At 41.6% G+C, this 144,179-nt stretch overlaps 1 protein-coding gene across 1 annotated transcript; it reads right to left on the reverse strand.

Annotated features, from left to right (window-relative positions):
- Positions 1–7,981: 7,981 nt before the first annotated feature.
- LOC126162910 (UDP-glucosyltransferase 2-like) lies at positions 7,982–106,297 on the reverse strand. The gene is made up of 6 exons (XM_049919725.1): positions 106,159–106,297; positions 60,395–60,626; positions 59,701–60,293; positions 44,540–44,762; positions 41,894–42,113; positions 7,982–9,051 (listed from the first exon to the last, which is right to left on the reverse strand). The coding sequence occupies exons 1-6, from the start codon at positions 106,198–106,200 to the stop codon at positions 8,763–8,765; spliced, it is 1,599 nt and encodes a 532-aa protein (XP_049775682.1). The 5' UTR covers positions 106,201–106,297; the 3' UTR covers positions 7,982–8,762.
- Between the last annotated feature and the right edge of the window lie 37,882 nt (positions 106,298–144,179).

Consider the following 144,179-nt stretch of genomic DNA (forward strand, 5'->3'; position numbering starts at 1 on the left):
GGAAGTATAAGAGGGTTCATCCACTGTCACTTCGGCAACCATTGGTAGGTCAGGTGGTAATCGACATGGTCTGTGACACACTGTGGGCTGGATGTAGTGATGATTTTATGGACTGTTCCATTCTTAACGGAGCATTGTCTGAAATATACTTTGAGGGGTCCTTCAAAAACTCAGTGGGGTCTGAGCATACGAGCAGTTCTGTACTAACCTTTAAAGTGACCAATGGGAGTGAGGTTGTTACCATCTCTATGGGTGGTGAAAGAAATGCCAAGTCGCCATATTGTGAGTGTGTCAGCGAGGAGGAGGCGACGAGTGGAGGCTGTTGGCGTAATCTATCGATGTACTACTGTGTCATGAGGAGTTTGCATTCGACACCTTGAGTCTTGTCTCTGATGGTGTTCCTTAGGTGGCATAGATGAAAGTTCACTTAATGCATGACAGAAGAAAGTCGTTGAACGTGGTGCAATTGATTCGTCATGCAGAGGTCCTCATGAAGGAACTGATGATGACCGTCGGGCGTGTCTGCAGGAAATGGGGGTTGGGATGCTGAGAGGGCTATGCTGTTATGCTGAGCCATAAATGGGACACAGCCATGGATGCTGGTGGTGGAACGGTCGATGGTCGTGTGTATGAGGCTGCCGGTGGATAGGTCCAGGACCAAGCTGAAGTGTGAGACAAAATGGATTCTGTCACATCTACACTGATAAATGTTCAGATGAACTGTTTGGCGAAGCCGAGATCGAGTGGGAGGGTCTGTGAACCGTAGACTTGAATTGTCAAATCGTTCGACTCGCAGAGATTGGTGGGTACGTAGACGGGAATGGCACCTGACGAAGAGGATGGCAAGGTGCCGACCTCGGAACCTACATCGACGAGGCATAGTCAGCCACTGGTGTAGTTGGACAGAACAATTGTGTTATCATGAAGTGAGGAGGGCTGGAGCAATCTGTTGTCTCTGTGAGTGTCAAGGCGACTTAAACATTCAGCACGGTCCGATGAACCTCAGCGAATCCTGCGTTTAGTTTGGAAAATTGTATGGTGGGTTGTAGTTAAGTGTGGCAACAGCATATGTTGCATAATACCAGTTGAAAGAGTTCTGCACAAGTGCACCATGGTCAGCGACGTGTTGCGGAGGTGCGGACGTGGCATAGTTGACAGTGTTCCGCACAGGTGCAGTGTGCTCGGTGACATGCTGCGTAGCGCCAGGCACGAAGCAGATGGCGATGTGTGCTGGTGCAGGCGTGACGCAATTAGCGGTATTCTGTGCAGGTGCAGGTGCGGCATGGATGGCAGGGAAGTAGATATTTGTAGAGGCCATGCGAAGGTCAATGCTCCGACCGGGCATCTACATCTACACCTACACCCATACTCCGCAAGCCACCTGACGGTGTGTGACGTCAGAGTCAACTGAGGACGGGAAGAGTCGCCTCGACTTGTGGCTGGTGGACCAACGCTTGTATTGCCGTTGAAGTTGTGAGTCGTGCCCATCGTGATTGCTGTCAACATTATTATTGCTTTCTCTTGTTGTATGACCGAATACATCTGATCGGCGAGCTTAAGGCGTGTGTCCAAAGTATCATCTTTATGAGCGACCATCGCCAGTTGCACTTGCAGGTGTAGTTTTACAATCCGCAGGGTTCATAACGTGCGATCAGGCACAAGATGGATGATTTCACGCGATGTGAATATGCTTTCTGAAATGGAAAATCACAAATTAGGTTGATATGGCCAGAAAGGCGGTAGTTTGAGGTGCGTCCAATGGCCAGAAGACTCCCACGTCGATGTTCGTTGTAATAGAACTGCCACGCCAGTATAGTCCATTGCTGGCGTGACATGATGCTTGGGAAGGGACGTGGTACGGTAGGGGATGCAGCCAGCTGCATGAGTTCCGAAGCGATCGTATTTGCGCGCAGCGCGATTGTCTCGTCGAAAGTGATTAAACACATATTCAACGGGTTGAATTGCCGTGGCTCGGGTGTACCCTGGTTTGTAAAAAACGGATTTCAATTGGAATCAAAAGGTACATTGTCACCTTACATTGTTTGGCATTGTTGTACACCAACATAGCAGTGTCCATTGTCACTCAGCTGAAGTCGTGGTCTACCAGTGAAAACTGCGCAGCACAATGTGGGCATTTCGGCAACATTGTCGTTGAGGAATGGACAGATATGTGCTCAATTTATATGCGATCGCGATCGTCGGGAATCACCGTTGTAGACCCACAGGGATAGGAGATGACTACAACGAAAAACCACGCAATCGCAAAACTCCGAGGAATAACACTTACGAACAGGACGAGCATACACGAACGACATATGAAAACTGTAAAATGAAATGGAATGATGTGTGGCATTGATGGTCGGGAGGCCCAATCCGGGGAAAAGTCTTATTTCAGATGACGCCACATTGGACGACTTGCGCGTCGGTGATGATGGAATGATGATGAGGACAGCACAACACAGTCCACGAGCGGCCGGTAATCAAGCAGTGTTCCCATATTGCTATCGTAGAGGCAATGAAATATGAAACAGTCAAAATAATGTATTTTTCGTTAATAATTTTATCTGTAGTGAATAGTATGTCTTCTGTCAATTATTGCTGATTAAATCTGTTTGATTACTACAGTGAATGAAGGTGTAAATGAAAAGCAATATGTGAATTTTGGCATGTCTGTTAACTGAGTATACGGTGCCGGAAAATTGTATCTGTAGAGTCTAGAAAGGATTTGGAGCTCAGCTATCATCACGATTGGACAGGTTTACTTGGAGCTCTGAAAAGACGTTTTAATTCTCGGAATTAAGACCTTAAAAAGATAGTGGGAAGTTGTAAAGTATTTGCGGACCAACAACAAAGACGAAAGTGTAAATTCCGGATTTTCTGTGTGAACTGTGACTTTTTTGTACCACTTAAATCCGCATGGAATACTGGGAAAAACGTGACCCAGACCTGAACGTTCGAAATGACCGAGTTCTGAAATACTAAGCGAGAATTCTGTTTCACAGGAAACCTATCTGCTAATTAGCCGATGACAGGTTAAGGCACATTCTACAAGTTGGCTACTGAAAGTGACCGTAATTACGCGTGAATGTTGTAATTGTAACATTAAATTAGATCGGATTTGGCAGTTAATTTGTATCCGAGAAGCAACAATATAAACGAATTTTATTCTACAACTTGCTCTCACTTAATAGCTAGTAAAAACCTGGAGTTCGAAAAGCATTATATGTACCCTTTCTCTAGCCGAGGAACATCATTCGTTTTCTAACAGCAGAGAAAGATCAACGAAAGGTGAGTGGAATATTTTTCTGTTGGCGAACAAACCGGCAACGCGCCGCCACAAGAAGAATGCCTTACAAAGAATGAAAAACAAAACTGAACACCTCATTCATCGATACGCACAAGTACAGCCCTGCAGGGCGTATGCAATTAACAGCGTATGCTGGAGCAAAAGGGATGTTCCAACTCATCCCATAGGGATTTCATCGGGTTCAGGGCGGGACTCTCGTCAAGTCAGGAATGTTATTGCCTACACGCTATTGCTTCATAGATGCTGATTTATTACAAAATAATATGTTCTCAATAGTTTGCTCATTTGCTTACTGCATTCTGTAGGTCGTTCATAACAGGAGCTTGCAGATCAAGAGCTGTGTTTCACAGTAAAAAAGATGAACAAGTGCTCGTAATTCTTAAGGTAAACATTTTAGGGTCCATGTTTACTGCACATTTTTCCTTGTTTTGGTATATACTTACGTCTCTTAAAGTTTGGAATAACTTTTTTAACACCGTGTATATTTTAGACATATACTGGTAGGAAACCTCTTACAAGCTCTGAACGACATGCTGTGAGTTTTTTCGAAGTTTAGTGACTACGAATCGTCAAGGAACGATTTATTACTGTTCATGAAGGACGTCTTTTGACGTGTAATGTATATGCCCATGGAAATAATGTAATGAGATACCTTTTCATAAAATATTTTGTGTATGGAGCTGGGGCTATACACAGCCAGATATACACTGATGGAAAAAAATTGCAACGCCAAGAAGTTGTGCGATATAAACGAAAGTTGATAGGCGTATTATTACTACATCTGAAAGAGCCACTATGAAAATGCAAATACGGTTTGCTTTAAATATAGGCTGCAACGGTCGTTAGCGTTAGTTACGTTTGAGACTGGACGTGGGGAGTTGATGTTAGTCAAGAATGCCTTTAAGGCGACAAAGATGCCTTATCAACACCTCACTGGTGAGGACTACGAGAAGCTGGATGTTCCTTTTGCGATATTGCAGAAAGACTTGGCAGGAATTTAGCCACTGTACCTGACTGCCGGCAGCGGTGATCATGAGAATGTACGGTCGCAAGTAGACTGGGCTCCGGAAGGCCACGTTGCACAACCGAGAGGGAAGACCATCGTGTTCGGTGTGTGGGTCTGGCGTATCGTACTGCATCTGCAGCAGCAATTTGAGCAGCAATTGGCACCATAGTGACACAATGAATTGTCACAAATCGGTTCTTCAAGGACAGGTCCGAGCCAGACACTCTGTAGTGTGCATTCCACTGACCCCAAAGCAGTGATTTTGGTGACTTCGGTGGTGTCAACCGAGAGCTCGTTGGAAGTCAGGCTGTTGAGTCTGACAAAAGCTTGTTCTGCCGCGTTGCCAGCGATCGCCGTGTGTTGGTTAGTAGGAGACCAGTTGAGAGCATGAACCAATCTCTCTGCGTGCTAGATACACTTGAGCAACAACTGGAATTATGGTCTGGAGTGTGATTTCTTATGACAACAGGAGCACTTTCGTGGTTATTCCACACACGCTGACTACAAACTTGTACGTCAGTTTGGTGATGGGACCTGTTATGCTGCCATTCATGAACAGCATTCGAGGGGGTGTTTTCCAATTGCGTAACGCCCGCCCACGTATCACTGTTGTAATCCAACATGCTCTACAGAGTGTCAAAACATTACCTTGGCCTGCTCGATCACCATTTGGGCACAGATGGGACACCATCGGACGAAAACTCCAGCATCATCCACAAGGAGCATTAACCGTCTCTGTATTGAACGACCAGTGCAACTGGCATGGAGCTTCATCCCACAAATTGACGTCCGACACCTGTGCAACACAACACATGCACGTCTGCATGCTTGCTTTCAACATTCTGGCGGTTATCCGATTATGAGTGTACCAGCATTTCACATTCGTAATGACTAATCTAGCGCTTACATTAACTAGTGATCTCGAATTGTTAATCACTTACATATGCTACCTAGACAAACGTATTCCCGCAATTTCAATACTTTATATTCTTTGGTGTCGTAATTTTTTTCCCATCAGTATCTTAAAAGAGGGGCGTTTGAAAAGTCCGTGCAAAAATAAAAACTACTTACGTGTTTAGGGCAAACCTTTTTTATTTTTCGACATAGTCTCCTTTTAGACTTATACACGTCGTACAACGCTGTTCTAATTTGTTGATCACTTCCGAATAATAGGAACTGTTCAAGTCTGCAAAAGATCTATTAGTTGCTGCAATCTTTGTCCCGCCAGCCATTTCTTCAAATTGGGGAACAAATAGTTGTCCGAGGAAGCCAAGTCTGGAGTATAGGGAGGATGTGAAACGAGTTGGAATCCTATTTCCATTAATTTTGCGACCACAGCTGCTGAGGTGTGTGCTCGTGCATTGTCCTGATGGAAAAGGACTTTTTTGCGGTCCAATCACCAGCGTTTTCCTTGCAGTTCGGTTTTCAAAGGTCCAATAACGATGAATAGTAGGCACCTGTAATAGTTTTACCCTTTTCCAGATAGTCGATGAGGATTATCCCTTGCGAATCCAAAAAGACAGTCGCCATAACCTTTCTGGCCGAAGGATTGGTCTTCGCCTTTTTTGGTGCAGATTCTCCCTTGGTAACCCATTGTTTAGATTGTTGCTTGGTCTCAGGAGTACAGTAATGCAGCCATGTTTCATCCACAGTGACGAAACGACGATTAAAGTCCTGCGGATTCTTTGTGAACAGCTACTAACCATCGCTGCAACACTTGACACGATTCCGTTTTTGGTCAAGCGTAAGCAATCGCGGAACCCATCTTACGGTTAGCTTTCTCATGTTCAAATGTTTGTGCAAAAGATTACTACCAGTGCATTCGAGATACTCACAGCACTAACAATCTCACGCACCTTAACTCTTCTGTCATCCATCACCATATCATGGACTTTATCAATGATTTCTGGAGTCGTAACCTCCACAGGGCGTCCACATCGTTCAGCATCACTTGTGCCCATATGACAACTCCGAAAATTTTGAAACCACTTATAAACTGTTCTAATCGAAGGTGCAGAGTCACTGTAATGTTAATCAAGCTTCTCTTTAGTCTCCTGAGACGTTTTGCCTTTCATAAAGTAATGTGTAATCACCACACTAAATTCTTTTTCGTCCGTTTTTTTTTACAGTCACTCGACTACCTTGATTCACATGGATGCCAAACACAAAGAAATAGACCAATATGGCTGAAACTTGGTGTTCGTTCTTTCCAAACGTCTATCTAAACATGACCTCGATACGCGCCGGTGGTGCCATCTCTCGGACTTCTAACTGACCTTTCAAACGCCCCTCGTATATGACGGTAGACCTATACACAGGCAGATATATGTAATGTGGGACTCCTGGTCACTAAATTTCTGAAGATTTCCCGTGTCTGTCAAGTGAAACGCATCAGTTGCCAGCAGCCATAAAAAGCTTAACAACCAATGAAATTCAGTGTAAGAGAAGCCTAAAGGATTTATTGTTGGCCAACTCCTTCTACTCCACTGATGAATTTCTCAGTAGAATCAAGCTATTTTTGTATATACAAAAGTACAATCTAACTTCCGCGCGATTTCAGTGCAGTAATGTGTTCATTGTAAATAAGTATTGTAGTAAATGTTGATGGTGTTGGGACAGCAACCAGCCACAAATTTACTTTGAGTTCCTTTATTCAGAGGGTACCGTTACCGGTTTCGAATCGTCGCGATTCATCTTCAGACGGTTTACACGCTTTCCTTATAACATGTTGTGTGTTTTTTTTACAGATTAATTGTCCTAAAATATAACACCATCAACATTTGTCTTCAAATAACAGCCACGGTCTGCAACTATGTCATCATATGACAAAATTGCAGCAAATATTGTAGTAGTTCTATAATATGTTTATTACCTTATAAATAAATAAAACATTTTTTTTAAATTTTAAATGCAGTGCATTAATGCGATCTTAGTAAATGAGTGTTCTAAAATGATTCTTTTATACAGTGTTCATTAAAAAAAGAGGATCATTCCACTTGGAACCTGTGGAAGGTACATTGGCTTATTTGTTTCAATTGTAAATATTTGTCATGTATTATTGCTTTTCTGACACGTTCTACATTCTGGAGGACCTCCTCACTACGGATCAGTTGGAATGAAAGTAAATCTAATCTAAAGCAAAGAAAATTTGTATGCAACTTGTAGCTGCTTCACAATTTTCATTAAAATATTTGTTATGTTTTATACTCAGCATATCAGTCCATCCACTATTTAGAATGGTGTGCTGCACAAATTGCTAATTTTTTGTTCTGATGAATGCAGAGAATTTCAACTTTTGTAGTCCTGTGTTCCTCAGTTGCGTGTAATATTACGGTATATTGATAATTTTTACTTATGGACCGTCTGACAACTGAATGAAACACAATTTTAGTGCCATACGCGTTTCGCCTTTATTTTCTGCAAGGCATCATCAGTGGCCTGGGATATGTACATATGTTAGCTATTTAATTTACATTTTCGTCACTGTGCCTATAGGTTATAAACAGTTCTGGTGGTTGGTATTTCCTATAAGTAGTAATGATTTGAACTGTACTTACAGGTTGCGTGGACAATTGCTTACATATTACGCTCCTGTTGCATTTTTGGTGTTGTTATTCTTTTTATGAATGCCAATTTGCGGTTTTTTTCCCACATTCCACAGGACTATGAACTGGACGCTTGTTTCAATGCAATGTTTTGGTTTCTGTTGCCGACTGTCAAATGTTTTTGCCAAAGATCGAATGTTATTGCCAAACTTTCGAGCGCAATTATTGAAGTATCTGTGATCTGTTCGTGTATTCATTTGTGTGTGCGTTTCTGTGTGTGTGTATGTGTGTGTGTGTGTGTTTTGGTGTGATATAATTTTTTTGTGCTGTGTGTGTGTGGGTGTGTTATGGTGTATTTTTTTACATTCGATCTTTGGCAAAAACATTTGATAGTCGGCAACAGAAACCAAAACATTGCATTGAAGCAAGCGTCCAGTTCAGAGTCCTGTGGAACGTGGGAAAAAAACGCAAATTGGCATTCATAAGAAGAAGAACAACACCAAAAATGCAACAGGAGCGTAATATGTAAGAAATTGTCCACGCAACCTGTAAGTACAGTTCAACTCATTACTACTTAATAGGAAATACCAACCACCAGAACTGTTTATAACCTATAGGCACAGTGACGAAAATGTAAATTAAATAGCTAACATATGTACATATCCCAGGCCACTGATGATGCCTTGCAGAACATAAAGGCGAAACGCGTATGGCACTAAAATTGTGTTTTATTCAGTTGCTGTCAGACGGTTCATAAGTAAAAATTAGGAATATACCATAACAGAGAATTTGTTTTGATTGTATTGACATAACTGCAGTGGGGAGAAGTCAGATTATGTGGCGTGCGAGTGATCGACCCCACTGAACTCAAGAAGGTATCTTGGGCCTCGAAGAGCTGGCGTCATCACTGGTTTTTCTTCGACTCAGCGCACACTGCACGTGTGGAGCGCCCGCGGCGACACCTGCGGACCACAAAGAGGCAGAGGAAGACTGGCGCCAGTGCGCAGACGGCGACGAAGGCCGCGACGTCGAGCAGCAGCAGCTGCCACCAGCTGAGGTCCAGCGCCGCGCTGCGCATGTGCGGTGCGCCACCGTGCCTCAGCACGTACTCCGTCCAGTAGACAGCGCGCTCCAGTGGCGGCTGTGGCTGGTCGCGGAACAACAGCGACAGTTCCGCTGCCCGCTGGCGGTACCTGCAACGTCACGCCAGCCGCACGGCACAACTAGACACTCTGGCCTTTGCGCCCACAACGGTAACACACACTAAAATGAGAGGACGTACCACGAAGGAATTATCAGAATGGGACAGAATTGGTAGGTGTCATTTACGACTACAGACAAACAAGTGATTACAGTTTCAGAAAAAAAATTGCATGATTTAATCCAGGGCAAGTGCTTGGGAAAGTGTTTCACAAATTGAGCACTCCGAGAACGCGTTAATCCACCTCTGGCCATTATGCAAGCAGTTATTCGGCTTGTCATTGATTGACTCAGTTGTTGGATGTCCTCCTAAGGCATATCGTGCCAAATTGTATCCAACTGAGGCGTTAGAACGTCAAATCTTCCAGCTGATTTTTTTTTCCTTTACTGTAATTCAATTCCCCATCGGGGCAGGCTGGCAGCAGCATATGCGCTGCTCTTCAGCCAAAAGACATAGAACAAATAATAGAAGACATTTAAAAATATACAAAGGAGAAAATATGGTGAACATAGATATTAAAAAAAAGGGGGAACATCATGGAAGGCAATAGAGAAAAAGAGGGGCGACTGTAAAATAGAGATAAAAACTGTAAAAAAGTAGTGCACACAAAAAAACCACACACTGGGACAATTAAAAGAACACAAGGCACAGTATGACCGGAGCATAAAAGTATCGACGGACAGCGTAGCACATAACAAACACTGACAGTGAACCTCAAGGCAGCACACAATTAAAATCACACCTCTTGACGCACAGGAGAAACAGCACTAAACACAACACTGATGTGGCACACGGACGATGGTCAAAACGGAGGATCTGCCAGACGCAAGGAGATGAGGGAGACCGGAAGAAGGGAGGGAGGGAAGGGAAGAGAGGGGGGGGAGATGGGTGGGGGGGGGCGCACTGAAGAGGGCCAGGTAGGGAGGGATGTGGGAAGGAAAGAGGCAAGGATGAGGTGCAGGGTCTCAGGGGGGGGGGAAGGAGGAAGATCCGCCTAGGGAGAAGGAGGGGAGAGGAAAAAGGAGGCCCTGGGGAGGGGGGGGACAAGGCCAGGTTATAGTTGGAAGGAAGGGTAGATGTCACAGCAAAGTTCATCATCCGGGAGGGAGAGGCGCTGGAAATTGTCCTGATGAAGGAGATGGAGGGTGTGGAGGTGGAGAGAGGGAGGGATACAGCAATAGAGGTGCAGCAACAGGCAGGGGGTGGAGAGGAAGGAGGAAACCAGAGGGTGGGTGGGTTCAAGCCTGCAGACAACGTAAAGGATGCGGAGATGTTGTAGGAACAGGAGGAGGTGGGGGAAGGGGATGGGTGCATACAGGAGCCGTGTGGGGGAAGGAAGGCGGATGCGGAAGGCAAGGTGGAGCGCATGCTGTTCGAGGATTTGGAGGGCCTTGTAAAAGCGGATGGGCCTTCGAACTGATTAGAGGGCCCTACTCATAACATTCCAAATGTTCTCATTTGAGGGGAGAGATCTGATGACCTTGCTGGTCAGAGTAGGGTTTGACACGAATGAACACAAGCAGCAGAAAGTCGCTGTGTGCGTGCTGGAATTATCCCTTTGAGACGATGTGATTCCGTTTGAAGCTACCTTGGATTGTCTCATTTCGTAGCAGATGCACAGTAGCTACATCTGCAGCTACCTTTCACGTCTCCAGTAGGTGCTGCCCTCTAGGAGTTGCAGCTTGAACTACTTCCTATGTTTCAAATCTTAGCAGTTAGATGAACAAACATAGGAGCCATTTTTGTCTGTAGTGCACGACTGTCTGTGTTTTCAAATTGTGATTGAATTTGTCTCTGCGTATTGCGATAGAAATTAAATTTATGTACTTATTTTCAAGATTGTTGTGGTGGATCCTTTTGAAAGCACTGCGGCTCTAAAAGCAACATGACTAGCTGCGGCCAGTTGTATTTCCAGTTTCACACGTTGTACTCTCGCAGAATAAATGCAGCCGAAATTCAGGCGTGCCTTTTGCAAGGGTTTACTTCTGATGCCGACTCAGAGATTGAAAACAGCAGTGAAAGTGGTGATGATTAACACAAAATAAACAGTTGCTCAATGACCAAATAAATATTGGAAAGCAGACTCTAATAAAATAATTTATGAAACTACAAGAAAAAGAAAAGAGTCTTTTCCATCCTTCACCCTCTCCCACTCTGCCACCCAATCCCTCTCCCTTCCAGTTTCATTTCACTTCGAGCTCCTCACCTTCTCCTCCAACTCACACTTCATCACACTACGCAACACTTATGTCCACTCATCATGGCTTCTCCCACACCCACCAAAAAGAAATCACCACTAAACTTCACCACTCTTACACAGTACATAAATACACAGCAACATAATTAAACAGAATTACACTCATACAATAAACTAAAAAAATGAGTAAAGGTCACAGACAAACTACTGGCAATTTTATGTTGGCAACACTACAAAACGCGAACCACAATACATACTTAGAAGAATAAAAACAAACAGAAAACAGTCGTGTGCGGAAAAGTGTGTTGTGTAAAACATAAAAAATACTCAGTTCTACAGAGCATCTAAAAATTGGACTACGACTATCAGTGTATAAAGAGGAAAAACATCAACGATGTGCTAGCAGACGGCATTTCACAATGTCGGCGAGAAATCAAGCGGAAATCACGTAAGTAAAAATCAACATATTGCTAAAGAACTGTTTTTGAATCTTAAGGCAAATCAGAGAGTAAATAACTCAATTACAGACCACTGGTGATGCTTTAAGTGAGACGCGTCTCGAGAAAACAAAAAACATGCACTTCTTTGTGGCTGCAACGACAGAACGAAAATACCCTCAACAATTGTAAAGCATCAACGGACAACATGGCCACACAAATTAAGAATTGGAGATGATATGTTAGCTGAAGACAGTGATCTCGATTTGGCGATAGTACGCAGTGACTAATAGTTTTCCAAGCTAATCAGAAATTCCTGGACGTCAAAGCGTATCATTAGCAAAAAAAAAAAAAAAAAAAAAGTAGATCATGAATACGACACTTCGTAATGATGTGTAACGTGGCAGGTTAATAAAAGGTGTCTATACAGGATATTACATTACACTACATTACATTACATGACACTTAATATTTTTAATTTTTCTTGTGGGTTTGGGGAAATTACCCACTTACTACATCCAAAAATTCATCTAATGAGTAGAAAGAGTTGCCATTAAGAAATTCTTTTAATTTCCTTTTAAATGCTATATGACTATCTGTCAGACTTTTGATGCTATTAGGTAAGTGACCAAAGACTTTTGTGGCAGCATGATTTACCCCCTTCTGAGCCAAAGTTAGATTTAACCTTGAGTAGTGAAGATCATCCTTTCTCCTGGTGTTGTAGCCATGTACACTGCTATCACTTTTGAATTCGTTCGGATTGTTAATAACAAAATTGCATAAGTGAATATATATATTGTGAAGCTACAGTGAAGATCTCTAGCTCTTTAAATAAGTGTCTGCATGATGATCTTGGATGAGCTCCAGCAATTATTCTGATTACACGCTTTTGTGCAATGAACACTCTTTTACTCAATGATGAGTTACCCCAGAATTTGATGCCATACGAAAGCAGAGACTGAAAATAGGCGTGGTAAGCTAATTTACTCAGATGTGTATCGCCAACATTTTCAATGACCCTAACAGAATAAGTAGCTGAACTCAAACGTTTAAGCAGATCCTCAGTGTGTTTTTTCCAGTTCAATCCTTCATCAATGCATACATCTAGAAATTTTGAATATTCTACCTTAGCTACCGCTTTCTGATCGAAGTAAATTTTTATTAATAGTGTCATTCCATTTACTGTGTGGAACTGTATATACTGTGTTTTGTCAAAGTTTAATGAGAGCCCATTTGCAGAGAACCACTTAATAATTTTTTGAAAAACATCGTTTACAATTTCACCAGTTAATTCTTGTCTGTTGGGTGTGATACATGTATCATCGGCAAAAAGTACCAACTTTGCATTTTCGTGAATATAGAATGGCAACTCATTAATAAATATTAAGAACAACAGAGGACCCAAGACCGAACCTTGCGGCCCCCCCTTCTTGATTGTTCTCCAGTTTGAGAAATCACCAGTTTTTTGCATATTATGTGAACTGCTTACTTCAACTTTCTGCGCCCTTCCAGTTAGGTATGATTTAAACCATTTGAGCACTGTCCCATTCATATCACAGTACTTGAGCTTATCTAGAAGTATTCCATGATTTACACAATCAAAAGCCTTTGATAGATCATAAAAAATCCCAACAGGTGACTTCCAGTTACTCAGAGCATTTAATATTTCATTAGTTAAATGTATATATAGCATTTTCCGTTGAAAAACCCTTCTGAAAACCAAACTGACATTTTGTTAAAACTTTATTTTTACAAAGGTGTTTAGCTACTCTACAATACATTACATTTTCAAGAATTTTGGATAAGGCAGTCAGAAGAGAGATTGGACGGTAGTTGTTGACATCAGACGTATCCCCTTTTTTATGCAGTGGTTTAACAATGGCATACTTCAGTCTATCTGGGAAAATACCCTGCTTCAGAGAGCTATTACATATGTGGCTAAGAATCCCACTTATATCTTGGGAACAAGCTCTTACTATCCTGCTGGAAATGCCATGAATTCCATGTGAGCTTTTATTCTTGAGAGAGTTTATTATCTTCCTAATTTCAGAAGGAGAGGTGGGTGGAATTTCAGTTGTATCAAATGGTGCGGGTAAGGCCTCTTCCATTAACTGCCTTGCTTCTTCTAATGAACATTTAGATCCTATTTTCTCTACAACATTTAAAAAATGATTATTCAAGTGTGTTCTCTGTGAAGTAGCCCTATGCCTATCCGCAGAAAGAAACTACATTTTATTTTACCACCAAAAGTTACGGATTTCATACACAGCAGCTGCATTTTAAACCTCCTCATATGTGTTCAGTTAATGTATGTGACACTTGTTTTTCACATTGTTCTGTCTCGATGTATTTCTAATAATCTAATTAAAAAAAGAAAATTCAAAAATCTAATGTTTAGTATGTCTGGTCTGAAAGGGTTGTCTTGGTGAAATGCAAGTCGAGGAGGCTTGCCATAAAGGCCAAGAAAACGGAGTGTAGAATATCGTTGATGTACTGCTGTGCTGTAAGGATGTTGCGGGTGACTTGTAAAGGGGTCCTGCTATGAAGAATTGTCACCCCGTATCACCACTGCGGGTTGTCAGGGCTTAAGGGAGCCGACAGTCACGTTGGTATCCCACCTCTATCTGGGGTGTCTGCAGACACCTCTTCGCTGGTCACCAGGGCGCAGTTCCAAGTCCGGCCTGACTGACAGAGCGGTTCTAGGCGCTACAGTCTGGAGCCGTGCGACCGCTACAGTAGCAGGTTCGAATCCTGCCTCGGGCATGGATGTGTTTGCTGTCCTTAGGTTAGTTAGGTTTAAGTAGTTCTAAGTTCTAGGAGACTGATGACCACAGCAGTTAAGTCCCATAGTGCTCAGAGCTATTTGAATCATTTTCAGTTCGAAGCGGAACTCGTAACTGAAGACAGTTCCACTCCAGTCAGTTAGATTCCAGAGGGCCAGAGGTCGGCCAACGGGTAATTGACTTGAAGCTGTTCCTCTTGAATATATTATCCATTTTTCCGGAAATTGCAATCATTTGTTTCTCTGTACATTTACGAAGCATCTACTTATTTCCGCACCATTCGGATAATTCCTCCGCGATGTGTCGTTTCTTTTGTCATAGAGTGTACACTGTATGATCAAAGGTATTCGGACACCAATTAGCGGACATTAATATGGAGGTCATCCTTCCTCTGCATTTATGATCATTTGACATCTGCTGGGGACACTTTCAGTGAGGTAGCTGAATCTCTGTGGAGGAATGGCAACCATTCTTCCTCAACAGCCGAAACTAGAGAAGGCAGTGATTTTGAACAACGGAGTCTGGAACGAAGTCGATGTTCCAACTCATCCCAAATGCGTTCTGTTACGGTGCTCGCTTATTTCCAAGTCCGTATCGATCTTAGTGCTGAGTTTTCACGCAGACGGCGCTTTGGCGTTAGGCGGTTGTTTACGTGTGTGATCGCTGGCCAGAGCTTAGCTGGAGGCGTGTGAGGAGAAAAGAGGTGGCTCCCTTGGCGTGGAGACAGTTCGGCTCGGCTGGGGTTGTTTGCGTCTGGACGCCGAGTGGGGCCCGATGGGAAGACCGGACAGTGATTTTAAGGTTAATAATGAGGACAGCGGCGTGGTGTGGCGTTTAACTTGATTCGTAAGGGGAGCAAAATCTCACCTGTTGTAGTTTGTCGAGCCTGAGTTTGAAATAACTTCTGTGTGCGGCGGGATGCCATTTCGTCCTCCTGTCTCTCCGTCGCTGGGACTGCTATCCTCGTTTACCGTCCCATGGATGTATATCCATGGGGTACGCTGCTCTCCGTACTCTACTAGACGCTGGTGATAGAAGTGCGTCGTTCAGCGGCACGTTAGTCTGGGTGCTTTATGTTTGATCTTCAAGTGCATAGTCTTCGAGTGGCACTCCTTAGAGTTTGCCTTGCGCAGTTAGATTGGAGTTTATTTTGTCTTGTGGTGCTTCCGCTTTCCATTAGCGAAGGTTAAGCTTGATTCGGCACTCTGTACGACGCTTGGCCCCTCAGCAGGCGGGTCGGAGCCACCTTCGGGACTAAACGGAAGCTTTTGGACTGAGAGGTCTTGTGTTTTGCATATTGTTCATAATTTTTTTATATATATTAAGTTGGCTGAGGTTTCTTATGGATTTCCCGGCATTTGGTCTGTTGTCCGGCCCGGGCTAGGTCTCGTTATTTTAAAAGTCGGTCCTTGTTTTGGCTTAGTACGATTTTGGTTTACTGCCCGGTGGTTCTGGTAGTACGCCGGGTCGCTGTGGTTGTGTTGCATTTTGTATGGGGCTGTGTGCTCGGAGCCGTGAACTGCTTCACTGGGGAGTACTGATCGGGCCATTCTTGGTCGTCTGCTGTATGAAATGATTTTATTATTATTTTAAAGTAACATTAGCTGTTAAATGATTTAATTCTTGTTGCGTTAATTGCAAATTGGGTACTGAGAAATTTAGTAGTGTAATTACGGAAGATTTAATAGTGGCACATGCCCCTTTACTTGTTTCGTAATCTGTTAATTACCGAAAGACCTTAGGCTCATAGTCATATGATGTGATTTTCTTAAATTATTGTATTTTTATGTCAGGTTATTGCTTTTTTTTAATTTGCTCATCACTGGTGTACTGTTCCAAGTATTAAAATGTTTCAGGTAGCTATTACTTGGGTGGAACGCGCGGAACCGCAACGGAGAGAGTAGTTGCGTGCCTTACGTGTCCGTTGTTGGCGCGGGCTGGTGTCTGTTGTTTGTTTTGGTGCACCTGAGTTAAGTATTGTGTAGCCTCCTCCCTTGCGGCCCGTCGTGTTCTTCTCATAAACATTTCCTTCAAGGCATTTTAGTTAATTTTATGCTAGTATTATTTTAATTTCTTACATTGGTAAAATTGTGCGGCCTTCATTATGCACACTGTTTGTCATAGCGGAGTTGATGTGCCATTGTAATTTCTTAAACTCCATTGTGTGTGCCCTTCGTGATACATATTGTTTGTCATAATAGATTTGAGTATGGCAATTATAACGTCTCATATATCATGATGTGCGTGTGTAATGGTGCAATAAATGGATGATTGTTATTTCTGTTTTTGGCGCCCTTCGTGCCTCCTTTCTTGTCCCTATTGGTACGCTATGCTTGTACTTGTGTTGGTAAGCCACAACACGCTCCATTGTGTTCAGGTTGGGACTCTGGGCAGGCCATGAACGTTACTGTCCACAAGCCAACCCTCACAGATGCTGCTTTATGACAGGGTACATTGTCATGATGATACAAACACTCCAGATTGCTCCTCTATTGTACGCAGTACATAATGCTGTAAAAAGTGTTCATATCCTTCCACATTTATTGTTATCTTAACCTCAATGAGAGGACCTCACCCGAACTACGAAAAACGCTCTCATATCGTAACGACACCTTCTCTTTACTTCACTATTGGCACTACACATGATGGCAGATAGCACTCTCCAGGCATTCGCCAAACCCAAACCCTTAGACAACTTAAATTGGAAAGAACACATAGTACATGTTATGGGGAAGGCGAAGCAAAGACTACTAAAGAGACTGCTTAAACTATCCTTCACCGTCCTCCCGTCCGCCCCCGGTAGCTGAGTGGTCAGTGCGGCAGAATGTCAATCCTAAGGGCCCGGGTTCGATTCCCAGCTGGGTCGGAGATTTTCTCCGCTCAGGAACTGGGTGTTGTGTTGCCCTAATCATCATCACTTCATCCCCATCGACGCGTAAGTCGCCGAAGAGGCGTCAGATCGAAAGACTTGCACCCGGCGAACGGTCTACCCGACGTGAGGCCCTAGTCACATGACATTTACATTTACCGTCCTCCTTTGCAGTACTGCTGCGCGATGTGGGACCCTTACCGAGTATGGTTAACGGAGTACATCGAGAAAGTTCAAAGAAGGCAGCACGTTTTGTGTTATCAAGAAATAGGAGAGTGATTGTCTTCGACATGATACAGGATTTGGGGTGGACATCATTAAAACAAAGGCGTTTCTCGTTGCGGCGGGACCTTCTCACGAAGTTTCAATCCCCACTTCCTCCTCTGAATGCAAAACTATTTTATTGACGCCGATCTACATAGGGAGAACGATCATCATAATAAAATAAGGGAAATCAGATCTCGCACGGAAAGATATAGGTGGTCTTTTTTCTGTGAGCTGTTCGAAAGTAGAGTAATAGAAAATTATTCTAAAGATAGCTCGATGAACCCTCTGGCAGACATTTAAGTGTGATTTGCACAGTATCATGTAGATGTACGTTGACATTGCCACAAGTATAGTGTGATTTATCATTGCAAATCACTCGTTTTCAATCATTCATTGTCCCATTGTCCAAGGGTACAGTACTCTTATGTGTTGGTATACAATATCGCTGACGCCAACAATGAGCGGTGATATTCGCAGTGATGAAAGGATTGCAAATTAGCTGTGGTGGAAGTAAGAGGAGGAAATGTAAGATAGCTGTGACGTAGCAAGGTGGTTCACGTTTATGGCACATGGTATTGTGAAACAAATTGTAATGTTAAGTCGATTTCAAGAGACTTTATATAAATAAATCGTGTTCAATGTTTGTGTTATTTTAGGGCAGGCGTAGATCCTGATTCATCATAATTAAGATTATTGTTCAATAAAGCTAAGCAATATTATATAAATATTGAACTTAATTGATGAAAGGAGAAAATATAAAAATGCAGTAAATGAAGCAGGCAAAAAGGAATACAAACGTCTCAAAAATGAGATCGACAGGAAGTGCAAAATGGCTAAGCAGGGATGGCTAGAGGACAAATGTAAGGATGTAGAGGCTTATCTCACTAGGGGTAAGATAGATACTGCATACAGGAAAATTAAAGAGACCTTTGGGGATAAGAGAACCACTTGTATGAACATCAAGAGCTCAGATGGAAACCCAATTCTAAGCAAAGAAGGGAAAGCAGAAAGGTGGAAGGAGTATATAGAGAGTCTATACAAGGGCGATGTACTTGAGGACAATATTATGGAAATGGAAAAGGATGTAGATGAAGATGAAATGGGAGATACGATACTGCGTGAAGAGTTTGACAGAGCACTGAAAGACCTGAGTCGAAACAAGGCCCCCGGAGTAGACAACATTCCATTGGAACTACTGACGACCTTGGGAGAGCCAGTCCTGACAAAACTCTACCATCTGGTGAGCAAGATGTATGAAACAGGCGAAATACCCTCAGACTTCAAGAAGAATATAATAATTCCAATCCCAAAGAAAGCAGGTGTTGACAGATGTGAAAATTACCGAACAATCAGTTTAATAAGCCACAGCTGTAAAATACTAACACGAATTCTTTACAGACGAATGTAAAAACTAGTAGAAGCCGACCTCGGGGAAGATCAGTTTGGATTCCGTAGAAATACTGGAACACGTGAGGCAATACTGACCTTACGACTTATCTTAGAAGAAAGATTAAGGAAAGGCAAACCTACGTTTCTAGCATTCGTAGACTTAGAGAAAGCTTTTGACAATGTTGACTGAAATACTCTCTTTCAAATTCTAAAGGTGGCAGGGGTAAAATATAGGGAGCGTAAGGCTATTTACAATTTGTACAGAAAGCAGATGGCAGTTATAAGAGTCGAGGGACATGAAAGGGAAGCAGTGGTCGGGAAGGGAGTGAGACAGGGTTGTAGCCTCTCCTCGATGTTATTCAATCTGTATATTGAGCAAGCAGTAAAGGAAACAAAAGAAAAATTCGGAGTAGGTATTAAAATCCATGGAGAAGAAATAAAAACTTTGAGGTTCGCCGATGACATTGTAATTCTGTCAGAGACAGCAAAGGACTTGGAAGAGCAGTTGAACGGAATGGATGGTGTATTGAAGGGAGGATATAAGATGAACATCAACAAAAGCAAAACGAGGATAATGGAATGTAGTCGAATTAAGTCGGGTGATGTTGAGGGTATTAGATTAGGAAATGAGACACTTAAAGTAGTAAAGGAGTTTTGCTATTTGGGGAGCAAAATAACTGATGATGGTCGAAGTAGAGAGGATATAAAATGTAGACTGACAATGGCAAGGAAAGCGTTTCTGAAGAACAGAAATTTGTTAACATCGAGTATTGATTTAAGTGTCAGGAAGTCGTTTCTGAAAGTATTTGTATGGAGTGTAGCCATGTATGGAAGTGAAACATGGACGGTAAATAGTTTGGACAAGAAGAGAATAGAAGCTTTCGAAATGTGGTGCTACAGAAGAATGCTGAAGATTAGATGGGGGGATCACATAACTAATGAGGAAGTATTGAATAGGATTGGGGAGAAGAGAAGTTTGTGGCACAACTTGACCAGAAGAAGGGATCGGTTGGTAGGACATGTTCTGAGGCAGTATTGGAGGGCAGCGTGGAGGGTAAAAATCGTAGGGGGAGACCAAGAGATGAATATACTAAGCAGATTCAGAAGGATGTAGGTTGCAGTAGGTACTGGGAGATGAAGAAGCTTGCACAGGATAGAGTAGCATGGAGAGCTGCATCAAACCAGTCTCAGGACTGAAGACCACAACAACAACAACAAAGCTAAGCATCACTGTTGGCATAAATAGTATCAAATCATCTTAGATAGAACATTATTGATGCGGTTGGGCAGTAGAAGGCTATTCATGGCGACGCATGTGTCGTACTATGATTTTATCGCAATCATCGGATACGTTGGAGAAGACAACATAGCAACATTGTGTGTGCATCGGTTATTTGCGACAGCAGCAGTTCATATCGAACTGGATTCAACATTGTTCAGGAGTGATCAGGAAAGAAACTGTGAGCATTATTAACAAATTTAAATTATGCATAGGCATCAATTATAATGAACAGTGATTATTGTGAACATTATTACGATGGCCGACACAGAGCAAAACGAGTAGAAAAGAGTTTTGAACTTTATCATTTCGCGAGCTGTGATTCAGACGCGAAAATGCATAGTTCTGCACCAGCAGGGTTACAAAATGGGAATGGGAATTGATTTACTGTTGCAGATGTTGCAAAAACGTGAAAAACTCGACCAGCAAATGAAAAAACTTAATCAGGAAAATGAAAAAACTAGTAAAAGAATCGAAGAAATGACTCAAGAGATGAGGGACAATTGTGTGACGAAACTGATAATGTGTGAGTAGAGCTTACTAATACACTTAGTCGGAAGAATGATGAATTCCGAAGAGAAGGTAACAAGAAGCGTAATGGACTCAAAACTGAAATTCAAGACACTTAAATGCAGATTTCCGAATGATACAAATGAAGTACCGTGACAAATGCCGAAAAAGTTAAAACACCGGACATTATTAGTGACAATGTAAGTATCTCATGCACTGATTGTGCTGAAATGAAAATATTACACGAAGCAGGTGGTGTTGAAGTTATTTACGAGGACGACCGCGGTGGTCGAGCGGTTCTAGGCGCTTCAGTGCGGAACCGCGCGACTGCTACGGTCGCAGGTTCGAATCCTGCCTAAGGCATGGATGTGTGTGATGTCCTTAGGTTAGTTAGGTTTAAGTAGTTCTAAGTTCTAGGGGACTGATGACCTCAGATGTTAAGTCCCATAGTGTTCCGAACCATTTTTTTTATTTCCGAGTCGTCAAAAGTGGACCAACTTCCAAAGAAATGTACTGAAAATCCGTGAAAACTGTGGCATTCGGGAGGCTTATTTGGCAAATTGTGTAAAGATACGATAGTGTGTGACAGACTGTTGACAGTTGCGACTGAAATGGTGGAAGAGGTTCGTGTACGAATACCGCAAAAAGTTTAAACACTTACTACATACGTCTGATGTCTGTTCCGTCGAAGATGTCCGCAATTGGGAATTGAAATAATACAATAGCGAAAGTTGTAAAATTGTGTCAGATCAGGATTCGAAACCAGATTTCCCACGTTACGCGAGCGGTCACTTTAATTGTTTCGGCAATCCAAGCATGCTTTCCATCCGATCCAAATCCTCAACTTACCGCACACTCAGTTGCTCGCAGCATTTCCTGGTTTCCCGCAAGAAATTTGGATCCTACTGTGCATCCACACTGAGGGTATCTTAGCAGTCAAGCCTACGGGTCTACTATATCTGTTCTGTCGAACATGTCTAACAGAACAGACACCACAGTATTTTGATACATGAGCTGTAAATATCGATGTCTTGAGGGAGGTATCAACTTCAGTCGCAACTGCGCTTCGAAATAAATCAATGGCGTAAGTTGAAAATTGGTGCCGGAATGGGACTCGAACCTGGATTTCTAGCTTTATGCGTGTGATTGCCTCAACTGCTTTGGCTATCCGAGAACGCTTTCCGTGCGACCCAAATTCTCAGTTTAAAAGTAGCACATTACCTCATTTGCTCACAGTAATCCCTGTACTCTCGCAACAGGTTATCATCCTATTGCGTATCCGCACAGACGATATCATTCAAGCTTACAGATAAGTCATAAATGTGTGGTGTCTGTTCTGTCGGCGATTTGTTTTCATGTCGGTTCGGATACTACGCATCGACAATTCAGCCATTGTGCAATTTTTGTGCACCGCAATTTGCAAGACAATACAATGACTTCAGTGTTAGACAGTATAGTGCTTCGCAATCGACTCTTCAGCAACCCACATTCGTCAAACATCAAAGTGACACTTATCAGTGCAGTGCTTCAACAGCAGAGAATATTGTCGAGCAATGGTATACTACAAACGATGTATTTGGTGACTTCATTGCCACTCCCACTCCGCACGAAAATCTGGCACATACTGAGCCACAACTGTCCGACTGGTCAGATTCGTAATTGTTCGTTTAGACTGACGTTTCTTCCATGCCGCGTGCAAAATCGTTCGATCCGGTGCTAGTGCAGCCGGCTGAACAGTCTTCAGAAAGTCGTATTGGGCTCCCAACTGTGCTTCGAACAGATATGCAACATTCGTCTGTCGTACCCCTAAGGATGTCGTGCTGGTAGCTGGCACGACTACCCATTGATGTCGCCTCCACAAGCTTTAGCACACATCCTAGATAGACACTTTTTGACCTGGACCAACCCACTGTCTGGTTCGCTATAGTCAAAAGCATCCTCGCCACATATGACGTCACTAGTGACGATGCTAAACTTGTTACGCTGCTCAATCTCTCAGGAGAGCACGCTTTGCAGTAGGTGACATTATCCTTGCACGTCCGGCAGATAACAAGTACACTTCAGCAAAATCGTCTCTTCTGCAATCCCTCTTGCGGATGCCGGAAGAACAACTATAGCAAGTGATTTGTAACGAACATCTGGGGAACGGACACCCTTGCAGATAGAACTCAATACGTTCCTGTTAAGGGAAATCGAAAGATGAAAGGTAATTTCCGGAATACCCCAAGGAGTGTGATAGGACTTTTAATGTTTACAATGTATATAAATGATTAGTAGGAAGCAACAGAAGTTCTTTAAGAATGTTTGCAGACGATGTGATTATAAGAAAGTAGCAATGCAACGGTATAGATTTGCAGAAATACCAGCAGGGGACTGATGAATGGTGCAGGCTCTGGCAATTGACCAGCAATGTAAATAAATGTAACATACTGCGCATGGATAGGAAAAGAAATCCACTACTGTACAATTACACCATTGATGACGAATTGCTGGACATAGAATATACAGTAACAGTTAACTGGGTGGTAACGTGCTTGCCTCCCATGAAACGGGCCCGGTTTCGATTCCCGGTCGGTTGGAGATTTTTCCGTCTCGGAGACTGGCTGTTGTATTGTCCTCATCATCATTTCATTCTCATCGCAAGTCGCCAAATGTAGCGTCGACTGAAATATAACTTCCACTAGGCGGCCGAAATTCCCCTCATGGGATCTCCCGGTCAACGATGCCATACGCTCATTTCCATTTTTTATCTAGGAGTAACTGTCCAGAGTAACCTTATGTGAAATGACTATGTAAAACAAATAGTAGGAGAAACAGATGCCAGACTGAGATTCACAGGAAGAATGGTAAGGAAGTGTAACGCTCCATGAATGAAGTGGCTTACAAGACGCTTGTTCTCCGATTCTTGATTATTGTTCATCAATCTGGGTTCATCAATCTGGGACACAATGAAGAGCGCTGTGTTTCATCATGAGATCGTTTAGTCGACATGAGAACGTTAGGGAGATGCTCAACGAACTCCCGTACTAGACATTACAAGAGAGGCATTGTGCATCACAGAGAGACTTACTATCAAAATTTCGAGAGAGCACTTTCCGGGAAGAATTGGACGACAGATTACTTCCTCCCACATAAATTTTGCGAAATTACCACGAGGAGCAAATTCGAGAAATTAAAGCTAATACAGAGGCATACCAACAATCATTCTTCCCACATACACCAGTGGAACAGGGAACGAGGGATCAGTTTCACACCGTTAGCTGGCTTGCGAAGAACGATGTAGATGTACATGAACAGGACTCCGTCTCAGCTCTGACGTAGGTTACGCAGACTAGTTATCAACTGATGCCATACCATATGTTATGGACTTTATGGATCTTCAAACTCCCATAAACGCAAATCGTTGGATAACTGGTCCAGATCAGCAGACAGGATCTTCGTCATACTCTAACACTGAAATTGCATCAGTACCATCGATAATAACATCACAGCACCAGCTTCAGCGTCCCTGCCACTACACTGCTGCCAAGCCCAGACACAACAATCACCTACACTCTCCCAAGAGAACTTTGTGACACTATCTCAACCTGGTCTTGGCAGAACAATGGCAGTCTCTGCGGAAGCACCTCTGTCAACACAACACATTAACCTCGCTGACTGTTGACTGCAGTCTTTCGAACTGTGAATGCACTTTAGTTGGTTCTATGGCTGTCTCTTGTATCGCGGTTATTTGTGTAATAAAAAGAGTGCTATTCATATCGGAACGTGTTATCTGTCACCCTGGTCCTATCCTGGCACAGGACTGTAGAGTCCTGTGTGATCCATGACGACCACATACTGATTTATTTTCATGCAGAGTCAGATACTACACGTCGACAATATGCCATTGTGCAACCAGTGTGTGGTGCAGTTCACGAGACAAGACAATGATTTCAATGTTAGAGTGTATGGTGCTTTGTAATCTACTCTTCTGCAACCGACATTCATCAAATGCAGTGATCCAACAGTGGACAATAAACCTAACAATGATGTACTACTAACGATTTACTTTGAGGCTTTGTTGCCTCTCCCACTTCCCATGAAAATCTGGGACATACTGAGCCACAGTAATCCGAACAGTTAGGTTCGCGATCGTATACTCTGCCCGACAATAATACCACTGCACACAGTTCGCAGCAACAGCCTCAGCATGCCCACCATCTCGCTGCAGCCGAATTCGGACACAACGGTCACCTACATTCGCCAATGACAACTTCGTCACACCGTCTCAAACCGGCCTCAACACGGCGATGGAAGTCTCTGAGGAAGTGCCTCTGGCAACACAACCCTTCACTCATCACCCCCCACCCAAGGTCAGTAATGCGACTCTCACTTGTGTGCTTCCCACTGAAACTCCATGCATGCCTATACACCCAATCTCTCCACAAGAGTCGTTTATACAGTGTACTATCAGGAATGGAGTGGTACATGAATTACCACCATGCCACGCCATCCAGTCCATCACAGACCACACAGGTTACCGCCAGACAAGCTCTGTGTCACTAAGGCTGCAGTCGATGAACTCCTAAAAGTTGGAGTTCTGAGACCTTTGAACAGCTCATGGGCTTCACCCACACCGAACATTCAGGATTTCTCCTATTGTCTTTTATGCACTTCTGTTTTCAGGGTCATTCACTGCAAGCAAGCGTTCCTGCAGATAGTGATGAGTGCAAAAGATATTTACAAGACAGCGGTTATCATGCCTTTCAGCTTCTTCGAGTTCCCGTTTACGCTATATGGCCTGAAAAACGCGATTTAAACCTGGCATCTTTTTATTGGTGGTATTTTGTTCAAGCTCCTAACCTGCTTTGCCCACCTAGACAACGTCCTCAGACAAGGGCACGCGTGAATTGCATCTTAAATGAGTTTTCGACACGCTTGCTGATAACGGTTTGTGATTAATGAAGAAAAATGGCAGTTTCGACGCACTGAGGTCATCTTTCTCTGTTATATCGTTAATGATGACGGCATTTGTCCTACACCACAACAAGTGGAATTCATCTTTCAGCTGCCGCTGCTGTAGTATCTCCAAAAATTATGTCTATTCCTAGGGATGATTAATTTCTATCGCCATTACCTTCTGCAGGTAGTCGCCATTTAGGCTCAACTCACAGAAGTTTTTGCGAACAAGAATAGCACTGGTAAAACGTAAGCTGGCTGGGCCCCCTTGCATGCAGCTCGCCTTTGACCAGCTTAAAGACTACCTTGCACAAGTCATAATTTTGACACACCCACTTCCTCACACTCATATCACTATTACATCTGATGCAAATGATTCCTCTATTGAGGCGGTTCTCCAACAGGCAGTGACAGGTTAAGCAATCACTTCAGTTTTCCTCATGTAAACTGAAAGCTTCACAGCGTAGGTGGTTTACCTATGACTGTGAGCTTCTAACGGTTAATGAAGTAGTTCGTCAGTTCAAAGTTGATATCGAAGGCAGACCATTAGTCATTTACATGGGCCATCAACCGCAGACGCAATCCGAAAGGCATATGCCTCAGGTGATTCAGCCACCTGAACTATACTGCACAGTTTACAATCGATGTGCACCACCTGAAGAGCGCAGACAATGTTGTGGTGGACGACCTCACAGATCAACGCCCTCTTGCGCGAATCGACCACAACGAATTTCAACAACTACAACACCTTCGCCACGATCCCACTACTTATCTCAGACTTACACATCGCCTGATACTGGGGGTGGGTAGACAGATTTTGGTATGATGTGTTACAAAACCGAACTCGCCCCTTTATATCTCACTGCTTTTGAAGATCATTTACGACGAGTTGCACAAATTGTCGCATTCCAGCATCAGCCCAATGACACACCTTCATCTACATCTACATTATGCTCCGCAAGCCACCTAATGGTGTGTGGCGGGGGGGGGGGGGGGGGGGGGAACTTCCGGTACCACTATCTGATCCTTCCAACACTGTTCCTGTGACTGCGAAGAATGATTGACAGTAAATCTCTGTATTGGCTCTAATTTCTCGAATTTTCTCCTCGTGGTCAATACGTGAAATGTATATGGGGAGAAGTAATATGTTGTCTGCGGGTGTACAGGATGGAATGTTCAGACTGTGATGCCTGCTATGTGGGACAGACTGGTAAAGGACTTGAGATGAGGTTTGGTGAGCATGTAGCTTTGTATAGCTGAGAGATCCAACCTCGCTGCCGATCAGGCTGAGAATGGACACACACTCCCCTCACAGAGGATGGGTGCCAGGTTATTGCATAAAGCTGAGAAGGGCAGATTCATGAACTTCCTGGAGGAGATGGAGATATTCTGTCATCTGAGGTCATCTGACATTCACCTGTTCAATGAGCAGGTATTTCAGGTCAGGGGATGTCACAACTCAGGAGGGAAGTAATATGGAAATTATTTTTTGTTCATTGTTATTTCATTCCCCCTGCCCCATGTCATATGTTGTCCGACTCCTCCTGAAAAGGGCTGTCCCGAAATTTCAATAGTAAATCTCTCCTGATGCACAACACCTCTCTTGTAACGTCTGTTGTAACGTTTGTTTAGCATCTCCGTAACGCTCTCTCGCCAGCTGAACGATCCCGTGACGAAACGCGCCGCTCTTCGCTGAATCTTCTCTATCTCCTCTATCAGTCCAATCTGATAGGGATCCAAGATAGTTGAACAATACGCAGGAATCGCATGAACAACCGCATTATAAGCCACTTCTTTCGTGGATGAGTTACATTTCCTGAAGATTCTTCCGATGAATCTGAATCTGGTGTCTGCTTTTCCCTTATCTGTTTTATATGGTTATTCCACTTAAGGTCGCTCTGGATAGTTACGCCTAGATATTTTACGGCAGACGCTGTCTCCAGCTGTTTGTCATCAATAGTGTAGCTGTACAGTAGTGGATTTCTTTTCCTATGTATGCACAATATGTGACCTTTACTTGTGTTCAGGGTCAACTACCACAGTCTGCACCATTCATCAATTCTCTGCAGGTCGTTCTGCAAATTATTACTAACTTCTGGCGTTGCTACTTTGGTATAAACAATTGCATCATCTGTGAATAGCCTTAAAAAGTATCCGACGCTTTCTACTCTGCGCTTTTTTCTAGTCGTTAGGTACCTTTCGTTGTTCAAGTGATCTACGATAAATTACTGCCAGAAGGGGAGCAAGTTCTTTCGCATAATCTTTATAGAATCTTATAGGTATCTCATCTGGCCCTGAAGCCTTTCCACTACTAATCGATTGTAGCTACTTTTCAATTCCGCTCGGTTATCTCAATATCTGCCATTTCGACGTTCGCATGACGATTGAAATGAGGGACAGTGTTACAATCTTCCTAGGTGAAACAACTTCGGAAGACCGAATTAAGTATTTCGGCCTTCTCTCTGTTATCTTCCGCTTCGGTGCCGATGTGGTTGCTGACAGAATGAATAGATGATTTTGACCCACTTACTGATTTTACATACGACTAAAATCTCTTAGGGTTTTTACTCAGGTCGGTTGATAACGTCTTACTTTCAAAATCGTTGAATGCTTCTCTTATTGCTCTCCTTACGCTCATTCTCGCTTCGTTCAGCTTTTGTTTGTCAGATAGGCTTTTACTTCTCTTCAATATGAGATGAAGTGCTCTTTGTTTACGTAGTGCTTTTCTAACACGGCTATTAACCATGGTGGATCTTTCACATCCTCAAACCTTGTTACAGATCGCTTCATGTGGCTGAACGTTAAGGAAAATTGCAATGAGTGAATACACATGTGCATTCTATGTCAACAGAGTACAGTGGGGCATCAAGTGCAACCACTTCCTGGCTGGTTTGAGGTCCCAACAGGATGTAACCAAGATGTACATCTCGATTTGGCGGGAACTCTCTCTGGTAGATGCTATCGATTTATTCTTTCAGTCATCGACTGCATAATGCCGTGGGTAGAGGCTGCACCTATCAGAGACATCACAGCAGTTTCATGAGCCAGAGCTCTCACTGATACGTGGATCTCTCAGTTTGGATGCCTGGCGTCTATCACCACTGATCAAGGTCGGCAATTCGAATCGGCCCTGTTCAGTGAACTGTGCAACTTTTTGCGCTACTCATCGATGTCAGACATCTGCCTACCATCCACAGAACAATGGTCTTGTCGAATGGTGGCACTCGCTCCATGGAGGCCAATAAACCGAAGTCCTGCCTTGGATGCTATTATCAGTGTACTTGGCACACAAACCTGACAAATCTCTAACAGAGGTTCTGTATTGCGAAACACTCTCCTTACCAGCTGATTTCGTGCTTCAACAACCACCAGTTGCAGCTAAGACCCACCCATCCTCGTCACACACACACCAAATGCCTTATAGCACGCCTCTGTGTCACTCCTGTCTTCATTCACAAAGTGATTTCGTTATGCTCCACAGCGACATGGTCCAGTCAGATTTGCAAATGCCATACGCATACGCAAAATGTTCAAATGCGTGTGAATTCCTAAGGGACCTCTAGCGTTAAAAGGTTTTTCGTCTTTTCATATTTAACCAAATATAACATTGATGATGATAATTCATGGCAATGTTTGCCGACAAGATAAAGAATGCAACCTTTTAACACTAGATTGCGTACTCACGGCAGTTCTCCTTGGCCGTTTCTTGGTACGACTTGGAAAGAGAGACAAATTAATGAATGATCGACGATGCGTCGGTTCTCGATTGTGTTTAGGAGACGTACGGATTGATTGCGTGAAAATAGTTTCTCAAATGACCTCTTAACCCGGATTGCTTTCACGCAATCAGACTCTTCAATGAAATTACCTAAGGGACCTATTTGAATAATAAAAAAAAATTGGAAATGAATGCAAAACAGTGAAATTTTGTAAAAAAGGTTGTCAGATCGGAAATTGAACACGTTAACGGTCTCCCATATACAATCGAGACACCGCGATAAAGAGCGAACCTGTAACAAAGTTCATTTAAACATAAACATTATTTGTGGTTAATTTAAAGAAAAGAATAAGCATAGATTTTCTGTACAGTGAAGCATCAATATATTCTCAAAGAAGAAAAGCGTTAAACTATAAACATTAACAAATTTACAATGAATACAAAACTTACATTTTTATGTTTTTCTCAGTCCAACAATCGCTGCTTTTGTATGTGCGATATTTTGTAAAAATTAAATGTCCTGGCGTGCGCGTAAGTATTTTTTATCGTCACTAGGTTTACAAAAGCGTTTTCTTTCTTGATGATAACGTGGTTTTTCACACTAAACTTGTAGCGGTGCTACACAACACGTCTTAACAATTCGGCAACCAAACATCAAAGGTAATGAAGTACACGTTAACATATCGGCGACCAGAAGTACAACTAACAATAAAGATTCTAGAATATTCCTAACAAATGATAAATTGTTCTTTCTTCTGTTTCGCAGCTTCTTGCTATCAAGCGCTGCGGCAATGATTTTAAATATCTGCGCCCAGCGAGTCATAGTGTTTAAAAGTACCTTTTAAACGCTGGCCGCGCGTCTTGGTATAAGCGCACTTTATAAACAGATTTCGTGTCTTTACTCTCGCGTTGTCATCCTTAGTATCATTACAAACTACAGCTCGATGGCTGTCCTTTTCTCATATGCAAAATGTCTGAAATCCAATAATATCACAGACCAAACTGCTGAGGTCATCTGTCCCTAGACTTACACACTACTAAATCTAACTTAAACTACATTGCGCGGCCACTTTGGGTGGCACACGGACACAAAGAAAGTGCTTAAACGAAGGATACAGCCTTTCGAAACATTACTGAATGACACGCTTTCAACAGTAACAAAAAACCGTCTCAAGCCCATGTGGACCCTGCACATCAACTCGTCCACTGAGTCTGCACCGCTTCTTTCATGCCAGCCAGCCCCGTCCCTTGGCACTCAGCTGGGACGTCTGACAACACACACTGAAGCCCCCAATGATTTCGAGGTACATATCGAGATCCAAAACTTCCTACCTGACGACCTGAGTGTCAAATTAGTTTACAATTTTGTGATCATCGAGGGACAACACCCAGAACACCACACCAAGTATGACTTCTTAGCGTGTCACTTTACACATGCCTAAAAACTGATGAATGCTTTGACTCGCACGCTACCACGTCACGGCTGACCCCATGGGATCCGTTCTGGCAGCCAACACTTCCGGCCAATCCTACTACGGGCAGACTTACCGACCACTAGTACATCTTCAGGGCTTTCGCCTCTGCGTCATGAGATGGGAATTTCTCCCACATATGGACATTCCAACCAGTATGCAAACACCGCTTGGACCAACATCTGTGCTGGCCGCGGTGGCCGAGCGGTTCTAGGCGCTTCAGTCCGAAACCGCGAGACGGCTACGGTTGTGGGTTCGAACCCTGACTCGGGCGTGGATGTGTGTGATGTCCTTAGGTTTAAGTAGTTCTAAGTTCTAGGGGACTGATGACCTCACCTGTTAAGTCCCATAGTGCTTAGATCCATATGAACCAACATCTGTAAGAACTCGGACCTCTCCATGCCTCTCCTGCTAATCACGTCTCATATGGTTTCTCCATCGTCATATCATGGTGGTCACCTCGCCCACCCAATGCTCTGCACTATTGGGGAGGGAGGTTCTTTGTCAGGACGCCGTGATGTATTAACCTCGCTGACTATCGACTGTGGTCTCTTGCAGGCAATCTTCGGAACTGTGAGTGTGCTTTGTTGGTTCTATGGCTGGCTCTTGCACAAATGTGTTCTTGTATTGACAGTATTCTTGTAATAAAGAGAATGCTATCACAAATCAGGACATATTATCTGTCACCCTGATCCACTCCCAGGGCAGGACTATACCAACAGTTATAAGAATGCAAATTTTACTGTATTTAACATTACTTTGAAAGATGATTTAATATTTTCTCATATTCCGAAAATGATTCACCTATGATCATAATTAATGGTTTAATAGTGCATTACTAAATAATTATTCAATGATATTAACTATAAGAATCATGAGACCTGAGTTCCTCCTGGCGTATACAATTTGCAAACAACTTCCGGGAACTCAGCCAGGTAATGTTTACGGCTACCGCCGATATTTCGGCGGGAGTACACCCCACCATTTTCAAGGCACAAACTGCAACGGACAAACGATGTACAGGCAAATTTAAAACCTCGATTCTTGTAGTAATTCAGGAAAGATAACACACACACATTGAACGCTAGTGCCGCCAAAGATGACCAAAGTCAGAGGTATCGATAGTGAAAGACTATAAACTAGCTAGTGAGGTAACATTGACTCTTTCCCTCTGTTTTTTTTTTACAAGGGAGTGATCAGGATTCCAAGCAGAGTTTAAGCAAAAACCTCCATCCCTGTTTACAAGGTTGCTCGCTAATTCAATCTCAACAGCCTCCTTAATAACACTGCCCCAATAACTGGACGTGCATGCCTGTGTCTCGGTATTGTTATATGACATAGGGTGACTAGTATCCAAACAATGTCCACATACAGCAGATCTACTTGGCTGCTGTAATTGTGTATGCCGTTTATGCTCAATACATCGGTTCTACACGGTCCTGATAGTCTGACCAATATATGCCATGCCACAACTACAAGGTATGCGATATACACCCGCCTCACGCAAACCAAGATCATCCTTAACAGAACCCAAAAGCACTCTAATTTTAAATGGAGGTCGGAAAACACATTTCGCATCGTATTCCCGTAAAATACGACCGATCTTGTTGGAAGTGCTTCGTATGTAGGGCAAAAAGGCAGTGGACTAAGGTGTCGACTCAGTATTATCATCAATCACCTTTTGTACAGTGGTCGATAGCGCAACACATGTTCAATCTGTCTTTCACCGTACCCATTTTGACGAAATGTAGCTTCAAGATGGGGCAACTCAGCTGGCAAAGTTCCAGTGTCGGAAATGACATGTGCCCTGTGTACCAAGGTACGAAGTACCCCTTCACGCTGAACCAGATGGTGACAGCTATCAGCCTCTTAGTAAAAGTCTGTGTGAGTGCGTTTCCGGTAAACTCCATGTCCCAATGATCCATCAGCTTTCCTCCTAACCAAAACGTCAAGAAAGGGAAAGCAACCATCCTTTTCCACCTCCATTGTAAAACGAATGTTCTGGTGGATCGAGTTCAGATGTTCTAAACAGGCATTCAAATTCTCCCTACCATGAAGCCCAACAACAAAAGTTTCATCAAAATATCTGAAGAAACAGGCGGGTTTCAAAGGCACCGACTCTAGTGGACGTTCCTCAAAGTCTTCCATAAACAGATTTGCAACACAGGAGACAACGGACTACCCATCGCAATCCATCTATCTGTTCGTAATACCGATCACTGAACAGAAAGTAACTGGATATCAACACATGTCAAAAGAGATTAGTTACTTCAAAACTAAACGTAACCGCAACGTATCAGAGGAACACGAGTGAAGAGAGAGACCACATCAAATCTTACTAAAATATCAGTCATTCAACCGCATTCCCTCCAAACGACGTAAGAAATCAGCTGAGTTCCCAATTGATGTCCACACTGACCAACTTGTGAACTTAACAGAGAAGCAAGATGTTTGGCTACACGATATGTCGGAGAGCCAATATTGCTCACTGTAGGATGGAAAGGAACTCCTTCCTTGTGTACCTTCAGAAGGCCATATAACGTAGGGAGAATAGCACTATAGGTGTTAAGGCCTTTGATAGTGTCCTGCGACAAACCACTTTTCTTCAGGAGGCTGTTGATCTTTCTCTCAACACTTTTCGTGAGGCCAGCACAACAATTCAGCCTCATTGCTTCCATTAATCTTTTGTCATTTATTATAAAATTATAATTTTTAACAAAATAAATAACGAAAAAAACAATTTATAACAAACTGACCAACAAACAACAGATATCAACCATGAAAACCACGACGTAATGAGATATGGAGATGTGCACATGGCCGTGTATTGGGTGGAAATGAGCTGCAGGGTCACGTGATAAACAACGAACAGATGACGTCAGCCGTCAGAATTTTCTTCCATAGACACCTGGATGGTGCCGTGACGTGATGTGATGGCTAGCATAGATGCCGCCATTTGAAATGCATTTCGGAATGTTTTGACAGGACGTGACATGAGAAGACGTGACAGAGTTGAATTGGCCTTAACCGAGAAGCAAAATACAATTTTTTTGGCTTCAGCTTTGAAAATCCTTTCGTAATGAAATAATTTCAAAAAACTTTTCATCTCCTATTTTATTTCCTTAGGGGACTTAATTTCCAAAAACAGTGAAACACAATTTTCTTTTTAAATTTCTCTGAGAAGACAAATACGAGTTTCATAGATGTAGCTTTTAGAAGTGCTTTAGGAGTTCTTTAATAATGATTTATTTAAAAAACTTTCACCCAGTGCTTTACGTCCTTAATACTGAATTTCCAAAAATGCTAAAACACATATTTTTCTATTTCTCACTGAGAAACCGGATACCAATTTTCGTACTTCTACTTTCAAAATTTCCTTAATAATGACATATTTTCAAAAAGCTTTTCATCCCCTATTTCCCTCTTTAGGAGGGGAATTTCGAACAGTTCCTTGTTAAACGATGTCTAAAAGTACAAGGTCCACACCCTCTCCAAATTCCAAGTATCTATCTTAGCAGTTTGGGCTAGGCGATGACAACTCAGTGAATCAGTCATGCCCTATTTCTAATCCTTATTCATTGAACTTCCCAAAGCAGTGAAAGACATATTTTTTCACTCCAACCAATATTCAAAACTTTAGCTTTAAAAACGCTTTTACAATGTAATTACTTTCATTCATAACAATTTTCAAAACTTTAGCTTTAAAACTGGTTTTACCATGAAAAACTTTCATAAAAGTTTTAAACCACTAGGGTTGAATTTCCAAAAACAGTGAAACACATATCTTTTATTTCTGACACAAACGCTAAATACAAATTTTCATAGATTTAGCTTCAAAACTGCTAGCAAAATAAAATATTTCCATAAAAGCTTTCCTCTATTTCATCCCAATAGGGGTTCAATTTCCAAAAACAATGAAACACGTATTTCTTCATTCCTTACAGACAAGTCAAATATTAATTTTCATAGATCTAGCTTTGAAAATGCTTTCATAATGAAATAATTACATAAAACTTTTTGTAGCCTATTTTACTTCCTTAGAGGCTTAAATCTTCAAAAGCACTGAAAGAGGCATTTCTTATTTCTAACCTAAAAGTGAAATACCAATTTTGATAGATGTAGCTTTAAAAATGCTTTAAAAGTTCTTTAATAGTGATTTATTTTTAAAACATTTCGCTCATTATTCTACCCCCTTAGTCACTGAATTTCCAAAAACACTGATATCTTTTTTTTTAAATTTCTGATGGAGAGACCAAATACCAATTTTCGTAGTTCTGTCTTCAAGATTGCCTTAATAGAGGTATATTTAAAAAAAAAATAATTTCATCCCCCATTTCACCATCTTGAGGACGAAATATCGAAAAATACCTTCTTAAACGAGGCCCACAGTATAATATCAACATCCTCTGCAAAGTTCAGGCTTCTATCCTTAGTGGTTTGGGCTGGGCGATGATGAGTCAGTGAGTGAGTCAGTAAGTTGGGTTATTGCCTTTTATATGAAGGGATCACATAGCGGGTCTCTCATTCAGAAGTTGTATTTGAATGTTGTTTGAGTGAATATTATATTATCCCTCATGTAAGAAGGAGAACTGTCTACCATCACATGTTAGCATTCAACAGTGCAACGATCATGGTCTGTCGAGATAGTTATTGATCATTCTGCCGTGTTGCTACTCATATCGATCAGGATCCGACACTATCATGAGAATATCAAATAGATGGGTTCATGAGAACCACATTCAACGCCATGCAGGATCTCAATGGCCCCAACCATGTAGTGTCCTAAAAGACATACGTACTGTTTACTCTGCCATACGGGATCTTACAAACATGTCGTATATCATCACCTAAGAAAATGACTTGGTTGAGGCAAGGACAGTGCACTGATATCAGGAGCACCATGATCCATCAGTATTCGTGCAGTTTCCCTCGACATTGCAGCAGAGAGGGGCAAGCTGATGGTGGTGCGCCAAACAACACTGGACATAGGAATGGCACCGCATTGTCTTTTCAGATGAGTTCTGGATTTGTACTTAACATTATGATGTATCCATTCGTGGAGGCTCCGAGGAGAACAAACGTTGTCAGATTGCATTAATCAACAGCATACGGTCCCAGAACATGGCTGAATTGTATGAGGTACATTGGCTACACAATATGATCACCTCTGGCTCACATAGCCAGTAATTCATGTACATTTCTTATATTTTAAGGCTAGTGGGTCTGTATGATGGATTCAGAAAACAATGCTGATCATTTGTGACAACATAAAATTGTTTTGTAACTTTTTCAAATTGACGAACAAAATGTTTGACAAGACTGAAATCATTTCTCAGTATCATTTGTCCTGTTTTCTTTGCCAGCCTTTTTAACATGTAAGCACCAACTTCTTTTTCAAGACAGAATTCCTTGCAGTGTTCATCTAGGATATAGTTACAGTATTTTTGACTGCCCATAAAAATCAATAATACTGAGGATTCTCACACAGACATGTTCAGAGTCTCAAGTAACTACTGCTGGAAATTTTCAGATGCACTGCTGTATAGCCAAATACACTCTAAGGCAAAGAAAATAACACACCACGACGGAATTATCCGAATAGGTGGGAAATTGGTAGACGTATTGTACATGTGCAGACAAAAAAAATTACTACAATTTCAGAAAAATTGGATGATTTATTAAAGAGAAAGGGTTCCACAAATTGAGCAAGTCAGTAAAAATATTGGTCCACATCTGGCCCTAATGCAAGCTGTTATTCGGCTTGGCACTGATTGACACAGTTGTTGGATGTCCTCCTGAGAGATATCGTGCCACATTCTGTCCCGTTTCTGGATTAGATCGCCAAAATCTCGAGATGGTTGGAGGGTCCTGCCTATAACACTCCAAAAGTTCTCAGTCGTGGAGAGATCCTGCGATCTTGCTGCTCGCAAGCTCGAAGACAAGCAGTAGAAACTCTCGCCGTGTGCAGGCGGGCTTTATCTTGCTGAAATGTAAGCCTGGAATGGTTTGCCATAAAGGGCAACAAAACAGTCCATAAAATATCGTCGACACACTTCATGTGCTGTAAGGGTGCCGTGGATGTCAATCAAAGTGGTCCTACCATGAAAAGAAATGGCATCCCCGACCATCATTCCTGGTTGTCAGGCTGTATGGTAGGTGACAGTCAGGTTGGTATCCCACCACTGTTGGGGGCAACTCCAGACACATCTCCGCCGGTCATCAGGGCTCAGTTCAAAATGGGACTAATCACTGAAGAGAATTCCACGCCAGTTAGTGAAATTCCAAGCCAGCAGATGTACCCAGATCAGCTTTTTGGGCCACCTAATACGACTAGTGTGGCGAACGAAGTTACAAAGCAGCATGTAAGGACAGCTTTTAAAGACCAGTGAAACCACCCCACCATGCAACTGACGGTAGGGTGGTAGCTTGTCATAAAGTGGATGAGTGTGGCAGACGTTTCCATGAGAATCTTTAATAAATAAGACATGAACTGCCAATGGATGGCAGTCCGTGGTGACACGGCAGGGCACCCAAAACATGAGACCCACATGTCTATAAAAGCCTTGGTCACTGTGTCCACAGTTATGTCAAGTAGGGGCATAGCTTCAGGCCACCAGGAGTATCTGTCAGTGACACTAATCACCTCCTGGTGACTGTTGGATGATGGGAGGGGGCCTACGAGATCCATGTGTATGTGCAAGAGGCAAATAGTCAGCCAGGGGGAGAAGAGGCAATGGCAGCATGCACGTGCCTGCCTACTTTTGAGCACTGGAAGAGACTCAGGTGGAGGCCCAGTTGGTGCAGACATGCTGGATACCAGGCCAAAGGAAATGCTCCAGAATGAGCACAGTAAACACATGGATGCCACAATGGGTCAGACCACGCAGGTGTTTGAAGGTAAGGACGCGCGATTGACTAAGGTTTTCGATGCCAGCCATGCTGTCAAAATTGGCTGGGTGAGACGTGCAAGCTTTCCTTGCGACATAATCTCGTTTTTAGTGGGCAGTGGTCAGTAAAAACAGTGAAATGGTCCCCTTTCACTGAGGGGTGGAAATACCTAATCGCCTCATACAAAGCAAGGAGCTCATGATCTTACATGGCCCAAGGCTGCCATGACTCTGCGACCTTTGCTGAGAAAACCGCCAGATGCTGTTCCATCCTCTCAAGACGTTGCTGCAGGACTACACCTATGGCTGATTGGTTGGTGCCAGCAACAACTGCAAGCAGATGGGCCAAGCGGGCGGCTTGTGAGAGGCTGCGTTTCACTTGCTCAAAACTTCTTGACATCTGTGTTGTTCAGGGAATGGGCCTGTTGCCTTTTGTGCAGTTGCCGTGGATGTGGTCATGAGCAGCGCTTGCATGCTCGCGGCGTTATTCAGATGGCGTTTAAAGAAATTTGCAATCCTAAGGAACATGCAGATTTCCTTGTGCGTAGTGGGGCATGGAAACTATGACACGACACGGACCTTCTTGTCTATGGGGCGGGAATCTGCGAACGATATCCTGTACCCCGGGAAGTTGATCTCTGAAAACGTAAATGCACTTCTCCAGACTGATAATGACACACACCACATGAAGGAGAGAGAATACCTTCCGAACTTGGTGGCAGTGCTCATCTAGGTCACGTGAGTAAATTAGGATACTGTCCAAATATGCGAAACACCCCTAAACGAAACATAAGACGTTGTCAAGGATGCGCTGCCATGTGCGGGTGGCTTTTGAAGCCGGAATGGCATGAAAACACTCTCGATGAGGACGAAAGGTGTAATAAGGCCGTCTTCTCCGTATCCTTGGAGGCCATCGGTATCTCGTACACATTTTTGTGCAGTCTTCTTTGCTAAATACGGTTGCGCCAGACAATCGTAAAAGTGGAATGGGGTAACGATAGGCACCATCCTGGCATTTAGTGCCTGGAAGTCTCTGCATGGGCGCCGTGTGCCATCTTTCTTTTGCACAAGGTATAGAGTGGAGCCCCATAGGCTCTTGTAAGGTCGGAGCACTTCCGCAGCAATCGCTGCCTAGATCTTGGCCTGTGGGGCTCTCTCTTTGTAGGGTGGAAGGGGGTGGTTGGAACAGGTGAGGAGGGGAAATGTCGTGAAGACGTCAACGAAAATGGATGGCATAGGACACTTGTTTGAAGAGTAAAGATGGTGGAGCGGGATTGACATGGGACAGAATGGTGGAAGGTGGCATCAACAACATGGCGATTTGCCAAATGGTTCAAATGGCTCTGAGCACTATGCGACTTAACTTCTGAGGTCATCAGTCGCCTAGAACTTAGAACTAATTAAACCTAACTAACCTAAGGACATCACACACATCCGTGCCCAAGGCAGGATTCGAACCTGCGACCGTAGCGGTCGCCCGGTTCCAGACTGTAGCGCCTAGAACTGCACGGCCACTCCGGCCGGCGCGATTTGCCAGCCGAAGAGGAGCTGTAATGGAAAATAAAATCTGCAAGGATGGGGTCAGTAACATTGGTTATAATAAAGATCTCTGGAAATTCTCTTCCCAGACCTCCTTGAAGGATCAAGTGCAGCAGAAGATTGTGATCGTTGAGCAATCAGCTGTAGTTGAGGAGTAGGGGAGAATAAGGACAATGGCAAGTACAACTGGCAGGGATAGTCGGAAAGATCTGAATCAGTGACAATGAGGTAGCATGTCAAGGGTTGAGGAGAGTGGGTTCCCATGATCATGCACGAACAGACACTGTCGTATCGTAAGCGGACAGGAGCACCTGCTACTGGTTGCTGTTAGCCCTTGCACACAGGGCACGGCACTTTGCAGCGGCTCTGCCAAACATCAATAATTGTTGGCACCATGCACGCCTTGGCCATCATCAACAGGTCAGGGGTGGTGGGACAGGATGTGCCTGGAGATGAATGCATGCTGGTGGCCACAGACTCCGTGGGTGGAGGTGGGCAATGTGTGGGGTGGGGCAAGTGTGTGCACTCAAGGGCAGTGGCAAGCATGCCCCTCTCACTGACCATCTTAGCTATTAGCTGGGCCATATCTGTGGTGCATTCATAAGCTGGGGATGCAGGGGTTGATACAGGTTGTGCAAGCATACAATCACGCAAGCAGGCACTACGATGCTGTGTGGCAGTGATTCTGGTGTCGGGCCAAGGGCCTCAAAAGTTCTGTCAGAATTGTGCCATGACACAACCAGCAGCGTTGGGAAACACTGCTGACTTGGCCAGTATGTGGAAGTGCTGGAGAGTTGGGAGGGCCACATCTAGGCACACTCCTCCAATGAGAATAATGTGCATATGCAATGTAATTCCATTGCAGAAAGTAACTCTTTTAGCTGGGCTTGTAGGCCACTGAATTTGCCAAACTGCAGTGGGTTGGTGATAATGTCACGTGCCTCTGTGAATGACTGAGGGTTTAAGCTGTGCCACAGCAAGTGCAAACTGATTTGCATTGTTTGTGATATATTGTCTCTGTGAAAGTGAATCACAGAAGGGGCTCATGCGTGTTGAATGGAAGCAAGTGAACAGCAGCAGAGGAAGACTGAGGGGTGGGAGGGGAAGTGTGCACCTGTATGGTGACAGCTTCTGTGAACTATGTGAAGAGATTCATAGATGCTTGGAAGCCATCCATCTTTCCCTGTAGAGTGGAGAGAGGGAGCGTGGAAGGGGTTTAACCATTGGCCATTGGTGGGGGTTGAAACCGCTGGGAGCAGTGCACCAGGGATTGTTTCACACCACAGTATGCTGCTTTCTTCACGAGCATTGGGCAGGCAGGGGGCTGGGGAAAGCTGCATGGTACACATGCCCCAGTGTGGTGGGGTGAGTATCAGGCTGGCAACTGCTCATCGCGGTCAGCCATGATTGTGGATGGGCTCGGGAACAGGGTTTCACCAGGGGTCAATAGAGGAGGAGCCACATAGGACTAGGCCTGCAGAATGACATAACAAGACACAGAAATGTTCTTTGACTTCTTTACTGAAATTGAAGAAAACTACATATAACATATAGTAAGATTACATACTATAATGTAGTAATTTAAAATGTCCCTGAAACGACACTACTTCTCTCCTTGTGGACATCATTATTCGCATGCACCTAGATCTGGTGCACGTACCAAAGTAAAACTAAATACCAGCTTGAAGGTGTCTGTATTATTAAGATAATACCCTTCAGTGTATGCATATTTACAGGAAGGCTGTCTGTCCTTGGCTTAAAAAGGCCAGATGCCAAACCACAAATAAGTCACTGTGGGTAACACTCAGTGGGTGCTTGCAGTTTGAAGTGTGGACACTGTTTATCAGGCACAGCCCTATCGACAAGGCACTAAGCAGTCTATAACTTGCAAACACGCTCATCATGGTCTACGCAACTTAGACAAATACTTCAGCACATAGTTATATCAAACCGGGCACAACTGCATTATCATGACAACAAAACACTATTATGCACTTGTAACACAAGAGGAGGTAGATGAAGTGACCTTGAATGAATGTACTCTAAGCTTAATCATGTGCAACAGAAACAATACAATAAAGCAGTGTCACTACAGTGGTGAGGGAAATGGCATTCTATCCATGAGGGTACCGTAACACACTGATACTGTAACATACATTTGACACAAAGGTAAAATGACAAGCCATGTATGAATTTACTAATAATAATCACAATGTCAGCAAAGTAATATGATTAAATCGTCTACTACCATAAAGAAGGAAATGACTGGTTATTGCTGAATGAGCAGTTCCAAACAATATCTTAATTGACAGAATAAAATAGTGGACTGATCATGGATGAAATCCCAAACTCCACTACTTATAATATAAATGCCCTTGTAAAGAAATGCTTACATATAAACTGTGAATTTTTTGAGGCACTAAATAATTTTCTGTCACTCCAGAGGAATATTTATTTCCCTCTGGAAATAACCTAATGACTGCAGTGTTTTATCACTGAATAGAGCAGTAATAGTCGACATGCTAATAAAAGTGAATAAACTAACTTACTTTTGTTGTGTTAAGACTTCACTGATTGCCCATAGTAATGACTCTTCTGTAATGTTGTGGAACAGTAATTTAACTGCATATCCTTTAGCCTCAGCTCGAATTAAATTTACATTTTGATCTCCAAATATTGGTATTCCTAAAACTGGAACTCCATGGTAGACAGCTTCTTGAAGGCTATGTAAACCACCGTGTGATATAAACAACACAACTTTTTTATGTCCTGTAAAAAACAAAATAACATTATTGGCTAAATCAAATAATGGAAACCTCAGCTGCAATATCAACAATATAAGTAAAAGACAGATGGCTACTCACCATAAAGATGTCACATTGAGTTGCAGACAGGCACAATGAAAAGACACTTACACATCAGCTTTCGGCCAAAACCTTCATTAGAAAAGAAAACACACACCCATTCATTCACACAACAAGGCACGCCTTACATACACATGACCGCCATCTTCTGCAGCTGGGACCAGAAAGTAATTTTCATACAGAATGGAAGCAGCCATCTGGAGGGGACATGGAAGGGGAAGGAGTAGCAGGGTATGGGTAGGAGGAGCATGCAGGGACTAGACTACCAACAGGTGCAGTATTGGGAGGCTATGGGTCCTGGATATGAGGAGAGTGGGGGGTAAAAGGGTAGAAAAAGAGGAGCAAAAAAGGAAAAAGACAGGTGAATGTATTGGCAGAATGTGGCACACAAAGAGGGGAATGGGACAAGTATAGGGGGAGGTGGTAGGGCAGAATGGGTGGAAGCTGTTGGTTTGAGGTTGTTAGGACAGTAAGTTTCCATACTTTGAGGCTGAGATGATTGAGATGATGCTGGGAGTAGAGAATGTACAATAAGGATGACTCACATCTGCACAGTTCTGACATGCTGATGGCGGAGCAAAGGATCCAGATGGCTCAGGTAGTGAAGCAGCCATTGAAATCAAGCATATGACATAGCCACTTTACAGGTGGCCTGGCGTCTGATTGGAAAGGATAAGCCTGTGACAGAAATGGAATGGGAAGTGCTGGGCGGTTGGATGGGCAGGTCTTGTAGCTGGGTTTTCCAATTTAGGAGGGATGGGAAGGATCTTGGGTAGGAAGTCCCTCATTTCAGGGCATGAAGGTAGGTAACCAAAGCCCTGAAGAAAGATGTGGTTCAGTTGATAAGTCCAGGATGGTACTGAGTGATGAAGGGGCACTCTTTTGTAGCTGATTCTTGGGGGCGGTGGGGCGTTTGGGGGTGTGGGGGAAAATGGCATGGGAGATCTATTTGCAGTCTGAGAGTGGGAGATAGTGCCTGTATGTGAAGGCCTTGGTGAGACCCTCAACATACTGCAGATACTCTTTCCCTGGTGGCCAGGCTGTATAGGAGGGATCTTTTGGTGTGTAAAGGATGACAGCTATTGAAATAGAGGTACAGTTGGTGGATGGTTGGTGGGTGTAATGTGGGCAGAGGTGTGGATGGAGCCATCATAGAGGAAGACATGGTCGCCCAGGAAGGTAACATGCTGGGTTAAGGAGGACCAAGTGAAGGTGCCATGACTCCTGATTGTGATGATATCATCAATGAACCTGAACCAGACAATGGGTTTGTCATTTTGTGAGGCTAGGGAAGTCTCCTCTAGATGGCTCATAAACAGGTTGGCATGTGAGGGTGCCATGCAGGTGCCCACGGCTGTGCCACAGATTTGTTTGTATACCTTCCCCTCAGAGGAGCAATAAATGTGAGTTAGGTGTATCAGCACCTTCACTTGGTCCTCCTTAACCCAGCATGTTACCTACATGGGCGACCATGTATTCCTCTCTGATGGCTCCATCCACACCTCTGCCCACATTACACCCACCAACCATCCACCAACAGTATCTATATTTCAATAGCTGTCATCCTTTACACACCAAAAGATCCCTCCTATACAGCCTGGCCACCAGGGAGAGAGTATCTGCAGTATGTGGGAAGGGCCTTCAGCTTTAAGCAGAGGTTATGTTAGGCTTCTGGGATGTGATCACTCTGGCAGAGTTTATAAGTGGAGGACTTGGATAAGAGGCCTTCTGCCAGTTTGTCACTGTGATTCATAGCAACAGTGGTGGAACCTTTATCTGCAGGTAAGATGATATGGTCAGGATTTGTTTCCTTATGCAGAAAGCCTGGTTCCCTGAGGAAGGAACATGGGAAAGAATGGTGAGGCCAAGTTGGAAGTAACATGCCTGGGATAGATTGAAAAGGGCCGTTTATGGACAATGTGACCCACCAACCACTCTCAGGGATGTATGCCAAATCGCCGTTGAGGAGTGGGACAATCTGGACCAACAGTGCCTTGATAAACTTGTGGATAAAATGCCACAAGGAATACAGGCATGCATCAGTGCAAGAGGACATGCTACTGGGTATTAGAAGTAGTGGTGTGTACAGCAATCTGGACCACCACCTCTGAAGGTCTCGCTGTATGGTGGTACAACATGCAATTTGTGATTTTCTTGAGCAATAAAAAGGGTGGAAATGATGTTTATGTTGAAATATATTCCAATTTTCTGTACAGGTTCCAGAACTCTTGGAACTGAGGTGATGCAAAACTTTTTTTGATGTCTCTTTGTGATGCTTAAATTAACATAAAAATTATTATACATATGTGATTTTTAAGTTAAGTATATTACCCAAAATATCATTTTGGGGAAACCATTTCCCAAGATGTACATTACTTGGCTTCCCAATCATATCATCTTGATCCCATTTCCATAATACTGTTTGCTTCAGTTTTGAGAAAACTTTCATAAAAACATTGAATTTGTCATTTGGCATTTCAGAAGGTTGAACATTTGATCCGAAACTGAAGAATATAACTCCTTCTTCTGAATTATCCATAACTGTTTTAAGTTCCTGTAATATTAAAAAGTGAACCTTGCTAAAAACTTTATTACTGACGGACAAATTCTAAATATTGTCTATTTTGATATAACACTTAATGGTCCTGGCAACTAAAGTATCATAATTACTGATATGACAACTAATCTATGCTTCATGAAGTTAAGAAAACACACATGGTGCAATAAGCAAAGATAATCATATATCCATTTAAATGTACACTTGACAGCACAAAAAGTGGCAGTGGAAAACTGCAGCCAGAGTCAAAGTCCAGCACAGCATTGACGTGATTGAATCGTCCTATGCCATTTTTCTGGATTACATTGAGAACAAGAGGAAGAGATTGAGAACAAGAGGAAGAGAGATTATTATTTGAAATCTTACACAATATCATCCTGTATATATTCTGCCTGTACTTCAATAAAATAAAATAAAGTTTTCTCCAAACAAAATACACTGCTATTAGCTATAGGTACATTGAAGAAACAGCTTAAAGGGAAGCTTCTGTTGATTGTCAATAGAGACCAAATATGTAGGCATTATAAATCATTGAAATAGACAGGCAAAAATGCATTATAAATAGCTAAAATAGGCAATGTGAGGCAATGTTGAAAAACCTCACATTATTTCTATTTGTTTAATACATTGCACTACTTAGCCATGCAATCAGCATATTCATGTTAACATTGTGTGCATTATATTTTTAAAGCAACTTAAAGATTGTAAACAAAATGTTAACTGTACTTGATGGAAAAAGAAAAATGTTTCTTGAAAGCCTATTTACTACAGTGCTTTACCAGCTTATTGGTTGCACTTGACAATCAAATTTTTTTTTTAATTTTCTGGAGTCTTGCAGAGTCTCCTGTCAAAAAGTACATTTTTAATATGAGAAAATGAGCCCTCAACATCTATATAGGTAACTGGAACAAATCTAAAACACTGAACCATTGTAGGGTCCATTTCCACTGCAACTGAATTGTCACCTTGTAGAATATTTGAAATCTGTCAAGATCAGGATTTTTCAAAAACACCATTTTACACTTTTCTCTAACTAATGAATCCATTGTGACCTTGCCACCACTGATGTGAAATATCACATAAATAAAACTCTTTGACAGAGAAATTAGTCACTCCTGCCCACAGGGAATAAAATCTTTGTGACTCTAGTTAACCGTAGTTTGCTACAAATAATGAATTGAGTGATGACCCTACTATGAACAACAACTTCTATTTTGACACAAGTGTACCTTGTGATGTAGTGTTAGCTTTGACAGAGGAACCTTCCACAATTGCCATCATTTCAAACAATTCAAAGAGAACTGTGACTGTAAAAATGACTCACATAATTTTGTCTTCCACCATTATCAGCCTACAGTTGTTTTGAAACTTGAAAGTGATGTTCTACTGTGTCTTACCATCAATACAAAAATGGTGACTCTGTACACTATGTGGAACACATTTCAGTGTCCTCAGTGACTTTGGTGATGAGGCAAATGTTGCCTCACACCATCAACAAAGTATTAGGGCAACTAATTCAACTCAGTACAACAACACATTATGTGGCTTCTCTTGTCCATCTACAATGGGAATGAACCAGATGCATCCATTCACAATCCAATGCAAGAAGAGTCTTCATTTTCCACCTGCACTGTACATGCATGGTCTATGGAATCTTGTTCACCATAGACCTCAGAACAAATGTTTTAGCATGTCCCTAATAGAACTTCTGCAGAGAACATGTACGTTTGAGTTCCCAATGTAAATTACCAACCTTTAAAATGGAACACCTGGCAAAATAGTTCATGACCATGAAATTCACACTGTACAGTTACAGAATCCATCAATGATACCTCCAAATTTATGGCGCTACTAAGCAACACAGGGGATCACGCCCACATTACTAATGATGTCATAGAAGCACATCTGGCCAAAGGCAAGTCTGACACTGCTAAGGCAGCACTGTTCCAACTCATGGAGACACCAGAGTAATAGCTAGGACAAGTAATTTATGAGACAACTCTATGAATCAGTTAATCTGACTTTCATGCAAGACAGAATGCTCTGAATGCTCTGGCTAATTAAATTAGCACCTCAGCTTCAGATGCAAATAATTTTGCACAAATATAATCCAACAAAAAAATTATTTCTGGACAGGCTTTTGCAGTCTCACAGTAATGGCAATAGTTGGATAATACATACAATAATAAACATTTCAAGCACATTCCTACTGCGTGATGTTGGCTACAATCATGAGGAGATGCTAAGACCCCACCATTTGTGTACACTCATGAGAGTGACATCACAAGTGACTGCTAGAGAGTGGTGACGTTGAGCTGGCTGTGACTGCCATACCCACAGATGACAAAAATATACCTCACAGCATCGAGAGGGTGCAGTCACAGCTATGTTGGTTTTACTCGTGTTTCGGTGATTGTGAATGCAACTGATCCACACTGTGCAAACACCCAAATGCTATGTGTTCTGCCACAGGCAATTCAGATCACTATATCCAACCACAAATGGAACATATGACATCTCTCATCCAAATGTACATTGCAAATAACACTCACATCAGGTTTGTTGTTACCATCAGGCACACTGTGCACCTTAGAGAGAATTTCCCATTGCAGCTGATGGTAACAGATGTTTGTGAACCAATCTTGGATGCAGATTTTATCCATTGATTTCATCTCTCCCCTGACCTAACATTAAGCATCTTCAGGCAAACCCCAGCAGTGGAGAGTCAGTACCCAGTAACACTGGCAGTCCACCAGCACATTCACATACAACTTCAGAGAGGATTATTCCTATACAACTCCCTTCAAACTTGACATATAACACGTGCCTACAACTATGTAATGACCATCATGATTTGGAGTCTGAACTACAAGCATAACAAAGAGTTATGAAGAAGAAAAAAGGAGAGGCTCAGGTTACACAATGAGAATTTAGAATTGGAAGCTCAGGCACATACCTTAGTGAGAGAACTGGATGTTATGCAATCTCATCTCAATCAGTTACAGTGGATACAGAATCACAATCTGGAAATTCCTGGAGCAAACAAAATAGCACTTGCCACTATGTTGATGGCCTGCACATACAGACAGTTGCTGCATACTGCACTGCACAGCTCACCAAAAATGCAGTTCAGTAAGGTGAACTTTCCTAACAGCATGCGTGCACCCATTATTTGTGCCTCCTGTGTCATCCACATGATGTGAGCGATTATACATGTTACAGTGCAAAAAATTAACACCACACCAGGCCCACTGTCTCTGTGCATTGCCTCAAACCTAGACTTTGGAAGATAAACCCACCACAGATGACACAAGTACCACTTGTGCAGAAGACAACAAGCAAAAAGAAAGAGATGGCAATGCACCACCTCATCCATCTCTGCCACAAGCAACACTCCCACTGATGAAATTCAAGATTTTTGATACTGGCCAGCAGTGTCATTGCAGCCATATACAAAGGCCTCCCCCCCAACCTTACACAGTTCATTTGCACTAAAGAGGGGGCACCATCACTGTGCTTCTTTGTCAAGGAATGGTCCAGTCATGTCCTGCCTTGGAGCCAGCCTTGGAGCCAGCCACAGGACTGCTGGTCATTCGAAGTAGTATGAATAACATGTGAGAAGCTGAAACCTTTGTGGCCTCCTGCCATCAGTGCTACACATTGCATAGTGGGGTCGAGGGAGTGTCTGTGGGGCCCTCACCATCATTGATGCAAAATATCACTCAAATAAAACTCTTTGGCAGTGATATTAATTACCCAAGCCTGCAGGGAGGGACATGTCTGTGACTCTAGTCAGCCAAAGTTTGTTATGAACAGTTGTACTGTGTGCACATGAACTCTCTGTTGTCTACAATACAGTTCACATTAACCTCACTTGCTAGCAACCTGCTTCATTCCTCAAACTCCCCACACTGGAATTCCAACAAACCACATTTTGCTGGCACATCACAATCTTTGAACTGCATCACCCACAATTTTCACTGACTTTGTCAAAGGTTGCCCTGTTTCTTGAAGCTGGCAGATCACTTGTACCAGGACACTGGACTCTGCCATGATGGAAGTAAAGTCATTTCTCACTTCCAAAGATATGAGAAGTTTCTTTGCTGTTACAACTGAAGATGCTTCATCCTCCAGAGCAATGACCAACTTAGTAGTAATGGGGAAATTTGTAGCATAGTAAACTGCTGCTGAAAACTGCATCTCCCATCTCATTACGATGAACTGAGAGGGCAGAGATATGTCTGGTGCAATGTCCTTAAATGTCTGACTCCTCGACAGGGTTTTCACAATGATCTTCTTAATACTGGATATCAATTTGTCGACATCCAGAAACAAGCTCCTGACACTATGTGAAAACCACATCCTACAAAGGCCACATGAAGCACATTTTGAAATAGCGCTTTTTCATGTATAACACAGCATCTGAGATGGAATGACATGAATACACTGTCATAGGTATTCAGTTTCTTCATGCCATCATAACTGTAAATAATTGCTAAATAACAGTGTGATAGTTGAATCATTAACTTTTTCCAGATACTCTGTTGCAAGCTCTTTTAATTCACCTTCTAAAGCATCTAATGGTCTAACAATTATACTGGCAGCAAAAAGATCCATAGGATCAGTTGACTTGTTGACTGAAATACTGATTCTTTTATTTTTTACTTCATTTTTAAATATTTTCATTACCGGTACTTCATTGTAACATTCACTTAAATAATAGATTCATAAACTTGATGCATTGGGCAATGACTCATTTGTATACTTCTCTGAAAACTGTCATAATGTTGGATTCTATAGTTTCCAGAAACAGATTCTGGCACCATAAAAAGCTTTACATGAGTTGAACCAGTAAAGGAATAAATAATAATCAAAAAGGCAACAAAAGCAATTTTAGCAGTTAGGTATTTAAATAAAGAAACAGGCAACCTGCAGCTGGTGTTTCAATCATAAACATGTAAATAATACAGATTCACATTCAAACTGAATGTAGCTTTACCACATTTAAAAAAGGGTTTCTACCAAAGTTCTGGTCTCTGCTCATCACTACAGTGGAACAGACAACATTTGGCATTCTCTGTAAAAGGGTGGAAGTTCAGTTCCATGTTAGGAAGCAACAATTTTTTTTTCTTTTCTGTCTTTGGCATAAGAGCTGTGTAGGGCCAAGATTCAATAAATCCACCATGCGCTTCAAGTTTTGGAGCTCTCTTTTCCTGAAACACTAGAAGTGAACACAGTGAAGTGCTGGGAACCAACACAAAAACAGTGCACAATCCTGTATCCATTCAACAAACAGAAACAATAATGTCAACTACACATTACCATGTATTTGATCTTCCTGCTATGCCAGAAAGTGATGTTAAGCCAAATTTGAAAATGTTGACTGTTCTGGTAAACTCTTCACTGTAGCATCACTACTCAGGAGCAATGAACTGCCATCTGTCGGCTGAGAGGTTCTTCTATGCCACACTTGCAGTTACAGTCCCTGTTGTAAATACTTGATCAACCACAAATTTGGTTCAGAATCATAGAAAATGTTTTCACACACCAACAAGTTAAAGATGGTCATGAATAATTTATACCAGTGATCAGCAATTTAGACAAGTGGGTGAAGCATTTGGTGCTTCATATTATTGTGCACCCAGCAAGTCATCAAGCTTACCTTATTTTAAAAGCAGAAGTAATTGCTTGCTGCCCAAACCTGCCAGGCCAAAGACTGAGACAAGTGCTTTATCAAGAAACAAAGGGTGACAAAGTCCCTTCAGAATTTTGGTGGCACCTACAAGGTATGGTAAACACAATCACAGTTTTCGACTATTTGTTGTTGCAAATTTGACAACAGTTACCATCACCAGTGCAAGTAGCATTGGCAGCACATGAATATCAACTTATAAACGAGTTACTAAAACTAGCTGGTAGAATATATGCAACACTGAACATGCCAAAAACAGTGACCACGACTTTATTGGCAGGTGGCATGCCATTCAGCTCTGCCCAGTGGATGCTGATCTCACTCAAAGAGACAACATTGGACTGCAACCATCACATTGCACCACCTGCTGAGCATTTCTGAAGAGCTCTAGAGCTCATTCACCACAGCTGAAATGCTTATCAGACAGGTTTGAGAACAGTAGAGAGGACCTAGCAAATAGTTACAGAACTGCAATGCCAATGTTACCAGCAACCTGTGAGCAATTCTACTAATGTTTGCTGGTACCACAGACGTCAACAAGCATAGAAATGCATAAAATCATGCACCTAATCAAACAACAATCTCAATCTGGATTAGGCACGACAGATCACAACTGAACAAAATGTGCCACTAGTAACAAATGCAAGTTAAACAACAGGTGGGACATCATCATGTAGCAGTAAGCAAACTGCTACACAACGGTTAGTATGTCCACAGTAGCAGTAAAACATCTACACAATCTCCACAAACAATACAGCCACCTGCACACCCCACAGCATTTCAATTGTTGTATTAGAGAGACAGATAGATAGCCTCCTTGACTGACACTGGCCCCATGGTCAGCATCTTCCCACTTCAGTGCACATTTGACAATAAACGAGATGAACATCTGTACCTGGAGGCAGTAAACAATAAGCCATTAGGTACTGGTTATTGACTTTGACTTCACCAGCCCCTCTATATGGACATTTGTAGTTACTGGCGTCACCAAGCCTGTATTAGGTGCCAAAAGTAGGACTACAGAACACAGTGATCAGAGGCACAGTAACTCCTAGACAGGCTAGCTCTGCCTGCAGCATGGTGCAGACAACAGACAATGCTAACACCTGTGCAAATCTACAGAAGAAGTCTATGGCCAGTTTTTGGATAGCAGCACAGCATAGTGACATCAAATACCACAACTGGCTAATCTGTTGCACAACATGCCTGCTGACTTGCCTCACTGTGCCTACCAGAACCAAAGGCAAAATTTTAAGAAATTCTTCAAGCTGAGATAATCCAGCATTCTGACAGATTGTGGTCTTCACCTTTGCAACTCATCTGCAAGAAAGACAGCTTGTTGCACCCCTATGGTGATTATCACATTTTAAATGCCAGGACCATATCAAACAGGTACTCTGTGCCAAACATTCAATATTTTGTGGGTGCTTTAGCTGACACAAAAGTTTTCTGCATCACATACTGCCACGAAGCATACAACCAAAGACATGGGAGGGAGGTGGAAGTTTAATGACACACTGAAGATGGTAGCAATATATCATTTGGCCCATCTGGATTCTATTTATGCTGGTATATCTGAAAACTGTCCCACAGACATGGCAACATATCACATACCTTGATGACATTTTAGCAATCTCACCAGATGTTGGGCTACATGAATGACAAATGTGAGAAGCATGTTGGTGGTTGACAAATATGACATAGTATTTAATGAGCAGAAATGTATCATCAGCAAAGCAGAAATGACCTCACTGAGATGAATCATTTTGGCAGATAACATTCATCCATTATGAGAGAAATCAGTAGCTCTACAAACCCTTCTGAAGCCAACAGACTGCCAATAATTACAGTGTTTCCTGGGAATAATCAACTTTTTTTGCTGCCACTTCCCAGTAACTGTCCCTTACAGACATGCTTGCAGAACATGATACCACAGGTTGATGATCCCTTGAGTCAACCTTGGAGACAGAAAAGTTTTCTACAGTCTTCTGCTGAGCATTATTAGTGTAGTGCTCCTCAATCACCCGGTGCCATCTGCACTGCTGGCAGTAATCACAGACGCCAGCCAAACAGCAATAGATGTAGTCCTACACCAACAGATTGACCACCAATGGCAACCATTAAATAAAAAAACTGCAACCAGTTCACAGCAGTGGATCACATATGGCAGAGAACTACTTGCAGTGTAAGAAGTTCTTTAATATTTCCACCGACAATCTGAAACTTGCACTGTGACAGTTTAAGTTGACCACAAAACTGGTAGTTCCACTGTCCAGAATACTAGTGACAGGTGTTCCACCAGGTGGTTAGACATACAGAGTTTATCAGTCAGTTTACAATGGAGGTGTGCCATGTGAAAGTAGCAGAAAATATTACAGCTGACTACTTCTCACACATCTGTGGTTTGGCGTATATATAGCACGGACAGCTAAGAACATGCTACCTTCTGAAGACTGCAGATCAACAACTACAAGGAATTATTGTCTACCCTTCCACAGGACCATGACTTTCCCAAACTTGGTGCCAGGCACAAAATTAACACTATGGTGCAACATCTCTTGACACAAGCCAAGCCTGTACACTGCCCCAGAACTCCACAAAGCTACTCTTGCCAGTGTTCACAATCTGTCACATCCAGGAGTAAACATGATACTCAAGTTATTGATTTAAAATAAATGTCCTCACATAGTCACATTCATGTATTCAATGCTAGCTATGCAAAACGGGATGAGTCATAAACACTGACATGAGGCAGTTTCGAAGCTCTCCAATAAGACTTGCCCAAGTCCACATCAGTCCTTTAGGCTAGGGTGTCCATTCGTCCTGTTTTTCCTGGGACAGTCTCGTTTTTTACCAAAATGTCCCGCTGTCCCGAAAGTTTTTTGGGGGATGCTCAAATGCCCCATTTTTTATGATTCCACTTGGCTAGAGTATTGTAAGCTACTGGTTGTTTGACTTGTTATTAACTGCTCAATTATTTATGCTAGGAAGCGTGTGATGACTTTCAGCATACACCAAACATGTACCGGACTGTCAACAATCGCAAGTAATTTTAAACGCACTATAGGTTACCAATAACAACGACGATTCTTCTCTTCTAAATCGATCCACTGAATCCGTCCTTTCGGTCCAGATATACTCTACACCACTAACACTTGCTCTCTGGCTTTCATCACCTCACTGTTAATGTTTTGCACTGTGCAATCACTGTTTCATTATGCCAAAACGAAAGTGTAATTTTAACAGCAATGTAAAAAGCAAGTTTCCTTTTGTCACTGGTAGTGGAGAAACTGTAGAATGTACGTTGTGCAGATCAAAATTTGCTATTGATCATGGTGTAAGGTCTGACATTGTGAATCACATTAAGACTAAGAAACATTGCATGAGTGATCAAACGAAAAAAGCAAACAAATGCGTGAGTGACTACTATGTAAACTTAAAATTAGTAGCAGAAATGGATAGGCAGTTGGCAGCACAAGAAGCTACTTTTGCATACCACAGTGCAATGCATAACCATAGCTTTAAGTCAATGGACTGTACTACAGCAGTTGTTAAAAAACTTTTCAATCCTAAATTCACTTGTGGACACACAAAATGTAATGCAATCATTTCAAATGTTATTGCACCGTATGCAGCTCAGCAGGTTTTAAATGAACTGAAAAGTGCTCGATTCATTTCTGTAACAATTGATACATTGAATTATCTGGATTTGAAGTTGGTCCCTATCCTTATCAGGTATTTTCATCCTGAAAATGGCATCACGGTGAAAGTCCTCGAATTGCTTAATTTAGCTGGAGAAACTTCAGATTTACTTCAGAATTGGAGGTTTTAAAGAAATATGATCTTGAGGGAAAGGTGATTGTAGTTTCTGCAGACAACACTAACACCAATTTTGGTGGCAAGCAGAGGAAAGGAAAAAAACAATTTGTTCTATAAACTGCAACAGAACACAGTGAATAATACAGTAGGTGTTGGCTGTCCCGCACATGTGGTGCACAATTCCTTACAAACTGGCTCAGATTGCCTACCCATCGACTGCCAATTAACTTTAAACAAAATCTACCAGCATTTCCACATAGATACAGTAATGGTTGAATCTCTGAAGTAATTCTGTAAGTTTACTGAAATTGTATACAAAACTGTACTTGGACACAGCAAGACAAGGTGGCTATCTCTGCTACCAGCATCGGAAAGAATTGTAGAGATATTTCCTGCTTTGAAGTCATATTTCATTTCCCTTGATAAGTGTCCTGTTATCTTTAAACAATTCTTTGATAACCTTGTGTCTATTCTTCTTCTTCATTTTCTTGCTAGCCAACTAAAGCCTTTCTCCACAACAATTAAATGTATTGAGAAACAAGAAATCACAATAATGGAAGTTTATCAAGAAATAATCAAATAATTGGGCAAATTGCAATGTAGAAAATCTGAAAGATTTCCCACATCCTTTGTACATTAGACTCTAAGAAAGCTGGAAGAAGAGGGTGAAATTACTGTAGAACAATTTCATATTTATGCTGACATCTTCTATGACTCTTGCTTTGAGTATATTAAAGAATGGTGTTTACCATTTCTCACGCCTTTGACTGGGTTAATACTGAAAAGGAGCAGCTACAGTAAAGGATATTCAGGACTGTTGAGTTTTTGTTAAAAGTATTGTACCAAGTTTTCCTGTTGATGAAGACGAACTGTTTGATGAATTTTCATGTGCACAGAACTTCATAAAAAGTGAAGAAGGAGACAAAGAAAGTGTTAGTGCAATGTGGTCTAAAATATTTGCTAATTTCAAAAGTAAAAACATTAACATGAAAAACATGATTCATTTGGTGGAGTTTTGTCTGGCAATTCTGGGGTCAAATGCTCCTGTGGAACGTGTGTTTTTGTTAGTGAACTCTTTGTGGTCAGATGAAAAAACCAGAATGAAAGTTGAAACAGTGAGGGCCTAGTTCATTGTCAAAACACACTTTAATGGTGTATCGAGTACTGACTTTTATGATACAATTTCAAATGAATATGCACTTCTTGATAAAGCACATAAAAGTGAAAAGTATGGTGATAGTGTGGCAGAATAATTGTAAGAAGTTATTTGGAGTCATCTGAGTGCACGTTTTAAAGGTAAACTTGTATGTGTATTAAATTAGTCTATACAATATTTATGTCCAGTTTTTTTTCTTCATTGTCCCAGGTTTATCTCTAATTTATTTTAAATGTTCCCTTTTTCAATGAAAATGAAATGGACACCCTACTGTAGGCCCCCCTTCCACCTGTGAGTGGCTAGAGATGCCTTTTCAGAGTGATGGACAGATGTGCTTGATGAGCGAAGCAACACCTATCATGGACATTTCTACTTTGTCACCACCTGGATAGCATGATTTGGTTGCTCTCTCCACATCACTGCAGATGAGGGCCATCAGTTCAAATCCATTTTTGTCTAAGAACTGCCCAACTTTTTCAGCATTCAGTGTCATCATATGACAAAGTATCATCTTACCAGTAGTGGGTTGGTGGAAGGATGGCATCAGATCTGAAGTCATCTGTCATATGCCACAACGAGAAAGGGACAGATGCTCTTCCCACAGTCCTCTTTGACCTCCATGCAGTGTAAAAACAGGTCATCAGAGCATCATTAACAGAAATCGTCCATGATGAGACATTATGCATTCCAGCAAAGTACCTCATACCTGTACCACTACCATGTACAGCAGAAATGCCACAGGTGGTGCAACAGCTCCAAGATCACACTGCTTAGATCCAAGACCTACCTGCCCAGCTTTGTGCAACATTGAACACCATGATTTCATCCATGGAGCTTTGGATGACTGTATTTATATCAGTCTCCACACTGGTCACATCAAATCACCATTCCAGCAATGATACACTGCTCCCTTTCCTATTATGCGACCAGGAGACCACACCATGGAGATCAAGCAAACTGGCAAAACCACAAAGGAGTACTATTGAGTGAGTCAAGCCAGTGTGCAGTAATCCATCCAGCAGCTGATTGTAGCATTAGTAAATTCTGCAAAGGGGATGCTGCATCCACTCACTTTGATGCACTTTAATACACTGATTGGGGATCACTCAAAAGTAACTCTTACAAAAGGTTTCAGGCTGGTAGCCCTTAGTTTCCAAAATATGTTCATATTATGAATAATGTTACAATTCCATCGGTGGGGCAATTATATCATAAGGGATCAATTTGCTCCCAGCAGGATCATTGCCCAATACACATGAAAGAACAGAATGAGGTTTCCTTTCTCAGCTGGTTTCCTGCTGTACCAGACATCAAACCCACTGAAAAAGTATGGGTACAGATAAAGTGGACCATATGAGAAAACTTTCCTGACCCAGCACTAGATACACACAAAAAGCTCTGTAACAGTGCCCTAGCAGAAAATGAAATAAGAAACAATCTTTCTGGGTGAGCATCTGCAACTGAGTATTGTGATAGACATGAAAATCAACATTTCAGTTGTAAGGCTTTTATTTTTAATGTCACAACCAGTTTTGGGTGAACAATGTCCATCACCATGTGCAAATCACTGAAAACAAAGGAGAGGAATGTGCTAAAAATAATTTTTCTATATGCCTGCATGAATGAAATAATTAAAACTAATGCAGACATCATATACACAATTTTTAGACCACCCGGCTAGCTGCGTGGTCTAACGCACTGCGTCCTGAGTGGGAAGGCATGCTGGTCCCTGGCATGAATCCTCCCAGAAGATTACTGTTAAGGTCTGGTGTGCTGGACAGCCTATGGACGGTTTCTAATGCAGTTTTCCATCTACTTTGGCGAATGCGGGCTGGTTCCCCTTATTCTGCCTCAGTTACACTGTGTCAGCAATTGCTGCACAAACACCCTTTCCACGTATGTGTACACCATCCTTACTCTACTATGCAAACATCTGGTGTTACACTCATCTGGTATGAGATGATCCCCGGGGGGGGGGGGGGGGGGGGGGGGGGGGGAGGGGGGGGATCCACTGGGGGCCAAACCACACAATAACCCTGGATTTGCTGTGGGGCAGTGGTGGTGTGGGTGGACTGCTGTGACCTGTTGTGGGGTTGTGAACCACTGAGGGCTACAGTGGGATGAAGCCTATCCATCGTTTCTACGTTCCTGATTTAATACAATACAATACACAATTCTTAGCAGTTGTTGGGCTAGATATGGTGAAACGTTAAAAGAAATGAGAAATAAAGAATAAAGAAATAAGAAATAATAAAATACTGTGGTGACAGCTAACAATAACACAAAGAAACGGCCAGATGAAGAGGCTTGGTGTAAGATAGGAGCCGGAACATATACGTCAGTCATGTGCTGCATCCCTGAGTGCCACGTTACTGGGTACAGAGGAGGCAATTACCACAAGCGAGTGTAGTGCATGGAGTGATCTGCACTGAATGACATGAGACTAACTAGTCCAGACATTCACACTTAACTGACAATATTTAAATATGGAAATGGAGAGAAAGTATTATGAACATGAAAGGTGCACAGAGAAGCATAATACAACAAATCTAATTGTAGTAACACTGTTCACGTTTACGTCGCACTTCATTTAGCGTAGACCGGGACTGTGTCCTAGGCATGCCCGATGTTAACTGACTGGGCACGGCCCGTGCTGCCGGAGTTGTTGTTGTCGTTGTTATGCCGGCAGAGGTCGCGTCCGAATTCTCGCGTGCCCTCTGGTGGACGGGACTCTACTTGCGGCAACTACCGTCCGTGACGCGCCGTGCCAATGTGCGCCTCCCACGATCTTTCTGGTGGCTACTGCACTAATGGATTAATACTCACAACTACAATTGTCCTTTCCTTTTATGAGCAATACTGTACAGTCTGTTGGTGTGACTGGCTCCTGAGTAACATGGAGGGAAATTCAAATTTCAGCCACTTTTACTATTTGTGTTGTTGAGTCTACAACCATTAATTCTTCATATTCTGCAGATTTTTCAAGAAGAAGAACTTTCAAGAATGTAGAATGAGTCAGAGTTTACATTTATATGAACATTTTTCTATTTTTCAAAGAAAATAATTACCTACAGCTGTATCAACAAAGGCTGTTTACTATATACTACTACTTGTCATGCAGCTTTATAATGAATCTGTCTGTTCAGTTCTGAGTAACTGTGGGTAAATATATGTCAATTTTTTTGATGTTCCACTATTTAGCGAAGTAAAGTTACTTTAACGTGTACAGTGTCTTCTAATGTGTGCAGTATCACAAAAGAAATAAAATGGAATATTGGTGATTAAATTGAAATTATGCAACTGTGATATATTGAAACTTTTCATTGTGATGGTGTATGGGAACACAGTCATACAATAATTAGAGATTAGGGATAAATTTTTCTCTGACTGCAAGCATGATTTTCAATTTCTTTTTGTAGTGAAGATTGTATTTGGGGCTATCAGTCGCATCCTCAGCTGCACCTGGTATGTATAGACATAAACAGCTTCGCTGACTAGTGAGGAGTAACTTCCCAAATGGTGCTGTTGACACAGGTTTTACAGTGCACACTACAGTTGGAGAGTGATGACAGCAAAATTCATATTCACAGGAATATTGAGCATTATGTCAGGAACGTAGGAATAAGCACCAAGGTTGCCAACTGGGTCACCCAATATAAATGTGTGAATTTGACATGCAAGTCGACGAAGTGGCGTCAACTCGAAAGACTTGCACCAGGCGAATGGCCTACCCTACAGGAGGCCCTAGCCACACAGCATTTTATAATGTGAGAGTATTTGGAAACTGATATATAACACTGGTATTATGCTTACGTGCCACTCCATGAAAACAATCAGTGTAAATGTCAGCTATAAGGAGATCAAACTTCCTGTCACTAGATGTTATTAGTTCTTGTACTTCTGATGTACTGACAGCAGTCTTACACATTGCAATTCCAAGGATGCTACTGAGGAAAATAAATATATATCTCATATTGATTAGATGTATATATTCCAGATACATCTCTGGAAAGGATTTGTAACCCTGAAATTGCCCATGACATAATAAAAGAAACTGAAGACCATTTCTGCAGTCAGAAGCAAATTTATTCCTAATTTCAACAACTGTGAATATATCATACAATCTATGAAATAATGTTTTAGATTTTGGCATGATATGTTTACCAAATATCTACTTTAATTTTCACCGAACATACAAATATTGCAAAATTAATTCTATCAAATGCAATATGCAAGACTGCTTATCTGGATATTGATCTTATACTCACCTTTGGAAGATCTTTTGAAGGTTTAATATGCATTCCTCCAATCTGAATTGTATTTGGTGTTAGAGGCCTGGGAAGGCCTATGCTTTCATGGTTGTTGATGAGAAACAGTGAAGTGCTTTTCCACAACTTATCAATAGATGGAAAACTGTCAATATTTCTAGAATACGTCATCATTATTTCTTGTTGGCGTGGAATATAACTGAAGAACCACACTAATTCAACAAGGAGTCCACACACACTATTTAACATCCGTTGTAAAAAATTCATATTCACAGGAATATTAAGCATTACGTCAGGAATGTAAGAATATGCACCAGGGTTGCCAACTGGATCACCCAATATAAACGTGAGAGTATTTGGAATTTGATATATAATACTGGCATTATGCTTATGTGCCAGTCCAAGAAAACAGTCAGTGTAAACGCCAGCTATAAGGAGATCAAACTTCTGGTCACTAGATGTTATTAGTTCTTGTACTTCTGGTGTACTGATAGCAGCCTTACACATTTCAATTCCAAGTATGCTACTGTGGAAAACTAAAGTAAGTGGGTTTACTTCACCTAGTTCAAAAAGTGACATGTTTCTCTCTTTATCTGTAAATAGTAAAATGAGGCAGTTAATAGGTAATGCTGTACATCAGATATGAGCATTATTCTACTTAATTTATTTTTTATATCAACACTGCTTTACTTACGAAAGCTATCCATTCTGTAGTTTAATTTAATATCTCTTATATTCTTCACAGGTGGAGACTGTGGAAATGGACTAATCACAGTCAAATTATGCCCTCTTTGAGCTAGTTCATGGAGCAATGGTGATAGAAAGACCATGTGACTCTTGCTTGGAACTGTCATCACTGACAGAATGTTAGCTCCCTGTCCCTGTGTGATGATTCCAGCTAGCAAAAGTATACACTGCCAGATGCTCTGTAACAGAGTAGCAAAAATAAAAAAATAAAAGCTTTTTGTAGGTGTTGCACTCACATTTGTCTGTTGTCATAAGTTCATTTAATCATAAATCTGAATATCTCTACTATCTCATTGAGATGTATTATTACTTAACTTGTTTGGATATGGTGAATAAACCTGCATATTCTAAATTACTCAATATTAGGCATCATGTCCAGTTTGTTGTATTCATAGGTTTTATGACTGTCATTTCTAAAAGATGATGTTTTGGGTGTATACAACAGATAGCAGCCAACACCAACATCAACAAGATGGATAACTATTTACAACAGCAACAACAATAATGACAGATAAAAAAATATCAACATAAGAGGCAATTTGAAATCAATTAGCAGTTGATATATATCTGCAGTTAAACACAAGGTTCCACATTTTATAAAACAAATATGGATCAAATACTTTCACTTTCAGTAGGCATATTTGTCTTACTGAGTGTTGCCTTCTTACATCAGTTTTGTGTCACGCACAAAAATAATTCATTTTAACCATGTTGTATGTCATATTCTTGTAGTAAGAATTCTTCTTAAGCAAAAATTCCTACATGGCAATTACTTGAATGCAGCAACTGCATTTTTCAATTAGACTTCCTTTGGATTGGCATTTACTGCACTAGGAAATGTATTAATAGATGTTTATGACTTTCTTTGTTTTTCTTATGCCCATAATATTTCATTCACATTGGAAAGGCCCCCTTACTTGCTGCTATTCTGTAGTTACTTGCCATCAACTTTATTAGCATCTAACTGCCATGATAAAAGTCATTGGATAGTGTTAATGGGTTGGTATCACTTACTTTGTTGTTGCCACTTTCTGAGATTGATTGGAAAAGAAGACACATACCTTCATGATAAGTTACACAGTGAGTTCAGAAGGTAAGTTTCTCCTCACTCATAAAGTGTTGACAGCTAAAGAAATGGGAACCATAAAGTATTTTTCATGTGTAGCATCTGTAATATTTAGGACTGATGTATAAGAGCTGATAAACACTTAAAATATTAGCAATATGTATAAAAAAACTACAGTGGGATTGTGGAAATACAGTGTGACTTAAAGGAGATGAAGAGGGGTGTCAAATGAACAGTAGTATGTTGTTTTTTCAGAAAAAAAGCCTTTTATTTATACAAAAGCAAAGGTTAATAGCAACATGAAACAGGATAGATTTCTACTCACCACATAGAGGAGGGATTGAGTGGCAGACGAAACATTTAATAGTACATTTGAAAGTAAACTAAGTTACCAGACAGGTTCTTCTTCAGGTGTAGAAAACACACACACACACACACACACACACACACACACACATACACACACACACACACACACAAACGACAAGCTCTAACTTGCACACACATGTCCACTGTCATCTTCAGATGCCTAGGCCTGACAAAGGCTAACATTTAACACTATAGGAAAAGACCAATTGCTATGTAATGTAAGAAAGACATGTTAAGTTTCAGGCAGACACAATTGGCCACAACCTTCACCAATAAAAGAGAGACACATACATTCACATACACAAGCAAGCACACCTCACACTCACATGACTGCCAGCTCCAGCATCTCAAGCCGGAATGCAACTGTCACGTGAGATCCAAGCAGCAATATGGAAGGGGCAGGGAAGGGGAAAGAAGAGTAGTGTATGGGTGGGGAGAGAGACAAGCACCATCTGGTGGAGTGTGCAGGGAATACACTGCCAACAGGCACAGCATCAGGAGGTTGAGGGGCAGAGACATGTGGAAAAAAGGAGCAAGAAAGGAGAGGAGCGGGGAGAGACAGATGAATGCATTGGCAGAGGGCTGCAAATAAACAGGGTGGAAGATGAGAATGGGTAGGAGATGATAAGACAGAGGGGGTGGAAACTTTTGGGTGTAGGGCATGGAGTCTGGGGACAGTATCTTACTGTAGGTTGAGTGTGGGATAATTACAGGAGTGGAGAATGTGTTGTACAGATAACTCCCATCTGTAAAGTTCAGAAAAACTGATGGTGGAGGAGAGGATACAGATGGCTCGAGTAGTGAAGCAGCCATTGAAATCAAGTTTGTTATGTTCAGCTGTGTGTTGTGCCATGCAGTGGTCTATGTTGCTCTTGGCCACAGTTTGGTGGTGGCTGCTCATCATGGAGGACAGCTGGTTAGTAGTCACACCAATATAAAAAGCTGTGCAATGATTGCAGAAAAGCTGGTAAATGACATGGCTGCTTTCACTGGCGGCCAGACCCCTGATGGTGTAGGATAAACCTATGACAGGACTGGAGTAGGAATTGTGGGATGGGTAAACTGGCCAGGTTTTACACCTGGGTCTTCCACAGGGATATGCTCTTTGTGGCAATCGGTTGGGATTGGGAGTGGAATAGGGATGGACTAGGGTATGTGGAGGTTGGGTGGTCAATGGAACACGACTTCAGGAGGGGTTGGAAGTATCTTGGGTAGATACTTCAGTCCTGTTACAGAAAAACATAATACAGAAAAAGGACAAGGAAACTGTAGACAATGACTGGTTCACTATCATGACTAGAAGCGTTTGGACTGAACAAAAACTATTAGCATTTTAAATGGACCAAAAACTCAGCACAAATAACCATACAAAAGATTATATAGCATACTAGCGTATGGAATCTACCTGCTCCACAAGCTGAGCAGCTGTGCTGGTAAATACCTCCTACTATATGCTTATTTCACTTACTTCCACTCCCACTTGAACTATGGAATATTACTACAGGGTAATTATGCAGGCTTACAACCAGTATTTAAATAGCAAAAGAAAGCTGTCAGAACCACTACAGGACTTAGCCCTTGTTAATCATGAAGAAACTGTTTTGAGTACCTTGATATAATTTTTGAAATGTGGCACATTTACAGTGATAGTATCGATAGTGTTGAGAGGGCTCTCAACAGTGAGTGTATATGTACATATGGTAGTCAATCAGTTCTGTACTGTGATTGTGCTCAATGTGTAAACAGAGAGGTAAAATGTCTTTAGCTTTCTGTTAATAAATATTCTTAACTTGGAGGCAGTTCACAGCTGTTAAGTAAAAGGAAGAGTGTTATTTGGTAAAGTAGTGATCCATTATGAACTAAAAAGAATACTGTTATTCAAAAAGTGCTTAATGAATAGGACATGATTGACATTGAGATACCAGTGTTTTCTGGAGAAGACTTTGGGAACTGGAAGCAGTGAATGGAAATGTATCTGAAAACAAAGAAATCCTCTGCAGTCACTTCAAGAGCAAACTTGAGTATGAACAATACGGTACTTGGGAAAAAGAAATTTAACTGCACTGAGCTACATATATGCATCAATTTCAAACAAGCAACCAGAATTTGTAAGTGATAAGGAAACTGCTTTTGAGATAATGAAAAAGTTTGATGAATTATACTCCAGGGAACTGACAGCACTGCAATTTATTTGCAGAAACAAGTTGAATAAACTGAAGTTTAGAGACTATAGTGACTTCTACCAGTACCTTGTCTCCTACCTTCTAAATTTCACAGAAGTTCTCCTGCGAACTCTCTTGAGAACTTCCGTGAATTTTGATGGTAGGAGATGAGGAACTGATGGAAGTAAAGCTGTGAAGATAGCTTGTGAGTCATGCTTGACTGGCTGGTTTGACAGAACACTTGCCCGCAAAGGGCAAAGGTCCTGAGTCTGAGTGTCAGTCCAGCATACAGTTTTAATCTGCCAGGAAGTTTCAGTGAAGAAACTAAATTAGCAGGCACTTAAGTGATAGAAAACTATACACTGAGATCTTTGAGTTATAGCAGGAACTTAATTGATATTTTGAAAGAAAAATCTCAGGCAGTTGAATACATTAAAAGTAAAATTAAAATGATGGATTTAAAAAACAAGGATGAAAGTGAAGGTGCATAATCAAATGCATTTTACACTGTGAATCAAACCACTATGAGCTACCAGGAGCAGTTGCATTATGTATTTGACAAACAAGGACATTTCAAAAGGGCCTGTCACCAGTCAGGAACAAGCAGAGATTCATGGACATCTTCGAGAAGGCAGTCATGACAGTTGACAACATAGTCAAAATGGACAGGATAGCAGCAATAACAACTGGTCACATGTTAAAGTTGAGTAGATTGAAGAGGTGGTCATCATCCAGGATGCAGAAGATATCAACAGAACTGATATGCCACAATCAGCTTTGTAATGGTGGTACAACCTACGATAGCATGTAATAATGTTGAGTGAGATAACAATGTACAGATTAACTCAGTGGTTGTATAGATCATGTTGTCAATAATGATAGTTATTTTTCTGAGTGCATATATTTACAAGACCAAATGCATGTAAAAACTGTGGATGATGAAGTTTACCAATACTAAAGTGACAAAAAAATAAATAAAATTGTGCCTGCAGACAATTCCTCAAAAGTTTTTGATAAAGACAATAACTTACTTGTGATCACTATCTAAGGAAATAGGCTGTACAAAATGTCAAGTACAATTTATAAGAAAGTTATTAATGTAAATAATATAAGTAATAAGGATAGTATATCAATAAAGGAGAAATGGCATTGTACTCTGGGACATGTAAATTTTAACGATCTGGATACATTACGTAAACATCAGTTACCAGATGGATTGTCAACAAATTTAAAATCAGAGTTTATAAAGTGTAAAGTCTGTTTGAAAACAAAATGTGCAATTTACATTTTGAAAGCAATAGAAGCTTAGAAAAAGAAACCTTAGAGATTATTCAAAATGATCTGAATGGGCCTCACTCAACTCACATTTAGCATGAGGAAAGATTTTTATTGCTGATTATACATTGTCCAGTCATACTAGTGTGTGTGTGTGTGTGTGTGCATGTGGTTTGAGGTTTTTGGGCACTAAACAGTGTGGTCATCAGCGCCCAAACGCATAGAAACAGGAACACATGCGGTGAAGCGACGAAGACGGACAGCGAAAGAGGAGAACGGCTAAAAGATACAGACCTGATGCAGTTCCAAATCCTCACATACAGAGGCAAAACAGGAGGAGAAGAGAAGAAATGCACTAAAAAAGGAAAGGAAACACAAGGAAAAGAGAAGCGAAATCGAAGTGAAACAAGTAGGTAATCGTGACTGGCGGACTTCTTACCTAAAACCTGGGTGAGCCAGTCACCCAGCAGCACATTAAAATCCTCTCCCTAAAATCTGAGGCAACGAATTGGACAGGACACAAAACCATAATACCTTAACCACAATCATTGCGTCATCTTGCAAAATAGAGGGCAAATCCGGTGGCAAGGAAACCACCGCCCTCTGGTCAGAGAATAAAAGACAGTCAAGTAAAATGTGGCGAACAGTAATCTGGACACCACAAGCACTGCAGATTGGGAGGTCCTCCCGCCGGAGTAAAAAACCATGCGTTAAGGGACTGTGCCCGATGCGGAGGTGAGTGAGGAGAACTTCATCCCGCCTGCATGACTGGTAGGTTGTACGCCATGGCCGCGTGGTGGCCTTGACTAGACGCAGCCTATTTTCACCGACTGTCAGTCACTTCTCTTCCCATTGACGCATAACACAAAAACGCAAAAGGGAGGTAACAGCATGGAGGGGGACGGCACATTCAACAACGTGAGGGAGGGAACATGCTTCTTTGGCAGCATCCGCCAGTTCGTTTCCCCTAATACCCACGTATGTGACCACCTGTCAAAAGCTTGAATAACCACCTTTTGGAGCACGAACCAGTGTGAGACATCTAGGAAGAGAGTCAATGACGTTCTGGAAGTTACCGACAGGGATGTGGAGCCATTCTGACTCCAGTTCCATGGTGTAAACAGCCCAACTGAGGTGGTCCCACAGATTCTTGATTGGGTTTAGGCCAGGACGGTTTAGCAGCCAGGGTAGAATGCTAGCCACATCCTGGTGCTCTTTAAAACATGCATGTACACTGCAAGCTGTGTGACATGTTGCATTGTCCTGCTGGTAGATGCCAACATGTCAAGAAAAACAAGCCATAAGTAGGGGTGGACATGGTCCCCAAGGATAGATGCATACTTTTGTTGATTCATTGTGATGAGATCACTCAGGGAATGCCAAAAAATATCCCATGGGACATAACACTGCCTCCTCCAGCCTGAGCCCTTGTGACAACTGTTGCCGGGTGTTTGCTTTCAGACATTTTGTGCACAAAATGTGAGTCATTTGAGAAGGTCACTCGACACCACTCAGCGTACATCCAACTGCAGTACTGGCATGTGAGTTCCAGCCTTTGTAACCAGCGAACAGCATTCAGCTTGGGTGCATCAACCAAATGCCTGCTGTGGAGGTCCATACGCAGAAATGTACACTGAACAGTCATTGAGAAGACAATGTAGGTGGCCCCTGGGTTAATCTGGGTGGTCAGTTCCTTAACAGTTATTTGTCTATTTGCTCATACTCATCTCCACAGCCATCATTCAGCCCTGTCATCTATGTCCCATGGTGCACCACAGCTGCCTCACTGGTTTTGGATAGTGCCAATTTACTATACACAGTATTCTTTAATCATAGTGGCACATGAAAAGTTTACAAACTTATACATTTTGGAAATGCTGCCACCCTTGGCTCAAAAGAAAATGATCATGACATTTTGGACATCAGATAAATCACTCTGTTTCCACATAATGACTATGATTGCACTGTTTTCCATGTCCCACTGACCCACTTCATATATTCTCAATTGCTAGCACTGCCACCTGCCATCTGTGAGTGGTTATTGATGTTGATATTGAACACAGGACGCGGTCACATTAATCTGAATGGACCCAAGCAGTAAAGAAGCTAGAGTCTACGCTGTCAAATCTAAAAATCAAATTTACGATTGTTAATGAAATTGAAAATTTAACTGGTAAAACTATTAAGAAATTGAAATGTGACAATGGGAAGGAATATTTAAATTCAGATGATTATCAGCTGGGGTGAGGGGTGGCACTGCACTTTGGTCCACTTCCACATTGAAGCATGGTGGGAGCGCGGGCAAGGGTGGCAATAGTGGCAGTAGTGTTCTGGCATGTTGCCAGGTGGCACATGGAGAATGGCACACTGTGGGCCCTGCATGGGTGATATACTGTGCACCATACTGTAGTGGTGCCGTGGGCATGCACTGCAGGTGCCCCGTGCTGGTAGGCCGGGTCACCCACCACTAGGAGGGCATGTGCTGGTACTGCAGTGGTAGTGAATGGCCCACCAGTGCCTGGGATGTGACGTGTTTGCCTGTTGACTCAGGTACTACAGTCGGGGGGAAGGTCTAGCAGTGGGGACAAGGTGGCTGAGTAATTGGCAGCACTGTCAAGTTGGTCAGCAAGGCGAGCAGCGAGGCAAACAGCAAGGTAACCTCCTTCCTGGAATCCCATGGGCTGCCACTTAGCTTGGCAGTGTTTGGTGAGGCATCATCACAGTTGCTTGATGCCACTTAAATCACAATGGCCAGTGGCACACATGAGCTCGAGAGGTCGAGTGTTTATGCCGGCTTCAGGTGATTGAGACGTTGGTCGCAATGCTGTGGAACTGCAAGGAGAGCATCTTCGTGCCATATGAGAGGATGAGATGCAGGCCTCTGAGTACTGTGGTCAGAGCGGCAACTGATAGGCCTCACCCACAGCATCACATGTGCACCTATACTGAGATCCCACTGCATGAAGGACTGGTGTTCAGCATGTTGCCTGGGAGGTGCTGGGTGCAGGTGCACCACTGAGTTGTGAAGCTGCTGCACAAAGGGTGACATGCCTGTCCCGGGTGGCAGGGTGTGTTGCTCAGTGAGGTTGCCTGGGAGGGCAAGTGGCTGTCCATACACAAGCTTGGCAGCAGATGTTCCCAAATCTGCTTTGTGGGCTACCCACAAACTTAAGAGAACTAGAGGCAGTGCAGCAGTCCAAGTTGCAGAGTGGCATGTGAGAGCAGCTTTTAGAGATTTGTATAATTGCTCCACCATGCCATTAGCAGCAGGTTGGTAGCAAGTTATGTTGGGCAGAGGTACTGTTTCAGACCACTGGGTGAACCTATCGATAATAGTAAGGAGATACCAGTGTCTGTTGGATGATGGCAGGAGACTACGATATTCATGATATCAGAAGTGATGGTCTACTGAGGGGTGGGGGGAGGGGGCAGTGGTATGCATGTGCCTGCCTACTTTAGAGCACAGGCATGGGATGCAGGTGTGGGCCCAGTTGGTGCAATCATGCTGGATATTGGGCCAAATGAAATACTCCCACAGGAGCACAGCAGACTCACAGATCCCAGGGTTGTGCAAGTGCTTGAAAGCTGCCTTGTGGAACTCTGGGGAATGGTTTGGATGGACACGTTCCAAGGGGGAGCCTGGCCGGTAAGTACTGGCATGAACATTGCACTACATGGTTTTGTGGGTGCCTGGCATTACACAAGGTTGCAAGCTGAGACCAATATTTACATCATTTTGCAGCTGTAGGAGATCAGCATCGGCAATAGAGGCAGCAGTGGTGAGGTCCAAATAGTTGAGTGGAGCAGTAAAGGCACACAATTAGCTTAGGCAGTTGATGATTATGTTGTCTATTCCAGCAACATGCTGGACAACAGTGGTGAACTGTGCGATATCTGCATGCTCTCTTTGCAACAGAAACCTTTTGTCAAGAGGCAGTAGTCATTAAAAACTGTGAAATGGCACCCCAGCTTCAAGGTTCTGAAATACACAGTAAGGAACTAGCAATTATACATGGCTTAACACTGCTGTAGCTCTGTGAGCTTCACTGAGAAAAATGCCAGAAGCTGCAACTCCCTTCAGTGTGTTGCTGCTGGACTGTACCTATGGCAGACTGGCTGACACCGGTTACAATTGTGCGTGGAGTAGTCAGATGAGGGTATTCTAGGAGGGGCAGCTTGTGAGAGGTCATGCTTTGTTCATTCAAAACTTTGACGCTTGTGCCACCCAGGGAGTGGGCCTGGTGCCTTTTGTTTGATCACTCTAGAGTGCAGCTTTGAGCACTATTTGCACACTCGTGGCATCTTTATGTGGTGCCAGAAAAAATTCACAGTTCTAAGAAATATGCACAGCTCCTTGTATGTAGTGGGATGTGTCAACTCAGACACAGCCTGGACCTTCTCATCAAGGGGCAAAAACCTGCAGATGGTATCCTGTGCCACACAAAGTTGATCTCTGGAACACTGAAAATGCACTTCTCCACGTAGGTAATAACAATGTAGCGCATCAACATAGAGCTTTGAGTAGAGGTGGCAGTGGCAGAAAACACACATAAAAGACAGTTGTAATTGGCAAGCTTACAGAGCCAGTGGCTCCTTCTTCATGCAGAAGGGTTGAAGGGGAAGGGGTGAAGGAAAAGGACTGGAGAGGTCTAGGAAAAGGGGTACATTTCGGGAAATGCTGATATAGAAGGCCAAACAGTGTTTACATAACAGCTGGTATATGACATGTGTTGTTTCGCAGGTGGCTCTCCCTCTTATAGTATATGTTTTGCCTGTTACAGTACTGTTATAGGTGGTGGTAGGGGGGTGCTTAGGGCAAGTCTTGCAGCACGGATGGTCACAGGGGTAGGAGCCATAGGATAGCGAGAAAGGTGCAGAAGGAGCATAGGATATGACAAGAATATTTCTAGGTGTGGTGGGAAAATTTCAGACAGAATGGACCCCATTTCAGGGCATAATTTTAGGAAGTAATGGCCCTGTCAAAGTAACTGATTAACACATTCCAGAACATGATAATACTGAAATACCAATGGTGTGCTCCGAAGTTGTTTTTTGGAGGGATCAGCAGTACCAGGATTGGATGTGATGGTCTGGGAAATCTGCTTTTTAACTAGGCTGTGTGATAATTACATGCAGTGAAGGCTGAGGTGAGAATGGTGGTGTATTGCTGTAAAGAGTCTGCATCCGAACAAATACATTTGCCTTGGATGCCAAGGCTGTACGGGAGGGAATGTTTGACATGGGAAGGATGGCAACTGTCAAAATGTAAGTACTGTTGTTTGTTGGTATGTTTAATGTGGATGAAAGTGTGTAGCTGCCCTTCAGTGAGGACGAGATTAACATCAAGGAAAGTGGCATGGAATTCAGAATAGGACCATGTGAAGTTTAATTGGGAGAAGGTATTCAGAGATTATAGGAATTTTAGCAGGTCAGCTTCACTATGATTCCATATGGTAAAGATGTCATCAATGTATCTAAACCAATCCGGGGGTGAAGACTTGTGGATTCCAGGATAGCCCCCTCCAAGTGACCCATGAAAAAGTTGGCATAGGAAAGAGCCATCCTGGTTCCCATGGCCATACCCCTGATCTGTTTGTATGTGTGCCCCTCAAAGGTGAAGTAGTTGTTGGTAAGTAAGAAGCTGAGTAAGCTGAGTAGGAAGGATGTCATAGGTTTTGAATCAGGTGGGCACTAACGGAGAAAATGTTCAGCAGCAGACAGACAATGTGTGTGAGGGACGTTGGTTATAGAGGGAGGTGGCATCAATGCTGACAAACAAGGTGTGTGGTGGGAGTGGGATGGGTGCAGATTTCAGATGATCTAGGAACTGGTTGGTGTCTTTGATTTAGGAGGGAAGTCTTTGTACTATGGGTTGCAGGTGTTAATCAACTAAGGCAGGATTAACAGTCAGTTAATTTACTATTTGCAACTAACATGAACATTCCTGTCAGTCACAACACATAAATATGTTAATATTACATTAAAGTAAAGAAGAATAAGTAAGGGTTTAATTTTGAAAAAAAAATTATGTCAAAAACACTGTAACTTTCCATTACATGAGTTTTTTTCAAGTCATAGAAAATGTCATATACACTCATGATATTTTATTCAAGTTGTTTAAGACAGCGATCTATTGTTCCATTAGTTAAATATTTACTTAAAAATTGCACCAAAAATCCAGTTCAGTTCAGTTACTAAGTTCTTTACAGACAATTCTTTTGTCTGACTACACTGTTTCAAGTTGATTACAAAAATTTTTATACTATGAAGTCCTCTTTCAGAATAGGTTCTATAAATGTGAGTGTAAGTTATTTTGCAGCAGGTGAGATTTCAATGGAAACTAATTTTCTGTTAATGTACAGCAAAAAGCTTGACCAATTCACGAAGAAAAATAAATCTCAGTTGTAGAACAACATTCATGTTCACTCATGTTACTATAAAACACAGAACCCAAGAACAATGATGTCATTTCTGCAGAGAGCACTGAATAAAAATGAGTATGAAATTTAGTTTTATTTTTTGAGCACTTACCTTCCCTATGAAAGTAATGTGTTGTACAATCTTTGAGCCTACTAAAAAGGCATTGTGAGCTACTAAAATTTGTAGAACATTTGAGCATAAGATTCCTAATTACCATACTCTATGACAGAATCCTGGGTTAAATTGTAAACCTTCTGGACTGATGTAATGTAAAACTGATACATTTATTGGGTGAAAACATTAAGTTTGTTGGTGCTTTGGTGCTTTTCAAAAGAAGTAGGGTGCATGCTACATTGTGACAAGATGACACTAACACTCTTGGCTAATCAACCAAGAAGATTTTATCATTGCAATATGCCAAGAAATCCCAAATTATATATGCCTTATGTGTGTATTTACTGCTATCTACAAATTATGGCTGACAGGTACCAGGAGGAGACTACAATAGAACTGTGCACTGCCTTTTTTGGAGGCTACTATGAGGACACTACTGATAGTGGAGGGGGCTAATGCATTCTCAAAGACATGCATTCTCACAGCTTTAGTCATGTTTTCAGCCAATGGTACAATGTACAGGTGTCAAACACTCTCATCACTATTGAGGACAGTTTCAGTGCTGTGCAGTATCAGTATACGATCCTGCAACCTATTGTCTGGCTCTACAATCAACATTTTGGTGATGGGTTCAAAGATGATAATGCAATAGCACATGATGCCTAACTGACAAACACCTTCCTCCAGGAGGCAGGAATTCACCAAACAGAAAGGCCTACAGTATCTACTGATATGAAGCTGACTGAGCATGCTTGGGACCAACTGAAACTTGCAGTGTGTTGTCACAGAGACCGTCCTCACGCGTTGTGATGACAGGAGGGCTGCTCTAGAAGAGTGGGCAGCTTTGAGTGGTAGTGTATTGCTATTGTAGGTGCTGCTTATGTAGTGCGATGCATATAGTTGTGTAATTAGGCCTGATCTTTATGATTAATTGTTTAATTAGGACTGCTCTGTACTACAGTTTCCCAACCAGAGTAGATAAAGTACACTAACGTAACCTCTCTCTCCTGCATTGGACAGTTTCCATGTGTTGGGGTGTGTAATTGGGTTTCTGTCTAGAAGGACCAGGGTCATTTTTAATATCCCACCAATTCCTGGGTGGGGGGTGCGGTGGCATGTCAGCTCAGCACTGGAGCAAATAAAATTCGAAATTCCGACCAGTACAGTACGTGGAGGAGGATGAGAGGTGGGGGGAGGGGGCGGGGATGCATGTGCCACCTCAGGAAATTATATCACGCCATCCAGTGTTCTGGGAGGGGATGAGGGTGTTTTGCGGTATAACTAATTTGAATACAGAAATGATATCAAAATTGGGCTCATGCCGCCACCTCCCTACTACTGAGGTCAAGCGTATCTATCTAGATCTACATGGATACTCTACAAATGACACTTAAGTGCTTGGCAGAAGGTTTATCGAACCACTTCACTATAATTCTCTTTTATTCCAATCTCGATCAGTGCGTGGAAAAAACGAAATCGATATCTTTCTTGCGAGCTCTGATTTCCCTTATTTTATAACGATGATCATTTCTCCCCAAGTTGGTCATAGTCAACAAAAATTTTTCACATTCGGAGGAGAATATTGGTGGTTGAAGTTTTGCGAGAAGATTCCGCTGCAACGAAAAATGCCTTCATTTTAATTATGTCCACCATGGCTTTCAACTCTCTCGATGTACTCTGTTACCCCAGTCTGATAAGGATCCCAGACCGTGCAGCAGTCTTCCAAAGGAAGACAGACAACCGAAGTGTAGGCAGACTCTTTAGTTGATCTATTACATGTTCTGAATGTTCTGCCAATAAAATGCTGTCTTTGGTTTACCTTCCTCACAACATTTTCTATGTGTTCTTTCCAATTTAAATTGCTCATAATTGCAATTCCTATGTATTTAGTTGAATATATGGCCTTTAGATTTGACTAATTTATGGTGTAACCGAAGTTTAATGGATTCCCTTTTAGCGCCCATGTGGATGGTCTCACACTTTTCATTATTTAGGGTCAATTGCAATTTTTGCACCATATAGATATCTTTTCTAAATCGTTTTGCAATTTGTTTTAATCTTCTGATGACTTTACTAGACGGTAAACGACAGCATAACTGACAAACAACCTAAGATGGCTGCTCAGATCGTCTCCTAAATTGTTTATATACATAAGGAACAGCAGAGGGCCTACAACACTACATTGTGGAACGCCAGAAACCACTTCTGTTTTATTCGATGACTTTCTGTCAATTATTACAAACTGTTACATCTCTGAGAGGAAATCAGGACCCCAGTCACATAACTGAGGTGATGTTCCATAAGCACGCAATTTCGCTATAAGTCGCTTGTATGGTACACAGTCAAAAGCCTTCTGGAAGTCTAGAAATATGGAATCAATTTGAAATCCATTGTCAATAACACTCAACACATTGTCAGTAAAGAGATAGTTGTGTTACACAAGAACAGTTTTCTAAATTCGTGTTGACTGTGTGTCAATAGATTGTTTTCTTCGAGGTAATTAATAATGTTCGAACACAATATATGTTCCAAAATCCTTATGTATTGACGTTAATAATATGAGCCCGTAATTCAGCGGATTAATCTTACTACTGTTCTTGAATATTGGCGTGACCTGTGCAACTTTACGTACGGTCTTTGGGTATGGATCTTTCGTCTAGCAAGCGGTTTTATATGATTGTTTAGTATGAAACTATTGTATCACCATATTCTGAAAAGAACCTAACTGGTATACAGCCTGCACCAGAAGACTTGCATTTATTAAGTGATTTAAGTTCCTTTACTACTCTGAGGATATCCACTTCTAAGTTACTCTTGGTGGCAGCTGTTCTTGATTCAAATTCTGGAACATTTACTTCGACTTCTTTGGTGAAGGAATTTCTGAAGACTGTGCTTAGTAACTCTGCATTAGCAGTATTGTCGTCGATAGTATAGAGTCCGCCAGAAAAATGTAAAAACTCTTTGTCAGGCTCTATCGAGATTTCGATATTGTCGTTCGATTTGAGTTACAAGTGTGCTGTAATATGGTCTTTGCCTCAGCAGGTGTTAGTACCTTATCTCGGTATTGAGGAAACAAGATGGTTGGAGCACACTTGATATTCGAGCAACGAAAATGGATTATGAAGTGGTTTTTCGAGTTTGATAATGCCATTGAAGTGCAAGGTCAGTGGAGGCAAGAGTTTGAAACAGTACTGCCAACCCCCCTAACGATTAAATGCATCATTGACAAGTTTGAATTGCATGGAACGATTTGTGATATTCACTAAGTAAGATCAGGAAGACAGCGTACAGCTACAAGTCCTGCTTCACCAGCTCTCATGTTGGAAACGTTTGTTAATTCTCCACAGAATTCTGCTACGCAATGTGCACATGAAGTGAGGATTAGCAGTATAAGTGTACGAAGAATTCTGAAAGTTGCGAAGTGGAGAGTTTACATTCCACGATTACTGCATGTGATTAATGACGACGATCCTGACTGCTGAATGCAATTTTGCGAATGGTATCAGCAAATGGTAACTGATGACGAACAATTTCTGACAAAGATAGCGTTGTGTGACAAGGCACAATTTAAACTGAATGGAACCATGAATTGGTATAACAGTGTGTACTCAGCACTGGAAAATCTTCATGTTTATGAGGATAAAGTGGTCAGTCTACCAGGGGTTCGTATGTGGTGTGGACTATCATCTACGGGCTTGGTAGGACCCTTTTTCTTTGATGCTACTGTCACTGGAGAAATGTACCTGTAGATGTTACACACATCAATTTTGCCAGGTATACATGCGCTTTATGGAACTGATGAGGAGGTCTTTTACCAAAAAGACGGTGCGCCACCATACTACCACTTAGCCATACAAGCTTTCCTGGATGACAATTTTCTGGGGTATTGGATTGGATGAAGTGGGCTCACTGAGTTCCCTCCACAGTCGCCAGATCTAACACCTACGGACTTTTACTTGCAGGGAACTATGAAAGATGACATCTATCAATGTAAGCCATGCATGCTGGAGGAACTTAGCCAGGAGATTACAGCAAAATGTGCAGTGATCTCCACTGTAACGTTGACTGACATACATAGTTGTGGCGACCGCGAGCCATTCTGTTACGTGTATAGATATATATATAGTAACCATGTGCTAAACTTAAGTTTGTACAATATGTGTGATCAATTATTAAATACGAAATAAACACATAAGTAATACTTTTCATTCATTAAAGTGTGTATACATTTTCTGGCGGACTCTGTATTTCCTTTGCTGTCGCTCAGAGGAGGCATCGATTGTGTGTTGCCTCTAGCATACTTTACATATGACCAGAATGTCTTTGGATTTCCTGCCAGGTTTTGAGACAAAGTTTCTTTGTGGAGACTGTTTTCAGCATCTCGCATTGAACTCTATGATAAATTTCGAGTTTCTCTAAACAATCTCCAATCTTGGGCATTTTGTATTCATTTAAATTTGGCATGGTTTTTTCATTGTTTCCGCAGCAGTGTTCTGACCCGTTTTGTGCACCAAGGTGGATCAGCTCCGTCGTTTGTTAATTTATTTTGTATAAATCTCTCAATTGCTGTCGATACTATTTTTTTGAATTCATGACATGTCTGGTCCACACTTGCATTGTTAACTAGGAAGCAGTGGAGATTGTCTCCTAGGAAGACATCAAGTGAGTTTTTGTCTTCTTTTTTGAATAGGTATATTTTTGGTGGATTTGGGGTTATAATATTCAGTCTCGCTACAACAGGCCTGTGATCACTAATCCCTGTATTCGTTTTGATGCTCGCTATTAGCTCAGGATTATTTGATGCTACTGAATTACCTGTTCATCATCAGTTCCCAGTCCATCACACATTTCTCCAGTGTGCATTCATGGATGCCGATTGTCAATGGGCAGATACGTAAGTAGTAGTAGCACATTTTTTTCCCACTTCTACAATAATAACAATTTTTCACTTGCATATATTGCTTATGAGATTATGATTTTGTTTCTAGGTGCACTCTATGGTGACATTGTGATGGGGGAGGAGAAGGACAATGATATGGATATGTTGCTAATAGGCATTTCATGAATCAAGAAGGAGATGAGGTCATGTATTTCTGATAAGTACTAGAAAATTACTATTGACAACTGTATATGTCTATTGCGTTTTCTATTGCAAATGTTACACACACACACACACACAGAGGATACTTAATAGCACTCTGTTTTCTTCCTCACATGTATTCTGGGACCATATGCAGGGGCCTTTCAACAATCCATAGCAAGACCCGACAATGATATCTTCGTCATGCTTCCCCTGACCGGTCCATCAGTGATGTGTTTGCCATGCCCTGCACTGCTATCACTGCAGCCCGATGCATTTACCCATCATCTGTATTACTTCACTCATCTCGGTATCTGCCACGAACCTGTCCTGGATCATCTTGCTCAACTGGGCATCAATATGGATAGAGCAGCAGCCTACCCTGTTAATGAGCGCCAGGTTAGGTACACACGTGATATGAATTACTTTATCGTTGCAGGCACTTTTGGGAAAAGGATCTCATACACTCTCCTGCAGGTTACTAAGACCTTCCCACATTCCTCAATGCATGTCTATCAATGTTGAAAAGGGAGCTTCCAATAACCATTAACAACCCACATTTGCTGCCTTTAAATGTATTGCAGTTCTGCATTGTGATCTCATGAGCCTCCTGAAAATAAAGTGGTAATGGTGTTGAAGAAAAAGAAACATTGTCTACATTATGGGGGATAATGGTGAAATATCACAGCCTGACTCTATTTCAGTTTGGTTCAGAGCTTTAATCCCCATTGTCACACTGGACCATTTTTCCAAACTGCGGGAAAGAGGGTCTGGTAAGGCACTCGGCCATGTAATCCACCTTGACGTATACTCACATGTTTTTGACCCAGAAAAGGGAGCAGTGGGAGGTTCCTGTTTTATCTCACGTCAAAGGGAGACAGCCAAACGATCTTGTATGAACGTCCAGAATCTTGATGAGGGTGACGAATTTTTCTTCACATGTTTGCTTCTGGCTTTCTGAAGAAATTACAAGTACTATACTTGTCTTACAAGAATGTACTATACATCTAAGGTGTGAGAGCATTATAACATCAGTGGCATCACATTCCCAAATAAACTCTAGGACACACCAAAATTTAAAAGGCAGAATCCGGATTTTTCGCTTCATGCTTATGACCTGGAGTTAGCGAAAGCATACTGGAAGAAAATCAGGAGCCGAGTGCGCAGAAAAAAAAAAGTAAAGCATCTACTTATCAAAAATACCTGGTCAGCGCCGCAAACATGTAAATTTGTTCTTATTTTTCGAAGATGAGAAAAAATACTAAATCTGGTCCAAACACCTGTCCCACCTACTGCCCTCCCAAATGAAAACAAAAAATCATAGTTACCTCAACTCATTTACTTCAAGTGAGCATCTAGAAAAGCACTTAATTGATTGCTCGGAAATGCCTTTCAGGGCAAACAAGATCTTAAAATTTAAGAATTTTGCGAACGCTTACTACCAAGAGTGTTGTCCCTTCATAGCTTACACATCCACATGCTAGTTTACCAGATACATACATGTGTATGCCTGTAACCAAATATTTTTGAGAAATTCTGGGTTGTAGCATGAACACATACACAGAGTGTCTTGCCTTCTTTTATACTGTACCACAGTTTTCGTGAGACACCTGTTTAAAAAAAAGACACATCTCTGCATCAGATTATTGATCGATGTTGACATGCTGCTCTTTTTCGTACCAGAAGTTCACGAGCGACTTTCTTAGTGTGTGCTTAGGTATACCACGCCAAAAAACCTGTGAGTGAGTGCAGAGGAGTACAAAACATCTAAGAATTTGAGTTATATACTACAACTGAATGTAGAAAACGTAAATGGACATGCCATGCAACAGTGTCTATCGACTGGAGGGTTTCAATGGCTGCCCAATGAGGAAATCGTTCAAAAAATGGTTCAAATGGCTCTAGGCACTATGGGACTTAACAGCTGAAACCATCAGTCCCGTAGACTTAGAACTACTTAAATCTAACTAACCTAAGGACATCACACACATCCATGCCCGAGGCAGGATTCGAATCTGCGACCGTAGCAGCAGCGCGGTTCCGAACTGAAGAGCCTAGAACCGTTCAGTCACTGCGGTCGGCGAGGAAATCTTCAAATCGAATAAATTCCAAGATATAGCTGTGGATTCTAGAGTGGGAAATGTCGTAGAGGCAGAACTGGCATATCCTGCTAGTCTGCATGATGCAGATAGAGATTTGACTCTATGTCTGGAGCGACATCTCACAGTCAATGATAACAAGGAGTGCCTGCTCGATGGTGTTGGCGGTGCTCTGTCTCAATCTCGGAATGTGGAGCAGCATTTAATGAACAAAGCATGTGGTGCACACTGCACCACAATCAAAAATCAATCTCTCTCGCCATGACGACAGGCAATTCATCTGTGAGAATGGGATTGAATCACTGCCATTTTTATACAATTTACTTGCATGAATGAGAGTAGATACGTGGTTATTTGTAAATAGTTCATGTATACATGAATCTGTGCGGAATGTAGCATGCACCATTTGCCATAGATAAGTATGTGTTTGCTTGCCGAAGTTCATTTACAGCACACTATGTGCATATGGTTATATATATGTGTACTAGATACATTCTGAGTACATTGTGTGTTTGTGTGTGTGTGAGCTTTAGTCACCTGTGTTAGTCATACCAATCAGTATTATTAATATCTCATTTCCTATGTAAAAATAATAAGAGCTCCTTCCGACATGCTGTATGACAGGTGTATCTAAAGAAAATTATTGTTGTAAAAAAGATCTCACTGTATAAAGACAGTATCTATTATGTACAAAGTCTATTACAAAATAATACTCAAAATTTTTGTCATGGGAATAGAGTTTTTAGACATTTAATTACAAGTACAGTAAACTCTCAATTATCTGCAGTAACGGCGACCTGAAAACCTTGCATAATCGGATTTCACATATAATCTGCAATTAAAGTATGCAGTAATGTTTTAGGGTTGTTCAAAAATAAAAATTAGCTACAATATATAATTACAATTATTAGCTAATGCTTACAATAAATTGTACTATAATCATCATAGTATATGTGAAAATTCGGTACATACAATGAAAACAGTGCAATACGTTTTCACATTACCTTACACGACTTTGAAACAAAATGGTCCAGATGTTGTGATGTTCAAGCAGCACATTGTTCACTACACTTGTGTTGTAATGCGAGATTGTCGCTTAAATTATCACTTAACTGCGACCACTCCTGGGTTAATGGAAAATTATCGCCAGCAAAAAAATTGGGAGAAATAAGCCACAGATAATCCGCCCACAGATAACCGGGAGTTTACTATATTAGTAAAAAAAATATTGTCTCGATGTATATAAGTACATAAGTTTCTTATTAAATATTCAAGCACAAAATATAATGTATCGAAGAAAACTTTGTTAGTTAAGAAAAATATTGTTAATAAACCACACACTGAAAAACATAAAATATGTGTAGCAAAAATTTGTTAGCAAAAACAAAATTATTATTAATAAACCAGAAATTAATTTGTTATATATATGTCCTTATTTACAAAAATACCCACACCCTGATCCCAACCAAACCTGGCAGATGATCATTTCGCTACAGTTAGCAGAAAAGAGGGAGGAGGGGGGGATTCCCCGCTATTTCATGTGTTCCTATTGGCCTAGATCAATGTGGAAGGGAGTTGGATTTTCCGACTTTTTAAAGTCATCCTACTGGTCTACATCAGGTGAGGGAGAAGGGTGAACTCATCTTAGATCGTTACCTGTGCGAGAACCGGTATAGTGGATGGGTGCTCATCTTTCTGACATTTTTATGAAACACAGTTGTCCAAGATGGGTGATCGAACACGTGACTGATATCAGGCTACATCCTCACCTTGAATCTACCACACACAACTGTCTCATAGGCATGTGTGAGACGTGTATCTTGTGTCATGGTGACCTTATATGTACCACATGGAATTACTCCACTGACGTGGGCATGGTATCAGGTTATACTATGACCTTCAATTTGGCTCCTGTACCACCAACTGAAATCGTTCAATAGAGAAAAGGACACTGCATCTGATGGGATACGAATTCGGTTTTACATGGAGTATTTGAGAGAAATTGCCCCGCTGTGGCAGCGGTGTACCATAGATCTCTAGGAGAACTAAGCGTTCCTAATTATTGGAAAAAACCATGGATCATTCTCGTTTTAAAAAAGGATTGTCGAACAGGTATACAAAACTATAGGTCTGTGTCTTTGAAGAATTTTAGAACACGTTTTATGCTCGCATTTTATAACATTTCTTGAGACAGAAAATCTCGTAGGTATGAACCCCATGGGTTTCGAAAACAACAATCGTATGAAATCCTGCTCACTCTCCTCGTCCACGAGACTAAAAAAGCAGTAGATACAGGTGCCCAGGTAGATGCCGCGTGTCTTAATTTTTAGGAGGCATTCGAGACAGTTCCGCACTGCCACCTAATAAACAGACTAGTAGCGTATGGGATATCAGATCAACTGTGTGATTGGATTGGAAAGTTTCTAGCAAACAGAACAAAGGATGTAGCTCTGAATGGAGAGATGCAAATGTCGGGCCTGCTCCTTGTGAGTGTTATAATACATAGTGGCTAACGTCAGAAGTTGCATAAGCCTTTTCGAGGATGAAGCTCTTCTGCATAAAGAAATAGCAACTCTAGGAAACTGAAGCGAAAATCAGGGAGACCTGCAGAGGCTCGACGCTTGGCGCAGATAGCGGCAATTGGTCCTCAACATAAACAAATGTAACATACTGCGAATGTACAGACAGAGAGACCCTTTATTTTATGATTATATGATTGCAGAACAGTCTTTGGAAGCAGTTACTTTCGTAAAAGGAGTATGTGTATGAAGAGGTGTGAAGTGGAACGACCACATAAAACTAATCGTGGGTAAAGCGGATGCCTGACTAAGATTCATTGGAAGAATCCTCAGGAAATGTAGTCCTTCAACAAAAGAAGTGGTTTACAGAACACTTATTCAACCAATACTTGAACACTCCTGATCAGTCAGAGGCTCATACCAGATAAGACTGATTGAGGAAGCAGAGAAGATCCACTGAAGAGCATCTCGTTTTGTTACAGGTTCATTCAGCCAGCGTGAAAACATCACGATCTGCTCAGTCAACTACAGTGGCAAGCGCTGCAAGAGAGATGTTTTGCATCATGATATGGTCTATTGTTAATGTTCTGAGTATGTACGGTCCTAGAAGAGTCAACAACTGATTACTTCCTCCTATGTGTATCCCATGGAGTGACCGTGAAGGTAAAATTCGGCCTTACACGCAAGCTTACCAACAATTGTTCTTCCTACAAACCATACCTAGCTGGAACAGGAAAAGGGGGAAGTAACAGTGGTACACAAGTACCCTCTGCCACACACCGTAAGGCGGTTAGAGGAATATAGATATAGATGCAGGAGTATCTATCCAGAGCGTGCTAACCTCCCCTCCCCGGCACTTTAGGGGCAAATCCTGACAGCTTTCAAAATTTCAAAACACATTACATTGGAGTCGGCATCACTGAGGTTGGTAGGCAGATCTCCAACCAAATTGAAGGTTGTGCTAATGTCAGTAAATAAAACTCACGTAACCAGAATGTGCTGAACAAAACCACAAGCTTCACACAATGGTGGATCCTCCAAACGAAGGAGCAAACTGTGCATTAGTGGGAAATGCCCAATTTACAGTATGGTGAGAAGCACTTTCTTCCATTGGTGTGGCATGAAGTCTGACAAGTATTAATGGTGAATTTTAGTGATCACAGTGTGTTGTTTGCCACTTGCAACCATTCAGTTTCCCACTGACGCATGATTCATCTGTCACACAATGAGATGATAGCGTGCTTGGGGACAGCACATCGACGCACAACACCACTCTACACGCTTCGTTGGCTGTGGTAGTTCTCTGTATCCTGGAATATCCAGGTACCCTGCAAGGGGCATTCAGTCAAAACATTTCATAGATTAGGAATATTTACAATTTCTATATAAGTACAAATGTAGATGTTTGTTTCTACAAAATCACAAATCTCTGTTAGTTCTTAATGGATTGCTTTGAAATGGCATTCTAATACTCATGTGTTCTTATAAACCTACTGGAATGCCATCTGATCTATATGTAATATATATGCACTAAAACGCATAAAAATGTAAATTTGGTTTGTTCACAAACGTTTATTTCCGAAAGTTCTTGACCAATTGCTTTCTAATTTTGACACAATGTCGAATTCTAATATGGTCATGTTTTTTGGTACCTAATTCTTTCATATATGATGTATAATAAATGTATATATAACTTTCTTTTGTAACAACATTTCCCTATTATTAAATTTATAAGAAATTATATATTACATATATTTAAAAATAGGTAAATAAAAAACACACATGTATATCAGTGGAACATTTTATCAAAATTTCAAAGCAATTGGGCAAGGACTTTCAGAGATTTGCAATTAGGAACATTTAAATTTTCTATATAAGTACAAACATAGATGTTCATTTCTTCAAAATCTTAAATCTCTGTAGCTTCCTCATGCATTACTATGAAATTTTCTCACAATGTTGCATTCGAATACCCAACTGTTTTATATACCTACTGGAACGCTAACTGGCATATGTATATTAAAATGTGGGACTTTATAAAACTGTAATGTTGGTTTGGTCAAAATCGATAATTTCTGAAAGTTCTTGAACGATTGCTTTGAAATTACAAAGTCACTGGCAAACTTCAAAGATTTTAGTTTTTATCCATACATTTCAATTCACTTTCCAAATTCCTCCTTGGTTTCCTTTATTGTTTGCTTAAAGTACAGATTTAATACCATTGTGGATATGTTACAACCTTGTCTCACTCCCCTCTCGAATACATTTCCTATTCTACATGTCAGATTCACTGATTCTGAGATATCAAAAATGAGAATTTTAAAATCTTGCCCTCTCTTGGATAAACTTCTGCAGATGCCCATGGGCAGAGTCCACCTTCAAGATAAATACTTGTACATGTAGCTCGATGCTTTTTTAACTCAACGATCTGACGTTTTCTTTGGCTCCATCTTATGTAAATCTAATGTGATAATTATTGTTTGTTAAAGCGCATACTTGAACAATTTTAAAATGGAGAAAACCAAACTAAAGTTTTTTTGTGGCATAGATAAAAAAATAAATGAAGTACGAATGTATAAGGGGTGAGCATTCAGATGCACAGAACAGAATTTTTTAGCCCAACATATATTACTTCTTAAGCCTTGTGACTGTGACATCTACGTGTGAGAAAGAACTGTTACTGCTTTGCATCTGTAGCAGCAATGACCATTAATTGTTGCTGTTACTAATAAATAAATGTGAAGAAAAAGTACAAGAATGTGTAATATTAAAGTTTCAGTCATTTGCTCAAAATGTAAACTACAGCATATAACCAAAATCCAACTGAAAATTTCATTTTTGTGTTGATGATACGCACAGTGCACAATGTTCACCCCATAGATACTCCTACTCTATGATTACATCCGTGGCCGCCAAACTTTTTCACTTGAGAGCCAATACTAACTCTCAGCACAAGCTGGGCAGACTATTGTTCGACTGTTAGAACCTGCTTGCACTTCATCGATGGAGCCACACTACACAAAAACTATGTCAAGCAATATTAACGTTAACTATATTGATCACAGCTACAGGAGATGGCAAAGAATACATGGCTTGTTCACTCGTTCCGAGCTTACAGTTGAAAATAACTTAACAACCAGGGAACAATAACATTAGCGTAATCTCATAACTACACACAAACTGAACTGCTACCATGGAAGATACAAAAACAAGACAGCCTATGATGGCTGGTGCACGAAATGCTTGAAGCTGCGATTGTAGCGTCTCTGGTGGCTGGCGCGTGAAATGTTTGACGGCGCGGTTTCGGAACACACAGACGACAAGCGCGATACAACATTACGTGACTGCATAATGTCGCTACATCAGCTACCATGGTGGAATCGGAGCAGTTTTAAAAATAGTGGGCTGGAAGGTTGGACACAGTAACCGGTTCTTGAGGTTCATGTTTTTAAGTCTGCTGCTGTTGTAATATCTGCTGGCGGCTGTGAAGGTGGTGATGTGGCAGCTGTTGGGTGAGGCTGCAGTCTTGGAAGCTCTGGCATTGCTGCTTCTTGGAAGACATAAGCCAGTTTAACCCTGTCTATAGAAACAGTGATCGCCTTTCCGTTAACTGAAACATCAGATGTCTTGCCTCCCCTTGTGAGTACACAGTAGGGTCCTGAGTATGGCGGCTGCAAAGATGCTTTGATGCATTCTGTGCGTAACATGGCGTGTGAGCAGGTTTGCACAAAGGCGGTAGCTCTACCGTTTCTGTGAGGCTGGTGTGGACAGATTCGGGCAATGTGCTCTCGCAGTTGGAGTAGGAATTCTGGCTGAACGTCCTTGGTTGTTACAGAGCGTTTTTTTTCCACGAATTCTCCTGGAAGCCTCAACGTCTCGCCGTACACCTGTTCTGCCAAAGAAGGATCTAGATCTGATTCAAAGGTGTTTCTGAGGCCGAGTAGTACCATGGGAAGGGCCTTGGTCCACTCAGTGTCATGGCACATTAATGCTGCCTTAAGTGAGCGATGCCATCTCTCGATCGTCCAGTTACTGTCTAGGTGATGACTCGCCGTTTTGTAGTGAGTTGTGCTGCAGAACTTCGCGAGTTGTGTGAACAGGTCAGATTCATATTGCCATCCTCTGTCTGTCTTGATATGTAATGGACAGCCAAAGCGTGACACCCAAAACGATACGAAAGCGAATACCAGGGTTTTCTGCTGTAACGTTATCCAATAGTGCACTTCCGGCCATGGGGTGTAACGGTCTATCATTGTAAGTATGTAACGTTAGCCATTGGTTGTTGGCAATGGACCAACGACATCGATGTGGATGTGCCTGGACACTCGGTAGCGACTGCCAAAACCCCAGAATAGAAAAAACTGGCCTCCATCTCCGCAAACCACAAAGCTGGATTGTGTGGCCAGAAAGGTGGTAGTCTTACAGCCAATCGTGTCATGGCAGGGTTCGCGTCAGTAATTTTGAAATTCTCTTCAGTGAAAGCTCGTTAATCCAATGGTACTACATAGGCGTATCACGTCGGGGTACACCAATGTCAACACAAGCTGGGCAGACTGTCGTTCGACTGCTAGAACCTTCGTGCACTTCATCGACGGAACCACACTTCACAAAACTTCTTTCAACAATATTAACGTTAACTTTATTGATCACAGCACTGGAGACGGCAAAGAATACACAGCTTGTTCGCTGGCTTCGAGCGAAAACGTCAGCGTTATCTCGTAATACACTGTTACCGTGGAAGATACAAAAAACAAAACACACATACATAAAACAGCGCCTCTGCTGGCAGGCTCGCGAAATGTTTGACGGCACGTCTCCAAGTACACACAGACGACACACGCGATACAACACGATGTAACTGTACGGTGTCGCCATACTGACAATGTACGCCGCATGCGTACCGATCTTATCATTAATTGCTAACCTACATAAATTACCATGAGTCCCAAATAGGCTAAATATAGTAAGAGCGCGATGAGTTGGCCTCCGGCTCCCAAGTACTGACCGTTAAAATTCGGCAGCATTCGGAACACTTCATATCGACGATTCTTTGTTTCAAATTACTCCCACCCTCAGCGACCCAAAAATTGTCACACTGTTATTGCCTGACGAAGTGGTGTTGTGTCGTCTGTGTGAGCGGATAATTAATTGATTAATAACAGTAATTGTCCTTCATGTTTCTTGTTGTGTTGTATTACGAAAGCCTTAATTTAATTCCATATTCCTTGCGATATGTACTGCATTTGAAGGTGACCGTCTCTGTAATGCGTATTCACGAATCCATGTTACTTCAGTTTAAAATTCATGCCACAGCACATCCACCCTGCACTGGAAAACAAAGGAGAAAGCACTCCGCCTATCACATCCCCTTACATCGCAACTACAAATCTATCTGCTTCTGCACCCACCTTCGCTCTGAGGTGACCGAACCACTTTTCGTGCGCCTACTATAATTCTTCCAGTATAATTTTGATTCGAAGAAGGAGCCAGTTACAGCCAAGAGTTACGAATGGTAAGTACCCATATTTAGCCTCCATCGATTGGGATATATTTACGTTCTCCTTCATCAGAAGCTATTAAGCGTTAACCCTGTTACTAATGGAGATGTATCTTCGAAACCAGTAAAGAATAAATACACTACTGGCCATAAAAATTGCTACACCACGAAGAAGACGTACTACAGACGCGAAATTTAACCGACAGGAAGGAGATGCTGTGATATGCAAATGCTTAGCTTTTCAGAGCATTCACACAAGCTTGGCGCCGGTGGCGACACCTAAAACGTGCTGACATGAGGAAAGTTTCCAACCGATTTCTTATACACAAACAGCAGTTGACCGGCGTTGCCTGGTGAAACGTTGTTGTGATGCCTCGTGTAAGGAGGAGAAATGCGTACCGTCACGTTTCCGACTTTGAGAAAGGTCGGATTGTAGCCTTTCGCGATTCCGGTTTATCAGATCGCGACATTACTGCTCGCGTTGTTCGAGATCCAATGACTGTTAGCAGAATATGGAATCGGTGGGTTCAGGAGGGTAATACGGAACGTCGTGCAGGTTCCCAACGGCCTCGTATCATTAGCAGTCGAGATGATAGGCATCTTGAATGAGATTTTCACCCTGCAGCGGAGTGTGCGCTGATATGAAACTTCCTGGCAGATTAAAACTGTGTGCCCGACCGAGACTCGAACGTGGGACCTTTGCCTTTCGCGGGCAAGTGCTCTACCATCTGAGCTACCGAAGCACGACTCACGACCGGTACTCACAGCTTTACTTCTGCCAGTAGCTCAGATGGTAGAGCACTTGCCCGCGAAAGGCAAAGGTCCCGAGTTCGAGTCTCGGTCGGGCACACAGTTTTAATCTGCCAGGAAGTTTCATGACAGGCATCTTATCCGCATGGCTGTACCGGATCGTGCAGCCACGTCTCGATCCCTGAGTCAACAGATGGAGACGTTTGCAAGACAACAACCATCTGCACGAACAGTTCGACGACGTATGCAGCAGCACGGACTATCAGCTCGGAGACCATGGCTGCGGTTACCCTTGACGCTGCATCACAGACAGGAGCGCCTGCGATGGTGTACTCAACGACGTACCTGGGTGCACGAATGGCAAAACGTAATTTTTTCGGATGAATCCAGGCTCTGTTTACAGCATCATGATGGTCGCATCCACGTTTGGCGACATCGCGGTGAACGCACATTGGAAGTGTGTATTCGTCATACCCATACTGGCGTATCACCCGGCGTGATGGTGTGGGGTGCCATTGGTTACACGTCTCGGTCACCTCTTGTTCGCATTGACGGCACTTTGAACAGTGGACGTTACATTTCTGATACGTTACGACCCGTGGCTCTACCCTTCATTCGCTCCCTGCGAAACCCCACATTTTAGCAGGATAATGCACGTTGCAGGTCCTGTACAGGCCTTTCTTGATACAGAAAATGTTCGACTGCTGCCCTGGGCAGTACATTCTCAAGATCTCTCACCAATTGAAAACGTGTGGTCAATGGTGGCCGAGCAACTGGCTCGTCACAATACGCCAGTCACCCAGTCACTATTCTTGATGAACTGTGGTATCGTGTTGAAGCTGCATGGGCAGCTGTACCTGTACACGCCATCCAAGCTCTTCTGTTTGACTCAATGCCCAGGCGTATCAAGGCCGTTTTTAGGCCAGAGGTGGTTGTTAAGGGTACTGATTTCTCAGGATCTATGCACTCAAATTGCGTGAAAATGTAATCACATGTCAGTTCTAGTGCAATATATTTGTCCAATGAATACCAGTTTATCATGTGCATCTCTTCTTGGTGTAGCAATTTCAATGGCCAGTAGTGTACTTACTATTCGCAACTGTTGGCTGTGCCTGACTCCTTCGTCAAATGAAACTGTTGTGTAATTGCTGACAATGATCAGCACTATTAGTGATAATAAAATCCTCCAAAACAGGGAATACGAAATTTAAATCACAACACGCTGTTTACACAACAATTAGAATTTTAGTAATATATTCACCGGAATCGAATGTTGGAGCTGACTGGAATAATGCTTGTGGTAACATGGGCCAACGATGGGGACTCGTTAGTGTGTAAAAAAGGAGATACTGAGTCACCTTCAAGCTACAGGCCGATTTCTATAGTACCGGCCTTTTCTAAAGTGCTGAATTGTGTAATCTACCAACAGTTATCTGTTTACTCTGAAACTCTAGAAATAATTAGTGAATCACTGTATAGTTTTAGGAAAATCTTGACAACTGTTGATGCTAACAGACTACACTATGTGATCAAAAGTATTCGGACATTCCGACACCCCCAGAAACATACGCTTTTCATATTAGGTGCATTGTGCTGCCACCTACTGCCAGGTACTCCATAACAGCGACCTCAGTAGTCATTAGACATCGTGAGAGAGCAGAATGGGGAGCTCCGCGGAACTCACGGACTTCGAACGTGGTCAGGTGATTGGCTGTCACTTGTATCGTACGTCTGTACGCGAGATTTCCACACTCCTAAACATCCCTAGGTCCTCTGTTTCCGATGTTATAGTGAAGTGGAAACGTGAAGGAACAATTACAGCACAAAAGCTTACAGGCTGACCTCATCTGTTGACTGACAGAGACCGCCGACTGTTGAAGGGGGTCATAATGGGTAATAGGCAGACATCTATCCATATCATCACACAGGAATTCCAAACTGCATCAGGATCCACTGCAAGTGCTATGACAGCTAGGCAGGAGTCCTGCAGCACCATTACGGAATTAATTTGCAACTGACCAGAAGAAGATCGTTTGTAAAAACGAAGATATTACTTCTGTAAAACACTTGCTCTTGCGAGATACGAGCTTTCTGGAAACGTTTAGTGTCCACTGTTCACATCCGATTACCGTTCACAAATTATACATTGCGTGCATCAGGCCTATACAAAATGATCATTCATAGCGGGAGATACATCCTACAAGCAAGCAGATGAACACATAGCAGCAGCGTCCGACACGTGAAAATCACAAGTAATTCTGTCACTAACTCTGAAACAGCACATCTGTCGAGCAAATGTGTACATGGGGATTGCAGCGCGTTACAAGCTCGTATCGCTAACTTAGTTATGACGCTGAAGTCTCGGTTTTACACCAAAGATGCGACAGGGGGATGGAGTTTACAGGAATGTGTCAAGTTTCATCACACATGACATGGAAGTCCTCTGATGTCCGACAGGTTTATCGTTAACGTTTGCAAGTAGACAGTGGTTTAAATCACATCCAGAAAACGTGGCTTTATATAAGTAGAACGCAGGTTATGTCACGCGACTGATGCATCTGGACAAAACACTGGAAAAAAATTGACCTGCATCAACTTCTCCTTCTCTAGAATCTACCACTCAAGCATTAAATCGTACCTCATTACAGCTCTATCTCAATCGATCACCCCGTCCACACTCTGTTATCCTTTGATGCAGATGCCAGTAAGTTTAGAAGTGAACGGTTCTCTGTCCTACTCCTGAAAAGCCGGCCGCGGTGGTCTCGCGGTTAAGGCGCTCAGTCCGGAACCGCGCGACTGCTACGGTCGCAGGTTCGAATCCTGCCTCGGGCATGGATGTGTGTGATGTCCTTAGGTTAGTTAGGTTTAAGTAGTTCTAAGTTCTAGGGGACTGATGACCACAGATGTTAAGTCCCATAGTGCTCAGAGCCATTTGAACCATTTTACTCCTGAAAAGCATCAAATACAGTAGTCAACTCGCATGTATCACTGGTAACTCAATAGACATACAGGATAATGCTGCCTCGACGGAAAAAATTGACTGCCTCCCTGATTCCCATTGTTTTGATGTCGACGTTTTCTCGGATTCCTCCTGTTGCCGCATACTTGTTCCCATATTCTGCTTGAACCAGAAGATATGTAAGTACTTCCTCAATTTACTTGCATTTCGTTGTATATTCAGTCAATTTATACCTACTCCCACCGAATAAATAAATATATTTACAATATTAAATTTGTGTTTGCGTTTTTATCTATCTAGACAAATTGTCACATACATTAACGTACATAAACGTGTACTAACGTAAAATTGGTAAAACATTGTTCATGCTATCAGCTGTGATGCTCATTATTCGAGTACATAGATGGTGTCTTTTCCATCCCATCCATGCACTAGCACACTATTGGTCACCACATAATGATTGACTGGCATCGCTTGTTTGAGCTGGAGAGAAAGGTTTGGTGGATGGACAGCACCTTCTGGGGTGGATAGCACCGAAACACTGATAGCGTACATGAGTGCAATATGAGGAATCAGTCGAAATGGAACGTAGAGTTACCAGCTATTCCGTCAGTGTGAGAGACAAGTCTTCAAATGGCTCTGAGCTCTATGGGACTTAACATCTGAGGTCATCAGTCCCCTAGACTTAGAACTACTTAAACCTAACTAACCTAAGGGCATCACACACATTCATGCCCGAGGCAGGATTCGAACCTGCGACCGTAGATGCAGCGCGGTTCTGGACTGAAGTGCCTAGAACCGCTCGGCCACAACAGCCGGCGAAACGAGTCTAAATGTAGAGCTCGTGAATCTTGTTCGGACTGTAGTTTGGGGACTCTACACAATGCGAGCAAACTCTTCCAGTTTCATTATGTTGTAAGTGTGTTTTATTTAAAATCAGCTGATATGTTACATGTTATGGTATCCACCATAAGAACATAAATTACACTGTGCAATATCTAGTTTCCTGCAAAAGGCCGTGGATCAGAACTTCTTAATGCCAGTTTAGAAGCACACTAGCAGCAGCAGTTTGAGGTGTAATTTCGGTGAGGGACTGTGTATACTGTTAGGAATGGTTGCATGGCTGCATACTGCGCTATTCTGGGGAGCATTGTGAAATTTCTTTCTCCACGCTGGAGTCCCACCATAGCTTTGTATCATGGCGCCAGCATCGATGCCTAGGTGACTTCTATATCGGATGAAGTTAGTTGAGCTTTTATAGTTTGTAATTTTTCTCTGTTGAGGGGTAGAGAATAACGATGGTAGCATGTTGGGCTGACTGATTTGAATGGACCGGATCTGCTTCAGGCTGTAGTAGCTGTATCTAATTTGGAGATGTACCACATTGCGTGCATTTCCACCGAATGGTCTAATCACGGTCCTGTTGCAGTAAATCAGGTCTTTCTGTTTCTATATGAGTTGCAGAAGGTGATGGATATGTCTTTCTCCAACTTCTGCTCAGTTCCGACTTAAACTGGAACGATCACATGCAGAAAGCTTTAGAAATGGGAGCAGTTGGAAGATGCATGGAAGATGCATAGGGAGTGACTAAAACCACGTTGGAATTTTACTGTAGCAGCTAGGCTCTGGAAAGGTGACTCGTTTCGAGATATGAAAGTGTCAGAGATATATACCGAGTAGTGGTTGTAACCATTAAAGGTATTGTCAATAGGATCCAATGCAGGTATGTGGTTGAATGGAAAGACCAGACTCCAAATCATGGACATCATTTCTAGCAGACAGCGTAATACTAGAGATCTGAGAAGTTAGTGTACATTTTCTTACGAACTCAAGCGGCACATCATACACTACTTCGACTGTTTGTGTCCCTTCTCAATCAGTCATCGCCTATAACTCAGTGGATATATCGTGGAACCTCTGATATGGTCTCGAGACAGAATGCGCTACAAGTACTGTAGAATTATCTAGCTGGGGGCGTTTTGAGCGAGTCGCAAATAGCGCTTACATACCACATTCCTTTGCCGAATCACTTTCAAGGTTCAGTGATTTTATCAAGAGGTTGCATCATGGGCTGATAATACACATTCCTATGATCACCGTCACAGCATTTGTCTGGAAAAAAACCACCTCATTCAGAGGTAATGTCGTACCTCGCTTCGTAACGCGGGCATAGCTTTTAACAGGGATACTTGTGCGCACCTGTAGAACCAAGATCTCTTGTGACAGTAACATGCAGTAGTTGTTGGGATCGGATTTTTTTTAACATCTGCCCGATTACATCTTTCTTTCTAAGATGCAGTGGTAGTACTGGCAAGAAAAACATAAGAGACATGCACAAGCATGGTAAAAAAAAAATAGCTCTGAGCACTATGGGACTCAACTGCTGAGGTTATTAGTCCCCTAGAACTTAGAACTAGTTAAACCTAACTAACCTAAGGACATCACACACATCCATGCCCGAGGCAGGATTCGAACCTGCGACCGTAGCGGTCTCGCGGTTCCAGACTGCAGCGCCAGAACCGCGCGGACACTTCGGCCGGCTCACAAGCATGGTTGATTTCTGGTTAGTATTATTACATATCGTAGGCAATCAGTTATTGATGAAGAATTATACTTAGTAGTAGTGCTGAGTGCATGATATGTTCACATTTCAGAATCAGGTTTATAAAAGTATGTGTTTGAGGAAAGGAAGTGACTATGTCCAGTCATAAGGAAGGTATGTATATTTACATTTCCAGAGCCACAGCCTTCAGTAGGGTGTATTTCCAATACTTCGCTCATTGTCGAGTGCCGTTCAATTGAACTGAGATCGTAACATTTAATTATAAGTATACTGATAAAAGATATATGTGCCCAGTTTTCTAGAACGATTCCGTGTATGCATGGCATGTGCTGGGAATGATTCATGTTTCCCGTTAATGCAGCATCCATCCGAATGCAAAGGCCTGTTGGAGTGTAGAAATGTATCTGAGTTAACTTTGCCATCATCTGGACGACCGAATAGCGAACTAATAATTAATATGTGTTGGATAGCTTTTGTGATCAAGTGGAAATTTGAGAATGAATATGGAGATGTGTTTGCGTTGGACTGTTATTCCCTCCCATGTAAATTGTTCGGTTGACTGCTTCTGCAAATTTCGCGCCTTTATTTAGTTGAGAGAAGATCGATTGAAGGGTGTGCATCTAGACATGAGAAACACCTTAGTTGGCTTGTAAATTAGGGATGATTTGGAATCTGTTACATCAGTGAAGTCTGTTTTCGCGGGTGGAAATATTATTTCTCATCTGTTTGTTTTTAGTTAGTCAGTGGTCTAGAGCACACTCCACCTAGCTGAAGTTTCAGGTTTGTAGAGAAATAATTTCCAGTCTATATCTTCGGAATTATGTTGCGTGAGCGATTGGGAGGCTACTGCTGTGTGCTTGATATAGAGAAGTACCTCGAAAATGATATAATATTATGGCAAACGATGAGAAAATACTTGTGTTCTTGTATTCAAGGTCCAGTCATCAGTGGGAGAGCAGTGTAATTGAGTAAGAGTCTTTCCGTATTTGACGATATGTATGACACTTCGCGAAGTTTAGTTGTCGCTGCAATGTGGCGATCAGTGTAAAATAGTTTATTGCTGCTGAAAGTATCGTTTGTAGAAAGAAAGAAAAGGTGGACAGTGCTTCCCTAGGACTGAGGAGCATCGTGAAATATAGCCGGTTTGAGTGTAGGTATACCATAATTTTTTCGGGTGCTGTACAGAAATAAAAGATAACTGCACTGTTTGTGTAAAATGTGTATATATTGCATTGTAAAGTTATTGTGGCTTATGTTGTGTAAAATGTTTGTATATTTCATTGTAAAGTTACTGTGGTTTATGTTGTGGCATGACTAGAGAGAATGACTGTGTGTCCTATTGTGAGGTATGTATAGGTTCAGCACATCGATAACCACGAGAGATTTTTTTCTTGGAAAATTATGTGCGCTATAGATTCTGAGATTCGTTCCAGAAGCACAGCCATCACGAGGAGACATTACCTGTACACGGACTGGTGTCAGACTGTAGCAGGAATCGTAATATTTAATTTAGTGACATTGGTAAATATGTTCCTGGCTTCCAATATCCTTGTGAGTCTCGTATGTATTTCATGAACTATAGACAGTTTTACGGGTTTAACTGTCAATGCACTTTAGCGATCTGTGCAAAATAATTTTACCGCTGAAAGTCCGGTCTGCAGAAAGGAAGAAAAGGTGGATGGTGCTTCGATACTGACGACAACAGTAATTCGGCGGATAAATTCGATAAGAGCCAATCATAATGCTCGATTCATTCACATCCTTTGTGCTGGGATACAGGAGCCTCTACATAGTGGTGGGAAAAATTGCGTATGTTGAGAGCAGGAAGGGTAGCACATGATGGAGTGGGTACCACATTCGGTCCGCGAGGAAGACTGCATTCGACGCTATTCTGCGTCATTTTCTTAAACAGGTTCTGTTAGGGCAGGAATTTTCGTGCATACAAGCTGAGACATCAAGTAAGTGAACGTTAACTATTTCTGGGACCTTATACAATTTCCGCGAGGTCGACTAAGTTCTTGTAAAAATATTTATTTATTTGGTGGGAATAGGTATAAATTGACTGAATGTACAACAAAATGCAGGTGAATTGAGGAAGTACTTGCATATAGACAGATGACATGAGAATAAGATTGAGAACATTCTTAAATGGGTTTGTGAAGGTTTGTAGCTACACTGTCATCAACGGTAAAGACATGTGCTGTCAGGAAGTGCCTCGCATATGGGAGCTGCGCCTTGGTGTTCTGTGACGTCAGTATAACAGTGGCTGTATACCTGACAATAGATACAACTTTCACCTGCGCTCAGCGGCGGCTTTTGGCTGTGCTCCTGCCCGATCACGTCAGCACCTGTGTCTAGGTGAACACATATTTGGACTGGAATTTATCAGAAATCAAGTATGAAAGGGATGTCCCCGCCTCATGCGTGTAGTCATCTGTGTGTGGTTTGGCAGCTGACAACCGCATTACTTTGCAGTCCAGTGGACAGGGTGTGGGGTGGTGGTGCTTGTGTGCATTGACTGCATTATTTTGTGAGTGAGCCTGTAGGCTGTGCCATGTGCTATTTAGACAGTTTACGAGTACTGAACGTGTCTACACATCACTGTGCTGCATTATTTAGGATCAGTTTTCAGGTCTGCACTGAAATTATTTTGGAAAATTAGGAGTTGTATGTGTGTCTGCAGAGCATTATATAGGAGTAGTTTACAGGTCTGTGGGTTGTGTGGCGTGACCCCAGCATGTGTTTTGTACCAGTGTGATAAATATACTCCATCCCTAAATAAAATGTTCGAAACTAAATAGAATACACTCTTTCCTTACTCTTCCCAGCAGCCCAGCGCAGGATGAGTCGTTTTCGCGCCATTTTCCCCCTCCAGACCACCATCTGGGATTAGGTCACAGGAGGGATGACAGCACCCTCTGGTGGCAGTAACGTGTACTGGGTCAGTTGGAGTCTAGATCTTGTGGTGGAGACATTGCTTGCAAAATAAAAACTTATGTCCATCATGGGCAGAGTCGTTGTCCTGCCATTTCCCCCCACCATCTTGGATGACATCATGCACTGTGCACACTAGTACATGTTAGTGCACATTAGTACACTTTAGTTCATGTTAGTGAGTGTTAGTACACGTTAGTGCACGTTAATACACTTTAGTACACATTAGTGTACGTTAGCATGACAACATGGGTTGCTAAGGGGATGTGGCAGTCGGTTGAGGATCGTGGTGGAGACATTAACTATTTCCTTCCAAGTCCAGGTGGGCATGGTATTCGTGAAAATTCATTCCAAGTCCACGGTAGCGCTCTCTGGTGGTGTCAATACGTTCTAGGCCTTGTGGTGAACACAATGTATGTCACCATCTTGAATAACTGTAGTCGCATCATCAGATGACGTCAAGGACGACAGCGCCCTCTGCTGGTGGTAGTGTGTACTAAGTCAATGGGAGTCCAGACCTCCTGGCGAACACACTGGATGGTGGTGCTGTCTCTAATTGTTTAAATAAAGACTGGTGCATGATTTCGATAGTTGACAATTAGCAAGCATGTTTGCAGAGTGTTTTAGATGGATTATTATTTTGACAATTTAAGAGCTGTTTGGGTCTCTGAATGTAAATGTATTGCATTATTTACGAGTGGTTTGCATGTCTGTAGGCTGTGCAATGCATTATTTTGACAGTTTACAATTAGCAGGTGTGTGTGTGTGTGTGTGTGTGTGTAGAACATTATAGATGAGTTACTTAGGAGTAGTTTCCAGGTGTGTATGCTGTGTGGCACGGCTTTATACGGAAACTATGCGAAGCTGGTTTCCCAGATGGACTCGTACATCTCATACACTCATATCTCACGAACAGTTGTTTTAACACTGAAGTGCAGGGCAAACAATTGACACAACACAGTATCCAAGCTGGAATACCCCAGGGAATCATCCTAAAAAAATGTTCAAATGTGTGTGAATTCCTAAGGGACCAAACTGGTTAGGGACGTTAACCATCTAGGTGATGACACATCCATCTTTGCGCAAGATTGGAAACCGTCAAAATTCACGAATACAGACGGCACTCAGAACTGTTGAGTTTTGGTTGGAACGATGGCGTATTAAAGTAAACATCGACAAGTGCGAAGCAGTTCTGTTCACATGAAGACTGAAACTACTGCGCAAACATCGACACTGTGAACAGGTAATACTACATATATGCCCAATAAGTTTCCAAGAGAAAGTCAGACATCTCGGTGTCTGGCTCGACCGGAAACTTACATGAGGGGACCACATCGAATACGTTGCGAACAGAATGCACGCGAGGCTCAAACAACTTTACCCAATGCTCAGTAGGGAAAGTACACTGAATAGGAGGGTGTCGAGGTCCATGACACTGATTAGACATATGATGACGTGCGCATCTCCCGTCTGGGGATACGCAGCTCCTACACGCCTGCGCCGCCCGCAGATAAAACATAACAAAGTGCTATACATCATTAGCAACGCTCCACGCTACACACGCACCGTGGATCTTCACAATGAATACCGCCTTAACCCTCAAGAAAGTATTCTAAAAACAAGCCACATACAGGACCTAGAGACACTCGAAAAATCCTTTCATTCTTACTCTGGGAAACTATGATCACAACCATAGGTGGAAGCATAAGCGGCCATAGACACTACCTGCTAGGGCATAAGAACCTATGGCAAGCTAACATACACCTACAGGCGACAAACGCCGGCAAGCCCCTGCAAATAAGCAACATTGACTGGATATGCCAGCTTCTATTAAAGCTGACCAACAAGCTATAGCAGAGAAACTGACAAGCTCGCACACTGACGCACAAACAAATCACCAACATTAGCCTACACTGTGAATCTGATGTATGACTATTTTCCCTCTGCCCATCAAAACGCTACCCTTCGTTCAATTTTCAACCCAGTCTATCTCCAGATGAGCGAGTATTAATGGTTAACCCTAACCAGAGGTACGCAGACATCGCAGTGCCCACATCCTGCGCGACCTCCTTCCAGTTGAAAAGTAACCCTTATGTAGAGATGGTAGTAGACCTTCTGTGTTGGCCATTATAGCGGTGTGGGTGTGAAGGGGCTCCACCCCCACGAAGCTATACATATTAATGACAGATTTGCTGTTCCTGTGCTCTGTAGTTCTGGTGTTACTTTTAATTAACGTTTACGCTCGTTCTGCTGGACGACAGGACCTAGTACACACAAAATCAAAGTTTTCGTTCATACTCTATCGACATAGAATGTTGGATACCGATCTGAGTGTCTGACATGTGGAGGTGTGGGTGTTAGTTACATGACAGCAATATGTAGGACATCATTATCGTAATACGCTAGCAATTCCTTCAGTAGTTCTTTAAATTTTTGATGAATAAGTTCACGTGCAAGAATGCAATTTCTCCAGTAGTTCTTTAAATTTTCGGTGATTAAGTTCACGTGCACGAATTAAAATTCGCTTATGACGGTTTTCATGCCGTCCTTCAATGTGCTATTTGGAATTTGACGAATCAAACTGTATTGGTGCAGTAAACAGTGAATGGAAAATAAATTTGTTAAATTCCATTCCCTCTTAATCAATGCTATCAAACAATTGTTTGCACTGTCATCGACAGTCAGGCTTTTGCACACACTCATATTAAATTGCTCCTAGGTAAGCCATTTTCCCCCCACAAAATTGTCAGATGCATCAATAAAAATCACAAACTTTTGTATGACCTCTTGCGATTATAACACCAAGGAGTTTTCTTCTACTACCACATCATACCTGCAGTAACGCATAAATAATTAAAATTGAGCCGTCGAAGATGTATCTGTACTGAAATGGCATGCAAGACTGAAGTATTTGCATAGTTTTACTTTATTAATTAATTCGTCAAACATATATTTTGAAATGCCTTCTATATGGCAGCGACAAGTGGATTCCAAAAGCGTAAGTTTATTTATTTCAGCCAATATTTGTTTAGGCCTACTGATTAAGAAATGTTGAAAAACGGTTAACGCACATTGATTCACAAATTAGCATCCGTGAAAGATTTAATATTTTTCTGAAAGAATGTTACTTACGTCGTATGATGTTTTCGTGACAGCACCGTTTTGCTCAACCGTTACTGACATAACGTTTTGTTGATTTTAGATGATCAGTTTTTCTCTTCCATTTAAATCTAAGGTAATAGCTACTGTAAATGAAATATGCTGACTTGGCCTACTAAACAAACAGCAGTTCTTCTTCTTGTTCCGCTATGTTCTTCCCATTTTTCTTGGAAACTTCTAAGCTCCTCACTTATTTTCCTCGTAATAACTACACTGGTGTCCAAAAGTAAAAGAACAAACTGAAATTTTGCAAGGTTGCTTTTATTTTGCCACAAAAGATTATAAACAGTTGACAGTCAATTACAGAGTCCACCAGAAAAGTGTATACACACTTTAAGGAACGAAAGGTATTACTTATGTGTTTATTTTACATTTAATAATTGATCACACATGTTCCACAAGCTTCAGTTAAGCACATGGTTGCTTTAAATGTTCAAAATGTTCACCGTTGGTGGCTATACACATAGCAGAACGATAACCGGTTGCCGCAACTGCGTCAGTCAACGTTACAGTGGAGATCGCTGCGCATATCGTGCGTGGCTTACGTCGATAGACGTTATCTTTCACAGTTCCCCACAAGTAAAATTCCTAAGGTGTTACATCGGGCGACCGTGGAGGGAACTCAATGAGCCCTCTTCGTCCAATCCAATGCCTCGGAAAAATGTCTTCCAGGAGAGTTCGAACGGCTAGGTGGTAGTGTGGTGGCGCCCCGTCCTGTTGGTAGAAGACCTCTTCACCAGCCCCATAAAGCGCACGTACACCTGGCAAAATTGATGTGCATAACATTTCCAGGTACACTTCTCCAATGACAGTAGCACCAAAGAATAAGGGTTCTACTTAGGCCCTAGTTGATAGTGCACACCACACGTGAACCGCTGGTAGATTGAACGCTTTATCCTGATAAACATGCTGATTTTACGGTGCTGAGCACACTCTGTTATGCCGATTCATGGTTCCATTAAGTTTAAATTGTGCCTTGTCACTCCACTCTACCTTCGTCACAAGTTGTTCGTCATCAGTTACCATTTGATGATAACCATTCGCAAAATTGCATTCTGCGATCAGGATCGTCATCATTAATCGCGTGCAGCAATCATGGAATGTAAACTTTCCACTTTGCAGCTTTCAAAATTCTTCGTACACTTGTACTGCTAACCCCCACTTCATGTTCATATTGCGTAGCAGACTTCTGTGAAGAATTAACAGACGTTTCCAACACGAGAGCCGACGAAGTGACTTGTAGCTGTACGCTGTCTTCCTGATCTTCCTTTCTGAGTATCTCAAATCGTTCCCTGCAATTCAAACTTGTCAATGACTAGTTTAATTGTTACGCTGGTTTGTTAACTGTTCTGTTTCAAGCTCCCGCCTCCACTGATGTTGCATTTCAACGGCATTATCAAAATTGAAAAACCACTTCACAATACATTTTCGTTGCTTGAATGTCAAGCATGCTCTAGCCATCTTGTTTTCTTAATACCGAGATGAAAATACTAATATCTGTTGAACCAAAGAGCATACTACAACACACTCGTAATTCAAATCGTCAAATCGAACGACATATCGATATCCCGATAGCGCCTGACAAAGAGTGTATACATTCTTCTGGAGGACTCTGTAGAAACGATGTAAAGAATATATAAATAACCGCAACATGCATAACAGTAGAGAAAAATGTTCTTCGTTGCTTCCAACGTAACGGATTTGCACACACATCCGACAATCCGTCAATGTGCTCAGCACGAGATGTGACCACCTTTGGCAGCAATACAGGCCCGTCAACGACGTGGCATGCTGGGAATGTTGTCATCAGTCTCATGTTGAGGCAATAAAGCCCATTCTTCGTCCAGAGCTGCTCACAGTCTTGGAAAGTGATTGTGGATGCTGACATGATGCAAGCCTTGTTCCTAGTGCACCCCAAACATGTCTATGAGACTCAAATCGGAGAACGTCCAGGTCACGCCGTGCGTGTAGTATCTTCCGTTTCCAAGAAAACATCAACCACCCGTGGTCTATGAGTCGAGCATTATCGTACATTAATACGAAGTCTGGGCCCACAGCACCTCACAACTACTGCAGATGAGGTCCCACGATCCCTTCACAATACCTGACAGCAGTTAAACTTCACCAATTCACCCGTACAATTTCATAAAGTGGGATTCGAGTGGTCAACATAATCTGTGCCTACACCATTAGGGATTCTCCTCAATATCGGTCTGTTTTCACCAGGCGGTACTATCGTGCCGTTACAGCAAAATAACTGTCATCTCTTTCTGATGTCATACATGGTCGGCCCTCAGCTGTTTTTCGGGACACAGTTTCGGTCTCTTATAAACTGTCGCCACATCTGAGAAACAAGACAACGATTGACGTTAAGCAATCTTTCTTTCTACGGCCCTCCACAGCAGAGAATCTGGTAGGCATCCTCCCTGTAGCATTCTGTCCGTCTGTGACTGTCTATACAGCGATTGTGGATGTAGGACTATCCGGGAAACAATACCTCGTTTCATAGGCGCCCTGACGTCATCGTTGGCATGGTTGTCCGTTGACCGGAATGCCATCTTCCGTGCAGAACACGATGGGGCAAGTGAATTAGACACAGGACGGGAAAAATAGAGATTTGTTGCTTTAATTTTGGACACCAGGGTATTTATGATGGTACACCAGGCATTATTTATTCTAATAGAGGTAACCACAACACGAACGACTATACATACACGTAAGGCGACTAACGCTCAAGAGCGCAGAAGCGCGACTGAGTGACACGATAAAGCTGAGAGGCGACTGGGGGCACCCAAACGACCCTCACGCGCTCTTGGTGTTTCCCTCGCGCGCTTCGTCCTAGGTATACCGGTAATGTTAATGAGATTTCGTGGTGGCGATTAGAACTCAGGTCCTATCAGTAAGTGCAGTCGTGTTAAGTTAAGTGCTCTCTTGTGTCGTACGAAAAGTCGGAAAAGACAACTAGTATGCTATTTACATCTTTGTAAAAAAAAAAAAAAAAAAAAAAAAATTCTGGGTAACATTTACACAATGGATAAAATACAGCTAAGAACCAGGGGCAGTATATATACTTGATTTGGGCTGCATGCGGTCCGCGAGCTGCTGTTTGAAGACCAGTGGATTACATCAACAACTTATAATGTCTTCGACAGTGTCGCCAACAATAAAGGATGTTAAAGTTATTACAACGTGTCAGTAGGTCGTTGAATTTTTAACGTTTTGTTACTCTGTTTATGATTGTTTTTGACAGGGATTAACCTAACGACCAAGATTGAAATTTACTTCCTGTGAAATACACCACTGGTCATTAAAATTGCTACACCAAGAAGAAATGCAGATGATAAACGGGTATTCATTGGACAAATATATTATACTAGAACTGACATGTGATTACGTTTTCACGTAATTTGGGTGCATATATCCTGAGAAATCAGTACCCAGAACAACCATCTCTGGCCGTAATAACGGCCTTGATACGCCTGGGCATCGAGTGAAACAAAGCTTGGATCGCGTGTACAGGTAACAGCTGCCCATGCAACCCCAACGCGATACCACAGTTCATCAAGAGTAGTGTCCGCCCCCGGTAGCTGAGTGGTCAATCCTAAGGGCCCGGGTTCGATTCCCGGCTGGGTCGGAGATTTTCTCCGCTCAGGGACTGGGTGTTGTGTTGTCCTAATCATCACCATTTCATCCTCATCGACACGCAAGTCGCCGAAGTGGCGTCAAATCGAAAGCCATGCACCAGGCGAACGGTCTACCCGACGGGAGGCCCTAGTCACACGACATTCATTTATTCATCAAGAGTAGTGACTGGCGTATTCTGACGAGCCAGTTGATCGGCCACCATTGATTAGACTTTTTCAATTGGTAATACATATGGAGAATGTCGGAAACGTGATGGTACGCATTTCTCCTCCTTACACGAGGCATCACAACAACGTTTCAACGGGCAACGCCGGTCAACTGCTGTTTGTGTATGAGAAATCGGTTGGAAAATTTTCCTCATGTCAGCACGTTGTAGATGTCGCCACCGGCACCAACCATGTGTGAATGCTCTGAAAAGCTAATCATTTGCATATTACAGCATCTTCTTCCTGTCGGTTAAATTTCGCGTCTGTAGCACGTCATCTTCGTGGTGTAGCAATTTTGAAGGCCAGTAGTGTAGCTTTATAAGAGACATTTCGACAAGGGGGAGAAATGCAAACGTTAGAAAAGAGACTGATGTTCTCGTAAAACAGGCGACTCAGTGCTCGTTTCTCTCTGAGGCCCCGCAGAAACAGGTGCTCCGTCATTAATGATCTAACTACGGCACGAGGCGTTATACGCGAACCTATGGTTGTATTGCTCTCGTTTGCCCATGCGGGTACCGTCGTTTACGTAATACGATATTTTGACAGCTCATCTTACCGTTATCTTGAGGCGTTACCTGTAGGTTACGTAAACGGCTGGACCCGGATATACACCCGAGATTAACAAAAAACAGCTGATTCACCGGGAAAGTGAAAGGTCACATATTAAACTGCCTACGTCGTTTCCTGTCACTGACACGTTTCCTGTGATACGGCTGCATTAGGGAGTAATTTTCCTCTGGAAAATGAGTAGCAATTTTGGATACCCTCGGCTGCTTGTCTATGTTCGTTGTGTACACTGATTTTTCATCCCATTTCTATCAAACACATTCAGGCAACAACTGTGATAAAAAACAGTGGTAGTTGAATAGACTGTGTCAGGAAGATAGAATTTTATAATCTTGTAATTCAATGAAGATTTAAATCATCTGTGTATAAAATAAGTAGTAACACAGTGCTTTTTTGGCTGATGTTCATACACCTAGCTTTTCTCCAACGAGAAAATGAACAGCACATTCCATATTACTGGGAAATTATAATGGAAATTTTTACGTCGAGACATCTGCCCTCTTGGATGAGTGGTCATTGTGTGACAAACATGAAAAACCTGATTGCGTGTCCTGATTACTAGTATCTTGGTGGGATCAGCTAGCATGTACTTAGGGACTAACGGGTTGTTTGATCGTAATAAAGCCTTCAGTTTCGAAAACCGACATGAATACCCGGGAGATACCCCTTCAATAAATTGTTTTCTTATAATGAGGGACGCTAGACTGATGTGTCAGCTACTTCCACATTATTATCTATCTGCCTATATCCGGACCCCATTCCAGCTACTGCCGCATCTGGGTGCTGACGAGTCCCCTCCATTTGGCTCGGTCCTCCCACCACTTTTCTTCCTCCACTTGCTGCCAGGTCACACCTATCCTTTCCACAGATATTCACTCCCGTTCTTGGGCGCCCTCTAGGTCTTTTTCCATCCATCTTTAATTCTTCCATAATTTTGGGGACTCTCTGCCCATGCATCTTCTCAACATGCCCGTACCATATTAATCTCTTTTTTTTTCGATTTCTTGTCTCATACTTTCTTGTTTAAGGTTCTTTCTAATATTTACATTCCTTACTCTGTCCATTCTTGTTTTTCCCTTAACTGCTCTGAGAAATTTCGTTACCTCTACTTGAAGTCTGCTCCAGTCCCTTTCTGTCATTGTCCATGTTTCTCCTCCATAGGTGACAAAAGGGAAGTAATAACTATTATACATAAGAAGTTTTGCTTTTTCTGAAACTTCCTTATTCCAAATCAGTTGTTTTATTGTTTGGTAGAAATTGCCTTCCTTCTGTAACCTCCTATTAATTACGTTGGTTATTCTTCCATCACTAGCTATTTCACTCCCTAAATAAGTGAAGCTGTCTACCACTTTGAGGGGTTCTCCATTCAGAGTAATATTCCCATTGATCCTTTTGTCTCTTCCAAATACCATTACTCCACTCTTATCTTTATTTATTTTTAATCCATACCTTTTCATTATTTCCTTCCACACATCAAGTTGTAACTGTGCATCTACCTCTTTATCGTCCCATATTACCATATCATCTGCAAAAATCATCTCTTTGTTTTTCTCTTCTACTATATCTGTAACTGCCCTATTCATTCCCTCCATCACAACATTGAAAAGTGCAGGAGGTACAATACTTCCTGATTTAAGTCCTTGTCTTATTTCGAAGTATCCAGAGTTCCCCAATGGTGTTCTAATTCTACAATTGTGTGCTGTGCACATCGTCTTTATTAAATTAATGTATCCATCTTCTATACCTATCTTCTTCATTTCTTCCTATAGTCTTTTCCTGTTAACTTGTTCATATGCCTTTTCTATGTCCATGAAAACCATTATCACCCTTTTGTTATACTCCCAACTTTTTTCCGCCAATTGACAGATAGAAAATAGCAGATCGATCGTGCTTCTTCCTTTCCTAAATCCATGCTGTTCTTCACTCAGCTCCTTTTCTATCTTTTCACCTAAATGATTTAGTAATATTCTTTCAAAAATCTGGCTGTATGTCTCATAATGTATTATTATAGAACTGTTAATATTTCTCAGCCTAATCTAACAGTTTTCTCCACTGCCCAGAACGTATTACAGTAATAATTTTCTTTCCTTAACAGTGAAACATTTATATTATGTCAGTTGTAGTCTCATTGCAACTATTTGTTTGAAACTAAATCTGGTATCACGTTATTGGAATTTGAGAAAGCTCTCTCATTATATGTAAGAGTGTGCCTCCTAACCCGAATCCCGTCAGTCGAAATAAATGCATAAATAAAACATCGTCCAGAATTAGCGCAAAAATTTTTTTCGCCTTACTATCGGAAACTTCAGACCAGTCGCCTTGCTTACCTGCCACCTTCCCCCATTCGCACAGAAACGTAAAGGCATCATGCCGTTTGCAGCGATGATTCTCTAGCAGGCCGCAAGGTACTGTGTCCTTGTTGAAAGGTGTCCTTGCTGAAAGAAAACGGCGCATTCACTCACTGCCATCAACTCGTGAAACTGACAACGATTGCGCGTCGTAAGCCATATCTAGCGGGCTGAAGAGTGGGGTAGGAGGGGGGGAAGGAGAGGAAAACAAAAAACAAACAAAATGCTGTTCGAAGGTGGCGTGGTGGGGATAGATTGTACCTGCTTACAACAGCTATAGCGGGAGTCATCGCGCCAGTGCCCTTCTGCTTCATATACTTATGCTTGTCCACGATTACTTAAAGATTTGCATAGACAATCATCATTCTGTCAACGTTTTTGACATATATCACAATAAAGTACTTGAAAGAAAATTTACATAGGTTAGTACAGATGCACGACAGATACTGCCTTAAGAAATGTATATGTCACACTCTAAGGTGTGTTACAAAATTATTAAAATAAAAGTGAGGTAATTTGAGTGAGTCGGAGAATATTGATCACAGTATTAGTAACAAAAACATAAAAAATGTGAGCATTTCATGTTTTATGGCAACAGCCTAGTAACCATGACAACAAATTGGCATTGTCCACGCACCTGAAAGTGGCTGGTTTGCAGCCACTATGATATTTTGTAACTGAATGAAACCAGTCGGTAAGGTAGACAAATTGTGTCACTGTCTGTAATAACAGACATTTTCATGTGTGAAAAAACATAAATTCTTGTCGTGTTGAGAGTGGTCTTTCTGACCATGGTGCTCAGCTAATTATAGTACAATACATAGCTCCATTCAGTAATTCAAGACTAGCCTCCAAAGTTGTGTGTTCAATTAATGACTCAATAATTAGAAACTTCAGGGAAAATCTTCAGCAGTTAGACTGGGATGAGGTGTACAAGGAACCTGATGCTAATTTAAAATATAACTTTCAAGATACACTTATAAGAGAATTTGAAAACTGTTTCCCTAGAAAAGTAGTAAAATCTAATTATAAGAAACCATGCAAAAAAACCTTGGCTTAGTAAAGGAATCAAAATATCTTGTAACCACAAAAGGGAACTGTATCTAATAACAAGAAAGAGTAGTGACCCATAATCAGCCAAATATTATAAAAACTACTGTGCTACATTAAGAAAGGTTATTAAAAAGTCCATAAGAATGTGCATCATGTCTGAGATTAATACCTCTGATAAGAAAATCAAAACAATTTGGAATTTTATTACAAGGGAGATAGGGCAACCAAGAGTAGACGATGATGGCATTACCATCAAAGCGGATGGAAACTTGACAAATAACAAGCCGGAAGTCGAAAACATTTTTAATAATCATTTTTTAAATGTTGTAGAGAAAATAGGATCGAAATGTTCATTAGAAGAAGCAAGGCAGTTAATGGAAGAGGCCTTACCCACACAATTTGATACAATTGAAATTTCACCCACCTCACCTTCTCAAATTAGAAAGATAATAAACTCTCTAAAGAATAAAAGCTCACATGGAATTGATGGCATTTCCAGCAGGATAATAAAAGCTTATTCCCAAGAGATAAGTGGGATTCTTAGCCACATATGTAATAGCTCTCTGAAGCAGGGTATTTTCCCATATAGACTGAAGTATGCCATTGTTAAACCACTGCATAAAAAAGGGGATACGTCTGATTTCTACAACTACCTCCCAATCTCTCTTCTGACAGCCTTATCCAAAATTCTTGAAAAAGTAATGTATTGTAGAGTAGCTTCACACCTTTGTAAAAACAAAGTTTTAACAAAATGTCAGTTTGGTTTCCAGAAAGGTTTTTCAACAGAAAATGCTATATACACTTTCACTAATGAAATATTAAATGATCTGAGTAACTGGAAGTCACCCATTGGGATTTTTTGTGATCTCTCAAAGGTTTGTGTAAATCATGGAATACTTCTAGATAAGCTCAAGTACTGTGGTACGAAGGGGACAGTGCTCAAATGGTTTAAATCATACCTAACTGGAAGAGTGCAGAAAGTTGAAATAAGCAGTTCATATAATATGCAAAAAACAGATGATTTCTCAAACTGGGGAACAATCAAGAGTGGGGTGCTGCAAGGTTAGGTCTTGAGTTCTCTGCTATTCTTTATTCACGAAGGTGCAAAGCTGGTACTTTTTGCCAATGATACAATTATAGCTATCACACCCAATAGACAAGAATTAACTGATGAAATTCTAAACGATGTTTTTCAGAAAATCATTAAGTGGTTCTCTGCAAATGTGCTCTCATTAAACTTTGACAAAACACAGTATATTCAGTTCCACACAGTAAATGGAATGACACCATTAATAAATATAGACTTCGATCAGAAATCGGTAGCTAAGGTAGAATACTCGAAATTTCTAGGTATGTGCATTGATGAGGGGTTGAACTGGAAAAAAACACACTGAAGATCTGCTGAAACGTTTGGGTTCAGATACTTATGGTATTAGGGTCATTGCAAGTTTTGTAGATATACATCTCAGTAAATTAGCTTACCAAGCCTATTTTCATTCTCTACTTTCGTATGGCATCATATTCTGGAGTAGTTCATCATTGAGTAAAAGAGTGTTCATTGCACAAAAGCGTGTAATCAGAATAATTGCTGGAGCTCATCCAAGGTCATCCTGCAGACACTTATTTACAGAGATAGGGATCTTCACTGTAGCCCCACAATATATATATATATATATATATAGTCACTTACGAAATTTGTTATTAACAATCCGAACGAATACAGAAGTAATAGCAGTGTACATAGCTACAACACTAGGAAAAAGGATGATCTTCACTATTCAAGGTTAAATCTAACTTTGGCTCAGAAGGTGGTAAATTATGCTGCCACAAAAGTCTTTGGTCACTTACCGAATAGCATCAAAAATCTGACAGATAGCCATGTAGCATTTAAAAGGAAATTAAAAGAATTTCTGAATGGTAACTCCTTCTACTCATTAAATGAATTTTTGGATATAGTACATGGGTCATTTCCCCACTCACACACCCAAAAAAATTTAAAAATATTAAGTATCGTGTAATATTTTGTGTAATGTAATATCTTGTATAGACACCTTTTACTATCCTGACACGTTCCACATCATTACAAAGTGTCATATTTATGATCTATGGGACAAGCACTAATCTAAGCTAATCTGAAGGTTAAGAGACACGTGAAACTCTCTTTATACAATTCAATTACGAACTTGCTGATGATTAAGAGTCCAGTCATTCATATTGTGACTCTCTAATAAAAAAATTCAAAGGCTTTATGTGTAAGTGGTTCTTACCATCTGATCTGTGGATAAGACTTGCTGCAACTAAATGTTATTGAAGGTAAATAATAGCATCTCATCAATTAATAATAAAAGGGTATTAGTGTAGTCAAGTAGCTCATTTAATTCGTAAAGCAGAGAAAATTAAACATTTACTGTTAATGAGAGTAATGGGGCAAAAGGGTTTGGACTCGCTGATAACATTACAGCTTCCCAATCTCAGAGATAAGTCCTACAACTTTTTTCCACTTCGAATTCGGCCGTCCAGAATGGCCGAGTGGTTCTAGGCACTTCAGTCTAGCACCGCGCGACCACTACGGTCGCAGGTTCGAATCCTGCCTCGGGCATGGATGTGTGTGATCTCCTTAGGTTTAAGTAGTTCTAAGTTCTAGGGGACTGATGACCTCAGATGTTAAGTCCCATAGTGCTCAGAGCTATTTGGACCATTTGAAGCACTTCGAATTCGTTTTTAGGTTCAAATGGCTCTGAGCACTATGGGACTTAACTTCTAAGGTCATTAGTCCCCTAGAACTTAGAACTACTTAAACCTAACTAACCTAAGGACATCACACACATCCATGCCCGAGGCAGGATTCGAACCTGCGACCGTAGCGGCCGCGCGGTTCCAGACTGTAGCGCCTTTAACCGCTTGGCCACCACGGCCGGCTCGTTTTTAGGACAAATGATAATGTCTTAATACTGTTTTGCATTCTCTTCCATTATAACCATCTTAGTGAGCCGATGGAATAAAAGTTGGTGTCTTACACTTTTATCCTAAATAAGCTGAATTACACTTATATGAATATTTACTTTATTCATTTGCATTATTTAATTTACTTCTTGTCTTTATTTGATAATTTTTAATGTTTTTCAGCGAATATTCGTTGTTGGTCGTCTTAACGCGATGATGTAATGGATCAGCTGCGATTGTCACACTCTTAAGTACTCACAGGCAGCATGTTCCAGAAAACGAACCTATCTTCGTTCAGCTGCATGATAACAAAGTCTGAAGCCAATTTATGAGCGCCATTTTATTACAAAAATCTTACGATCAAAACTGATTAATCGTCTTTCCACGGTCACGTATCATTGTGTTAAAGATAGGTCTATAACATAGGCATAGCAGATTTTCGTCATTCATCTCATCATTAGAATAGCCCTTTCTCTCTTTTTCCTTTTATACTCACTATAACCAATATTAACAACTTACTTAACAGAAAGAGTGATTATAACTGGCGAGACAGCTAAAAGACTTATAATCACCTAACACTCTATGGTTTTCTATGTTGCATGTGCCACATTTGACGGAGAATTCACATATAAAAAGGGAGAAAGAAATAAACAATAAAAAAGAAGAAAAATGATGGTTAAACGTAGAGAATTGCTTTCATCAAATCCAGGAAACATTTTCAGAATGACAGTGCATCACTACTGCAGCGCGTAATTTTAGCTTTCCTGGTGCATACAATAAATAATACTGAACTTTTGGCACAAGTCATTCAGTAACAATATCTTCTGTTTTAAATTTGGCCTTGTAAATGAGAATACGTGAATGTAGGTCACAAGACGGCGGACTCCATTACGTTTTATCACTAATGGCATGTGCTCCTTAACATTGTTTTACCAGCCATACTGAATTGGATATTGGTACCTAGTAGACTTCTTCAGATCGTAGTTATTCAGAATTTTAGAAACAAATATTTCTAATTTACATTAATGTTATGCCGAAAATAGGCAAGGTTTCTAAAACGACTACACAAGAAGACAGTAACGTAGAGCTTAACAGTGAACAGAACGAGTTTGCTAACACAGAAGATGAAAATTCACAAGTTTCGGAACCTGATCGCTCTCGGAAACTGATGCCGACATTGTGACAGATAATTCATTGTGTGAAAATTATGCTCTTTTAGGTGATCTTTCATCCAGTGTAATTCATCAATCTGATGATAATGTTTCATGTATAGCAAATGTTCCGATGGGCGATATTTCAGGTGAAAGGAACATACTCATTGCTGGTGATCCAAATGACCTCACTGCTCTAGTGTCAGAAAATTTTAAGGCAATGAGGGAGGCATAACAGCGCCTAACGTCCTATTATTGTATTAAGGAAGTAACTTTTGCCTAAGCTGGGTGGAATTAGTTACGCAAGTTTCAGTCAATGAGTTTGTAACAAGATCCAGATTGCATTTTCTACTTTCTCACAATTCAATATCAATGTTCACTTCCTATGGCCGTAAACTGCTAACAGTCTATTACTTTGGGGTAAAGTTCAGTCCTCCCTGTATGATAATCAATTTAAGACAAGTTCGGATCTTCTCCTCTCTTGGCTTTACATAATGATATACTCAAGGTTGCTGATCTACCTATTTCAAGTTTAATGATTCCTAGCAGATCGCAAAATTTCCAAAAATGCACAAAAACAATCTCGTCGCGCCTACGTGCAAGAGCATACGTTGAGATACGACCTGATCCAGCAAATGCTAGCATCACATTAACAATATATGACTTTTTTTCTTCTGTATTACGCAGTATCCTCAAAGAGTATTCTTTGAGTTCACTCGTTCTATTCCGTGATCTATAAGTACACTACTTTGCGATCTACTGTTATTTTAATTTGAAACTAATGGATTCTATTTCTTTTCTTTCCCTTTTCAAAGCATTAAGTCACTTTATACTGGATTTCTTTTCTATGTTCTTGCCACTTTCAAGTGATGTTATTCCAGTGGGACTTTAAATGTTGATCTTGGATTTTGGGGATTTTATTAGGTTTTGGGTACTATTTTATACTTTCAATTTTGCGTCCAAAGGAAGCGGCGTTACACCATGCAAACAGACTGTGGATGATTTTTCACAATGGCTTTCACAGAAGGATGTAGAGATAAATGACAAACTAAATTCAGTACTATTGTGTGTCGTAGATGAAATGATCATAGCCGCTATGTTCGAGTGAGACAATGTTGGCAAATCTGTAAAATCCGAATTAGAACTAATAAAAATAACTTTAAATAAAGGTCTGCCAGAATGGCGTGACCAAGTAACTTCCCAAATCACGACCGTGCAATAGGAATTGTCTACAGTCAGGGGGATGGTTCCAAGTACGCCGCCAACCGTCAACAAAGTATGTGGTTATTACGCCAGTCCTACTGTGCCAAATCAGACGATGTGTGGTAATGACACAAATTCTAGTAACCTATCACCAAACCGTATACCATATAAAGAAACGGCTGCTCAGTCACTTTCTGCTGTTGTGTTTGAAGAAAGTTTAATTCAGCACAAGAAATTACAGGCTTACAACTGTTGCTCTGCTCTTGTGACGTCACCTCCCACGTCACCCGAGTGTGGACGCGCAGCATGACGACCATCACACACGAAAATAGTAACATAAACATAAAAGAAAGTAAAACAATTGGAACCATTCTAGTGACCAAGGAAACCGGGGCAGACTATTCTAAATAAATAAACATAACAATTTCTGGATTTCACATATGCCAACCAGAACAAAATGAAAAAAAATTACTAACAAAAAATAATCGGACGCCCATGGTCTGCCTGTTACTAACTAGCAGAATTACAGACTGTCCGTAAATATCCTTGACGTGCCTAATAAACCATAAGTGAGCACCCATGACTAAGTTGTGAAAAAGTCCTTTAGATCTCATTAAGCTCTCCCATGATGGTTGTGTCACAAGGTGACAGCAATCAAGGCAATCACGTTAAACTCATAAGGTATAGTAATGGTATCAATATCAGAGACGAGTATGGATGAGCCTCTGCACACTAAACAAATACAGTTTTTAGCGCAAACCTCAAATATGTGCCATAGCGGGAAAAATTCCTAGCAAAATATTAGGCTGGTGCTTAAGTTATCAGAGTTTTTGTTATGTGTGTTGGTATTTAGGCTGCTACGGATTTATTTATCGATAGTCATTTCTTATTTGTAGATCATTCTTGCTATTTGAGTTTATGTATTGTCATTATTTGAAGCAAGTATGTGGAGCTACAGGTGCTACAAAATGGAGTGCCAAGTAGAGAAATCGGAACACATTCTTCTGCTTGAGTTCAATAGAGGGGTGACAGTAGGGCAGGCAGCCAGAAACATTTGTGCCAGGGATAATGACACTGGACAGAACATGACAAGAAAATGGTTTTCTGGTTTTAAGAAGGATCGTTTAGACATTAGTGACTCCACCTTCAGGAAGACCTCCGGGGTTTGATGTGGATCGTTTAAACGCATTAATCCACAATGATCTACATCAGTGCACTCGAAAAGTGGCAAATGTAATGAACTGTGATCATTCCACCACCGTGTGACCTTTATATGCAGTGGGAAAAGTTCAAAAATTTGGTGCACGGGTGCTTCATGCTCTACACGAAACTCACAAAAATCAGGAGGAGGTCATATGTGCATATCCGTTTGATCGTCATCAATTAGCTCATGAACAACACTGACCATTCCTATCCTGGTGATGAGAAATGGTGTCTTCATGTTAACTTACAGAAAACAAAGACATGCCTGAGCCCAAACAAAGCAGCAACTCCCTGTACAAAGACCTGCATACAACCACAACAGAAAATGCTATGCATCTGGTAGAACAGCAATGGTGTGAATTGCTTCTGTGAGGTATAACCATCATTGCTAACATTTATTATCAACAACTGAGATGTCTTGGAATGCAGTCCAAGAACAATGACCAGTGAAGTGCTGCTACTCCATGATAACAGCTGCCCTCACTCTGCTATAGCCCACGTCATGTAGGATGGCACTTCCGCGTACAGAGGCGGAGCGGCAAGGGAATGCCGAGGTATAAGAACCGCGCATGCACAGCAGCAGATAGCGGGAAAACAAAGTTCACGTTGCCGAACTGCGTTGCTGCTTACAGCACTCACGCTCAATTGCCTGTGGTACATCGTATTACAAGTTTAAATCTACGAGGGGAATAGTAAATATTAAAACCAATTCTGATCAACCATCATGAGAGAAATATTAATTCACATATTGACGATGTTGCATCCACTGCTCCACAGAGTTACTCCGCATGACGTCAGGAGGTGAGAACAGCTGACACAGCTTTGTGAAGATGTGAACTACAATTTCTCTCAAAAAGGCAATTGTCTAACGACAAGATCATTGAAATAGATTGCCATAATTATTATTTATTGCGATATATTATAAGTAAAAATATAATATACAACAAAATTAACTACAAGCACAAACCGAAATCGTTATATTTGCTTGACAACTGCTTCTAATCAATAGAATTTTTAAAAATGTGTCTAAGGTGCGTGCATGGATGTGTTTGAGTGTAGTTAAGTGTAATCACTGTGAGTAAAAAAGAATTAGTGGTAGAAAAGACTAATGTAAAGGACTGTCGTAAAAATGGTCAGTAGGTTGTCATATTTTTCGCTGTTAACAGGCATTATGAATGTAGAGTAACTCGTTCGATGTTACACTGAGAGACTGCATTTGTAATCCATTGAACTAGCAAACAATATTGACTGGGAATGCTGACCAATAACATCGAAAACCACCCATATCTCGACAAGTAACAGTTACTGTCATTTTAGGGCCTTATCCAGTTCATGCCTTGAGAACTACAGGGGGTTTACATGTGGAAATATTGGACTATTGACGAATTTATCCAGCTGCATTCTGGAGTGTTATTAGAGCATATAACATGGTGAGAGAAGCTTAACTTCTCCTTTGGGCAATATGTTTTACATTACAGTCTGCATAATTCAAAGGATTCAAAGTCCAACAAAAAGGCTAGGATGTTCTCACTATTATGTATGCAACTGATAAGCCGTCAAACACATTTTTTAAACCACGATTCTTTAAAATTAAGAAATATTATTACTTTTTTCCAAAGTTTATATCGTTATACCATCGTCACTTCAAGGCTTATATCCATCATGACTTCCGTGTCAAATTATTCTTCTGAAGCTTTTCAGCATATCACACAGACTGTCCCCATGCTGCAAGTGGTATGTTTTTTATTGCCTCACCCACAAGCGATTCAGTGCACGTTATCTTGAATGTTTCCTTTTTTTTTTCTTCCACATAAGCTTAACCCTTTCCCCGAATTGATTCCTTGGGGCTACACTGACAGTGACACATGGGTAAATGCAAAACTGTGACGTGCATGCAATTCAAATTTGTAAGTTCTGTCATGTGACTTGTATAAATTAACGTGCTGCAGGAGATCGCCATGAGTCTGGTTTATACTATACTTAATATTTTTATTTTTAAGCCAGGGAAAAATATCCGCTTTTCTGGTGTTTGTACTTGGCGTTTTTCTATAACAGTTGAATTATAACTGGCAATGACCGACTCTGAAGCAAGGTATGACAAGAATTGTGAATCACATCACGAAACTGACAGAGTTCATTTCTGAAAGGTAGTTACTGCTGTTTTTCTTACACGTAAATACATGTTTATTCTCAGAAACAAAACCAGAAGAGGAGTCAGCATGCAGAATAATTATCCAAGAACCTATTCCTATGAGAGGTTTAAAACCGCCGGTACTGTCACTGATTTTCCAGCAGATTTTCCTGGAATGATTCTAATTGACCCATGTTTCATCAAGGTAATACACTGTTGAACTACCTCCTTCTCTCGTATCGTGAATCTTTATATGTGATGCAGTTCATGCTGCACCTTTGTCACTTCTCTGAACCAAAAACTCTCTTTTTTACATATCTTGAACCAAAGTCTTTAAAAATTCTTTACATTGACGAAGCGCTTACCTTTGAAGCCAATTTTCTCCTGCATAACTGTAATACGTTTTTGTGATGTCAAGCATTCATCATTCACATGGAGCACTTTAAAACATCGTTGTTATAACCATCCCTTTGTGTTACAGGTTCCTTGAGATTTAGATGCTTTCTGGGTGACACAAAACCAATTTTTTCTATAGTTCTTACAACTCTGACATTTTCGTTTACAATTCTCTTTGCAGTTCTCTTGCCAACACCACATAGTTCTGGAGTCCGTTCTTGTGTTTACAAGTGTCAACAGTAGCAGACGTAATTTCAAATTCACGTCTGAAAAAAGTTATAAATGCGGTAAATAATCCCCCTTGCCTGCTTGTGAAGCACTTCACATTTACTGCCGTCACCTGACTTTTTTTTTAATCACACTTAAACATTTACAGACACACGTTCACAGCTATACTGGTACAAGATAGAAAAGAAAACAAAAAATTACAGCTGAGTGTATAATTCGATTATCGCGAAGAAGCATGTAGAAACGAGATTCTCGCTGTCTAGCTGTAACTCGCTGCTAGCCACTCGAAAAGAGAATGAATATTATTGGCAGCTGGTGGTCAGTGGAGGGGGATGCGCAGAACGGCTTAAAATTGGGCCGCCTTTCTACATGACGCAGACTTTAGACTGACAAAGCACTATACAGGAGTTGGTTTGGGAAGTCATTCCATACCCACTTTATTCACCTAAGCTTGCGCCCTCGGATTTTCACGTTTTCCACTCTCTATCAAATAACCTTCAAGGAGCTCCCCTTCCAGATGAAAATGCGCTCTGTTTAGGGCTCAACAAGTTCTTCGAATCAAAACCACGTGATTTCTACAGTCACGGAATCGAAAAGTTGCCCAAGCGTTGGCAGACTGTTGTAAATAGTGGAGGAGAATATATTATTAATGACTAAAGTCTCTGTTATGTATATCTGGCGTGTTCATTAAGGTGGGATGTAATGGATTTTGGTCCAAAAAATCGATTTTTCAAAAATATTATTTTCTTGATCTACACAGTTTAATTTATGTTGTGTGTGAATTTTATCGTGATAGAAGGCATTTCTAAAATGCCTTTAAATTGTTAGACTGATTAACTCTGCATTGGCGGCCACTCCCACCTTTTCAGACATTTGGGAAACTGCTTGCTTCAGCGGAATTTCTGTCAGTGTGAAGGCTATTTTCCTTCGATATCTTTGGCTGACATCTATATCTCTGGCTGAAAACTTTCTTACATATTGTTTATTCGCGTTTTGACAATACTAACTCATATTAATAGGTGGAAGGTTGATTTCGCAAACCTTTACATGGAAGTCAAGCTTTATGCATAATGGGTGGTGGAAAAGCTGTATTTAGGAAGTGGAGGTTACATGGAAATCGGTTTACCAACAAAAGAGAGGAAGGTGCTCGAAATGAAGAACATAAGATCTCAGCTTCAGCATCGGAACTTGGGATAGGAAAATTGTACAGGTGCCTGAATATGTTGATACGGATTCCACTGGATTTAGAAAGCATGATTGTTGTTGAAGAAAGATGAGTGAAAATTGCTTGTGATTTTAAACTAATTTGTAATTCGTGTGGCTATGAATTTTCATTTTCCTCCTCAAAAAAAAAAAAAAAAAAAAAAAAACAAAACTGGCACTGGTACCTGTGAAAGCAATTTTAGGTTAGCATATGCTTTGAGATGCCTTGGATAGGGCAGGGAAAGAGGTAATTTATTGTGTGATTTTCTGAACATAGCTTCACCTTGTGCAAGGTTTGAAAAAAGAAATGAAGAAATGTCTGATGCTGTATGCGATACTGGCAAAGTTTCTATAAAGAAAGCAGTGGGAGAATTGGTGGAAATAAACCAAAAAGAAATAGGTCCTGGGGTAGATATTCATAACAGTGAATCTCCTGCAAATGTTACTGACCTGTGTGTGTCTGTAGATGGGACCTGGATGAAAAGGGCTCACACATCTCTGTATGGAGTTGCATCTGTTACTGATATTGACGTAGGTAAAGCTTTAGATGTAGAAATTATGTGTAAATACTGCCACCAGTGTGCAACAAGAAAAATGTCCAATAATGAAGACATTGAGAAACTATGGCAAGAAAAGCATGCAGTAGCATGCTCTAAAAACTATAGTGGCTCAAGTGGGGGCATGGAGGCTGCTGCAGTTGTGAGGATGCTCTCCAGATCTGAGGACCAGTATGGTGTTAGATATACTAAATACCTTGGTGATAGGGACTCTTCTTCGTTCAAAGCTGCAAAAGATAAAAATCCACACAATACAACAATAGAAAAGTTGGAATGTGTTGGCCACACCCAAAAGAGGCCTGGTGGTAGGCTTGTCGCTTGCTGAATAGAAGAAAGGTGAAATACTTGAGGATGGAAAACCACTAGGAGGAAAAGGCAGGCTTACTCTCAAAAAAAGTGATTCTCTTCAGTTCTTTTATGGGAGATAATGGGATATAATTTAGCGGCAATTAGGCGTGCAGTGTGGGCAATTTTTTTCCACAAACTATACACTGACCAAACACCAATGCAGAATCTGTGTCTGGAAGACGATTGGTGTAAGTTCAACAACAGAAATGAGATGTATTCACACAAACACTCATTACCAGACTCTGTTATGAATGCAATTAGGCCCACATTCAGGTTTCTTGCAAACCCTGATTTATTGAGGAAGTGTCTTCATGGAACGACACAAAATGCAAATAAAAGCCTAAATATTTTAATTTGGATTAGATGCTCAAAAAGGACACTCTGTGGACTTGAAGCACTCAAAATATGTGTCTATGATGCAGTTTTATATTACTATAACGGAAATAATGGCAGAATTGAAGTGCTGAAGAGAATTGCTATAGATCCTGGTGTGTTTGCAACAAAAGCATTTTGCACCATTGACGAGAGGAGGGTCAAGAAAGTTAAATATCAGTGTCAATGTCAATTACAGGCCAGGCAGATCCGAAAGGGAGAGAAGAGAAACCTGGAGGCTGAACAATATCAGTATGGAGGATTTTAAAAATGAGGTAAGCTTATTACATGTTGAAGTATTAGAAGAAAATCTTTGAACCTCATTTTCTCTGATTTGCATTTTTTTTACGTTATTAGAGGGCTTTTCTCAAAAAGTAAGTGCGCTAATGCGATGAAATTTTCAAGAACTGTTTGCAACATGTTGCTGTCTGCCTAGAACTAAAAAATACGAGATCCTGCAATTAAATTATGATTTTTAGATGATTGTATGTAGAAAAAAGTTAATTTTGGATGTGCAACATTAAAAACTCTGTTAATGGTACAATTTGTGCCATAAACTAATAACTATACTTTAGTGGTCTTATAACCTTCTCAAGACACTACAATAAAATTTTCAGATTAATTGCATGATTAGAATTTGAGTTATGGCTTTTTTTTAAAAAAAAAGACAATAAAAATTAAAAAATAAAATTTCTGACAAAATATTAATCCTGCATATTTTATTATATTTTTCCGTTAAAACACAGTTCTTTTGCTTTACACGTGCAAAGTTTTAGGTTTGTGCATTAATAAATATGGCTGTAATATTTTTTAAATAAATGTTTGCATTTTCCGTTACATCCCAGCTTAAACTTATGGGAAAACATTACGAACTTAGGCACCAACCCAATAGCTTTAGTTACAGGTGCCCCTGTAAATGTCTTATCGCAAAACTTGTTTAAAAAAAGTTGAAGAAGGCGACGAAGTCCCGACCTCCCAAAACAAAATTGTCATCTTGTTGGAGCTCTAGGTGCTAAGTCGCAATCTGTCGAGTGTCAGACATAAGTAAATATTGTCGTTGGCAATGGAGGTGATCTTATGCCCATTCCTGACTTTAAAAAATTTGTCGTCGGATGCTTGCAGGGCATACAGTTTTCTGAGAAAAGGATGTAATATTAGATTTTTCTTTCAGTAAGTGTTACGCATCGAGGGCAAGGATATTGAAGGAAATTTAATACAAACCCCAAGAAATTAAAGTAAAAGTTTTAGAGGTAAAGAGTGTACCCGAAGATTGTTTCTCAACTCACTATGATGAAAATTACAATCACAAAGCATATTTGCAAGATAAGGCAATAGAATCTTCTTATCTGGATACACAACAGCAAATAGATTTAAGAAACACACTATTGAAATGCTTCTGCATTTTTGGGGAGAAACCTGGTGTAATAAATACGTATGTGTACCACCTGGATGTGATATCACATGACACATCTTGCGGGAAATCTTACTCCATACTGTGGATGAAACGAGAGGCTGTTAATTGACAAACAAGACGAATGCTTCAGTGGAAACTATTTGAAACCCTCACATTTACCATTCTGTAGTTCATTATTAGCAGTAAATAAACCTAATGGCCAAGTATGGATGCGCGCACTTGTAAGAAGACTGTTTAGGTTTTTGTGTTGGTAACACCATGTAGCGCTCTATATAAATATCACTGACTGTGCTGTGTGCAGTCTGTGGCTGGTTTGCATTGTTGGAATTTGCTATTGTAGTGTTGGGCAGTTGGCTGTTAGCGCGTAGTGTTGCGCAGTTGGAGGTGAGCCCTCAGCAGTGGTGGATGTGGGGAGAGAGATGGCGGAGTTTTGAGAGCGGAAGTCAGGACTTGTGTCCATCAGAGAGAGTAAATTTGTAATACTGGATGTCATGAACTGATATATATATTATGACTTTTGAACACTATTAAGGTAAATACATTGTTTGTTCTCTATCAAAATCTTTCACTTGCTAACTATGCCTATCAGTAGTTAGTTAGTGCCTTCAGTAGATAGAATCTTTTATTTAGCTGGCAGTAGTGGCGCTCGCTCTATTGCAGTAGTTCGAGTAACGAAGATTTTTGTGAGGTAAGTGATTCATCACCCCATGACCCATGGACCTTGCCGTTGGTGGAGAGGCTTGTGTGCCTCAACGATACACATAGCCGTACTGTAAGTGCAACCACAACGGAGGGGTATCTGTTGAGAAGCCAGACAAACATGTGGTTCCTGAAGAGGGGCAGCAGCCTTTTCAGTAGTTGCAGGGGCAACAGTCTGGATGATTGACTGATCTGGCCTTGTAACACTAACCGAAACGGCCTTGCTGTTGCGGTACTGCGAACGGCTGAAATCAAGGGGAAACTACAGCTGTAATTTTTCCCGAGGGCATGCAGCTTTACTGTATGGTTAAATGATGATGGCATCCTCTTGGGTAAAATATTCTGGAGGTAAAATAGTTCCACATTCAGATCTCCGGGTGGAGACTACTCAGGAGGATGCCGTTATCAGGAGAAAGAAAACTGGCATTCTACGGATTGGAGCGTGGAATGTCAGATCCCTTAATCAGGCAGATAGGTTAGAAAATTTAAAAAGGGAAATGGATAGGTTAAAGTTAGATATAGTGGGAATTAGTGAAGTTCGGTGGCAGGAGGAACAAGACTTCTGGTCAGGAGAATACAGGGTTATAAATACAAAATCAAGTAGGGGTAATGCAGGAGTAGGTTTAATAATGAATAAAATACAGGAGTGCGGGTAAGCTACTACAAACAGCATAGTGAACGCATTATTGTGGCCAAGATAGACACGAAGCCCAAGCCTACTACAGTAGTACAAGTTTATATGCCAACTAGCTCTGCAGATGACGAAGAAATTGATGAAATGTATGATGAGATAAAAGAAATTATTCAGGTAGTGAAGGGACACGAAAATTTAATAGTCATCGGTGACTGGAATTCGACAGTAGGAAAAGGGAGAGAAGGAAACCTAGTAGGTGCATATAGATTGGGGCTAAGAAATGAAAGAGGAAGCTGTCTGGTAGAATTTTGCACAGAGCATAACTTAGTCATAGCTAACACTTGGTTCAAGAAACATAAAAGAAGGCTGTATACATGGAAGAATCCTTGAGATACTAAAAGGTATCAGATAGATTATATAATGGTAAGACAGAAATTTAGGAACCAGGTTTTAAATTGTAAGACATTTCCAGGGGCAGATGTGGACTCTACCCACAATCTATTGGTTATGAACTGTAGATTAAAACTCAAGAAATCGCAAAAAAGGTGGGAATTTAAGGAGATGGGACCTGGATAAACTGACTAATCCAGAGGTTGTACAGAGTTTCAGGAAGAGCGTAAGGGAACAATTGACAGGAATGGGGGAAAGAAATACAGCAGAAGACGAATGGGTAGCTCCGAGGGATGAAGTAGTGAAGGCAGCAGAGGATCAAGTAGGTAAAAAGACGAGGGCTAGTAGAAATCCTTGGGTAACAGAAGAAATATTGAATTTAATTGATGAAAGGATGAAATATAAAAATGCAGTAAATGAAGCAGGCGAAAAGGAATACAAACGTCTCAAAAATGAGATCGACAGGAAGTGCAAAATGGCTAAGTAGTAACGGCTATAAAATCAAAAAGGGGTAATGCAGGAGTAGGTTTAATAATGAATAAAAATATAGAGAGGACAAATGTAAGGATGTAGAGGCTTATATCACTAGGGGTAAGATAGATACAGCCTACAGGAAAATTAAAGAGACCTTTGGAGAAAAGAGAGCCACTTGTATGAATATCAAAAGCTCAGATGGAAACTCAGTTCTAAGCAAAGAGGGGAAAGCAGAAAGGTGGAAGGAGTATATAGAGGGTCTATACAAGGGCGATGTACTTGAGGACAATATTATGGAAATGGAAGAGGCTGTAGATGAAGATGAAATGGGAGATACGATACTGCGTGAAGAGTTTGACAGAGCACTGAAAGACCTAAGTCGAACCAAGGCCCCGGGAGTAGACAACATTCCATTAGAACTACTGACGGTCTTGGGAGAGCCAGTCCTGACAAAACTCTACCATCTGGTGAGCAAGATGTACGAGATAGGCGAAATACCCTCAGACCTCAAGTAGAATATAATAATTCCAATCCCAAAGAAAGCAGGTGTTGACACATGTGAAAATTACCGAACTATCAGTTTAATAAGTCACAACTGCAAAATACTAACGCGAATCCTTTACAGACGAATGGAAAAACTGGTAGAAGCCGACCTCGGGGAAGATCAGTTTGGATTCCGTAGAAATGTTGGAACATGTTACACAATACTGATCCTACGACTTATCTTAGAAGGAAGATTAAGGAAAGGCAAACCTACGTTTCTAGCATTTGTAGACTTAGAGAAAGCTTTTGACAATGTTGACTGGAAGACTCTCTTTCAAATTCTAAAGGTTGCAGGGGTAAAATACAGGGAGCGAAAGGCTATTTACAATTTGTACAGAAAGCAGATGGCAGTTATAAGAGTCGAGGGACATGAAAGGGAAGCAGTGGTTGGGAAGGGAGTGAGACAGGGTTGTAGCCTCTTCCCAATGCTATTCAATCTGTATATTGAGCAAGCAGTAAAGGAAACAAAAGGAAAATTTGGAGTAGGTATTAAAATCCAGGGAGAAGAAATAAAAACTTTGAGGTTCGCCGACGACATTGTAATTCTGTCAGAGACAGGAAAGGACTTGGAAGAGCAGTTGAACGGAATGGACAGTGTCTTGAAAGCAGGATATAAGATGAACATCAAGAAAAGATAAACAAGGATAGTGAAATGTAGTCGAATTAAGTCGGGTTATGCTGAGGGAATTAGATTAGGAAATGAGACACTTAAAGTAGTAAAGGAGTTTTGGTATTTGGGGAGAAAAATAACTGATGATGGTCGAAGTAGAGAGAATATAAAATGTAGACTGGCAATGGCAAGAAAAGCGTTTCTGAAGAAGAGAAATTGTTAACATCGAGTATAGATCTAAGTGTCAGGAAGCCGTTTCTGAAAGTATTTGTATGGAGTGTAGCCATGTATGGAAGTGAAACATGGACAATAAATAGTTTGGACAAGAAGGGAATAGAAGCTTTTGAAATGTGGTGCTACAGAAGAATGTTTAAGATTAGGTGGGTAGATCACGTAACTAATGAGGAGGTATTGAATAGGATTGGGGAGAAGAGAAGTTTGTGGCACAACTTGACTAGAAGAAGGGATCGGTTGGTAGGACATGTCCTGAGGCATCAAGGGATCACAAATTTAGCATTGGAGGGCAGTGTGGAGGGTAAAAATCGTAGAGGGAGAGCAAGAGATGGATACACTAAGCAGATTCAGAAGGATGTCGGTTGCAGTAGGTACTGGGAGATGAAGGAGCATGCACAGGATAGATTAGCATGGAGAGCTGCTTCAAACCAGTCTCGGGACTGAGGACCACAACAACAACAACAAGTGATTCATGAAAGGTATAGGTTATTGATAGTCAGGGCCATTCTTTTGTAGGGATTTTTGAAAGTCAGGTTGCGTTGCGTTAAAAATATTGTGTGTCAGCTTAAGCTCAGTCATTTATAATTTTATTTTTCTAAGGGGACGTTTCATATGTCGACCCTTAGCCGAGGATACCTCACTGGAATCTTATGTTTTGTCCTTGTAGTTTGTGTAATTAGTGTTGCTATTGTTTATTGCTAGTGCATAATTATAGAGAGAATTTCCTGTGTACTTGTAGTTTTTCATTGTTGTACAGTAAAACAGTTGAAGCATGCATGTAGATTTGCACCAAGTATTTCGCAGCTGCGCTTGCAATTAACGAGATATTATTTTCAGTGCTATGTTAATGTGTTCTCTTATTGTTGCTCTTCAAATTGTGTTTTCTTGTTTTTGCTCTTCAAATTGTGCTTTTCTTGTTATCGTGTGAAATACGTGATAATTATGGCGTGTGAAAAACGTAACACTAGGCTCCAAAGTAAATTAAGAAATGACAGTGAAGACGAGAGTAGTGTGTTAGCGCCACTGTGTAATGAATTAACAAATATTCAGAATAGTAATTTGGTAACTGTGCATAGGGAAATGGACCAGGCAACAAATAATGGTGTAAACAGTGAAACAATTAGTGAACAGGGAAGCATTATCGATCGATCGGTCGGCAACAGCTCACCTCAGGAATCGGAAATGACAGGACACAGTCTTGCAAATACTGTAGATTCAGGTTTTGCGTCCTCACCGTTTTCTCAAATAAGTCAAGACATATTTTCTGTTTTTCAAAATGCGAATATTGCCGGTTCAAATGCGCTGCCGAATAGCACTGAGGAACATGTTTCAGACACTAGTGCATTGTTATTACAGTTAATGCAACAAATGGGACAAAGACTACAAAAGTTAGACACAACGCTTGAACAAAGTCAGAAACAAATGGAACAAAATCAAAAACAGTCACAGCAACAAATGGAACAAAATGTGAAACAAATTAAAGAAACACTTCAACAAACACGTGAAGATTTAACTACTGAGTTACATAACATCGAATTGAAATGTCAAGAAGTCTGTAATGACGTAAAAACACAAATTTGTGAGCATTTTCAACCTATTTTTTCGTGGCATGAAAATGAATTGCAGAATCACGAAGCAGCCTTAAAAGAACTGCAAACTATTTGTCATGAAAATCACGAGACCTTGCGGGTTAAAATTGACTCAGTTGCATCTACCGATTAGGTTACACAACTTGCAAAAACTCAGGAAAACTTAAAGGACACAGTAGATAGTCTGAAAATTGGTTCAGAAAGACACATGGAGGAAATTAAAGAGAAAGTAGTCGAACTTTCAGACCAGATAAATAATTTATCTACGAAGGTAGATGATACTCTGAATGACACAAGACCGGTAGTCTTTAATGACACAGAAGAGTATGAACAAATTAGAAAATTCAAACAAAATCAGAATCAAATCAATACACAGTACAAAAGAGAAATCCGGGAAGTACAAGATCAGTTAGCACAAGTAATACAAGAATTACGTATTTCAGAAGACACTCGCGCTCCAATACAGGAAGAGGGGCATAGAAATACGGAACAGCCACAAAATAATAACACAGTGCACTTCGGAAATTATGAAAGAAATTGGCAAGTTACACCGAATTTTGAGATGGAGCCGTCGAAACGACGTAACAATGACCGACATGCGACTCGCCGACATGATGATTTTGACTATAAGCTGTTTATTACTACACGTAAATTCAAAACATTTAAGAGTTCCGGCAGCGACATTCATCCACAAGCGCGGCTTCATCAATTCTCTCATTGTTTTCCTCCCAACTGGTCATTAGAGCACAGATTAGAATTTATGTGTGCCCATTTAGGGAATGAACCAGCTGTAAGAATGCGGTCGGTCATTCACGGTTGTTACAGTGAAGGAGAATTTTATCATGCCTTCCTCTCAGCATATTGGTCTCAAGCTACACAAGACCAAGTAAAACATAGCATCATAATGATGAAACATTTCGAACAATCTGAATTTTCCAGTCTTGTGAAATATTTTGAAGACATGTTGCATAAGAATCAGTCCTGTCAAACCCATACAGACCCTCAGAACTCATCCGCATTTGCTTAATCAAATTGCCTGAACATCTACGATACATTATTTTGGCAGGACGTTGCAAAGACGACATTGACGCTTTTCAGGGACTCTCACAAGAATTGGAAATTGACACTGACAATCGCGGGACGCGAAAACAGGAACACAAGAATTACAGGTCACATCTGTCACAATTCCGTGATGACAGAAATAATAACTGGACACGACAAGGCTATTCTTACAACGCAAATCGCGAACAAATCGGACACCACGCGTATGACAACCTTTGGCAGAGTAGTAGTAATTACAGGGAAAGATCACCTCTCCGCATTAATGACTATGATAGACAATCAGAGAAACAGGCAATATGGGAACCAAAATAATTATTATCAAGTGAGACAGTATAATTTCAGACGCAACAGTCCATCGCGCAGTTACGATTCTGGGAGAAATTCTCCACCACATGACCGACAAAAAAGAAACTATGTAAACTACCGACAAAACGGCAGACCTGAATTCCATCAGAACTGGTGGAATTCAAATAGGGCAGGGCCCTCTCGACAAGGTGAATTTGTAGAAGTTAGACCTCCTAATCCTAATAACAGTGCGCGCCAACAAAGAGACAGACAGTGACTCACACCGCAGGCAGCCATGTGCGCCAGCTGGTTCAGAGAAAAATAACATTGACGCTAACCTTGAGAAAAATTTTAGCATTCATTACCGACATATACCGCATGATAATTGGGTTCAAGTTGATTTGCTGCGTACTGAGGGAAGGTAAAGGATTACACCACATTTCACATGTAAAACCGTTTATTGAGAGATAATTTGCTTTTTAACTTAGTCTTTGCTATAAAGTTTTTCACTTCACATTACTAGTACGCTTTGTCAGACTTAGAAACTGTTAACTTGCATCTATGTCTTAAAGTTAACTATCCAATCAAGAACCTAGGCAACTTATCTAGGCAGTAATTACGAATGCGTTTTTATATTGAATAGACGACACAGTGTTGTTGAGTGTACATTCTTCTACATCTACATCTACATCTACATCCATACTCCGCAAGCCACCTGACGGTGTGTGGCGGAGGGTACCTTCAGTACCTCTATCGGTTCTCCCTTCTATTCCAGTCTCGTATTGTTCGTGGAAAGAAGGATTGTCGGTATGCCTCTGTGTGGGCTCTAATCTCTCTGATTTTATCCTCATGGTCTCTTTGCGAGATATACGTAGGAGGGAGCAATATACTGCTTGACTCTTCGGTGAAGGTATGTTTTCGAAACTTTGACAAAAGCCCGTACCGAGCTACTGAGCGTCTCTCCTGCAGAGTCTTCCACTGGAGTTTATCTATCATCTCCGTAACGCTTTCGCGATTACTAAATGATCCTGTAACGAAGCGCGCTGCTCTCCGTTGGATCTTCTCTATGTCTTTTATCAACCCTATCTGGTACGGATCCCACACTGCTGAGCAGTATTCAAGCAGTGGGCGAACAAGCGTACTGTAACCTACTTCCTTTGTTTTCGGATTGCATTTCCTTAGGATTCTTCCAATGAATCTCAGTCTGGCATCTGCTTTACCGACAATCAACATTATATGATCATTCCATTTTAAATCACTCCTAACGCGTACTCCCAGATAATTTATGGTATTAACTGCTTCCAGTTGCTGACCTGCTATTTTGTAGCTAAATGATAAAGGATCTATCTTTCTGTGTATTCGCAGCACATTACACTTGTCTACATTGAGATTCAGTTGCCATTCCCTGCACCATGCGTCAATTCGCTGCAGATCCTCCTGCATTTCAGTACAATTTTCCATTGTTACAACCTCTCGATACACCACAGCATCATCTGCAAAAAGCCTCAGTGAACTTCCGATGTCATCCACCAGGTCATTTATGTATATTGTATTGTATTGTTTGTTGCATGATTACGTAACGACTATAAGGCTTACATACTTAGAACATATACCGGTATGGGATCCAACATCAAAGTTGTTTGTATCACAGATATGTAATGCAACATTATGGATTTAAAGTGCTTTCTGAGAGATCCAGATGACACAGTGGTTAGTTTATTTGACAGCTACTCGATTATATCATGACACTACTGATGAGTGACACAATTTATATTATTGCTTTTGTGGTGTATCTGTTTTATATCTGCACAGTTTTTCTGTATTATTTTGGAAAGTAAAACATGTTTTAGTAGTAACTTTGTGGTATGGCTACAATGAGACAGCCTTTTTCATAGCGCAGCAATACATTACAGTATAGTACTTTCTTGATCACGGTACTGTACATAATAACTACGATATCTATACGCATAGCATTTCGCTTTTGTTTATTACGAGGTAAGTACATTGACTTCTACAGAACTTTGCTTACGGACGACGATAATTACTACACTTGGCACATTTTTACTGTTAAGTAATGACAGAGATTATCTACGTAACGTTAGCGACAGCCCCGGACGGTGTACAAGTCCCGCCCAATCACCCCCCTCCACACCAATCCATATCCTATGCTCCGCCCATGGTCTGCCGCATGTTCCAACATGTAAGTTGTTCGTATCACAGATATGCCAGTCATAACAAGGGAGAAAATCAGTAGTTAGTAAGAAATACAGTTTTTCCAGTACCATTGTGAAAAGAATTAGAAATATGTTCATTGAATAAGTGAGTTGAAAATATCATCAATAAGAAAGAAAAATAAAAATGGTATCCACACTGTCTTTTTTATTTCATGAGCTTTCATCTGCACTATATAAAAAAATCTGATATTTTTTAACTGCAGTGAGCGCAAATTTCCGTCACCTCGCCTGGTGTAAGAAATTCTGTTGGGAAATATTAATTAGTAGTATCGCCAAGGATGCTGTCCATTATCTCGATTGTCTAAAGTCAATGTTGTGCATAAACAAGGCAAAGTTGATGTCTTGGTTTGTTTCTGATTACCTCATTAAGACTAAAGAATATAAGAGTGGGATAATGTAGAAATGCGTAATGCAAGCAGTCAGATATTTATACAGTGACATTCTTCATTAATAATTCCCTGTCTAATGGGTGAATTTTTACTTGTGAACTGTTATGACTGCTTGCTTATAGCAGACACGAGATTACTTTGAGTTCTTCTTCAGTATTTGAGAGCTTTAGAACTGCCTATTGTTAAACATATGTACATAATTTCGTCAGTGTCATTCCAATACATCTTATCGTACTTTAATGTCTGTAAGATATCAGTTTTGACAGCAGTTGGCCACAACAGTCAAGATTAGGTACCTTGTGTACGACAACTTTATTGAGAGTGTGTATCGATGTTTCATTTTGACAGTATTACACAAACTGCTGAGAAGTGTTAACAGCACAACACTGCTAGTATGAACAACCGCGGTGAAACAAAAAACGACGAACAAAAACACGACAGCGACGAGAACTACCAAACATCATATTGATGCGCTCTTGGTTGGTGTGGCGGGGGGTAGGTGTGGAGGGGGGTAAATGGGTGGGGCTTGTGCAAATGTCCGGGGCTGTCGCTAACGTTTTCTGATTATCTTACAACAAGACACACAGTTTAGCGCTACAGTACACGTATTTGAGTGATTAATTACGTACTTAAAACATTTATTTTTAAAGATTTTTGAATTATAAACATACAAAGGTTTACCGTGATACATTTCATTCCATTGCTGTAATCTGTAACACCTGAGGGTATAATTACATTAATCCTCAGGGGAGCACATGCTTACTTTGTGTACCATGTGTTTGGCAAGCACAAGAAGCCCTAGCTAATATGGTATTTGCTTATACAACTTTACACATCGGTACCATATTTCTCTAACACATAAATTACACAGCTATCTGATCAATTAACTGAGAGAGGCAAACATTTATTTTACTACGTCAGTGACACATGTTTACGCAATTACACAGTTGGATAACTTCACACTTATGAAATTGTATTTTGTCCGTACTGTGTGAACTGTTCATATTTTTTCGGAACCATTGTGATACTATGAGAGCTTTGAATGATGTATTTGGTATGGGATCATGATTTTTAAACTACGTTTGAGTTAGATGACACTATTGAAATGAGCAGAGAATTTTTTTTAGGTTTTGACATTATTGCAGAAAGCTACGACATTTTTGAGATTTGACTGAGGTGCTATGATGTTATTATTACGATGACTACGTGTATTATGCTGTTGAGGTATGTTTATGATCAATAAGCTGATGATATATGAGGAATTTGATTAAGCTACATATTTATTATGATGAAATATTGAAGAAGTGTCGACGAATATGTATATGAGTAATAAGGTACGGAATAATGAGTAGTGGTTAGGGACTCTGATATGTGAAAAAGGATGTTGGAAACCAAGAATCGTACTTTAAGAGTTATGAAATGTGTGTAAATGCGTGAATGTATCACAATGCCGACAAAAATTTTTTAGACACTGTTATATTTATAGGTTTTTGTTTCTACACATTTGTAATGCAAATTCTTGACCTGTGAAATTTTTTATATGAGACTGTCACTGTAGTGCAAACTGCTGTCATAATATTTCGGTAAGAAAGCTAAATGACCTTGACATAATGCGTTATGGGCACCGAGCTGCGCCAGCCACCTGGAGAAAAACCATTAGGTGGAGAAAAAAGAGGCCATTAACCTCGCTATTGACATTCCTTTGTAGAAAGCATCGCAAATATGACACGCTCATTACTTGGAAACATATGATTATACTGTGGAGCTAGTACTTGGTGCTACTTACTGAAATGCTTATGAATTGATGGGATACATTCTTACATCTGCACACCTGACTATGACAAGTGTCTTTCTATGAGAGTTGAGAGAACTTCTATTGACATATGAAATGCAACGCAGCAACGGCTGTGTGGGAAGAACACTTTGAGTTATTGGGCCGAAGACTACGTAAATGTTCACAGGCTGGAGTCACAGTTAATTTGCAAAAATGAAGCTTTGCTCACGAGCAAATAAAATTTTTGGGTCATCTACTGCAACAATAACTTTTGATCCTGATAAGACAAGTGCAATGAAAAATTTTCCAGCTCCTTGCACAAAATGGCGGATGAAAGCTTTTCTTGGCCTTTGTTCGTTTTTTCGTCGTTTTGTTCCTGAACAGTTACTTAATAGTACAGAACTGTTGACTCTATTAAAAAAAAAAAAGATCGCAAGGCACAGGCTAGAAAAATGTCGGGCAGATTTCGATGCAATAAAGAATGCTTTAGTATGTTCTGTAATCCTATGTCAACCAGATATGAACTTAGATTTTTTGCATTACAGCGGACGCATCCATTTTCGTAATTGATGCATGTCTATTTCAAATGCCTGAAAAGGACGGTAAGATTGACGTCAACATGATTAGTTTTACTACTAGAACCCTTTCAGAAAGCGAACGTAGATATTCTGCTACTGAGTTAGAAGCTCTGGACGTAATATGGGCATTTAAGAATTTCAGTTATTACATTTACGGAAAACACATTCAGATATTTTGTGACCACCACACTCTGATCTTTTTAGTAACCAGTAAGCTACTAATCATAGGATTATGAGCTGGACAGCTTTTCTTCAGGAATATAAACAGACAAAAAAAGATCACAACACCAAAAAATAATTAAACAACTATAAAAAGTAAAAATGAATTTTCGGGAATACATTTGTGTAGGTAACATATTTAAGTAATTAACATTGCAAAATCACAGGTTAAGGCACTACGATTGTGAAATACTGCTACATTAATAACAGGTGCAACCACGAGAATGTTGAATGCAAGAAGGGAAACGTGCGTGCTTTTTGTTGCACAGGAGCCGGATGCCAGTTTGTGCGATGGAGTTCCATGCCTGTTGCACTTGGTCGGCCAATACAGGAACGGTTAATGCAGTTTGTGGATTACGATAGAGCTTTCGTCCGAGGATGTCCCAAATGTGCTCGATTTAAGACAAATTTTGTGCTCGATCACGCCAAGGCAAAATGTAGACACTGTAGTTGGCTTACAAAGCAGTATGTAGGTGACCGTTTCTTGTTGGGAAACACCCCCTGGAATGCTGTTCATAAATAGCAGCACAACAGGTTAAATCACCAAATTTGTAGTGAGGTCGCGTGGGATAACCAGAAGAGTGCTGCTACACTCCAGATGTAGATGAAGTGTGTCTAGCACACAGACAGGTTGGTTGCAAGCCCTCAACTGGCCTCCTCCTAACCAACAACAGGTCTTCACTGTCACCGGAGCAGAACCATCTTCGATCAGAAAACACAACAGACCTCCACCCTACCCTCCAATGAGGTCTCGCTTGACACCATTGAAGTCACTAATGACAGTGGTTTGGGGCATCTGGCTCGGAGCCGTGCTTGTGGTAGCCGATTTGCAACCGTTCGTTGTGTCACTATGGTGCCAACTGCTGCTCAAAATGCTACTTCAGATGCAGTACGATGTGTGAGGGTCATACGCCGAACACTATTGTCTTCCCTCTCACTAGTGCCAGGGTCGTCCGGAGCCCGATATTCTTACGACCGTCCATTCTCATGACCACCGCTGCCAGCAATTATGTATATTGGCTATATTTCTGCCATGTCTTTCTGCAGTATCGCAGAAGAAACATCCAGCTTCTTGTAGCCCAGTCACATGACTCTCTTCAAACTGAGTCAGGTGCTGATAATGGCGTCTTTGTTGCCTTAAAGGCATTCTTGACTAACATTAACTCACCATATCCAGTCTCAAAGGACACTAACGTTCACGACCGTTACAGCGTATATTTAAAGCTCATCTCATTTCCATCCTACTAGTGGTGCTATTAGCGCCACTCTTATGCTATGGCCGCGATATTTAAATAGACATCATCTATCACATGCAGAAAACTGCCTATCATGTTTCGTTTTATGTTGCACAACTCCTCATTGGTGTTGAAATTTTTTTGCCAGCAGTGTAGTTTCGAGATATTGCACATAGAAGATAGAAACAACGTTGTGGCTGACGTTTTACCGAGTCTACCGCATAGATTATTTGATCTTTCGGATTTAACGAAAAACATAAACGATTATAAAATTTTGTTAATGAAAGATACAGTTGGAGAAATCGTCTGCTCTACACAAAATAACTAGCAAATGGCAATTACTCTACGCAGGGCCCTATCGAATAGTCAACATACCACACATAGTTACGTATCTTTTGACATTTCCTAAATACGGTAAAATTAAAGGACTTCACTGTCACTAGGATCTGAAAAGATGTGTAATGGTAATGATCTTGATCTCTGATCTGAGAAAGCATTAAACGTACTAACGTTTTTTACAAGTGACATGTGTGAAAACTGAAGTAAACAAATAACGAAAGCTACTCTTTTACATTGCGAACTTTAAATTAATCAAAAATGTGTAAGAAGAGTGCAAGTGAATAGATCATTACTTAAGATAATCTTGCTGTAATATGTGCAGCTTTTGTTGATTATAGCAAATATTGCTTTTATTTACTGAACAAATGACTAGCGGGTGAGAGGTCCTGTGAAACATTATATGATACATGGTATTTGTAAAGAAATTACTTTACGGTTTGTATTACTGTAGGTACAGCGTGCTTAAATGAGGAATTTAAAGAAAACTGAGGTGAAGAGCATTGATGTGTCAAGCTGGAAAGTATATTTACGAAGGAACTCGTATTTCCTTCAGGTAAAGTCTAACAAGTAAACCTTTTCATTTAATTATCTTTCATTTGTTAATGGACAGTTAGTATAAGTGGAGGGTAAAAATCGTAGAGGGAGACCAAGAGATGAATACACTAAGCAGATTCAGAAGGATGTAGGTTGCAGTAGGTACTGGGAGATGAAGAAGCTTGCACAGGATAGAGTATGGAGAGCTGCATCAAACCAGTCTAGGACTGAAGACCACAACAACAACAAGAAGTTGCATTATGCAAAGGAATGGTCACTTAACCATGACGGTGAACTGACCGAAACTAGTATGAGCTCAAGAAGGACACTAACAGTGAAATGTAAATATTTATGATGGAATCAGTGTTTTAAGGTGTAGTTGTACTATGTTCTAGTAATCTACATCTGAAAAATGAAATCCTCGAGTCTAGGCACTTATTTATAAGTTTTAAGTGGTAAGTGTTTGTGCAGATGAAGATTCCAATACGAAATTGTATGTACGCCAAGATGCAATGCTCCTTAGACTGAACTGTTCTCTATTTTCGGTTGCTTTACGTGTATTTTCCCATTTACGCATGTCTTTGGCCTGCTGTGTGCAGATGCTTCTACTTCGTGGTACAGAGAGTGCTGCTTGTTGTCCAAACTATAAATAGTGATGAAGCCACAAACACTATGTGTTCAAAAATATCCAGACATCCCCGGAAACACACGTTTTTCATATTAGGTGCATTGTGCTGCCACCTACTGCCAGGTACTCCATATCAGCGACCTCAGTAGTCATTAGACATCGTGATAGAGCAGAATGGGGCGCTCCGCAGAACTCATGGGCTTCGAACATGATCAGGTGATTCGGTGTCACTAGTGACACACGTCTGTACACGAGATTTCCACACTCCTAAACATCCCTAGGTCCACTGTTTCCTATGTGATAGAGAAGTGGAAACGTGAAAGGACATGTACAGCACAAAGGCGTACAGGCCGACCTCGTCTGTTGACTGACAGAGACCGCCGACAGTTGAAGAGGGTCGTAATGTGTAATAGGCAGACATCTATCCAGACCATCACACAGAAATTCCAAATGGCATCAGGATCCACTGCAAGTACTATGACAATTAGGCGGGAGGTGAGGAAACTTGGATTTCATGGTGGAGTGGCTGCACATAACCCACACATCAAGCTAGTCAATGCCAAACGACGCCTCTCTTGATGTAAGGAGCGTCAACATTGGACGATTGAACAGTGGAAAAACGTTGTGTGGAGTGACGAATCACGGTACACAATGTGGCGATCCGATGACAGGGTGTGGGTATGGAGAGCAAACGGTGAACGTCATGTCATCTGCCAGCGTGTGTAGGGCCAACAGTAAAATTCGGAGGCGGTGGTGTTATGGTGTGGTCGTGTTTCTCGTGGAGGGGGCTTGCACCCCTTGTTGTTTTGCGTGGCACTATCACAGCATAGGACTGCATTGATGTTTTAAGCACCTTCTTGATTCCCACTGTTGAAGAGCAATTCGGGGATGGCGATTGCATCTTTAAACACGATCGAGCACCGGTTCATAATGCACGGCCTGTGGCGGAGTGGTTACAAGACAATAACATCCCTGTAATGGACTGGTCTGCACAGAGTCCTGACCTGAATCCTATAGAACACTTTTGGAGTGTTTTGGAACCCCGACTTCCTGCCAGACCTCACCAACCGACATCGATACCTCTCCTCAGTGCTGCACTCCGTGAAGAATGTGCTGCCATTCCCCAAGAAACCTTCAAGCACCTAATGGAACGTATGCCTGCGAGCGTGGAAACTGTCATTAAGACTAAGGGTGGGCCAACACCATATTGAATTCCAGCATTATCGATGGAGGACGCCAAAACTTGTAAGCCTTTTTCAGCCAAGTGTCCGGATACTTTTGATCACATAGTGTAGTAAACAACTATACAACAAAATGAGCTTACTCTGACATGAACAAATGCTCATTAATTTGAAAGTAAAATGAAAATATTCTTGTACGAGACAAAGAGAAGATTTGGAGATAAATGTGAAATATTGATTTCCATGTGTAAATACAATGAAAAAATTTTTGATTTTATGACTAATAGCAAGATCCACAGGGACAAGTTTCAACTTAAAATGTGTAATGTAAGTGACAAAGCTCTGAATTTGAAAATCTTGACTTAAGTTACAGTGACGTTATAACATGTTAATAAAAAAAAGGACCATTTGGTATGTGTGACTGAGGTGGAGAAACAACATTAAGTGAACTCTGTGTTTGGCAAGCATTGCTATGTGAAACCTGAACATTTTGCCGACACAGATGCATAAGAAGAAGGTGAACACTTTGCTTACCTGGACTTGATCCTGTAAGCATCTGGCTGACTATGCTTTAAATGGTGAAAGAGGGATGTCCTTGGAAGGTCCTGCAAGGCATTCCATATAAACGATTAAACCTTACAACAATCACAGTGCAAACGTGATTGTCGAGGCTGATTGTTGCCTGTGTGGCAACTACGAAAATCTTGTACCCTGTTGCATTCGAAAACGTTTAGTACAGCACAAACATATTGAGTTGTGAAAAAGAAGCACTATGTCGTACAACTGTTTCACAGTACTGACCAGTGGCGGATACAGAAATCACGTAACTTGATCAGCCATAGGAGGCTCGTGAAGCAGTCATGAATTATCTCTGTCCAGATGGACTTAGAAGCAAATATCGAGGTCAGAAATAGTTGGGGATGAACAAAATATGTATGAGAACGGTGAAAAAGTGCAGTGCAATGAGTGAAATTTCAGCGATTTGGAAGTGATCCAAGTGAATTGTTTTTGTGAAACAATGAGATAGATATTGCCGTTTCCCAGCAACTCTCTGCAGCCCAACGCTGTTTGTTCGCGCAGCTACCGACGCCTGCCTTGTCCACAAGTACCCGCTGCCCTGTCTGCAATATCGAGAGACAAGGTTGACGCTGACGTCGCTTAGCAATGTTATGCCCCTCAGACAGCAGAGACGTGACGTTTGTTGCGATCAGTCGATGATAGCTGCATTCGCTGAATACCTCGTTGATGTCTTCGGGGTACTACACAGGCATACATAGTACCAACCTACATTCATACTTTGCCGAAGAATGTAGTGACCTTTGCGCGGCCCCATGTATCTCCAACTGCATACTGCAGTCTCTACTTGAGTTATATTGCTGTAACCTATCGCCGACACTAGTGCCAACTGATGGTCGTTAAATATTTATTTTATTTCCTACAGTGTATTGTGGTTTCCACTGCACCTATAGAGCTGTTTTACGGTACTCGATACATTTTCTTCTCAATATTTGGTGTTATGTCCCTCTAATGATGACCATTTCGATTTACCACTGGCATATTTTCGAAACTGCGTATCATAGTCGTTACATGAGCTGTTTAGCTAAAGTGTAATTTCCTATACTACCTTTGACTTCTTTATGATAATTTTTTTTTTTAGTTCATGTTCTGTATCTTCCTCTCTACTACAGCTGAAGAACATATTTTACGATATTCTATTCTAAGTCTTTCCAACAGATAATTATAATAGTTCCTGTAACAAACGTTTCGATTTACTCCTAAAAAATATATGCGTTTATAGCTGCGTATGGCAATCTCCTCTTGAGCTATAAAGGGTGAAGAAAAAATACCGCACTTGGTGGTCGGCGTGCGATTCCTCAACCCAGTTCAAGACAGATATGTATCTAGCAAAACCTAGTCCCTCCAGTAGGTTTACTAGATACTCAATAAAAAATAAATAAAAAAAAACGAGGCTGTGGGAGCACTGTAACTGCGTGCGTCGTGGCGAAGAACAGTTTGAATGAACTCTGTGTTGTGCCAGAGCTGTTCATTCTGGCTTCAGCAGCTGAGCACTCTATGAAGCACACTTGCTAGTTTTCTTTACATTCTACGGCCTCTGCTTGTACTCCAGATCGATGGCAAACAGAGTCTATAAATCAATACTCTGTTTCACATTCTGCAATGATTATGCAAGAGGTAGGATGCTTTCTTTGTGATTTTGCCAAAATCCTGGCGAATGGAGTAGCGGTCATACACTTCTCTCTACTGAACGGCATGGTGTATGTTAAAGTCACTAGTGACGTGACATGCAATAGGACAAACCACACAGGATTATGCAAGCAGAAAATTCGGATCTCTGAACTTCCATTCGAATCCCTGGTGGCTGATGTCCGGAACACCTTCTGACCATTCATGGCCATGAAGCCAAATGGTGGGCACAGCTATGAACACACCCCATCCTCGATGGCGACCGCAAGATAACAAAATATCTTGGTCATCATGTGCCATCATACCTCCAGATATGTGGCTGCCGTATGGCCCTCATTTACAACAGTGAACCCCCAACTTCCTCAGGATGCGGAAAGAACGACCATGTTCAATGTGTATGTCTCAAGTGTGGCATCACACAACTGCTGGCGTCTGATGCGACGCCTGAGCCACAACTGAAGTCCCTTCTGCTCTCCTACATGACAGCACTCATTGACCCTGCAACTACACACCACCGCCTGAACCGCTATCGATGCCCTTATTGGACGCCACTGATACAACTATTGCATAATCTCCACAGCAAGAATCATCTGTTTCAACACCACTGGCACCACACCATTTCTGATCTCGTGCCACCCATCATGGGTCAGTTTACTCACATCAACATCACACGCATGCATTGTGGTGGTGATGCCGTTGCCCAACACCAAGCACAACTGGTTCAGAAGCAGTGCCTACACAACACAGTGCTTGCAACTGTTGCAGGGGTGGTGCCAGTGCATAACATCATGTGTGACAGAGGTGGGGCTGTGCCCTTGTACTACGACATGTGCAAGAGAAACAGGGGTAGTGTTTTCATGCCTCATTGTACATGACCCTCACGGGGGTGTTACCTAGTACCCTCGCACCATGTCACATACAAGCAGTGCAGGAATTGTATACTGGCAGCACATTGCATGTTACTGGTGTGGGGGCCCTGTCCTTTCATCGCTTCATGTGCAATTATCTCGGGGGGGGGGGGGGGGGGAGGGAGGGGATGGTGCCCTCAGGCCAAGTCATGTGCAACCAGAACAGGAGTGCAGGAGCAGTGCCTTTGAGCCTTTGCACATACAACTGTTGTGAGGGCAGTGTCCTCAATCAGTCTCAAGCACGACCGGTATGGGGACAGCACCCTCATGTGAAGTTGCGAGATACTGGTGTGGGGTCAGTGCTCTTGCACCTTGTCAAGCCTGTCGGGCGCAGAAGCATTGCTCTTGTGTAAAGTTGCATGTGACCGGTGTGGTCACATTGCCCTCGTGCCATATAGCATGGGGCTAATGCAGGGGCAGTGCCCTCGTGCAATGTCACATGCTACAGTTGTCGAGTTGGTGGTTTCACGACGTCACATCAGACTGGTGCACGGGATGTGCCCTCACACCACATGCACACCGACTGTGGAGGACAACATAGCACATGACCACTGTGGGAGTATGACCTCGCATTACACATGCATGACTGCATGCAATTGGTGTGGGAGCATTGCTCTCACACAGACTTATGTGATGGTGCACGAGCATTGACCTTGCACCACACCGCATGCAACCATTGTAGGGCAGTACTCTCAAGCCAAGTCACATATGACTATTGTGTGGGCAGTGCCCTCTGACCACATCACATGGAACCAGTGTGAGGGCTTTGGCCTTGCGCTACATCAAGCACGACCAGTGCAGCCTCACATTACATTGCACTCAACTGGTGCTTGGACAGTGCCTTCATGCCACTTCAGGTGTGACCAATATGGCTGCAGTGCCCATGTGCCAAGTCAGTCACAACCGGTGTGGTGGTAGTGCCATTGCGCCACATTGCACATGGTTTTACAACACTTGGAATGCTACCTGTGCAGGGGCAAAGCCCTTCTGCCACGTCGTTCGCCCTCGGGCAGTGCTCACATGCTATGTGAAGCACGGACAGTACGAGCGCAGTACCCTCAAGGCATGTAGTGTTTTAGTAATGCACAGGTAGTAGCATTGTACAAAGTCCCATGCTTCCGATTCATGGGTGGCACCCTCACGCCATTTCAAGTGAAATCGTTGTGGGGAGGCAGAGCCCTAACAACACTTACTGTGCAACATGTGCAGGCTCAATTCCCTTGCGCCATGTCATGCATGACTAATGTGGTAGAGTGCCCTTGCACCATACACCAGTATGGGGGCAGTGCCCTGGTTCCCAGCCATGGGTAACCATTGCATGGGCAGTGCCACATCATGCACTTTCAGTGCAGGGGCAGTGCCCTCGCCCTCATTGCATGCAATGAGTATGTTGGAGCCATATATCTCGTGATCAGCGTGGGAGCAGAACCCTCACACCAAGTACTCAATGACCAGAGTGAATATGGTGCCTGTACCATGATGTGTGCATCCTGCATAAGGGTGGTGCGCCTATGCAACATTGGTCTTGATACATTGCCCGTGACTCCTGCCTGAGCAGTGAACTTGTTCCAAGTCACATGCAAGGTGACCTGTGCTGGCTGCTGCCCTCATGCTGTGCCATGTGCTGCTAGTGCGGAGGTGGTGCCTAAGCATCATGGCAGCACATAACCATAGTGGGGCAGTTCACTCATAGCATGTTGTATGCAGTCACTGCAGGCTCAATACTTATCATCTGCTTGCATATGACCAGTGTGGGGGCAGTGCACTCACACTCTGTCACATAAAGGTGGTGTCGAGAAGGCACTATCTCTGCATGGGTTGTGCATGACAGTGCAGGAGGGGACCACTCCCACAACAATCGCTTAAGACTTCTCATGAGGGCACACACAACGTGGCATGGAGAACTGCCCATGCAATGATCGCAAGCAAGGTCATGTGATGGCATCACCCGCACACCAGTTGCACATGACTTGGTATGAGGTAACCACAACTGCACCAGTTGCACTTGATGTGGAAACAGGGCAATGTCCCTGCACTGCTCACATGTTGCTTGGTGTGAGGGTCTTGCCTGTAAACCAGTCATGCGCAAGGGGGTGGAAAGGCACCACCCCCACCCAGGATGTGCATGATGGGGCACAAGGCCACCCTCTCACAATGGTTTCAGAGTACCTGGCATGAGAGCAATGCCCACAATGCAAGGGCACCACTTCCACAATGGTCATACAAAAATGAGACATGAGGGGACCAAACTTGCTACAGTGACATTCAGTGTGGTGCATGGCCACCACCCTGGCAATGATCACATGTGACATTGCATGATGGTGTGACTCCCTTACAGCTCAAGCACAAATTGGTACAAAGGCACTGCTCCTGCACACTCACGTGTGACATGGTGTGTGAGTACCACTCAGCAACGTGCATGCATACTATGATGCAAGGGCACTACCTTGACAATGGTAGCACACTACTTGGCACGGGGGCACAGCCCCTGTGTGGGTATGCATGACATGGCACAACAACACTCTCTCCACACAGGTCAGGTCGCACACAAAGTGCCGTGGGGGCACCGTCCCTGCACCAGCTGTTCACAGCTTTGGTTGAGGGCACTGCCCCCACATGTGTCATGCACAACATGCTGTGAGGGCACCGCTCCCACAACGAGTCAGCGTGACAGCACGAGGGCACTGCTCTCACACTGGTTGGGCATGGTGTACTACAAGGGCACTGACATCACACTAGTCTCCTGTGAAGTGGTGCAAAGGAACAGCCCCCAAACCAGTTGTGCATGACACGTTGCAAGGGCATCGTCCCCACCATTGTTCATGAGTGAAATGGCTGGAGGGCACTGCTCCCACTGGCTGCATGTGACTTTCCATCAGTGCACAACCCCTGCACCAGTCACGTGTGGTGTGAGGCTACCACTCTCGGAACAGTCGCATGTGTATTGACTTAAGGACACTGCCTCCACTGCAGGCAACTGCAACGTGGCACAAGAGCACTACCTCTCCACCAGTCTCGTGTGACGTGGCACAAGGGCCCAGAGATCGGAAACGTCACACGCAGTGTGGGGCACAGACATGGCCCCTGCAATGAGCACATGTGTGGTGGGGCATTGGCACAGCCGCTACATAGGTCACAAGTGAATTGGCATGAGGGCACCACTCACTCACTAATATGTAAGGCTGTGCAACAGCACAACAGCCGCACTGGTCATGTGCAACATAACATGAGGGCATCGCCTCTGCAACAGTTGCATTTGATGTGGTGCAAGGGCACCTTTCTGAACCATCAGAGAAAAACTTCACGCAAGAGCACTGTCCCCACACTAAACATATGGTACCTGGCCCGAAAGCGTCGCCACCATACTGGTCATGTTGAACTTCAACATGGCATGAGGACACCATCCCTGCCTCAGTCACACCACATTACAGGCAAATGGCTCTGTCTTGATGATTTCATGCCTTGTCACACATGACCATTGGGGAGATAGTGCCCTTGTGGGACATCCCATGTGACTATTGTAAGCTTGGCACCCTTGTGCAAAGTTGTGTGCTGCTTGTGCAGGGCAGTGCACTCATGCTGCCGGCCACGGTGGCTGATGGGTTCTAGGTGCTTCAGTCTGGAACCGTGTGACTGCTACAGTTGCAGGTTCGAATCCTGCCTTGGGCACGGTTAGTTAGATTTAAGTAGTTCTAAGTTCTAGGGGACTGATGACCTCAGATGTTAAGTCCCATAATGCTCAGAGCCATTTGAACCATTTTTTTTTTTGCACTCGTGCTGAATTGTGCATGATCATGTGGAAGCAGTGCCGTTGGCCCACATCGCAAGTGACTGGTGAGGGAAATGTGCTGTAACACCACATCGCAGGTGACCTGTTTGGGGTCAGTGCCCTCACAACATGTCACACACCTTGAGTGAGGTGGTGCTCTCAGGCCACATCCCACTCCACCATTGTTACTAAATATTGCTGAAACTATGATGTATTCGAACGTGATTTAGATCTAAATACTGGTCTGTAGCTATGCAGGAAAGATTACACAGGGAAGATTTTTAACTCTGAGCTCTTGCAAGCCCATCAGGGAAACTTAAGAAAATATTTTAAGAAATACTTGATTAAGATGCGATACTGGAGTAGTTCCATTTCACAACGAGAAGTGATAGGAATTTTAAAAGCTTAACTGTTCATAGATATTAGAGAATAATTAATTATTGTATCTGAGTCTAATGTCAAAGAATTCATGTTTGTATTAGATTACATTGAGATGATATGATCAATGAAGACAGAAAGGCATATTATCATTTGCACAGCACTAATCATGAAGGAAACAGAAACCGCACAGAGAATTGTAAACATCAACAGAATGATAATGGAGGATTCCACAGTCACCATGATAATAATCCAAACAATAGCCATCACCATTTCAATATTAGAAAATAGAAGAAGCAAAATTACAGAGTCCACTCTAGATATGCAAACAAAATTGGTGATCCACAATGGCAATATGAGCCAGTTAACTACACCACATTCGTTAATTGGGTGAATAATAGTAACATCAATCATTCAATAACCAACTACATGTATCACGTTCAGAAAACTCAATTCGAACCCGTTTAGTCCCAAATGGTCAGTAGAAGAATGGGAACTGGTTGAACAGGGAAAGGTTAATTTAACGAAATATGACAATGATGATGATATCTGTGATGAATTGATTGCTGCCAACTCAAACTGTCAACCTCAATCACAAATTGTGTCATAGTTGGCTATACATGCCATGATTGGAGACATACCTACCATAGTGTCAATAACAACTGTTGCTGCAGCAAGGATAATTTTTATAGGCTTGTTTCAAAGATTCTGTCCACCTTGCCAGCAATGGTTGTAGGATCGTAGGAGCTATTGGCACATGATCTCAGATGATTAAATGGCAGACCTGCTTTCCACTAGTTGTAGGAAATGTGACAATGGTAGGCACATTCCTAATAGTAAAGGCATTATTCACAGACTGCACAACAGGTGTTGATTTCTTGCATGAAAAGAAGGCTATAGGAGACCT

This window comes from Schistocerca cancellata, chromosome 1 (genome assembly GCF_023864275.1).
Source record: "Schistocerca cancellata isolate TAMUIC-IGC-003103 chromosome 1, iqSchCanc2.1, whole genome shotgun sequence".
Taxonomy (NCBI): domain Eukaryota; kingdom Metazoa; phylum Arthropoda; class Insecta; order Orthoptera; family Acrididae; genus Schistocerca; species Schistocerca cancellata.

Coding starts and splice junctions, on each gene's coding strand:
- LOC126162910 (XM_049919725.1), bottom strand. CDS start 106,200: ATGATGCCTTTACGTTTCTGTGCGAATGGGGGAAGGTGGCAG. Junction 60,627..106,158: donor CGAATGGGGGAAGGTGGCAG/GTAAGCAAGGCG, acceptor ACTCTGTTACAG/AGCATCTGGCAGTGTATACT. Junction 42,114..44,539: donor TCCCCAAAATGATATTTTGG/GTAATATACTTA, acceptor TGTTTTTTACAG/GACATAAAAAAGTTGTGTTG.